General features: G+C 44.2%; 6 protein-coding genes across 23 annotated transcripts in view; 5 read left to right on the forward strand and 1 right to left on the reverse strand.

Annotated features, from left to right (window-relative positions):
- The first annotated feature begins 11718 nt into the window (after positions 1–11718).
- Positions 11719–21985, forward strand: LOC106574405 (ras-related protein Rab-9A). 12 transcript variants are annotated; one of them, XM_014150269.2, is made up of 4 exons: positions 11719–11960; positions 17647–17760; positions 19718–19755; positions 20306–21985. In XM_014150269.2, exon 4 carries the CDS (start codon positions 20384–20386, stop codon positions 20987–20989), a length of 606 nt encoding a protein of 201 aa, XP_014005744.1. In that variant the 5' UTR covers positions 11719–11960; positions 17647–17760; positions 19718–19755; positions 20306–20383; the 3' UTR covers positions 20990–21985. The 12 variants fall into 12 exon arrangements, with proteins under 12 accessions (XP_014005744.1, XP_014005749.1, XP_045553603.1 ...); XM_014150274.2 differs by having other exon boundaries at positions 11727–11960; positions 17650–17760; positions 20310–21985; XM_045697647.1 differs by having other exon boundaries at positions 11735–11960; positions 17650–17760.
- A 3664-nt stretch (positions 21986–25649) lies between these two features.
- LOC106574403 (neuronal membrane glycoprotein M6-b) lies at positions 25650–62077 on the reverse strand. Of its 4 annotated transcripts, none has more exons than XM_014150265.2 (7): positions 61752–62069; positions 32961–33147; positions 32565–32724; positions 31637–31805; positions 30911–30984; positions 30602–30667; positions 25650–28779 (listed from the first exon to the last, which is right to left on the reverse strand). In XM_014150265.2, the coding sequence occupies exons 1-7, from the start codon at positions 61753–61755 to the stop codon at positions 28636–28638; spliced, it is 804 nt and encodes a 267-aa protein (XP_014005740.1). In that variant the 5' UTR covers positions 61756–62069; the 3' UTR covers positions 25650–28635. The 4 variants fall into 4 exon arrangements, with proteins under 4 accessions (XP_014005740.1, XP_014005737.1, XP_014005741.1 ...); XM_014150262.2 differs by lacking the exon at positions 61752–62069 and adding an exon at positions 52193–52591; XM_014150266.2 differs by lacking the exon at positions 25650–28779 and adding an exon at positions 29068–29855 and having other exon boundaries at positions 61752–62077.
- A 3046-nt stretch (positions 62078–65123) lies between these two features.
- On the forward strand, positions 65124–73206 carry LOC106574402 (motile sperm domain-containing protein 2). 2 transcript variants are annotated; one of them, XM_014150260.2, is made up of 16 exons: positions 65124–65271; positions 65563–65644; positions 65714–65771; positions 66115–66270; positions 66612–66698; positions 67032–67186; positions 67759–67819; positions 68148–68186; positions 68277–68401; positions 68828–68983; positions 69123–69220; positions 69413–69506; positions 69596–69692; positions 71430–71559; positions 71706–71808; positions 72155–73206. In XM_014150260.2, the coding sequence occupies exons 2-16, from the start codon at positions 65612–65614 to the stop codon at positions 72305–72307; spliced, it is 1545 nt and encodes a 514-aa protein (XP_014005735.1). In that variant the 5' UTR covers positions 65124–65271; positions 65563–65611; the 3' UTR covers positions 72308–73206. The 2 variants fall into 2 exon arrangements, with proteins under 2 accessions (XP_014005735.1, XP_014005734.1); XM_014150259.2 differs by lacking the exon at positions 65124–65271 and having other exon boundaries at positions 65354–65644.
- Positions 73207–74391: 1185 nt separating this feature from the next.
- LOC106574401 (26S proteasome non-ATPase regulatory subunit 14) lies at positions 74392–85546 on the forward strand. The gene is made up of 11 exons (XM_014150257.2): positions 74392–74684; positions 75409–75458; positions 77223–77294; positions 77393–77512; positions 77634–77704; positions 77964–78114; positions 83949–84056; positions 84156–84230; positions 84499–84624; positions 85175–85237; positions 85367–85546. The coding sequence occupies exons 2-11, from the start codon at positions 75411–75413 to the stop codon at positions 85463–85465; spliced, it is 933 nt and encodes a 310-aa protein (XP_014005732.1). The 5' UTR covers positions 74392–74684; positions 75409–75410; the 3' UTR covers positions 85466–85546.
- A 384-nt stretch (positions 85547–85930) lies between these two features.
- Positions 85931–89979, forward strand: LOC106574400 (T-box brain protein 1). Its single transcript, XM_045697653.1, has 6 exons — positions 85931–86943; positions 87175–87329; positions 87421–87542; positions 87838–87990; positions 88125–88186; positions 88746–89979. The coding sequence occupies exons 1-6, from the start codon at positions 86420–86422 to the stop codon at positions 89353–89355; spliced, it is 1626 nt and encodes a 541-aa protein (XP_045553609.1). The 5' UTR covers positions 85931–86419; the 3' UTR covers positions 89356–89979.
- A 3528-nt stretch (positions 89980–93507) lies between these two features.
- LOC106574399 (sodium-driven chloride bicarbonate exchanger) overlaps positions 93508–144179 on the forward strand; it is a 51750-nt gene continuing 1078 nt past the window's right edge. Inside the window, exons 1-26 of one of the 3 annotated variants that reach the window (XM_014150254.2) lie at positions 93509–93872; positions 95720–95767; positions 111965–112046; positions 113517–113672; positions 122990–123131; positions 123216–123376; positions 123575–123763; positions 128247–128335; positions 128788–128945; positions 129134–129221; positions 129337–129483; positions 129878–129972; positions 131547–131721; positions 132073–132206; positions 134680–134925; positions 136842–136947; positions 139002–139163; positions 139706–139819; positions 139893–140054; positions 140429–140680; positions 140837–141079; positions 141339–141461; positions 141599–141666; positions 141966–142079; positions 142362–142399; positions 143067–144179. The exon at positions 143067–144179 is cut by the window's right edge and continues 1078 nt beyond it. In XM_014150254.2, coding sequence (XP_014005729.1) covers positions 93825–93872; positions 95720–95767; positions 111965–112046; positions 113517–113672; positions 122990–123131; positions 123216–123376; positions 123575–123763; positions 128247–128335; positions 128788–128945; positions 129134–129221; positions 129337–129483; positions 129878–129972; positions 131547–131721; positions 132073–132206; positions 134680–134925; positions 136842–136947; positions 139002–139163; positions 139706–139819; positions 139893–140054; positions 140429–140680; positions 140837–141079; positions 141339–141461; positions 141599–141666; positions 141966–142079; positions 142362–142374 — 3315 coding nt within the window. In that variant the 5' untranslated portion in view covers positions 93509–93824 and the 3' untranslated portion in view covers positions 142375–142399; positions 143067–144179. Of the gene's footprint in view, positions 93873–95719; positions 95768–97000; positions 97368–111964; positions 112047–113516; positions 113673–122989; positions 123132–123215; positions 123377–123574; positions 123764–128246; positions 128336–128787; positions 128946–129133; positions 129222–129336; positions 129484–129877; positions 129973–131546; positions 131722–132072; positions 132207–134679; positions 134926–136841; positions 136948–139001; positions 139164–139705; positions 139820–139892; positions 140055–140428; positions 140681–140836; positions 141080–141338; positions 141462–141598; positions 141667–141965; positions 142080–142361; positions 142400–143066 lie in introns of those variants that run through there. The other 2 variants (XM_014150253.2, XM_014150255.2) reach the window with 2 other exon arrangements.

The following is a 144179-nucleotide window of genomic DNA, read 5'->3' on the forward strand; positions in this document are numbered from 1 at the left end:
TTTAAGCGCTCAAAGGAGACCTGGGACGCTGCTCATGTGCATCTGCAATGGGCCGTGAGGCGACAGAAGGCGAGCACCGACCGCCACCGCAGTGAGGCCCCGGTGTTCGCACCGGGGAACTGGGTCTGGCTCTCGACCCGAAACCTGCCCCTCCGCCTTCCCTGCCGGAAGCTGGGTCCGCGGTTTGTGGGGCCATTCAAAGTCCTGAGGAGACTGAACGAGGTATGCTACAGGTTACAGCTTCCCCCAGATTACCGTATTAATCCCTCGTTCCATGTGTCTCTCCTCAGGCCGGTGGTGGCTGGTCCACTCCAGGAGTCTGAGGTGCGGGAGGTTGCTCCACCCCCTCTGACATCGAGGGGGCCCCGGCATATGCTGTTCGAGCCATCCTGGACGCGAGGTGTCGGGCGAGGGGCCTTCAGTACATCGTGTAGTGGGATGGGTATGGAGGAGAGATGCTGGGTGCCGGTGGAGGATGTCCTGGACCCTTCGTTGCTGCGGGAGTTCCACCGTCTCCACCCGGATCTCCCTGTGCCTCATCCTCCGGGTCGTCCCCGAGGAGCCGCGCGTTAAGCGGGGGATACTGTCACGACTTCCACCGAAGTCGGTCCCTCTCCTTGTTCGGGCGGCGTTCGGTGTCACCGGCCTTCTAGCCATCGCCGATCCACTTTCATTTTCCATTTGTTTTGTCTTTGTTTTACACACCTGGTTTCACTTCCCCAATTACTTGTTCATTATTTAACCCACTGTTCCACCATGGTTTTCTGTGAGTGATTGTTTGTATGTTATACGGTCCGTTAGGTGGGCTTGCTTTATTGTATTGTATTTGCCTATTCTGAGTAAATTACATTTATTTACTCATATCTGCTGTCCTGCTCCTGACTCCTCTACACAAGCTACACACAGACCTCTTAACATTGGGTTAACTGTTTTGAACTCCAAGCACAGATAGAAATTCAATTGATTAGGCATTAATCATGCAAACACATTCATTTGTTTATTGTGGCATGGTGTCTGTGAGACTCAAACCTAGGATCTTCTGCTCTCTATCCATGGAATTAGTCAACTGCGCCTCGAGGGTGGAGCTACCATGCCATGTTTATTTTTTTACTCATACAATCCTGTTCATTTTGCCTATTTAAACAGACCCCATTTCAAAGGAAACAAGCACTCATTAAAACCTACACACCTAGACACAAGATAGAGGATAGAGAGAGTTTTGTTGATGCAGAATGTGTATGTTTTTAAATAACATTCTTAGATGTTTGTTCTCCGGTTGTTCTGAGAACATGAGCTTAAATAGAATCACGAGGAAGCCTGTAGAAAACGTTATGCTGAAGGACTGAAATTCCCACAGAAGAACATTGTTTCTTAACGTTTCTTAGAACCATGAGAAAACCTGTAGGAAACATTATGGGAAGTTGTATGCAAAATATCCACGCTCTCACCAAGCTCTAAGAAACATATGGCTTTAAGAACGTCACATGCTAGCTGGAGCCCTCTTGCTTTGCTCTTTCCAACTCTTTCTCTCTCTCTTCCCACCTCTCTCTCTCTGCCCATGTCTAGTTCTTAGAGTGTTAGCACACACACAGCCATATTAGGATGTGAAAGAACATGACCTTTTTTCTGCACAGGAATTTCTCAGTTCAGCTCCTTATCTCCCAGTACTCAAGAGTGTAGATGATAACAGATCCTTCTGGCTGGGTACAAGAGCCAGCGCTGTGTTTCAGTGAGAGGGGAGAAGAAGAAAGGAGAGGGGGAGAGAGAGGGAGAGAGAAAGTGTAGAAAGAGAGAGAGAGAGAGAGAGAGAGAGAGAGAGAAAGAGAGAGAGTTAGAAAAGAGAAAGCGAGTGAGGGAGATGGATAGATATTATTCCATTAGGCACTAATATTAGAAACCAAGGAAAAGAGATCTAGGGAGGGGTCTGAGCCTGGATTTCATGCCAAAACCTTGTCCCCTTCCTTCTTCCTTCCCTCCCCTTCACAGATCTGATAGGACAGGTTAGGTCAAAGCAACATGGATGAAATTAGGTAGATCTAGAACAGTGAGGAAACTCTCTTGTCATTGTCCAAACACACAACATTCCTACATTCTTCCAAATATAATGCACTTTTGACCAAATCAGCAGTGTTGTAACCCACAGCCCAAAGATAAAACCTCTGTTGACATCATTACAAGTAGGCTGAGTCCCAAATGGCACCCTATCCCATACATAGTGCACTACCTTTGAGGACACAGCCATGGTAAACCACAGTCCCTAAAATGGACAGGTTGTACAGATCCGTTTGTCGACTTTCAGAATAATGAGGACGGCCCACATTCTTTAGCTCTGACTTCACCGTTTAAACCTACAGTGATTGGTTTAAAGTTTAGACACATGAGCCCCACTCTATACTAGCTTAGAGAAAAATCTTGGTGCGAGGCTTGCCACAGCAGCTCTGTTCCAGCTGTTATTTTGTAGTGCAGTTGTAAGCAGCAGAGCATGCCTCCTCAAAACATGTTTGGATTAGAGGGAGAGCGTTATGCTGAAACCACGAGGCAGCATTCCCCTTCAAAACGTTGTCCCCTTCTTTTTCACCTTCACATACCTGAAAGGATTGGATGGGTTTAAACCGTTAATGATGATGGTGATGGTCTATGGTACAATATTACTGAAATGGTGTACTGTGGCCATCACAAATATTCTCTTGCATTTCATGAACATGTTATATTGAACGAAGGTGCAACCAAACCTGCTATAGTTATTTTTATGCAGTAGCCTATCTTTATTCACAAACTCCTCTCTGTGCACATGACTGGAAAGTAAACACAAAAGGGAGAAGGTGGAGGAAGAAGAGGAGGATTGGAGGGAGAACTGAAAACACTAGCCCTCGTGGCCGAGCCTTGTCCACTTCTGCATTCACCGCTGAAGAGGAAGTAGGAGCAATGACCTCCTGTCGCGGTGATGAACGCCATGGGTCCTCTACTACCCAGAACTCCTTGTGCCACAGCAGGCGGTAGAGCTACAGGAAGTGTGAGCTAGGGGTCATACTGGTTGACTATTTCAGATGGACTGACCACAGGGAAGACAGAAATGTGTTCTTTATGTTTCCTGTTTGTTGCTTGTCAGCAGATGGACTATAGTTTGAGATAGGTTAAAGGCCTGGACCCAGTAGTCATATGATAGGTATATCTCTCTGGTCACCCCTAAAGCCAACTCCTCCTTTGGTCGTCTCTCCTTCCAGTTCTCTGCTGCCAATGACTGGAACGAACTACAAAAATCTCTGAAACTGGAAACACTTATCTCCCTCACTAGCTTTAAGCACCAGCTATCAGAGCAGCTCCCAGATCACTGCACCTGTACATAGCCCATCTATAATTTAGCCCAAACAACTACCTCTTCCCCTACTGTATTTATTTATTTTATTTATTATTTTGCTCCTTTGCACCATATTATTTATATTAACTTTGAACTTTCTTCAAATTATAATTCTACCATTCCAGTGTTTTACTTGCTATACTTTATTTACTTTGCCACCATGGCCTTTTTTTGCCTTTACCTCCCTTATCTCACATCATTTGCTCACATTGTATATAGTCTCATTTTTGTCTACTGTATCATTGATTGTATGTTGTTTTACTCCATGTGTAACTCTGTGTTTTTGTATGTTGTCGAACTGCTTTGCTTTATCTTGGCCAGGTCGCAATTGTAAATGAGAACTTGTTCTCAACTTGCCTACCTGGTTAAATAAAGGTGAAATAAAATAAATAAATACATTTAATAAATCCAGTAGTGCAGCTTCAAAGTTCAAACCCTTCCTCAGACAAGATAATAGAGGAGGAAATGGCAGACGCAGACAGTGGAATGTCTCTCGTATGTCCTGTGCAGATGGGCTGATTCTCTCACATGGTCATGTGAAGAAAGGCTGGTTGGTGTATTGCACTGCCAGAATTTGGGTTCACACAGGAAATGGTGTCAGACTAGCTCAGCGGAGTAGGTGTGTGTGTGTGTGTGTGTGTGTGTCCTATTGTACCTTGTACCCTATCGCTTTTATTTTCACTCTCTTAAAACTTCGGTGCACAACTCTTGTCCTCGAGGCACAGCCACAGTCTGTTAAAACAGGTGTGTGCGTTCTCCGGCTAAGCAGGGACATTAATTGCTCAATTAAGAGCCAGAGGGAAACCAAACCTAGTGGGACCTTGGCACTCGCACACTTAAGTCGTGCCCCCCTGCCTTAAACCATCCTAACGCCTCCTATCCCTTTGGTCACTCTACCAGTCAAGACACAACTTCAAAGCTGTCGCTATTAACCCAGTCGACCACTCCGAGTTAACTGAGGTCAAGAATCTTTCTAAGGGTATGCAGTGACCTAACCCGAAGCCATACTATGACATAAAACACACTGTAATTCTTGTGCTCTTTAAGATGCCAGATCCTGATAGCGCAGGGTATGTCATTCGTAAGTCCTAGGCTGGGCAGACACCCCTTGGTAAGGCTTGGGTTAATAGGCTAATAATGCTATGCTAACTAATGCTACGTTCGTCTTGGTTTGGAAAAAACCTGCTGTGGAATTTTGGCTCCCTGGAGTTTCCTTCCTCTCTGCCATGATGCCAAATATGGCCTGGGCTTGCCACATTTGCTGAAATATGAAGCTATGTGTGTGTGTGTGTGTGTGTGTGTGTGTGTGTGTGTGTGTGTGTGTGTGTGTGTGTGTGTGTGTGTGTGTGTGTGTGTGTGTGTGTGTGTGTGTGTGTGTGTGTGTGTGTGTGTGTGTGTTCACTGTTTTCCCTGCTGTCTATGAGATATGACCCCAGCCACGTGCTATGAAATGGATGACATTATTGTTTCTTTCTCTCCCCCCTCCTTTTTGTCCCTCTGTCCTGCATTTTTACATGTTCTGTATAATGTAACTCTGTTATACTGGCCAGGGAGATAGTGAACCTTTGCACTGCTCAGAGAAAACAGTTCTGTCTTTTTCCCCTTTACAACTCCGCAGCCAGTTGCTCTGTTTCACTAGTTTTCAGAGTGTGAGTAAAGAACGTCAACAAGAAATAGACTTATTTTTTTATTTTGGGCAGAGTTTACATTTACACTTAGAAACAGTTTTTTAACAAAGCCTAAATTAGGAAAATGGAGAGTGTTGACTGGGTTTGGGGTAAAGTGGCCCTAGTCTTGCACAATGTGTGTCTGTAGTAGGATATTTCGAAAGATCATTTCAAAATGTTGTTGTGCATCAGCAGTTTTTCTCTTGTTATGTCAGTCACTGACAGTCACCCAATTAGCCTTGTCAGATAACAATTTTTTGATTGGTAAGTTAGTCTAGCCAGCTATCTAAACTTGGCCAAATACCAACCGCATGGCACGATTTGATTTGATTTTACCTCCAGGGGGCCCATATTGATTTTGCTAGTCACTCTCACTCCAAAAAAACCCCACTCAGATATCATTAACATGGCATAAGTCATGGCAAAATTTGTAGAATTGCAGGTAATTAGCTTTAAAACTGCTAAAATGACTCTCCGTCCCACGGCAAAACAGGCTCCTGTGGTTGGCGTTTGCATAAAAATATATATATATATACATACATACACTTACATTTCTCTCTGCCCTACGGGCATATGATCTGCCTAGTCGAACTAGTTTATATGTAGGCTACTATAGACCAGCATTAACACTTCTCCTTAAACATGAGATGTTGATTTCTCACTTGATCATCTCAGTTCCTGTTTGGCGATGAGATGAGGTTGCATGTCAAATGTTCACAGGGAAGTGAGTGAGAGAGGCTTCTCAAAATGAAACTTGTCACTTCTACGTGACTCCCTTGAAATGAGCAAATTGACAGATAACTGATGGTTGTGCTGATGAGGGGAGTGAACAGAGAGAACAGAGATCAGACACATCTTCATAACTGGCTCTGGTGTTTACGGTTCCAGACACTGATCTCAGTCCAGAGATATGCAAGAGAAGTGAGAATTGGTACAGTTGGCCTACATCCTAGCAATACTGTACATCCAACCCATTCTCCCATCTACTCAAAACCAACCCCAACAACATGTCTGATTGTCTAAATTGAACACGTGTTCTTTCTGTTTACTAGTCCTTTTCAAGACAGACGGCCTTCACACTGGGTCAGAGGTTAAGTATCTATACATTTGAGAGAGAGCTTGAAGAGGTTACTGGTTGTAGATGGTAAGACGTAATGTGTCTTTGGATGTCCTCCTGAGTTGTTTTTACTACCCCCCAGAAGGCTAAACTCCCCTTATCACTCACACACACACACACACACACACACACACACACACGCACACACGCACACACGCACACACACACACACACACACACACCAGCTGTGTTTGGTAGGCCTGGTGCAGGAGTGGGACATCTTTGAGGGTCCTTCCTGAAGACACTCAGGGAAGAGAGAGAGGGGGCTCTCCTCCTCTTTGTTTATGCCTTTGCCACATGAGCAAGCAGGAATATGATGTGCTCATAGTGGCTAGGAGGTGTGTGTGCGGATGGAGTTGCATTGAAGACAAGCCAAACAAACTCTCCGCCACATACCCACGAAACAAAGCTCCTCCCTACTGCACACATACCATACATAGCCCAGTTGACCATTGGCCCTAGAAGCTACATCAAAAGGTGAAGAACCAGTCCAACTGAAAGAACTTTCCCCACCTTCTGTTTCTCCCTCTGTCTCATTCTCCCTTTCTCTCCCTTCAAACTCACTCCCCTTGTTTTTCAAAACACTCTTTTAACCCCTCCCTATCCACTATCTTTCGCTCTTATTTCACTGTACCAACCCTGTTATGTCACGTGAAGTCATGTCTGTTGTTTTTTCCTTTTTTCTTCTTCTTCCATGTTTGTCTATCATGCATGGATCTGCCTGTGGAAAGGAGGAGAGGAGGGGCGCTGGGAGTATGTATAACAGGGGCCCAAGGAATGCACAGTTGGGAAATCTGCAGGGGAGGAAGAGTGGAGGAGGGAGGGCTGGGGGTGCTGAGAGATGGAGGGAAGGGGCGGATGAGTAGCGTCCTACACAAGCCACAGGCCAAAGAATCCTCACTGTGGGATATCTGGTTTTCATGCCCAATCACCCAATGGAAATTACCATAAAAGAGAAGGGGGGGGCAAAACAGACAGCAGTACAGTACAGTCAGCCTTTGTCCTTTCCTCTTGGGAAAAGTAATATATACACAGTACCAGTCAAAAGTTTGGACACACCTACTCATTCAAGGGTTTTTCTTTATTTGTACTATTTTACATTGTAAAATAATAATGAAGACATCAAAACTATGGAATAACACATATGGAATCATGTAGTAACCAAAAAAGTGTTAAAGAAATCAAAATAGATTTTAGATTCTTCATGTAGCCACCCTTTGCCTTGATGACAGCTTTGCACACTCTTGGCATTATCTCAACCAGCTTCACCTGGAATGCTTTTCCAACAGGCTTGAAGGAGTTCCCACATATGCTGAGCACTTGTTGGCTGCTTTTCCTTCACTCTGCGGTCCAACTCATCCCAAACCATCTCATTTGGGTTGAGGTCGGGTGATTGTGATGCCAGGTTATCTGATGCAGCACTCCATCACTCTCCTTCTTGGCCTTATAGCCCTTACACAGCCTGGAGGTGTGTTGGTTCATTGTCCTGTTGAAAAAACAAATGGTAGTCCCACTAAGCTAGTGGTTAGAACCTTGGGCCAGTAACCGGAAGGTTGCTGGATCGAATCCCAGAGCTGACAAGGTAATAATCTGTTGTTCTGCCCCTGAGCAAGGCAGTTAACCCACTGTTCCCCGGGCACCAAAGACGTGGATGTCAATTAAGGCAGCCCCCACACCTCTCTGATTCAGAGGTTGGGTTAAATGTGGAAGACACATTTCTGTTGAATACATTCAGTTGGACAACTGACTAGCATCCCCCTTTCCCAAAACGCAATTCAGATGGGATGGCGTATTGCTGCAGAATGTTGTGGTAGCCATGCTTGTTAAGTGTGCCTTGAATTCTAAATAGATCACAGACAGTGTCACCAGCAAAGCACACCAACACCTTCACACCTCCTCCTCCATGCTTCACGGTGGGAACCACACATGCGGAGATCATCTGTTCACCTACTCTGCATCTCACAAAGACACTCAAAATTTCAAATTTGGACTCAATAGACCAAAGGACAGTTTTCCCACCGGTCTGATGTCCATTGCTCGTGTTTCTTGGCCCAAGCAAGTCTCTTCTTATTATTGGTGTCCTTTACCAGTGGTTTCTTTGCAGCAATTCAACCATGAATGTCTGATTCACGCAGTCTCCTCTGAACAGTTGATGTTGAGATGTGTCTGTTACTTGAACTCTGTGAAGAATTTATTTTGGCTGCAATTTCTGAGGCTGGTAACTAATTAACTTATCCCCTGCAGCAGAGGTAACTCTGGGTCTTCCTTTCCTGTGGCGGTCCTCATGAGACCCAGTTCCATCATAGCACTTGATAGTTTTTGCGACTACACTTGAAGAAACGTTCAAAGTTCTCAACATTTTCCGGATTGACTGACCTTCGTGTCTTAAAGTAATGATGGAATGTCGTTTCTCTTTGCTTCTTTGAGGTTTTCTTGACATAATATGGATGTGGTATTTTACCAAATACCCACCCTTACTTTGTCACAACACAACTGATTGCCTCAAACGCATTAAGAAGGAAAGAAATTCCACAAATTAACTTTTAACAAGAAACACCTGTTATTTGAAATGCATTCCAGGTGACTACCTCATAAAGCTGGTTGAGAGAATGCCAAGTGTGTGCAAAGCTGCCATCAAGGCAAAGGGTGGTTACTTTGAAGAATCTCAAATAAAAAATAGATTTTGATTTGTTTAACACTTTTTTGGTTGCTACATGATTCCATATGTGTTATTCCATAGTTTTGATGTCTTCACTATTATTCTACAATGTAGAAAATAGTAAAAATAAAGAAAAACCTTGAATGAGTAGGTGTGTCCAAACTTTTGACTGGTACTGTATATACAGACAGATACCGTTCAATCTGTATATTCTACAGTCATCATACACAGCTTCATGCATCTAATGCAAATCTAATATTATCCAATTGCTCCTACAGTATATAGATTTTGTAACACCTTTATGTGTACAAATTCTGATATGTTCAAGTACACTGTCCACAAAAGTATTTGAAGTCAAACCCCCCCCCCCCCCTTCCCCCAGTACATATCATGAATATAAAATGTGCTTGCATTCTAAAGTGACTATAAGTAACGGGCCAATGCAAACCATAATACAACAACCATGTTACTTCTGGTGGAATAGTCTATGACACACAGGGTGTGACCGTACTAAACAAAGTGCCACTGTCAGACCTCTTATCAGACCTGGGTTATCACACCTGTGTACACACATTCATATTCGTAAATGTGTTACCACAACTGATAAAGTTCCTTCTATGTCACTCCCTTCCCTTGGAATACAGATGAGGCTGGACTTTCTGCTCTCTTCAAGTTAGGAGAAGTGAAGGTTGTGTAGTAAGAGTAGGTAGCCTAACGGTTTACAGTGTTGAGCCGGTAACCGAAAGGTCGCTGGTTCAAATCCCAGAGTCACCTAGGTGGGAATAAATCTGTTGATGTGCCCTTGAGCAAGGCACTTACCCCTAATTGCTCCTGTAAGAGTGTCTGCTATATGACGTGGGAAAAGTATTGTTGCAATTTGCAGCAACAGTAGACCGGGTGTCTTTTGAAACAATAAGGGTGCCTGTGGTCTCACTATGGTTGGAGTATGCAAAATAACCTTTGACCTTTCCATTTTATTAACAATGAAGGATTTGGTTGATTTCCAATTTTTAAGTATACGTTTTTTCAAGATGATTGACGAGAAAAGTATCATCCAACTCATCAGGCATAGGAGGCATTACTAACTTCCTTTGCATGCCCTTTTTGGATATCTCTAAGCATTGTGGGAGGATGTGGGCGATTGTGTCTATAAGGACTCTGGTGGGCTGCGGCTTCCCGTGAGACCAATCATCTCTCCGATGGGAGTTTATTGGAAAACAATGTGATGAGTCACCACAGTGGCAAATCGTAAATACACTGTACAGCCAATCGGGTGGACATGTGTTAAAAACCACAGCAGTGGCTGAGCAGAAACATCATCAACATTTTCCTTCCCTGAAAATACCTTTCTGTGATCTGAGGCCTACGGTGAGCAGGATGGATCAAAATACATAATTCAAACAATGTGAGAGTGGCAGAGATCAATACTTTCGCTAGTAAGTGCAATCATTCACATTCACTTAACAATGGAAAGGCAGTAAGCATCTGTGTATACGCATTCAGTCAAGGGAGTAATGGAATATGTTCATCAATTGTGCAGCGCACTTGAAATGAGTCATACTTTCACCCAGATTTCCCATGGACTGTTTTGATATTGTCATCTGAATTATGAACCATGCTGTAGAGCAGGGGTACTCAACTCTTACACTACGAGGTCCAGAGCCTGCTGGTTTTCTGTTCTACCTGATAATTCATTGCGCACACCTATTGTCACAGGTATTAATCAGTTCCTGATTAGAGGGGAACAATGAAACAATACAGTGGAACTGGCTTTGAGGTCCAGAGTTGAGTTTGAGGGCTGTAGTAATACAAGCGGAAAGCAGACACAGTAGGGGGGAAAAAATGAAACACAAACACACTGTACCAGTTAATAACAACAAGTAGGACAGGAGATATATGTCTTCTCAGGTATTTCTAGATTAAAAACAATAACGTCTCTTATCAGACCGACTGAAACATCCCCCCCCAGCTCAGACATAACAGTCTATAGTTTAGTCTCGCTGGCTGTTTGTGGAGTCTCATCTACTGAGGCATGGGAGTTTGGGGGGGGGGGGGTCAAACATACAGTAACAGATAGGCGGTCCAATAGTATCCTGAGGTGATGTGCTCATGTCTTTGTTAGTAAACACACAGATGCGTAGAGTTCAGGCTCGGCGAGCAGGGGTGAATCCCTTGTGGGATAACAAAATCTGTCACACACACTAACCCACCCCCTCCCCATCCCTGTTGTCTGTCTGCTCTCAAGGTCACTGTGCGTGCGTGCGTTTGTGCGCGCGCGCGTGCGCGTTGGCCGGAACAGTCGGCCTCCCCCTCCCTTCCTGTACACTGTGTTGTCAGCAATACTGACTGAATCCATCTCTCCAGTCTCCCCTAACAGACTGATGCAGAGATGATGCAGTTATATCACTGCTGCAAGTGAGTCTAAAGTGAACTGGCTTAACAGACATCGTGACACATTCAACACAGACACAATCCTTTCACTAAATGTGATTAACAAATAACATAAATCCTTTTCAGAATAAAGTAGAATTTTTTTTAAAGAATGACTACTGCCAGAGTACTTAGCAAGCTGGCAGCAGGGAGAAAATGACACGTATGGGAGGTACCTTGGTGCAGGCAATGGTAATATTTGGGTGTGAGGGATGGGGGCTTGCGGACTGGCCACATTCCTTTTCTACCTGCTCATTCTGTATGAGAATCTCCATGCTTTAAAAAAAGTTCCCTCCTTATGAGGTGTCAAGCAGAGACGCTGGATCTGGTTGTGTGTGCGCATGTGTGTGATGGAGGAGGAGACAATGTGACAGAGCACATTACTGCCATCACGTCTATCTGATACAATCATAAGGCAGAGAGCGCCTCCTTGTGGCCATAACACATCTGAGCATCATTATCATCTGGTAAAATTCCATTCCCACGTACAAAGGAACGCACGAGTGCAGGGAGGACGGACTGCGGCAGCTGGCCAAGCAAATTATTCGATAGCATCCAAAGGAGCCTGGTGCGGGTTTTTAGGAAGTCCAGTCATTCCTGGTTGCAGTTAGAACAGCACACTGGGGCCAGTCGATGTTGTGGTAGGCCTACAGCTGGTTTTCCCCTTGACTAATCAACAGACCAACCTGACTCCACCCATCTCCTTCCCCATACTGTAGCATGATAAGGGTGAGTTTAACGTGTTCTGAGAATTCCGTTTTATTCCCCACTGATCCTTTGTATTTAAAAAAAAAAAGTATTCATACACATAACCTCTGTATACCTGCTGTAAACAGTACATAGGAGGCCTAAACATATAGAAGTGGCAAGATTTTGTGAGAACATTGAGTATTGTAACTATCACCTGCATGTAGGCTTTCAGAGAAAAGGTTAAACTCTCCCTTAGTTTTTTGAAAAGGTCACCTTGTGTTCATCAAATTAAAAATAGAGCTAAATCCCCACAACACAAGGGCTCACTATACCAATTCTAGGTTCCCAATACCTTTACTCTGCTTACCTTCTACGGCCAATGATTCCCAAATTTGGGCCCCAGGACCGAGTTTGGGAATCCTTGCTCAAGAGCATAACTGCATGAATATAAAAAATCTATTTCTCTTCAATGCAAACCATGACGTCATGGAAAAACAATGCCAAAGCAAGTGTTTTTTAAATTTTGTCAATTTATTTGACTATTTTCGTTTTTGTTCTTAATTTTTTTTTTTAAGTCAGTCTTTACATACAACCCATTCTCTGTTAACAGACTAAACGCATTGTGCACAGCTTCTTGTGTAATGTAGCCTTGGTAAGTTATACCATTAAACACACTGCCCATTCAATAATAAAGGTAAAATAAAATAAAATCAATAAAAATTATAACACATGAATAATACAATGTATGCCACATTCACACAGTCATTGTGTGTTAAACTTTATCCTGGTTTACTGTACAGGTTTACTGTACGACGCCACACCTTAGCAATGCCTACTGCTCTAACTATAGACCTACCAGTACGTGGCTGCCAATATTAATGTAACACAAACATTTACCTTTCTTCTTTATGTCATAGCAAACAGGGAATAGCTCAAACCCCATTCATCTAACACTTGTCGCTTTGTAAACCGTTAGCTTTGAAAGTTCTCAAGCGAGAGAAGGGGAAAAGATCCTCATGCCTACTACTTTAACCATTCTACTATTTGCCTGGCGGCAAACTTGCAAGCCACAATTTCACATCCCAGATGTCATGTGCCCATTTCCACAGTTCTCCCTCAACTTGCGAACTTTATTACATCACATAAAGTTATTCCATTTCACAACTGACAGACTTGCCTCATCTTGCTTGTAAACTTCCTTTCATTCATTGGCTGCATTGCAGAAAAAGTAACTGGTTTCAGCACTGTTGCTTAAGAGAATGCTCCAACATGTCATCTACTCTCCACAAACAACTCCACAACAAAGCAACAAACACTATTATGGCTGACCAAAGTGTGACCTCAAAACAATACTTTAAAACAATGTGATATGGGTAGATATGGCTTTATTTATATAATATGAATGATTATTTATTTTCTACCTAATAAGTTTTTCAACCTAGCCTACAATATATTTAATATGATGGAAATGTAAACATACATGGCAAAAAGTCACATGGACATATTACAATCAAAGATTTTCTATTATATTGACAAGATAGTCGAGTGAACGCTCTAACAATGGAAATACTTTTCCTCAGAGATGGAAGCAGGCGGGAGGAGTCACGATCAGGTGGGACCATTCTAGCCAATGAGAGGGCAGATTCACGCGTGTGAACAACAGGGATAACTCCGATATAAAATCGTTGTTTTTTTGCCGAAATTCCATGCGCGTCCACTTGTATCAATATATTCGTAATAAAATAACAATTACGAAACTTATATTCGATCAATTAAGATTCACGTAGCAAATGATATATTAATTATTTTGTTTTAGCATATTCAACACTCTCATTGACCTCCATACAAAAATGTCTCACTTCATGTCTTATTTTCGTGGACATATTTTAGGCGGAGTAAACCCTCTCGCTTAGCGTTTTAGAATCTGGTTTCAAAATTCTGTACAAATGTGTCTGCCACACTTCAAAGCATTGCATAAAAAAAATATTAACTGTAGAAATGTTTGTAGGCCCAAGGGTTTCCAATGCCAATATCAAACAAAATGTCATGACCCTACAAAAGCTGTAGCCTAAATTGCATTTAGATATCAGTCTTTCTCCCGCCAGTCTATAAGAATATGACCACCATGGACACAAAACAGATCACTCATCATGCTCTCCAAATTGACAAATTTAACAGGGTGGGTAACTATGGCAACATTATGCCTCTCCTGACCGCCCTTGATAATGCCTGCGTGACTTGTGAGCAGCTGCAAGGCACAGATATCGCCAGGGTCCTTTACAGACTCCTCAAAACCTGCTCAGACCATTCAGTGAAAAAAACTGCCAAGCACCTGTTGTCAAAATGGAAGAAACTCTACAGCCACCCCTATCACATCTCAAAGGAGAAGGGAAGCAAAGAAGAATTCACTGTCGTTGGAGAGAGTATGCTGGCTGATAAAGCTTGTCTGGCAGGCAGAGGAGGCCTAGCTGCTGGTGATGCTAGTAAACCAGTGGAGTTGGGTGCGTCTTGTGAACATGTGGTTTTCCATATTGGGTCCGAGGACAGAACACTCACAAATGGGACCAATTGTGGGAGAAGGGGTGACATCGTGGCAGGCAGCTGGTGATTTGTCTTCTGGGTCAATTTTGCCCACCCTCTCAAAGCAGTCAGAAACTCCTGCCACCACTTCCCAGGGCAACCCTCCCCCTGTAAGGATTCCTCTGAGTCGGCTTTGAGGACAAAGTGCATCCAGCTCCTCCTTGGTGCCCTCACTCCAGAAACTTCCAAGGAGGCAGAGGGGAGGACTGTAGATCTGTCCCGCGTCATAGAGGTGCACATCCATGCACTGCACCGGGCAAACAAGGCCAAATACAAGGCCTGCATCAGGAGTAAGGTGGCCAACCTAAGGAACCCCAAAAACGGCCACCTTCGGTGTGGTCTCCTGGGCGGCAGCCTGGGGCCAGAAGTCTTCGCCGGGATGTCTGTGGAGGAGATGGCCAACGAGGAGCTCCAGCCGCTGAGGGAGAAGTACTCGTCGCGGGGGGTGAGCGAGAGGCAGCTCCCCCAGGAGGTGGAGGGGACACCCACCCAGAAGCTGCGGTACAGGCGGTGTGAGGGGTCGGACTGCAGGGTGACGCAGGTGTCCCGGGGCACGCTGTTTCTGCCGGCGTGGGTTCGCCAGGCCACCGCAGACCAGGATGCCATGACATTTGTGACCTGTAATAGGTGTGGGGAGCAGTGGTACCACAGCGGCTGGGTGTGCCTCTGATAGGCCATCCTCTTCACACCACATGTAAAATGCCTGCTTTGTTTCTGTCGAGATCCTGCTGATATGTCTTCACCCTATCAAACTGAATAATGTCACGTTTTAATGACAGAAATTAAGAATTACATTTAACATTTTACCACATGATTATGTTGTATGCATTACATTGTCATTAAACTTGCTGCGCTACATACTGTAATACAAATGTGGTTCTCTTTCTTTTACTATTTCTTTCTCATTTGGCATTAATAGGTACCGTGTGTTTAGCATGGGGTCTGTCTGTGTGTGAGAACACAAGATGTAGTCCCTATGTTGACATTTCTGTTGAGCTGCAGAGTAAGACCCACGTGGCCTTCCTGTGGTCATGTGACCCTGTGAGCAGCACAAGGAGCATGTGACCCATTAATCAGCCCAAGATATAGCTCCGGCAGGGTCATGTCTAGAATGGATACAGCTTATGTCAAATTGATGTCAAAAGTAGATTTGTATTTTATTTTAGCTAACCATTTTCCGAACCTTAACCTAATTATCCTAACCTGCTGCGTAAGTTCTCGTAACCTGCTACGATCTCAATTTTGAGATAAGCTGTATCCCATCTAGAAAAAACCCTCCGGCCGGGGGCTTGCTGATCTCCCATGATCCTTCACTTTCTAGCCCACAGCCAGTGCTAATGACTCAGCAGCCCATCATTGTGATGACAGTGAAATCTTAGTATTCCAGAAAGATCCAGGCTAGTTGGACAAAGTTAGCTTAATGAGTTATTCTCTGTGGGCAGGGATAGGGGTTTGAAGATATATGGAATGGTAGCAGCATTTTATATTACATTAGATTATAATAAATTGTTATATTGTTATAGAATGTTAAAGTTATATTGTTAAATGGGTATATCTTTCATTGAAATGGCCATTGAACAGCAGGAAATGTAAGATTATAGTATATGATTTGTTCTCTTCAGTGTTTTTACAATGTGTCTGTACACATTACAGAGACATCTGTATCAGAGTCATTGGAGATATCATTAGGTTTTATCAATTTAATTAAGTTTGTGTTTCACTATCAGTATGTCATGTGTATTTTCATGGAGTGGCTTTTCCAAAGTCCATGCTGTTCCCTATCTTATTGATAGTCTCCCTGTTTATAGCCTTTAACTTTTCAATCATTGTCTGATAACCTTCTTTCTTTGAGACACACACACGCTCAGGCAGTATGTGTGTACTGTGCATGGTGGTACTTACAAACATGCATACCTTCACAATCATTCACATTCACACTGTTTAATACATTGTTTGTGCAGGGTTTTAATATTACAATAGATAAATGTTATCAAGTGGAAAGTCCACATTCTCCTATCTTTCAAAGAGCATACTATTGCTGATACTGTACATTGAGGTACAGCAGAATACAATGTAGGGGAGAGTGGGATAAGTTCGAGCCAAAAGGGGTAAGTTGAGCCACCCTTGTTTCTAGGGAAACCATACACAAAATGTATATTTTTACCAAATATTTAGGATGAGGTCATCATTTCATGGAGTCTGTTAAGGAAGAAACCACATGGGAAAAGTGGTAAGCAAGTTATGTGCAAGAAACTGATTTTCACCAAGTCATATGACTTTGTGTTAGAGGTTTCATGATGCTTGTATCTAAACCAAAGTAGATCATTTTAAGATTGTTCTATACATCAGTTGGGGTCAATATGAGGTCCTAAACCTAGCATGAAATTGCATCCTTGAAGCTGTGTGGGCTAAAATAGTCAAATGTTTGCCTTGGGATAAGTTAAGCCAATGGTTGAGCCAATGGCAAGTTGAGCAAATTGAAGTGTTTTCTTCCCAGGCATAATGCAAGGCATTATCACTGGGATATGAGAGGTGTTTGTTAGGTGTTAAGCCTGCAATGTGAATTGTGTAGACATGGTTTTAAAAAGGTAGTGGTAATATTTCATTCAGTACAGACATTTGTAGGCGGCTTAATTTACCCTCCCCCGGGGCTCAACTTAACCCATACTACAATTTATCTTCTTAAAACCTTATTTTAAACCTAACCTTAACTACACCGCTAACGTTATGCCTAACCAGAATTTTGACTTTTGTAGCCAATTTTGACTTTGTGGTTGTGCTATCTAGTGGGAACCGTAATTCTTGTCACAATGGGGCTTGGCTATCCCTGACAAAGTGCAGCGTTTGAGTGATTGACTGTGTCATTGACCAAAAGATTGCTATAACATATGATGTAATTAGCTGATCCTTAAAAAAACCTATCCATTGCGTTGTAGGAACGCGCCCATAGTATTGAATATTACAGTGACGTCATCGCCATATTGCCAGAGATGTTTTGTATGAGCATTGCCATGGGCACATTCAAAAGCCATGACGCAGCAGTGTTTAGAATGTCAATTTCCTGCTATACTTTCAGATACTTTTTCAGTAGTAAAAGCACAATTACACACACATTAATAGCTTCCTTTATCCATTTTGCCCACAGTAGGCGTGACAAACGATCGGTCATATGAGCGTCATGTCACCGGGAAACCTCGGCCGCTGGTGAGGATTGGGATGGTCCGGTATTGCACCGCCGACGTACATTATACACAGCAAGGTACAGTTCTAACCAATTGATACTGTTCGTAGCTAGATATTTCAGACTTTCACATTTAATGTTAACTATATATTTTTTCTACCAATTAGCCTAGCCAGCTACATGAAGCCAGCTGATGGTTAAGCTACGCGCATGATCTCACGGACTACGTGGTTCATGGCAAGCGAGCATTAGGTGCTTTCGCGACAACTGGGAACTGAAAACAAAACGAGGTCAAATCATGAGTCGGTGATCTTCAGGTCGGAAAGTCGGAGCTCTAAGAAAGATGCCCACGTTTCCGAATTGTAATTTCGAGTTGGATGACAGTTCAAAACGATATTTCCCAGTCAGAGCTCGTTTTTTCCCAGTTGTCTTGGACGCATTGAAGTCAAGGACGTCCGAGTTCACAGTTTTGAACGCGGCAAGTGATTTACGTATATTCACTAGCAGTCTTTATTCCTAGTGTTTGTTTGTTATTTAGGCCGTGGGAGTCCGCTATACTTATTCCATACGACAGTCTTGTTATTTACCTGCTAATCGTCAGCCTACAGTACTACCAAAGCAAGTTTGTTTCAAATAGCCTATAGCAATAGCCTACGTCATTTTTCAGATATCTTTGCGATGGATATGTGTTAACTTTTATCCAAGTGTGTTATCAAACAAACATTCCAAGCTTCTGCGCATGTCCTATCCAACCAAGTTCTCTGTTGGCTAGTGATGGATGTAATGCTGGGGATAGGACCAGATTGTCTTGTTCTACAAATCACTGGTAGGATATTTTAGTAGGGCTCTCTGTTGAATAGATGGAGCATTACCATTTGCCATAGTTAAAAAGAAAAAAAAAATACCATTGATTACTATGCTAATAATGCTCAAACAGTATATATATATATTTTCTAACCTGAACAGTTGGCCTACTTCCCCTTTAAAGTGTGTGTGTGTGTGTGTGTGTGTGTGTGTGTGTGTGTGTGTGTGTGTGTGTGTGTGTGTGTGTGTGTGTGAGTGAGAACCACAGCTGCAGAAAGGCAGCATAACAAAGGTGCAGTCAGCCAGTGTCCTCTCTAGTCAAGATATATTCCGGCACATTAAATTCACTGTAGTTGGCTGAGGCGGCTCACAATAGGCAAAGTCTTCAACCAATTTGACTAACAGGATGTGCGTCTGTTACCTATGTCTCTGACCTACTTGGGCTGATTAGCCCATTTCACTACCCTTTTGGATGTTATTATATCATTATGGAAAGAGGGCTAGAGAAGATTTCTGAAGTAGTTAACTCCATCGAGTAGAGGTCAGTGATGCAAGTCATTTCAGTTTAGTGACAGAGTGTTGTCGCAGAATTTGAGGAGGCTGCTGAACACTACCTCAATCCGAGACAAGACATTGATCGATTACTTGACGGAGAGCCATTGAGGGGGTGATAAGCTCATATTTATCTACTCATTGTAACCCCTTCATCACCAACCAGATAACAGTTGGAGCCCTGTTTAAAATTGTCACGCTGGAAGAGGGCTCAAACAGGTCTCACAGGGGATGTTAGGAATTGGATGATCGGATTTTCTGTTTCTTCTCATTTAAAAAAATCAATTAAAAATAAATAAATAAATATAATTCATAGAATTGCAAGTGGGTTCACCCACCTGGTCTCTTGGACTAATTTGGGTCTTTTGTTTGTTTAAGGATAACATTCTCCTTTACTTTCTCAGCAGCGTGCAACGTCGGTCATTGCTTAATAGCAGGAACATTGAACCCGTCGGTGTGTTACTGGATTAATAACCAAGGCCTACAACAACCTGGAATTGTAATACCCATACCAGACATCCATTAGACTAATAGGGTTGAAATGAACGACATTCATTCTAATTACAGGAACTTAAAGGCCTCATTAAATGCACGTCATGGAATCCTTTGATATGTTCAAGTAGTTCATCATCGTCATGGTATTAGTCTAACATCATACTTTCTGTTTTTTTTCTGACAGGTGCTGAATTAGGCTATGGTTTGCCCTGACACATAACGGTAAGAAATGGCATGTGTTGCTACAATTAAGAATGTATTACTGTAACTGTCTCTTCTTGTCCTTACACAATCCATTCTATACTCTACTGTACTACTGTATTGTGGTAGGATAAAGCACGTTTTAGGCCTGTCGTTGTCTACTGTACAGTCGGCCAAACTCACCCCACATATTTAATGCATTGTGTCTGCTCTGAAGCCGATCTTTATGCATACAAAACGGTCTTGTAGTGTGGCCTGTGGCAACGGCTTTGCTCGTGATTCTCTAAGAGATGCTCATCTGATCATTGTCCATGTGACACATGCTGAGAATATTACAACTCCTACAACACTTAATGTTGGGCAGGAAAATGTTACGTCTTCATTGGATAAGATATTAACTACTAGACTGTATAGGATTGTGACTGATTTGACTTTAGCTGACTACAGATGAGGTACTGCGTTCATATTGTTAATCTGTGTTTCTTAATCTTATTTTCTTCTCTCAGACGGTTAACAGAGCAACCAGTCAGTTGATTGATTAAACTGAATGACTATGTCATCTATTTGTCAGGTAGCAGCAGCGCTTCCCAGACCATCTCCCCCTAGCCAGCTACTCCACCAACCCTTCAGCCCAGGCCCAAGCCCAGCCATGACAGCCAAGTCGTCCCTGCTCAAGGTGATCCTCCTGGGGGACGGCGGCGTGGGCAAGTCCTCCCTCATGAACCGCTACGTCACCAACAAGTTTGACACGCATCTCTTCCACACCATTGGCGTGGAGTTCCTAAACAAGGACCTGGAGGTCGACGGGCGCACCGTGACGCTCCAAATCTGGGACACGGCGGGCCAGGAGCGCTTCCGCTCGCTCCGGACACCTTTTTACCGTGGCTCCGACTGTTGTCTCCTAACCTTCAGCATGGATGACAACCAGAGCTTCCACAATCTCAACAACTGGAAGAAGGAGTTTGCCTACTACGCTGATGTAAAGGAACCCGAGAAGTTCCCATTTGTGATCCTGGGTAATAAGTTGGATGTGCCAGAGAGGCAGGTTTCGGGCGAGGACGCCCGCCAGTGGTGCCGCGAGAACGGCGGCCACCCGTACTTTGAGACGAGCGCCAAGGACTCGACCAACGTGGCGGCGGCGTTTGAGGAGGCGGTGAGGAGGGTGCTGGCACAGGAGGAAAGGGGGGAACACCTCATCCCAACGGACACAGTGGACCTGCACAGGAAGCCGCGCTCTGGCACCTCCTGCTGCTGAGGAGATGTAGGGTTGATTACCTTTATTTGACTCTTAAAGGCCCAATGCAGCTGTTTCTCAATTTAAAATGGGCAAAAATTGCTTTTTAGCAAAAAGCTATTTCTCAAGCAAGAATATGGCTAAGACTGGGAAAACTAGCTGTTATTGGAAGAGAGGTTTGGAACTGTTTTTGTTATTGGTCTATTAACCAATCAACCGCATAGTGATGTCACCATGGAAAGCTGAAACTCCCGCCCATGCAAACCTGCTGATTTATAATGTCCTGTGTAGATTGTATTTTCAACCACCAACTATCAGGAAATAAACTGATCCAATTTTTTTCACAGTTTTACAGTGTTTGTTTAATCAGCTGTTATGCAATATGAATTTTGACTGCACTGGGCCTTTTAAAGAGACAGTAGGGGCTTATTTGAACTTCTGCTGCCCAATTCTGGCCAACTTGGCTGTAGCTTGTGAGTACTGATGATTCCAACGGCCACTTGGTTCCAATTCTCCTTTTTATCTGTGGTTAATGCATTCGTTCTGCTCTGTGCTCCTCCCTTGGTATAAACGACTGCATGTGCACGCGGACACACAGCCTGTTCATAGCATTATACACACCGACCCACTTAGGCTATATATGTTTCATCATACACAGGAGTGCACATAGTTGGGCCTGCTATTTGACATTCCGTTGTGCTGGCGAGAGTGTGTGTGTGTGTGTGTTATCAGTGACCACTACAATCAAGAGATTACTTTGTTGTGCATTCCTCCTCCCAAGAGTTTCACTACTACTGTGCTGAAAGACACATACAGTAATCAAGTAATGACTAAATATTTACAGAGCAACTTACAGTAGTGAGTGCAGTATATTTTATGTACTTTTTCATACTGGTCCCCCGTGGGAAACGAACCCACAACCCTGCCGTTGCAAGCGCCATGCTCTACCAATTGAGCCACATGGGAAATAGTACATTGTCATCCCATCTATTAAATGGGCTGAATGTGCCAAATTAATATTGTTGATTTGTTAAATCGTATTTTGTATTAACGTTAGTGGTGGTAGTCAGTACACAGGCTAACTACCTACAGTATGTGTTGGGGTAAAACCAGATGGTTCTGTCCAGTCTACATCATTGTACAAATGGAAAGAAGATTCCAGTCAAACCCATTTCTCTGATTTATTCTCACTTGATGGGCTGATTTTTAAACCCACTCAACCCGGCCATGCACATTTTGGACTCCCATCAACATCCATAATTATGTCCAGCATTCATAATGACCGTAAGAGCTTTAACATGTTTAATCTCATCCCATTTCCAGTTCAACAAGCAAAAGCATTTTTATAGCCATGTTAATGTGTGTTCGATAGGAATGTCAGCGCACTGAACAATGTAGATTGGTCTTTTAGCTACAAAAACATTTAGCTTTAATTTATTTTAATTTATTTACAGTCACTCACTATGCGAACTAGTGCACCCGAAGCCTCAGGATATAAGTGCATTAGCTAGCCTAACTGTTCTCGGAGAGTTTGGAAAGGCTTTTTAATGTTATATTGCCTGGAACTGGACTAACCATTTAGGAATGGAGCAGCAAATCCAGGACCATTGCGCCACAGTTTGATAAGTAGGCTATTAGCTGACTTGTGCTATCATGAGTTCTGTGTACTATAGCCCCAAGGAAACCAGTGGTAAATGCATACCAGCTGTTTCTATGTTTTGCTGTAAAACAAGACCAACCATGATGCACTAAAAACTGTAGGCCTATTGTAGTTTGTTTTTATGTTAAAAAAATATATATATATATATATATATATATATATAGTTGGTAGTTTGACAAAAGACTGATGTCACCCGTATTCAAATGTGAACCAGTAATTTCTAGAGCAGGGTTCCCCAACTGCCAGTCCGCGGCACACCAAGTTTTCTGAGCATATACAGTACCAGTCAAAAGTTTGGGGACACCTACTCATTCAAGGGTTTTTCTTAATTTTTTACTCTTTTCTACATTGTAGAATAATAGTGAAGACATCTAAACTATGAAATACACATTGAATCATGTAGTAACCAAAAAAGTGTAGATTTTAGATTCTTCAAAGTAGCCACCCTTTGCCTGGATGACAACTTTGGACACTTGGCATTCTCTCAACCACCTTCACCTGGAATGCTTTTCCAACAGTCTTGAAGGAGTTCACACATGCGTTGAGAACTTGTTGACTGCTTTTCCTTCACTCTGCGGTCCAACTCATCCCAAACCATCTCAATTGGGTTGAGCTTGGGTGACTGTGGAAGCCAGGTCATCTGATGCAGCACTCCATCACTCTCCTTCTTAGTCAAATAGCCCTTACACAGCCTGGAAGTGTGTTGGGTCATTGTCCTGTTGAAAAACAAATGATAGTCCCACTAAGCACAACCAGATGGAATGGTGTATCGCTGCAGAATGCTGTGGTAGCCATGCTGGTTAAGTGTGCCTTGAATTCTAAATAAATCACAGTGTCACCAGCAAAGTACCATCACACCTCCTCCATGCTTCACGGTGGGAACCACACATGTGGACATCATCCGTTTACCTACTCTGCGTTTCACGAAGACACGGTAGTTGGAACCAAAAATCTCAAATTTGGACTCATCAGACATTTCCACCAGTCTAATGTCCATTGCTCATGTTTCTTGGCCCATGCAAGTCTTCTTCTTATTGTCCTTTAGTAGTGGTTTCTTTACAGCAATTCGACCATGAAGGCCTGATTCACACAGTCTCCTCTGAACAGTCGATGTTAAGATGTCTGTTATTTGAACTCTGTGAAGCATTTATTTGGGTTGCAATTTTAATTTTTTTACCTTTATTTAATAGGCAAGTCAGTTAAGAACAAATTCTTATTTTCAATGATGGCCTAGGAACAGTGGGTTAACTGCCTTGTTCAGGGGCAGAACAACAAATTTGTACCTTGTCAGCTCAGGGATTCAATCTTGCAACCTTTTGGTTGCTAGTCCAACACTCTAACCACTAGGCTACGCTGCCGCCCCAGCTGCAGTTTCTGAGGCTGGTAACTCTAATGAACTTATCCTCTGCAGCAGAGGTAACTCGGAGTCTTCCTTTCCTGTGGCGGTCCTCATGAAAGCCAGTTTCATCATAGCACTTGATGGTTTTTGCAACTGCACTTGCAGAAATGTTAAAAGTTCTTGAAATTTTACAGATTGACTGTCCTTCATGTCTTAAAGTAATGATGGACTGTCATTTCTCTTTGCTTATTTGAGCTGTTCTTGCCACAATATAGATTTGGTCTTTTACCAAATAAGGTTATCTTATGTATACCCACCTCTACCTTGTCACAACACAACTGATTGGCTCAAACATATTAAGAAGGAAATAAATTCCACAAATGAACTTTTAACAATCCACACCTTTTCATTGAAATGCATCCCAGGTGACTACCTCATGAAGCTGGTTGAGAGAATGCCAAGAGTGTGCAAAACTGTCATCAAGGCTCAGGGGGGCTACTTTGAAGAATCTGAAATATAAAATATATTTTGATTTGTTTAACACTTTTTTGGTTACTACATGATTCCATCTGTTATTTCATCGTTTTGATGTCTTCACTATTATTCTACAATGTAGAACATTTAAAAAATAATGAAAAACCTTTGAATGAGTAGGTGTGTCCAAACTTTTGACTGGTACAATATATATATATATTTATCATTATTTTTTGTTGGACATAAGACTGTAAAAACACTGGCAAGTGTGTGATTTTTTGAAATTTGGAAATCTGTTCCAAAGTGTTCCCACGCATTATAGAAAGATACATGTGATCGTATACAAATGTAAGCAAGGTTTGAAATGATTGTTTTAGTCAAATATTCGATCTTTGGGCTTCTTGTGGTCAATTTGCAGTCTAAAAATAATCAACCATCCGCTCAAGAAAAACAATTGTCCTGTTCCAGTGTCTTGCATTAAAACATGAACCACCCTGAAACACTATCAATACGGTCTTAAAATGTATGTTTTTGTGTGTTTAAATAAAGTTGGCCATTTTAAACCTATGTTGAAGTAATGTGCTCCATCTGTGGAGTGCGTTTGGTCTTCCACTGACCACTGTACTGTCGGTCAACTGTAGGCCAAATACACTGCTATCCTGATTTGTGCGGACCTCCTTGGGTTGTAGGGTGAAGTTGCCCCTAGACGGTGATCTTGGGTCCGTTTTGTATTTCCCCCACTATTGGTTAAGCTTGCAATTGGGGGAGGGGGAGTGGATCCTAGATTTGTAACTAGGGGAAACTTCACCCCAGAGCTTTCCTTGGTCTTAAATCAATGGTTTTGGACAACCATTTTAAGAAATGAACAATGCTACATTTTCCCACCAGGTGGACTCAGCATCTCACAAAACTCTACAAAGGCAACACCCCAAGGTTGTCCCATCACTGTGGTTGAGGGTGAGCGCTGGGGCGCGTTCAGCAGGACGCAACATTTTGGAACATTCAGATAGCCTATTTCTATCTAGAACAAACACACCTCTCTGATACATAGAATAAGGAATCACATCAGCTATATAAATGGCATTTCTATCTGCAACATTCTACAATGTTTGGCAACTGAACTGTTCAAAGCACATTTGTCATTCATCTCATTGCATGTGTGTTTAACAGGAAATCCAAACTTGTAAGAAAGAGACAGATAGCAGCTCTTTCACGATAATAAAAAATATCGGTTTTACTAGAGAAGGTTACAAAAATCATCACTATACAGGAGTCATAACTATTTGAAACTTTAAAAAGAAAAACAATAATGAAATAACTACAGGGACTACAATGTCATCAAAGGTACAATGGATATCTTTTAAAAAAAGAGAGTTGAGTGGGGGCAAACACTGCCTACCATAGTTGTCAGTACAATTGACTACACATCACCTGAAAAACTGCAAAGACACAGTCATGTCGCCTTCATGCAATAACGAGGAAACGACAACACACCCTGACTGACTGATCTTATATGAAACGGCACATGCGCTTGCCTACATCAACCTGGTGGCAAAGCACACTGTATTATATCAAACATAACACGCATGGGAATATAGTCCTTTTTTCAGTATTTAGACGTTTGCACACGTGGACAATACCGACATGCCTTTTCATTTGAAAGTTAAAAGAATCATCGTTTCACTGCTGCGAGGAAGATAACTCGAGAGCTTTGGGACTGTAAGGTTCTATCTGCAAAAAGATGATTCTGAGATAATTGGCTTTACAGTTTCGAGCCCTCGTTATTTTGATCGGTGTCAGCCATTTTTATCTTGAATTCTTTTGAACTTAACATGAATTGGGGTATTTAGAGTATACTGTATGTAGGTAGAGAATATTGAACAGAACAAGGCTATGTCAATAACTCAATTTAGACTAAAATGCCGATAGAACCTTATAGTCCGGAGCGCTTGAACTACTCAGTGATCATTATTATAGAATAGGTCGTGACAATCAAATGATATCTGGAAAAAAATGTATGAAAATTCCTGACTTGTTATATTGTAAACATCCAAATGGTATCTGTTCATATAACAGGCCTACAAATATGAGATGAGTCACTTACATTTGGCTTGCCATAGTAAAATAATTACAAATAATGTCAAAGACAAGTTCTTCATTACTTTAGCACAGGGAAAGATTCAGCAGCCTAAAACTGATATAAAACATTGAAAACCATTTTGTACATTTCTTTTCTCCACATTTCAAAATGTACACAATACAAGCACCACCGCCATCATGACTCTGCATTTGCTTCCTTCTCACAACATACCGTTTTAAAAGATGTCACATTACTATTATATTTAATGCAGAACTAGTAATTGGATGCTAAACATATACTCCAAAAGGAAACATTTACATATTGGTAATCAAAGGTAAAATAGCATGGTAAAACATTGACCGTGCTCTCCACATTCAGGAGATGTCAGTCAATAGAACTTCCTTTGGGGCGGTCCATATATTCACAGGTGAACTTCACCCCTTTTAAGGGTGGACTTGTCTTGAGGAAAGTGAACGTATGATTCCCTTCACAGTTGTGTACAATGAACAAACATTGGGACTTTTGCTAAGTTCACTTCAGCTGTGGCCTTGCCTTGTAACAAGCATGTGCTTAATCAGTGAAGTGTTAGCCTGGTCCCAGATCTATTTGTGCTGTTTTGCCAACTCCTATGGTTGTTATCATGCCAAACATAGGAGCTATACAGCCACAAACAGATCTGGGACCAGGCTAGTGGAGTTTTTATTTAGGTTTAGTACCTGAGGTATGTATAATGTATCACTTACAAACGGAACAAGGCAATCTGACCTTGAGTGTTGGTTTGTCCTGTGGGTTTAGAAGCAAGGCTGTTTCCAGAGAAAACCTGCCATACAGAGGGCTAGGTGGAGGTTCACTAGCCTGGTCCCAGATCAGTCTGTGCCGTCTTGCCAATTCCTATGGTCATAATAACACGACAATGACCATAGGAGTTGGCAAGACAGCACAAACAGATCTGGGACCAGGCCAGAGGTTCACCTGAAGGTCAAAGCAATGTGTTAGCACTGCAGACAGCTGCTGACAGAACTGCTGCTTTGGGCCAACAGTCACATTAGTGCATGTGTCCGATCCGGTTAGGGTACAGCACACCTTTTTCTCCTCAGGCCAAAATGAAGAATTACTCAACAGAAGTAGCTGGATGTCAATAAAGGAATGGGAAAGTTAAAGTAATAGTAGGAATATTTTCTAAGAGAGGCACCCTGAGATGCTGTGTATGTAATTTATTCATGGGTTTTTTAAATTCTACTTTACTTTTTTCTATTTTTAAATAGTGCAACGTATCAAGCATTTCCATTTTTAAAAAAGCAAAAAAACGTAATCAGGTAAAACAGGGTTGCGATAAGATAACCAAAGGAGAAAAATACCAGAGATAAGAGAAGACCAGATAAATATAATAATAGTAAACCTGTCTTACTTTGAAGTAGTATAAAAAAACAATATATTCATATATATAAAACACCAAAAAACAGGATATTTTGTGGCACGCTTCCTCAGGAGTTGTGCAGACAGTGACCTTGTTGTTAGGCGGTTATTAGGAGCTGTGTTAGTGCTGTGCTGTGATTGGCTCAGAGCAGTTAGGCTATGGCAGCAGGGTTGCACTAAATAACGGTCCAATCGAGAGCAAACGTTCGCAAACAGGAAGCGGTACCACCTAACCTGAGCTCATCCAATAGGAACTTCTCATATACCTGTTCCGTTTGAAAACATTTGCTCCCATTTGGACAAAGGACCTGATTCAGAGGTGAGAAAAGTATGCGCAACTCAGACTTTCGCTTAAATTGTCCATTGATGTCAATGGAAGACATGAGCTGCATTTCATATACACAGGCAGTCCAATTCTGATATTTTCTTCAACAATTGGTCTTTTAACCAATCAGATAAGCTCTGAAAAATAATTGATGTGAAAAGATATGATTGGTCAAAAGACCAATTAGTGGGGGGAAAAAAATCAGAAATGGGCTCCCTGTGTAAATGTAGCCAAAGTATGACAATTTGAGTTGAGCGCACATATCTCAAGTCAGAAAACCGCCCATAGTGAAGGAGACCCAAGTGTTGGTTTTACTCAGAAGGGGGTTGGAGATTAGCTGTTAGGAATTGTGTGAGGGGTGGTTGGCCGGTTCTTATGAGTAAGAGGAGTTGAGACCCTCCTTGGAGCCACCCTCCTCCGCGTCATCGTCCTTTGTCTTGATGTCCTGGTACTCGTTCTGGTTGCAGGAGCTCCTCAGGTAGGCCCAGTTCGCCGACAGGATCATCAGATAGTGGATCTGTAGAGAGAGAGAGAGAGAGAGAGAGAGAGAGAGAGAGAAAGGGAGAAGGAAAGTGCATAGGGTGGTGGCCAGTGAGAGGGTTAGTTAGCCAAAGCAAGCTACATGAGTAGAAGCTACATGTCATGTTGACCAGTCTACCACATGTCAAACGAGACACATTAGCCCAATGTTAGTATTTTTTTGGTTAGGTTGGCTAGGTTAGTATTTGTAAATTACAGAAATTACAGTGGGGATTTGTTTTCTCCCAACAGTCACTATCCTAAAAAGAGAGGACAATGGTCTTGGTTTTCCTTCACATTTTATGTTTATTTTGCATAAACTAAAAAAGGCACAACGTCTTTCATAACAAATATCACAAAAAGAGACGAGCCTAAACAGGCTAAAAAAGACTAACTTCAAGCTAGACAGTTGGCACTTGGGGGAAAGATATTAAAGTCTCATTGAAAATAACGATATCCTTCAATTAGAATAACTACAGAATATTACAGTAATCTGAAGCTAGATACAGCAACACAAATATTCCCTTGTTCTTACACTGGTGCCGTCCCTTTGTGTTGATGATCTATCCATCCTCAATGCTATGTGCCTGCTCTATTTGAATGAACTGGTCAACCTCGCCATAGCCTTGACTGGTGGTCCCACACGGTACTGTACTCCTACTGTACTGGATCAGTACTTCTAGGTACATATCCTGTCTGGAGAGAGATTGTGAGGGACCTCAGCCATGTTGGCTAATCATGCACTCGCTAGCCCCCTCAGTGTGGTTCAAAAGGCATGTGTGGCAATAGGCTTGGACGCAAAGGCACATAGATCTATCTGTATTACGTTAACGGTAGTGTACGTTTCTCTATATGCTACAGTACATAACTCTCCTCCCCACCATCGGTCTTTCTTTCCCTCCAGCTTTCTTTCTTCCTTTAACCGGCTTTCTTTTTTTGCTCTCTCACTTTCTACCATTTCTCTCATTCTCTCGCTCGCTAATATGACTCTGAGAACTTTGTGGAGCGGCGGTTGCCGTGGCTCATAAACTTGAGAACAGCATAGTTATACGTGGTGGCCATCATGTAGATCAGCTGGGAGGGAGAGACGAGAAGACAGACTGGGGTGAGAAACAAAGTCAATGACCAGGAGGCCTTTGGGAGGCCGTTGCTCTTCTTGGGTGGCATCTGGCTAGATTTATGCAGTACTGTACCTTCATATTGCTTCACATTGCATATATCTACATCTATAAACAAAGTGAGATTGCTACGGCGCACACAATTTCAGATGGCAGTCTATGTGCTGAATCTTCTCACACCCACTAATGAGCAATCCAAGTTTGGTAGAGTAGCTGAAAGGCCTTAAGCCCTGTTGCCTCAGTGGAGAGCATGGCCTCATGACCCCATTACTGAGTTCAACTGAGTTCAACTAGCCATCACATAATGACAACCACACCGATTGGATAAAACAACTTAATTATTTGCAACAACAAAAAATGACGTACAAATCATTAGCTCCACCTACGAAGACTTAAACACCCTATAGAAGTCTTATTTTATCATCTCTGGTGCAAAATACCGTATGGACAGAGTCTATTGTGAGGCATTCCTCTACTTTGGCCACAAAGCAAATGTGTGTTAGCCAGGAGCTCTTTCATCTGGCCCATGTCAGTGTGTGTCCAGCCAGAAGCTATAGGGCAGACTTACACCCTCAGGAAAACTGAGTCAGAACCATGAAGCGTGGAGGAGGGATTGCCATGGCAACAGATCAGCGTGCCATTGCAACTCATGCAAATGATTCAAACATGGGGAATTCGGGATATAGGGCATCCAAAGCTTACCAATGCAATGAGGGTGGTGCCTGCCCCAGCACACGCAACAATGTACAGGTGGAAAGACAGGTAGAACTGGAAAACATGGAGACCGATCTCTGGTTAGTGATGAAACTTTCTTTGATTGACATTCATAAAAGATGTCCTTTCCACAATCAGCCTCTGTATAATTGCAGTACAGTGATGAAGAATGTTATATAACAACAAGAAATAAGTAGTGAATAGGAAGGTTTATATGATATTCCTATTATCTGAGGTTCATGAAGGTTCATATGATGTGCATAAAGATTTACAGGAGGAGGGGGTTGCCGTTCTCACCTCGCTGGTGCTACAGATGTCTCCTAGTGTAGATCCGCAGGCTTTGCCGGGTGTCGCGTTCCATGGAATAATACCTAGACGATCAGGAACAAGAGATATCGGTTTAGGAGCGACAGCTGTAGCTTTAAGACAGGCCCCATTCAGGGCAGAGTGGCCAATCACTTCAATTGTACAACATTTGGTGGGAAAACCAGTTGAGTTGACCTAATGCGATAGTAAATGTTAACACGTCCTCTCATTCAGATGTATAACTGTTTATACTATCTGCCATTAAAGAGGACAGATGATGCACTGCTTCAGGGTGATGGTAACAGTCGTAAACATGATATGGATGTCGATGCAGTAAATGACTTAAACACCCTATAGATATTGACATGTAAAGGCTAAGTGTTATCAGCACCCGTAGCGAAGGCATAATGTTTATAAGATACAGCCTAGCACTGCCAAGTGGAAGTACACCACACTGCATTAGGCTCTTATGCAGGGCAATATCGTGATATGGCGAATCTATATATGGCTCATACACGGACGTGTTCTGCAGGACGCTATAGGCAGAATGGCCGTCACATGAATATGGGTCATACTCCTAAATTCATGAACCAGGTTGATGTAATCACACGGATCAGTGTGTGTGTGTGTGTGTGTGTGTGTGTGTGTGTGTGTGTGTGTGTGTGTGTGTGTGTGTGTGTGTGTGTGTGTGTGTGTGTGTTACTGAGTGACACTCACCGTACTGCCTGACGTCCACACAGATGGAGTCCGGATCGGTGATGTTGGCCATGGGGGACTTCATGGCAGCACAGGTAGTCCACATGTTGTAGAAGAGGAAGACTGGGATGGCTGAGAAGCCAAAGATCCCCAGGAAGGCCAGGCCCAGGATATATGTAAGGAACACAAACTGATGAAGAGAGAGAGAGAGGAGTTAGTGACATCATCATCCTCGTCATCATCGTTATCGTCAATCATCATACAAGCATTTCGCAACACCCGCAATAACATCTGCTAAAAATGTGTATGTGACTAATACAATTTGATTTGATCATCGTCGTCATTGTCATTGAAATCTACTGCTACTTCTATACAAAACACTGTACTATGTATAACTATCCCTCAATACAACGTCACCTAATGGCCGAGGATATTTAAAACCAAGCTCGTCATCATCCTCATCACCATATCGTCATCCACATTTCCCTGATACGTGACACAGTACTGGTTAGAAGGGTGGAGAATGTTTCATCCGACATTAGCTTGACGACACTCAGGAGAATTCAACCGTCCTCATAGCAGCCTTAAAGGCTGATGTTACTGAACATCTGCAGCAATTACACTAAACAGGCTAGAGAGGACAAACTGTGCCAGTTACCCTCCAGGGTGTGTGTGTACAGCTGTATGTGTGTAAATGCATGCACGGCATGTGTGTGGTTGTACGTGTGTGCATGTATGCATGCACGTGACTGTGTGTGTGTGTGTGTGTGTGTGTGTGTGTGTGTGTGTGTGTGTGTGTGTGTGTGTGTGTGTGTGTGTGTATTCATGAGTGCAATATGTGTGTGTGTGTGTGTGTGTGTGTGTGTGTGTGTGTGTGTGTAAGTATGCATGCATGCGTGACCGTATTTGTGTGTGACCATATGGGTGTGTGTGTGTATTCATGTCTCACCGTGGCTGTGATGCAGCGGCCACACACGGTGGTCTTGAACTGGCTCTGCAGCTCCTTCTTGACGGCGCTGGTGGTGTAGAAGCCCTCAGCCAGCAGGATGATCCCATAAACAAAGAAGAAGGAGGCGATGCCATAGATGACGTACTGCATGGTCTGGATCCTGCTCGGACGGATACAGTAAAGAATGTGAAGACAGGCACATTCATATTGAATAACCTGGATAAGACTTGTTCAAAGACATATACCTTTACAAAGTGGAAAGGTTGACATATAGGTAAAGACATATAGGAGATACAACAGAGAAAATAAGTTCCCTTTCTCTCCCACACACACACTACCACACCACTCGCCCCATCCAGACACACACACACACACACACACACACACACAACTTACACGATGGTGAGGGTGGCGTGGTCAGTGGTGATCTGGGAGAAGTGGTTCTCCAGCATGGTCAGTGTGCCGGTCAGCGCCACATGACCACACCCGCAGAACAGAGCCACGCCCGAGAAACAGAGGATGGTGGCCACCAGCGAGGCGTAGGGCACGCCGCCCAGACACTTGATGCAGCACTCGAAGCAACCTGCAGAGGGAGACAGAGAGCACCTTGCTTAGAAGGAGCAAAGAGCTACACAGTTGGTCAATGTTTTGTTGAGCTGCATGAGCCTAGAACTCAGCCTCTTCCTACATCATAACGTAGGCATATATTGGAACTATACTATGCATGTTTTTGACCTGGAGAGCAACGGTCACTGCTTAATTAATCATGAATTAGTGAATTCATAAATGTTAAATGTGATCCGATTTAGCAGCCCATGTCATATCTGACTGAGAAAGGGATTCACTGTATGCTGTAGCCTGAAACCCTTGAGGATTAGCATTCTTGCTAACCTGTGTTGAGTAAACAATGCTTGACAAAAACAACCAAGTCACATTTACAGTAAAGTTGATACAGAAGTCTCATTGTCTCCAACCACACAACATGTCTTCTCTTCATCCATCTCAACCATATTGGAACCATTTCCACTTCATCATTGCAACTTTCCCAGTTAGAATTGACACGCTCAAGCACCCAGGAGTGTTAAATTTGACATGTGTTCGATAGTACAAGCTCCCATCTTCCTCTACTTCCCCCCCAAAATAATCCCTTTCCTTTGTCTTCATAGTGAAACATACACAAAGCCCTTTTGACCAATGGCATGAATAATGCACCGTCTAATTCTAAATGAATCCCTTTTGACCAATGGCATAAATAATGCACGGTCTAATTATAAATGAATGATTGCTACTTATTGTCAGAGCAGTGGTTTCTGGGCCACAGGCAGGCAGACCTGAGCCGTGTTCATTAGGCACCAAACGGAAGAAAACAGACTGAAACAGGGAGGGACTACCTGAACTTGTTTTGTTTTCAGCTTGTTTTCGTTTTCCATTGCAATGCGTTTTGCTACGGTGTGCCATAATGAATACGGCCCGGATGTGTGGAACTGCCGCTAGTTCAAATCCTCCCCAAGCACACAGAGTTGTCAGATCTCCTACTGGATGTTCATAGAACGAATACAGAACCAATGCTAACCAGTGCTAGCACCACGAGATGCTAGAGCAATGACCTTTGACTTCAAGCATTGCTAGACTAGATCCCTGACCAGTCCTCTGTGCACAGCACCCAATCATACCATCTAATGGAGACTACTAGTTCAACACAGGCAGGATGAGAGAGTTATGAGGAGTATGCTATATTAAATAGTACTGTGTCATATGGTGAGTCAATGGTACCCTGATATTTTGCTTTGCCAATGGCAGCTACAAAACTCCACAAAATCAAACCCTATAGCGTAGCCATGACTTCTATTCTATTTGTTTTGTTTCAAGACCATTCAATCTGACGTCGCATCGGCAGTGCACTGTGATGAGCTCACAAAGAGCCAGGGTTATAATGAAGGACCATTGTGGGAGGCAGTGGAGCGTGTTTGGCAGTGCTATGGTTGCTGGTTTCTCAGAGAAGGAGGCAACAGCAGTGTTGTTAGAGGGGAAAAGAGGGAACGAAGGAATAAAAAAAATGAGGGAAAAAAACACATTACATTGAACACAAGTGCTAAGGCTTATGTAACTGCCCGTTATAAATAGCATTGCAAACGTGGGACGTTACTCTGGGAAGAGACTGCACTCTCTTACATGTGCCACTGTTTCCATGACAACCTGCTCCAATTGGCATCTCTCACACTAATTACAGACAGGCAAATTTCTTCAGGAGTGTTATGGCTCTTTCTTTCAGTTATTCCTCCAAATAAACAAATCCATTGTGATTTTATAATTTTACATTTTGGAGGATGTAGCCATAGTTTATTTGTCGTACTCAATTGATGAGGCTGAAATGAATGTCGGGACAGACCCCGACTGAAAAGGAGGGGCCTATAGGCTATTCCGTTTCTATAGTGATGGGTGACAGAGTTGACTGTTAATGACATCCACAGGCCAACATCAATGGCATCCCATAATATCAGGCAAAGCATTTAGTCGCCGTCATTAGCGTTGCTTCCAACTGACGATTCACAGGACTATGGACTTCAACATCAACTGGATATCAACAGTTTGCTACAGGCATTGAGTGCTACAGAATCTTGTCTGCATGCTAGGCCTAATAGTAATACTTCCAGACAGCACTAAGGTTGGCTTATCCAGAAAACACAAAGGGTTAAACCTAAGAGGCAGCTGCTGCTGAGCGAGAAGCTGAGACTCCAAGATGAGGCGTTGGTTGGTTGCATAAGAGTATGGAGACGGAGCGAGCGTTGCATAATGGATCTCTATCCCATTAATGTTAATGAAGTAGCAAGGCAAGGCATGTCGGGGCACTAACTACTAACTCCTACCATCTCAGCGGAAAACCAGGCTAAATGACGGAACGCCAAATGGGGATGGTCGATATGGAACAACTAGGTCTGGTTCCCTTGCCCCTAGTCAAAAAGGACAAATGGAATCGTGGCAGAGCTCAAAAGGGATTGGTCGAAATGGGACAAACAGGTCGGGCCCCCTTCAGTCTTGTGCCCCCTCGTCAAATGGAATGGTCCACTTTCTGCTTTAAACTGTGGGCCTGAACATGCAACATCTGAGAAAAGAACCTGGCTAAACGACCAGAACTCAAAGGGGGTTTGTCGAAATTGGACAAACAGGTCAGGCCCACCTGAGTCTTGTGCCCCCTTGTCAAATGGAATGTTCCACTACTACTCCACTTCCTGCTTTAAACTAGGGGCCTCATCCGGGGCTATGCTGCCTGTGGCGATGCCAGCTGAGCTGAGCGTTTATCATCACCAGTTAAAGTGCACTAATGGGAAACAGACAGGCATGAGAGGACGGCCTTGGCGGACCAGAACGGAAATCGATGGGCTATTCATTAGAGGCAAATTCAGGTGACAGAGCGAGGTCGAGTCCATCTCTCTCACTTTGCCCTGCTTCTCTCTGGGGTGAAATATGGGAACTACAGGGCCCCAATCGAGCTATGGACAGAGACCTCAGACCAGACACAAGGCTATATATCTATATGCCCAGTAGAGCTATGGACAGAGGCCTCATACCAGATACAAGGCTATGTCTAGTTCTCCACCTTCAATGATTCCCATGTTGTTTGGGTGGAATCTGACACTATAATACAACCAACCTTCAACCCATTCAGATAGACAGAGTATGAAAAACCTACTATGGGTATATTTACAATTATAAACTGGGTGGTTCGAGCCATGAATGCTGATTGGCTGACAGCCGGATATGACAAAACATTTTTTTCTTACTCTCGTAATTACGTTGGTAACCAGTTTATAATAGCAATAAGGAACCTCAGGGGTTTGTGATATATAGCCAACATACCACAGCTAAGGGCTGTATCCAGGCACTCCGTGTTGCGTCGTGCTTAAGAACAGCCCGTGGCCATAAACCACTCCCCCTCGGGCCTTATTGCTTAAGTATAGCGTTTGGTGAAGTATGGGAGCCTACGAGGCTCAGTTAGAGAATTACAATGGCAAAATAGGAAACTGTCTTTCGTTTGTGGCCTATTTTTCTGCCAGCAGTGAGAGAATAGCAAGGGTCTCCAAAGGCTCTCGCAAACAACCCCTCTCAGTACAGTGGTTCTGCTGTACACTCACCGTGTACAGCAGAACCACAGAACCACAGCCTACTGCTTTGTGATGTTAGAGAGGGGGGAGAGACAGAAAATCAGAGAGAAAGCGAATGGGGCAGAGAGAGAAAGTAAGATGAAGAGAGAGAAAGACAGAGAGATAGACAGAGAGAGAGAGGAAGCAAATGGGAGAGAGAGAACATGTGAGAGTAAGCAAAGAGCATTTTTTTGGCCCGGGGGCCAGTGAATAGTGGTTGCCATGGCAGCATGTTACCCACGACCCAGTTGAGCGGAGCCTGTAGCTAGCTGACTACATCCCTCTACAGCTCCTCACTTCCCTTCCCACGCGTACACAGCAGAAGGACGTGAACTCCCCCTCGGGGGTCAGAGCAGAGGGTTCAGGGATGGGGACATGACTCCGAACCTCAACCTGAGCATGGTCTGAACAAGGTAGAGGAGAATGTGCGTGGTCCAAAAGTGGTCTGAGCACTCTTGTCAGCCGGTCCCAATTCACTCTCTACCCCTTTCCTTTGGCACTTCAACGCAGATCTATAAGATGAAAGCAATATATCTCCACCACTACACTGCTTATACCTATCCAGACCCTTCAGATCTGCAAACATCGAAGGGGCAAGGACGGTTAGGGGGGAATTGGGACCAGCTGTGAGAGTACACTAAACCTGTTGTTAGAGCGACGACAGACAGAGAGATCTGCGGCTCTGTGACTACGCCTACATCTAGTATTCATTAGTCAGGTGATCGGTGATTGGTTTTTATCTCATTTGGAAAATGGGGCATCCACAGCCAGAGGAAAAGCCACTTTAACGTTCATATGTTGATGGGAAAAAAAACTAAAGCTCTGAAAAAGGATACCTATTTAAAATAGCTACTGTACTTGATACTTTTCCAAAGGGATTTTCCTGCTCCAAATTATGAGTCACGTTATGACACATCGCTAAATATTATGAGACATTATGATGAAATGTTACAGTGACGCAGCTTAAAGCAAATGTACAACATATTTGTCAACTCTACATTGACTAGTTTTAGCGTCTAATAAAGTCGGTTATAATGACTAGCCTTGTGAATATTTCACCGCCTGTCTGTTCTCTTGCCTCAGGGGCTATTCCAGTTTTGAAGCTCTGTATTCATTATTGGACAACTTCCTCTTGCATTGCATTGTGGGAAAATCCCCAACAGAGCTGTGTGGATCACCAAAGAGAAACATGTCCTTTCTATAGAAGGAAAAAATGGCTCCTTCAATGAGGCATCGATGAAAGAGAAACCCCATCTGTTTTAAAAGTGAACAGGTTTGGGGTGGAAAACAAGCACACGACATGTGTCATGATTTGAGATTCGTCGAATTTTGATAAATGATGACTAATACTTTCAGCATGTTCTGATATTTTAGCCTACTCCGTGTTTCTCATGTAGCAGTATGTTATATCCCTATTCTACAACTGCCAAGCACAACGATATAGACCAAATATGTATTGTGAAATCCAACCGTTTTACCGACACATGACAGCATGTTTCGGTCTATTTCTGTCGGATATCAAAGGACGGTACAGTTTAGAGGATCACATGTGAAAAGTGACTTCCATCAAACTTCTCTGCCATATCCAGAGAACCTTTTCCCCTGACCCTGATCTGGTCTACATCCTATAGCCAAGTTCTTACCCTGGTCCAGCATTAATATGAAGGACACTAGGCAACAAGGTCAGCATCTGCTCACGCATAATTAAGTGTAATGAAGTCTACAGCTTTTAAATCCTCCCTCAGCACTCGCCTACTACACTCCTATAATTTGATCAATACTTTATCCCAGCAGTGATCCCTAACCCTGTGCACTTACTGTAGCCTTCGCTCTTTAGCTGTCGGTCTCCCTGGCTGCCGGTCTCCCTGGCTGCCGGTCTCCCTGGCTGTCGGTCTCCCTGGCTGTCGGTCTCCCTGGCTGCCTGTCTGTCCCCCTGCCTGCCTGTCTGTCCCCCTGCCTGCCTGTCTGTCCCCCTGCCTGCCTGTCTGTCCCCCTGCCTGCCTTCTTGCCTGCAAGCCTTCTAGCCTGCCTGGCTGCCTGTCTCCCTGCCTGCCTCCATGTCTGCCTCCCTGTCTGTCTTTCCATCCCCATCAGGCAGTGTACTGTTATGGGAAATCAGGGATAAACCTAGCCAGCTGTGCAGGGGACCCCATCATACACTTATGCACACATTAATATATACCCATACACATACGCACACAGAGAACTACCTCTATGCAGTCAGGCACATGTAAATGACATACAGTGCAAGTCATGTACAATATACCCAGCAAGCACATTTGGTTTCTTGGAAGTTGTGGGAATGTACGTTTTTGGTTTCCCATTGATTCTGGGAACGAAGCCATACGTTTCCTGACCGGTAAATTTTCAGCCTATTCTGGGAACATACATTTTTACATTGCAGGGAGGTTCTGAGAAAATCTTGCTATGGTTCCCTGAAAGTTTTCCTGGGAGGTTTTATTAATTCATTTGCTTAAGCATTAATCATGCAAACATTTGTTGATTCTGGCACAGCATCAGTGAGATTTGAACCTATGATCTTCTGCTCTCTATCCATGGAATTAGTCCACTGAGCCACCAGGAAGGAGCTAGAATGCCATGTTATTTTAACTCAAAGCTGTTCATTCTAGTCTATTCAAACAGACCCTTTTTCAAAGGAAACAAGCACTCATTAAGATCAGATGTGGCCAATTAGTGGGTGCGGCCAACACACCTGAAAATACTTAACAAGACAGAGGATAGAGAGAGTTTTGTTGACACTGAGAATAGAATGTACTTTTTTTTCTTTATATTTTTTGAACGTTACTGTTTTCTTGCAGTTTTTATGGAACGTTTTCTTAATGTTCTGAGCACATGGCTTTAAATAGAACCATGAGGAAACCTGCAGAAAACATTTGGCTGAAGTACTAAAATTTCCACAAAAAACATTGTTTCTTAGGTGTTCTTGGAACAATTTGAGAACATTACTTTAAATAGAACCCTGATGAAACGTTATACTGAAATTCACACCTAAGAAACGTATGGTTCTCAGAACATTATGTGCTAGCTGGGTATCCTGCACCATTCCAAGAACATTGTGCTAAGGTTGTATGCAAAATAACCATAGGACAACCACACTCTCACCAAGCTCTAAGAAACATATGGTTCTCAGAATGTTATGCGATAGCTAGGGAATCACGTAAACATACAAATACAAAAGTACACATGGCCTAAGCAGCTAAACACACACACACGCTTTGAGACAAGTAAAGCTGAACCACGCATGAGAGCACTAGCAGTTCCGGACAACAGTGTGATCACGCTCTCCATAGCCGACGTGAGTAAGTCTTTTAAACAGGTTAACATTCACAAGGCCGCAGGGCCAGACGGATTGGAGCAAGTGTCTTCACTGATATTTTCAACTCTGCCTGATCCAGTCTGTTATACCCACATTTCAAGCAAACCACCACATAGTCCTGTGCTCAAGAACGCCAAGTTAACTGCTCTAAATGACTATTGCCCCTTAGCACTCACAGTTATAGTCATGAAATGCTTTGAAAGGTTTGTCATGGCTCACATCAACACCATCATCCCAGACACCCTGGACCCACTCCAATTTGCATACCTCCCCAACAGATCCAAAGATGAGTGCAATAGAGATTGCGTCCACACTGCCCTTTCCCACCTGGCAAAAAGGAACACCTACGTGAGAATGCTGTTCATTGACTACAGCTCAGTGTTCAACACCATAGTGCTCTCCAAGATTGTCACTAAGATAAGGACCCTATTATTAAACACCTCCCTCTGCAATTGGATACTGGACTTTCTGACGGGCAGCCCATCCGCCATGCTGAACCTCATCACAGGGGCCCCGCAGGGGTGCGTGCTGACTCTCCTCCTGTACTCCCTGTTCACCCACGATTGCGTGGTCGCACACAACTCCAACACCATCATTACATTTGCTGATGACACGACAGTGGTAGGCCTAATCACCGAGGATGTGACAATCGTCATAAGGAGTAAACCAAGGTGCAGCGTGTTGAGTACTCATGATAAATATTTATTAAACTCATAACACTAAAACAAAACAACAAATAATGGAACACGAACGTCATGTTCTGCAGGCTTTACAGAGCTGTGCAAAAACAAGATCCACTATTAAAGGTGGAAAAAAGGGCTGCCTAAGTATGATTCCTAATCAGAGACAACGATAGACAGCTGCCTCTGATTAGGAACCATACTCGGCTCAACACAAAGAAATACAAAACATAGAAAGGCATAGAATGCCCACCCCACATCACACCCTGACCTAACCCAAAAAAAGATAAAATAAACGACAATCTAAGGTCAGGGCGTGACAGTACACCCCCCAAAGATGCGAACTCACAGCCGCAAACCTGAACCTATAGGGGAGGGTCCGGGTGGGCATCTACTCTTGGCGGCGGCTCTGGTTCAGGGCGTAGTCTCTGGAGGAACCAGACCGTGGATCATCGCCGGAGGCTCAGAACTGGAAACCCCCGCTGGAGGTTCTGGACTGCCGACCGCCGCTGGAGACTCCGGGCTGCAGGCCGTCTCCGGAGGTTCCGGGCTGCAGGCCGTCTCCGGAGGTTCCGGGCTGCAGGCCGTCTCCGGAGGTTCCGGGCTGCAGGCCGTCTCCGGAGGTTCTGGGCTGCAGGCCGTCTCCGGAGGTTCCGGGCTGCAGGCCGTCTCAGGAGGTTCCGGGCTGCAGGCCGTCTCAGGAGGTTCCGGGCTGCAGGCCGTCTCCGGAGGTTCCGGGCTGCAGGCCGTCTCCGGAGGTTCCGGGCTGCAGGCCGTCTCCGGAGGTTCCGGGCTGCAGGCCGTCTCCGGAGGTTCCGGGCTGCAGGCCGTCTCCGGAGGTTCCGGGCTGCAGGCCGTCTCCGGAGGTTCCAGGCTACAGGCTTCGCGCCATGGATAATCACTGCAGGCTCCGCGCCATGGATCACCACTGGAGGCTCCGCGCCATGGATCACCACTGGAGGCTCCGCGCCATGGATCACCACTGGAGGCTCCGCGCCATGGATCACCACTGGAGGCTCCGCGCCATGGATCATCACTGGATGCTCCGGGTCATGGATCATCACTGGATGCTCCGGGTCATGGATCATCACTGGATGCTCCGCGCCATGGATCATCACTGGATGCTCCGGGCCATGGATCATCACTGGATGCTCCGGGCCATGGATCATCACTGCAGGCTCCGCGCCATGGATCATCACTGCAGGCTCCACGCCATGGATAACCACTGGAGGCTCCGTGCCATGGATCACCACTGGAGGCTCTGTGCCATGGATCACCACTGGAGGCTCCGGGCCATGGATCATCCCTACAGGCTTCTTGCCATGGATTATCCCTACAGGCTCCGGGCCATGGATCATTACTGGAGGCTTCATACGTGGAGCCGGAATAAGTCTCACTGGACTAGGGAACGTCGCTGGAGGCTCTGGACAGGGGAACGTCGCTGAGAGTTCTGGACTAGGGAACGTCGCTGGAGGCCGGGTACGCAGAGCAGGCACAGGGTATACTGGGCCTTGGAGAAGCACTGGAGGTCTGGAGCTTATGACTGGCACATCCCGTCCTGGCTGGATACTTACTTTAGTCCGGCAAGGGCGGGTCGCTGGCACAGGACGAACTGGGCTGTGCAGGCGCACTGGCGACACAGTGCGTAGAACTGGCGCAGGATATACTGGGCCGTGGAGGCGCACTGGAGGTCTGGAGCTTATGACTGGCACAACCCGTCCTGGCTGGATACCCCCCGTAGCCCGGCAAGCACGGGGCGTTGGAACAGGTCGCACAGGTTTGTGCTGGTGAACTGGGGGTACAGTGCGTAGAGCTGGTGCAGGATAACCTGGGCCGAAGAGACGCACCGGAGACCAGGAACGCTGAGCCGGCACAATCCTTCCTGGCTGAATGCCAACTCTAGCACGGCAACTGTGGGAAGCTTGCACCGAGCGCACCGGGCTGTAGCTGCGCACTGGCGACACAGTGCGCATCCCCGCATAACACGGTGCTTGCTCGATCACTCGCTCCCCACGGTAAGCACGGGGAGTTGGCTCAGGTCTCCAACCTGCCAATCTCCCCGTGTGCCCCCCCAAAAAAATATTTTTGGGGCTGCCTCCCTCACTTGCCTCGTGGTTGGTATAGTGCCTCATAATAATGCCGCTCTGCTCTTGCTGCCTCAATCTCCTCCCTCGGGCGGCGATACTCCCCAGCCTGACTCCAGGGTCCTTTCCTGCCCAGAATCTCCTCCCATGTCCAGTTGTCCTGACCACGCTGCTTGGTCCTTTTGTGGTGGGATCTTCTGTGACGATCGTCATAAGGAGTAAACCAAGGTGCAGCGTGTTGAGTGCTCATGATAAATATGTGTTAAACTCATAACACTAAAACAAAACAACAAATAATGGAACACGAACGTCACAATCTGCAGGCTTTACAGAGCTGTGCAAAAACAAGATCCCACAACTAAAGGTGGAAAAAAGAGCTGCCTAAGTATGATTCCTAATCAGAGACAACGATAGACAGCTGCCTCTGATTAGGAACCATACTCGGCTCAACACAAAGAAATAGAAAACATAGAAAGGCATAGAATGCCCACCCCACGTCACAGCCTGATCTAACCCCAAAAAATATAAAATAAACGGCAATCTAAGGTCAGGGCGTGACAGAGGACAATTACACAGCCTATAGGGAGGAGGTCAGAAACCTGGCAGTGTGGTGCCAGGACAACAACCTTTCCCTCAACATCAGCAAGACAAAGGAGCTAATCGTGGACTACAGGAAATGGAGGGCCAAGCACACAAACCTACATGTACATACTGTATTACCTCAATCAAGTTCCAAGTTTTAATGTCACATGCACAAGTCCAGTGAAATGCCTTTCTTGCTAATTTAATCAAACACCCCAACTACCTCGTACCCCATTACACTGACTCTGTACTGGTACTCCTTGTATATAGCATAGCATCGTTAATGTTATTTATTGTGCTCATTTTTTGTGTTACTATTTTATTTTTAGCTATATTTGTGTATCTATTACTTTTTATCTATCAATTTTCATACTTTTTAACTGCATTGTTGGGAAAGGGCTCGTAAGTAAGCATTTCACGGTAACGTCTACAACTTGTTGTATTCGGCGCATGTGACAAATAAAATAAAATTCTAATAATTTTTTTACACACCCGAACACTGAGCAAATGACACACGAACCCATGCAAGCATAGTATCATTCCTATGGTGAACCCAGAGGGGTGAGAGTGTGGTCTACCCTTATCCCTCAATCCTCAAGGTAAAGATTACGGTCCTCTGCTCTGAGATATTACACGAATGTACGGCTCAGAGGGCTCCATGCATTGTTTGCAGCTGTGTCGCATTAATTCACTAAAATGTAAGTCTGAGCCTCCAGCCAAAGGGTCTGGTACAGTCTGAATCGGGGTGACAATGGGCTTATGTAACAGACTAAGCTAATGCCCTTTCCCATGCCCCCGTCATGTGATTATGGCCATTCACATGGTCAAATTAAACATTTACATTCCACCAATGTCTTCTTCAGGTCAGAGTGAGTGGAGGGAGGTTTTCATACCTCACTGGTAAGCATGGACACTGGCCCAATGTGAAGTCCAGTCCATTTCTTACAGATGCCAAAGGAATCAAAGACGGACTCCACAGCAGAGATTGGCCAGAGAGCCCCCTGTCCTTTCTTAGTGGTGGTTATTTCAACATGTTATATTGCGAATACAGATACAAGTGAACCAAAGTCATGAGATAATGGTTTTACTAACAATTAGGGAATAACACACAGTATCATGGAGGTCATTTCCATAGAATAGATTTCCTTTCAATGTTTCCACTAATACACCATAGTCCTCTGTCTTTTGCTCCATTTCCCTCTCTTTGTAGTCGCTGGGCAGAATCACATTGGCTGTCTCTCTTTATGATCCTGGATGTATTGATGTCATCGTTAACGATGACGAGAGCTAAATCGGGCACACTGAGGTTTATGGGATGTGAGTGGAGCGAGCAGATTGGGCATCAGTAGGCGATGGAAGAGGGCCAAAGAGACTTGCAGGAGGTTGGCACAGCTGGCATTGCTTGGAACAATGCATGCTGCTCCAACCTGTCACTCAGTGCTATTCATATACCCACATACAGAGCATACTGTAGACAAAATTAACACACAGCATAAACACACTAATATGCACACAGACACGTACAAAAGGACTAAAACATACATAATTTAATTCACACAGCCTAAGGAGCTACATGTGGATACACTCCCACTAAAATACATCTTATGCATGCATGCATGCATGAATGCACACACACACACTCCCTAGGTGGAGGCTGACAGCATGTGTGTGTGTGTGTGTGTCAGAGAGAGCAAGAGAGAAATTGTTGAAGGGCTTGGAGATTAATTAAGATAGTGGAGATGAGAAAGAGATGACAGTGAATGGGTGAGAGAGGGATGTAGCAGACTGACTGAAAGAGCAATAGGATATGAAAGAGAGAGCGACAGAGTGAAAGAAATTAGGAGAGACTGGGTAGAATAAATGAACAGAGAAAAAGAAAGAAAGGGGAAGATGGGGGGAGAGAATCGCCATATAGCCAGCAGCATGAAAATCCTGCCCAGTGAAAGCGTAACTGTACACTCAGAAAAAATGGCTCTGAATGGGTTCTTCGGCTGTCCCCATAGGAGAACCCTTTTTGGTTCCAGGTAGAACCCTTCTAGATAGCACCTTTTTTTCCTGAGAGACCTACCTATTACAGCCGTGATATGAGAGAGATACCAAGCCAACACACAAAGAACTAGGAAATCTGCTCACCCCTCCCACACCCCTTCTCACTCCCACCTCGACCTCCCCCCACGTCCATCAAACAACATGCGTCCTGAAGGGGAGGGACCTTTAGATACACATGGCCTCAGCTGGACCTTTCTGGACCCTTCTGAGAGCGGAATGACTGTGTGTGTGAATTTCTGGGATCTTTTATTCCAGCTCATGAAACACGGGACCAAAACTTTACCTGGCCCTGGTATCCTGGAAGGATATTGACCTCATCCCTTCAGTAGAGGATGCCTGGTTATTTTTTTTAAATGCCTTCCTCACCATCTTAAATAAGCATGCCCCATTAAAGAATTTAGAACCAGGAACAGATATAGCCGTTGGTTCTCTCCAGACCTGACTGCCCTTAACCAACAAAAAAACATCCTGTGGCGTTCTGCATTAGCATCGAACAGCCCCCGTGATATGCAACTTTTCAGGTTTAGGGTTAGTTAGAAACCAATATACACAGGCAGTTAAAAAAGCTAAGGCTAGCTTTTTCAAGCAGAAATTTGCTTCCTGCAACACAAACTCGAAAAAGTTCTGGGACACTGTAAAGTTCTTGGAGAATAAGAGCACCTCCTCCCAGCTGGCCACTGCACTGAGGATAGGAAACTCTGTCACCACCGATAAATCCACTATAAATGAGAATTTCAATAAGCATTTTTCTACGGCTGGCCATGCTTCCCACCTGGCTACCCCTACTCCGGTCAACAGCACTGCACCCCCCACAGCAACTCGCCCAAGCCTTCCCCATTTCTCCTTCTCCCAAATCCAGTCAGCTGATGTTCTGAAAGAGCTGCAAAAGCTGGACCCCTACAAATCAGCCGGGCTAGACAATCTGGACCCTTTCTTTCTAAAATGATCTGCCGAAATTGTTGCAACCCCTATTACTAGCCTGTTCAACCTCTCTTTCGTGTTGTCTGAGATTCCCAAAGATTGGAAAGCAGCTGCAGTCATCCCCCTCTTCAAAGGGGGAGACACTCTTGACCCAAACTGCTACAGACCTATCTATCCTACCCTGACTTTCTAAAGTCTTCGAAATCCAAGTCAACAAACAGATTACCGACCATTTCGAATCCCACTGCACCTTCTCCGCTATGCAATCTGGTTTCAGAGCTGGTCATGGGTGCACCCCAGCCACGTTCAAGGTCCTAAATTATATCTTAACCGCCATCGATAAGAAACAATACTGTGCTGCCGTATTCATTGACCTGGCCAAGGCTTTCGACTCTGTCAATCACCACATCCTCATCGGCAGACTCAATAGCCTTGGTTTCTCAAATGATTGCCATGCCTGGTTCACCAACTACTTCTCCGATAGAGTTCAGTGTGTCAAATCGGAGGGCCTGTTGTCCGGGCCTCTGGCAGTCTCTATGGGGGTGGCACAGGGTTCAATTCTTGGGCCGACTCTTTTCTGTGTATACATCAATGATGTCGCTCTTGCTGCTGGTGAGTCTCTGATCCACCTCTACGCAGACGACACCATTCTGTATACTTCTGGCCCTTCTTTGGACACTGTGTTAACTACTCTCCAGACGAGCTTCAATGCCATACTACTCTCCTTCCGTGGCCTCCAACTGCTCTTAAATACAAGTAAAACTAAATGCATGGTCTTCAACCGATCGCTGCCTGCACCTGCCCGCCCGTCCAGCATCACTACTCTGGACGGTTCTGACTTAGAATATGTGGACAACTACAAATACCTAGGTGTCTGGTTAGACTGTAAAGTCTCCTTCCAGACTCACATCAAACATCTCCAATCCAAAGTTAAATCTAGAATTGGCTTCCTATTTCGCAACAAAGCATCTTTCACTCATGCTGCCAAACATACCCTCATAAAACTGACCATCCTACCGATCCTTGACTTCAGCGATGTCATTTACAAAATAGCCTCCAATGCCCTACTCAATAAATTGGATGCAGTCTATCACAGTGCCATCCGTTTTGTCACCAAAGCTCCATATACTACCCACCACTGCGACCTGTACGCTCTCGTTGGCTGGCCCTTGCATCATACCCGGAGCCAAACCCACTGGCTCCAGGTCATCTACAAGACCCTGCTAGGTAACGTTCCCCCTTATCTCAGCTCGCTGGTCACCATAGCAGCACCCACCTGTAGCACGCGCTCCAGCAGGTATATCTCTCTGGTCACCCCCAAAGCCAATTCCTCCTTTGGCCACCTCTCCTTCCAGTTCTCTGCTGCCAATGACTGGAATGAACTACAAAAATCTCTAAAACTGGAAACACTTATCTCCCTCACTAGCTTAAACACCAGCTATCAGAGCAGCTCACAGATTACTGCACCTGTACATAGCCCATCTATAATTTAGCCCAAACAACTACCTCTTCCCCTACTGTATTTATTTATTTATTTTGCTCCTTTGCACCCCATTATTTCTATTTCTACTTTGCACTTTCTTCCACTGCAAATCTACCATTCCAGTGTTTTACTTGCTATATTGTATTTACTTCGCCACCATGGCCTTTTTTGCCTTTACCTCCCTTATCTCACCTCATTTGCTCACTTTGTATATAGACTTATTTTTTCTACTATATTATTGACTGTATGTTTGTTTTACTCCATGTGTAATTCTGTGTTGTTGTATGTGTCAAACGGCTTGCTTTATCTTGGCCAGGTCGCAATTAAGGTGAAATAAATAAATAAATAAAAACATGTTGCATTTATATATTTGATCAGTGTAGTTTTCACATGCAAACTTTATGTCCGAATCAAATTATGCTTTCCAAAAATAACATGGTCGCTGTGGTAGAATGTTCATTTTGATTGCCGATTTTTCTGCATTTATCTGAGTGCCATCAGGTTTCAGACGTGTCCATGTTAACAGGATTGTTAGGGAAATCGTTCTTCTTCCAAAGCATGTAAATGTTTTAATCAAACTATTTTATTAATCTGAGTTTCCACAATAATTGCATTATCGTGTGCATTTAACAGTACTCAATGTAACCAGTGAATTTCACACACACACACACACACACACACACACACACACACACACACACCACCTACAGTGCTACATTCCAATGGTATCCACTTTTCCTGCTGTTGGATACATTGCACTGAGAATCTTTACACGGAGGTTCAGTACAGTAGAGGGTTTAGCACAAGGGAGCATAGCGCTGCGAGTGTTCTGCCTGCGTTAAGCTTGAACGGTAGTGAGGAAATGTTCTACGACTCATATATGAAAACAGAACCCATCAGCGCTCCACTGTTACGCCCCATCGCTGTGGTGATGATGATGTAATCCCTCACGGTTGTGATCTGAAGATGTGGACGGCAACGCAGCGGAGAGTTACGTAAGAGAGAACATACTACCCCTGCCCCCTCCCTCCTTTCCTGGGTGATACAGGGAGAATAGGAGGTTTATGCCTGGCTAAGTCAGTCTGACATCATAGAGCGAAAGAGAAGGAGAGAGGGAGGGAGAGACGGAGGTGAACTGACCGAGCGGAAAATGGTGACAGAGAGTGAGCGGAAGAGGAGGGAATAGGAAAGGCCAAAGGAGAGAGAATAACTATCCTGTATCATACAATAGGGTCAGAGACCAGTCTCTTTACTGAGGCACCACAGGTCCAGATAGTAGGGATATAGCCTATAATAATTTAAACTCTCTCTCGCTCTCACAGCCTCTACTATATTGGAGTACAATATAGCCCAACTGAAACTCCACCTAGCCTCCTCAAGGGGTTTGGCAGAAATACAGGGAGGGATGCCAATTGGGTGTTCGAAATCACAGCCAATGTGTGCGGTTGAGTTGGTCTTCAGCCTGAAAGGCGGGCATGACAGATGTCAGCAGAGATGGTTTATAGGCTACATTGTAAGGGGCTTTGATGTCAGGTCACATCTTCGGTCAGATTACATTATGAATTGTGACGGATGCCTCAACTGAGGTGTTAGGCCTACAAGAATGCTATGGTTAGATACCTCAAGGCTCCCTGGTTTCCTGAATCTACAGCTGTTACTGTGCAACTGAGGTTGTTGGATCCCCAATGGAGGCGAGGCACTTGGCACATACAACACACAAGCTTCTTACATGACATGGCAGAGCTTCAACTGCTTGCCCTACTCCCTATACATCTCTTCCATCTTAGTGATGCTGAGGATTATGGTGGAATGTCGACAGTTGTAGAATATACTCCAGTTGTAGATCGTGAAAACATTGCCAGCCACACGGCCCCCTTCTCTCACTGTGAATGCCATCCACAGCCATACCCCTAACCAAACCATAGGATATCATGTTACATTCATTTCGTAGAGATAAGATTCATATCCTGTAGGTCGTTAGTTCTGCAAGTGTCATGTAAGATGATTCACCACAGGAGAACTTCATAAGGAGATGTTATACAGTGTTAGGGAAGCTTCTCTGAAAATCTAGTTTGCCAAGCTACCAGTTACATCACACTGAAGTTAAACGACACTAAAGCTACCGTTAAGAAAAATATAGTTGACTTAACTAAAGTTACTTTGAAATTGTAGTTCACTACCGCCAAACTACTTTTTTGATCAATTATAATATCTAAATCTGAAATGTCATAGACTAGAAGTTGCAAGAACAGACCACTGTGGAGTCGGATGTTAACATCCCGTGTGATTTGGCCTATTAAACACAAAAACGATGTTTTAAGTGACAATTAGGCATATCTGATGCTGGAAATGGAAGGATGTTATAGCCTACTTCACCCATTTTCAATTTTTTTGTTTGTTGCAAAAACAGTAGTGTGTAGTTCCTGTACTTAGCTACACTGCTATATACATGGCAAAATGGGAATGAACTACTGAAAACATTGTCAAGATTTGAATTTAGTTCAACTACCACCAAGCTGCTGCAAAATCTATATGTATAGTTCACTACTCCCAAACACTGATGTTATAGAGTTAGTTATTATGATTAGGTCAACATAGGCTATTTGTTGGCTATGCCAAGCCTTATGACATATTTATGTAGCATGTATGCCTACTAAATGTAAATCTCTATATAAAACATATTCAAATGTAACCACATCTGAACAATGCAGTGAATGGATGGGGGGATGGAGAGAAAGCCTTGGTGTATGTTGTAAAGGTGCTATCTAGAACCTAAAAGTGTTATTCGGCTGTCCCCATAAGAGAACCCTTTGAAGAACCCTTGTTGGTTCCAGGTATAACCCTTTTGGTTAATTGGTTCCAATGAAGCGCATTTTGGGTTCCGTGCAGAACCCTTTCCACAGAGGGTTCTGCATGGAACCCAAAAGGGTTCTACCTGGAACCAAAAAGGGTTTTTACCTGGAACCAAAAAGGGTTCTCCTATGGGGACAGACGAAGAACCCTTTTGGAACCCTTTTTTCCCCTCGAAGAGTGTAGGGTTAAATGGCTAGAAACAGGAGGATGGATGGATGGGGTGGCAGGGTAAAGGAGCAGCCCTGAGGACACAGTTTTGGATGCTACATAGCACTGCCCTCCAAGAACTGATTTAGGATCAAATTTGTGCATTCAACTCCTGACCTCAGCCACAGGGAGGTAATATAACCAGCTGCTATTAGATTTAGTAGGCTGTAGCACCAAGGGATAGCCTGTATCAAAATGATTGATTGAAATAGTGATTGTAAAATAGTGTAGCCTAATTGAGGTGATGGACAATGCAGCCTGTTATCTGATTACAGAGAGGTAATGACTGGGCAAGGTTGTTATTTTGCCCCAGTAACCTATATAAAAAAACAAATGTAATCCCAATACATTCCGATACATTGGGCAATTTGAGTCGGCCCCACCCCCTGCTTTGCAAATGGACAAAGGCAACGACAACCCAACATATTATGCCTTGCGTATAGGCTACTATTTATAATTTGTCATTCCATAAACAGTGATGATCAAAAGCTGCTGTTTTTACGGGTGTTATCGTGTGAAATGAGAGGACCGAGCTTGGTATGTGTCAAGTGGAAAGGGACCCCAGTTTATGTGTCGCTGATCCCTTATTCCCAGAGGAATGTTTTTTTTTATCAACGGTCGTCAACATACGGGCGCCCTGCGCTGCATCCTGTTATACTCGAACAAAAGAACCAAATCCTAATTTATCTATTCCATAAACCAAAGACAACAATAACAGTCACATTGACGACCACGTCTATGACAAAATCCCTTTGTGAAACGGTTATTTCGCAATGATGAGATCAAATCTCGGCAGCAGTGGTCCATGCACCTTACCATTAGCCCACACCAATACGCGCACCTGAGACAGAAAAAAATTACAAAAGGAGACCATACAATGGATACAACCCCGCCTTTGATGGGCCACACGAGTCATTTATAATTTTCACATGATTGAAAAACAGGGTTATGGTGATTCTACATGGCTGCAGCAAAGCAAATTGGCATTAACTATGTTCCATAAAACCGAGCGCGCGCCTTCAGCCCTCTATCTTGGTCGCGCAAAACATGTCCAAATAAAAACCCACGTTGATGGGATACACAAAAATGTTTTTATTTAATATTCTTTGTCATTTGCAAAAGGCTCATAACAAAACACATGCCAGAGCAAGCCATGGTGCAGGAGGAGAAAACAGCGCTTTTGTGTCACGTGAAGCGAAGCCATCGCAAGTAGGTGAAATCGCGCAGTAGTCTAACAGTACGGTTGAAACGCGCAGAAACGCTCCGTATCAAACAACGACCATTCCGTACCTTTGCTTTCTTCCCTCTCCTCTTGGTTTTCCTCTGTGGTAGACTCCATGGCTGGCTTCGTCCCATCCATTTGGAATGTTTTCCTTTGAATACTTTTTCTCCCTGGCTTTTGGATTCTGACTTTGCTCTCTCTCTCTCTCCCTCCCTCCCTCACCCTCTCTCACTTGCAAGCTTAGCTCCTCTGTATATACTAGGCTACAATCCCGGTTCAAGATTCAAAGGTCTTGTCCGATTTTGCACAGATTAGTGCTCCCTAAACGATGCCAGCTAACGCTTTGGGCGTATGTCACTTGCGATCCCAATTTGGCGATGGATAAAAACGTTGATCATGGCAGATTTTTAAGCGCCCATTCTATTTTATAGTATAGAATGAACTCAATCACATGACCCATCCCTGCCTCCAGGCACATAGCATCCCTACACTTCCGGAAAAAAACTGCTTCTTCTGCTGTCCCCATAGGGTAAACCATTTTTTTATTCCAGGTAGAACCCTCTTTGGTTCCAGGTAGAAACCTTTTGGGTTCCAGGTAGAACCCTCTGTAAATGGAACCCAAAAGGGTTCTACCTGCAACCAAAAAGGGTTCTTCAAAGGGTTCTCAGAAGAAGAACCCTTTAAGGTTCTATATAGTAACTTTGTTTCTAAGAGTGTACAGCTATATCACACAGGTGAGAGAAAGAAAGCAAAAGAAACAGAGAAAAAGGGAGAGAGATACAGATAGTGAGGTGTTAAATCAGGGTTATAGGTTACTGCACCGCAGGCTGTATCTGTTAGCACACACATGCACCAATGTGTAAAGTCACAGCACTGACACACAAAATACACACACGTCAACGCTCACATATGCACTTGCACTAACCCACAGCAGCTATCACACAAAAACACACCGCCCACTCTCCATCTGGTGACTAGAGGGCTAGAAAGAGAGAGAGTGGGTGATCTACAGAGAGTAGAGAGAGAGAGAGAGAGAGAGAGAGAGGGAGAAGAAGGAGAGAGGGAGAAGAGGGAGATGAGGAGAGAGGGAGAAGAGGGAGATACCGAGAGAGAGAAAATAATACAGAATAGTCTAGGCTTTATTTGATCTGTACTTCTGAAGTATAGTCCTACAGTTTGGGGGATGGGGGGATGGTTACAGACTTTCCCATCCTAACAAAATATAAGATATTTCATGCTGGACAAACAAATGACAAAGAAAAAACGACATTCATAATTCATTTGAATTAATTTTCTCTGTGTACTATTGTTCAGCTCGTTTTCTAATAATACACACACATCCTCAGACAAAGGGACGCCATCTGCCCCGAATCCTCTTAAATAAGGTATTAATTCTGATGCACGTGGCCTAATGCAGCTCAAATGCTTGGTGTCTAGCTGGACAAAGCCTAGTGCTCTGTCTGTTGTAGCAGAGCCACACAACTGTCCAGGAAAGGGGCTTTCAGAGCACTCACAGGTGTTTCACAGAATGTCACCAGTAGTCAGACTCTGAGGGTCCAATATGTGGTGCAAAGATCTTCATATGGAGGCTCAGGCTGGCTATCTGAGCTGAGCACTGGGCAGTGCAGTTTAACCCTACAGCTAGGCTCCTGAACGTTGAATATCGTCACACACACACATCCTCTAATTCAATGGTCATAGAGAGGAAGCAAACAGCAAACCTCCTGGGTGAACCTTCAAGGTCCATTTCCCCCACATCCAATAATCCCTTATGCTGGGTCACAGATTAAGCACTTGTCCAGAAGATGAGATACAGTGGGCCCTGGCATTCTCTCCTCCTGCACACACATAATACACACACACACATACTACACACACTTTGAGGTTTGGATCCAATCTGTTCCAATTTAGGAGATATAACAGGTCAAGCCAATACCGTATATCCTCTCTGGAAATCTCCTGCAGAATTAGACATTGGGCTTTTGTCAAGTAGAGTGGCTATCAGCCCCAATCATAGAATCCTTGACCATAGTGTCATACCAAAAACAGCTGTTCTAGTTATTATATTTCTATGGTTAGTCTCTGGTTGGGATGGACATTGGGGAATCGGGGGATTTAATATCCCTGTATATTAATCCTCTGTATCCATATGACTGTATCCTGTATACTGGCTGTGAATTATCCACTAAGGACTAACAAATGTGGTCTAGACAGGCCAAGAACTAACTCTCTCTCGTTTTAATGTGGCCCTCTAACACACTCTGGTCAAGGCCACCCTGATCACTAGTCTTTGCTGACTTATTCTATGTCCCAGAATTCCTCTCTCTATTAAAGTCCAAAAATGCACTGAACCAAAGATGTCAGCCACATGGCTTCCCTTTAAAGAACTCAACAATGGAACACTGCCTTTAATTCCTCAGAGGAAATGACTACTTACTTTCTTATGACCACAAAATAATAATATTCATAGTTTTAAAAAGTATGAATTAAGGAGAGGGATCGGGACCCCTCTCCTTCCTCATTACTGTGGAATAGAGAGAAACTAGAGCCACAATGGGTCGTCTCTCTCCCAGTAATGAGGCCATTACGGCTCCATTATGCCCTCCTATGTGGAGTTAATGGGGAGAAAGGAACAGTCTGGCCTCCCTTTGATGTCCCTGGAAACAACACTGCAGTTATGTCCTCCAATTCTGTCCCACTCCCAAAGAACCTCCATTTTGGAAATCGGTTTACAAAACTTAACCAATTCCGTTAAAGGATATTTATGTACATCTGACTTGGCAAACTGGATCGGTTCGATCTTTCACAAGTCAACACGTGAGTCGATTCAAATATCGACTCAACATCAGAGAGATTATGTTAGGCCGAGGGGATGTTAATCGCTGTTGCTATGGTGACATGTCAACAAGACGACAGCCATAAACTGATTGAAATCTATCAAACTGTAACATGGGTCGTATAAAGGGGACCAAGGTGCGGCATGTAGAGTGCTCATAATTTTCTTTAATAATGACACTAAACAGAAAACAACAAAAATGACAGCCAACAGTTCCATCAGGTAATACCTACAAAATGGAAAACTACCCACAAAACCCCATAGACAAAACCCAACTTAAATATCATCTCCAATTAGAGACAACACGAACCAGCTGCCTCTAATTAGAGATCATCAAAACTCAACCTAGAACTAGAAAAACAAGAACAAAACATAGAAACAAAAAACATAGACTGCCCACCCATATCACACCCTGACCTAAATAAACAGAAAAAACACAGCTCTCCTAGGTCAGAGCGTGACAGTACCCCCCCCCCAAAGGTGCGGACTCCTGGCCGCAAACCTGAACCTATTGGGGAGGGTCCGGGTGGGCATCCATACTTGGTATGGATGGGGGCGTAGAGCCCCCACCGCCCGCTGATCTCCCGCTTCTGTGTGTCCGGAGGAACCAGACTGTGGATCATCGCCGGAGGCTTTGGACCGCCAACCGCCGCTTAAGACTCCGGACCGCCGACCGCCGCTGGAGGCTCCGGGCCGCAGACCGCCGCTGGAGGCTCCGGGCCGCAGACCGCCGCTGGAGGCTCCGGGCCGCAGACCGCCGCTGGAGGCTCCGGGCCGCCGACCGCCGCTGGAGGCTCGGGCCGCCGACCGCCGCTGGAGGCTCCGGGCCGCCGACCGCCGCTGGAGGCTCCGGGCCGCAGACCGCCGCTGGAGGCTCCGGGCCGCAGACCGCCGCTGGAGGCTCCGGACCGCCGACCGCCGCTGGAGGCTCCGGGCCGCAGACCGCCGCTGGAGGCTCCGGGCCGCAGACCGCCGCTGGAGGCTCCGGGCCGCAGACCGCCGCTGGAGGAGCCTCCGGACCGCCGACCGCCGGAGCCTCCAGCTGCAGACCGCCGCTGGAGGCTCCGGGCTGCGGACCGCCGCTGGAGGCTCCGGGCTGAGGAGCGTCGCTGGAGGCTCCGGGCTGAGGAGCGTCGCTGGAGGCTCCGGACTGGTGAGCGTCGCTGGAGGCTCCGGACTGGTGAGCGTCGCTGGAGGCTCCGGACTGGTGAGCGTCGCTGGAGGCTCTGGACTGGGAAGCGTCATTATCGGTTCAGGACTAGTGACCGCTGCTGCTGGCTACATGCCATGGATCATCTCTACAGGTTCCGCGCCATGGATTATTCCTACAGGCTTCGTGCCAGGGTTTATCCCTACAGGCTCCGGGCCATGGATCATCACTAGAGGCTTCGTGCCGTGGATCATCTCTATAGGCTTCGGACCATCGCTTATCACTGGAGGCTTAGATCGTGGAGCTGAAACAGGTCTCACCGGACTAGGAAGACGCACCGGCCGTACTGGGCTATGGAGGCGAACTGGAGGGAGAGTGCGAGGAGCAGGCACAGGACGTACTGGATTATGGAGGCGCACTGGAGGGAGAGCGCGAGGAGCAGGCACAGGACGTACTGGGCTACGGAGGCGCACTGGAGAGAGAGCGTGAGAGGCAGGCACATGCTCACTACAATAAGCATGGGGAGTTGGCTCAGGTCTCAGTCCTGGCCCAGCCAAACTACCCGTATGCCCCCCCAAAACTTTTTTGGGGGGCTGCCTCTCGTTCTTCCCCGGTAGGTTCCGATACCTCTCTATTACTTGGCCCCAAGTCCAGTTTCTCCTTTCCGTCCACTCCTTGTGTGACCAGGTGTCCATTTCTGCCTGGGCACGCCGCTTGATCCAATCATGGTGGGTAGTTCTGTAACATGGGTCGTATAAAGGGGACCAAGGTACGTCGTGTAGAGTGCTCATAATTTTTTTAAATAATGACACTAAACAGAAAACAACAAAAACGACAGCCAACAGTTCCATCAGGTAATACCTACAAAACGGAAAACAACTACCCACAAAACCCCATAGACAAACCCCAACTTAAATATGATCTCCAATTAGAGACAACACGAACCAGCTGCCTCTAATTGGAGATCATCAACACTCAACCTAGAACTAGAAAAACAAGAACAAAACATAGAAACAAAAAACATAGACTGCCCATCCATATCACACCTTGACCTAAATAAACAGAAAAAACACAGCTCTCCTAGGTCCGAGCGTGACAGAAACTAAGGATGCTATCGGTACCTAGGACACGTCTTCCGTGTTCTCTCCGACAGCTGTAGTCAATAAAGTGCAAATCTTTGAAATCCTGAGCCAAATATCGATGGCTGTAAAGAGAGTCTAGTAAAGTTTGGAAAAGAAACAGCGACATATATAGTCAACCCTGTGGGTGGATGTTCTGTCTAGGCCAGAGCTGCCCAACACTCTTCCTGGAGATCTACCGTCCTGTGGGTTTTCAGTCCAACCCTAATTTAACACACCTGATTCTACTAATTAGCTGCTCAACAAGACCTTAACTAGCTGAATCGGATACGCTAAATTAGGATTGGACTGAAAACCTACAGGACAGTGGATCTCCAGGAAGACTGTTGGGCAGCCCTGGTCTAGGCCATCAGCAGTTCAACTTATGACATGGTCTATTGACCATCTCCCCAGAGCTAGTGGATGGCCACCCAGACAGAGGCTTTAGAACAAACAGCCGTGTTTTTGTTTTTGCCTCAAGCTGTCTCGGTCTCCCTCCCTCTGAAGAGTTATTTAAAGCCCCTGAAGACCTGCCTCCCCTCCACCGCTTGCGGGACTCTCCATCCATTAGAGAAAAAAACAGGATTTTCTCAATGCACCAAGAACAACAAGCACACCACCCCTAGAGGCATTCTGCATGCACCTGCATCATCCCAAATGGCACCCTATTCCCTAATTAACGGTGCTCTAAAAGTAGTGAACTACTGTATATAGGGAATAGGGTGCAAATTGAGACACGCCCATGTTAGTGGACAAGTTCCCATGATTCTCACGACCCCCATTAGGTCACCCTACTGCAGCCTACTGTGTTTCCTCCAATGGGCGGCCCTTGTCTGACCCCTGAACCCTCTCTGAACCGTCGTCTGAGTCTAGTGTCCTACTAACCTGGGATAGCAGCAACTCGTCCAGTGATGGTGTGTGTGTCTACTGCTTATCGGGTGGGGATGCCGTTTCATCGACTGATCACAAACACCAGCAACAAAACTAATACACACACACACACACAAAATGCACATTATCTGGGAGTGGGCATTAGGAGCCTCCTGCTGATGCTTTAGTCTAATCCTGGCCATTTTAATTGCCTTTGCTTCCTGTAAAAGGGAAACGTTGGCTGGGAGAAAACCAATGGATGTTCTGATTAAGTCAACCACAGCTGGGACTAGAGGACATGGAGGGCTGTGACACAGCAGCGACTCCTATTCTGCTCCCCTGGTTAGACGGGGAAGAGCAGACAGAGCCGGCCACACGGGACGTAATCTGGCAGGATGACCCACTTTCCTGCCAGGCCATTCTCTGCACGCTCTCACCCCGCCCCTACACTGGCGGTCGCTAAGGAGACGCCTAGCTCCCTCTCATCAGGGACTCTGAACGTGGATGCTGGAAAGAGTTCATCCTTAGTAACCAAACACACAAACATCAACAAGGCGAGTTGTAGGTTCTGGCGGCACCTTTCCCAATCCTGCCGACAACCTTGCCTGCTCACTACTCACTCCCCACACAGTTTTACTAGAGCACACACACATACAGAGACACTCACACATGTACATCCATGCAATCTCTGCTGGTCACGTCCGATTTGGCTCTCAGACACTGCCTAAATGAAAACACCCGCAACTCTAGTTTCCTCACCTTAACTGGCTGAACTATACTGTGTGGTCCGACAATTTCCTGAGCCAGCATCCATCCCTAGACATATAGGGATGTGAGGGGAGTTACATAGGGAGGGCAGGGGAGTTTGAGGGTTTAAGAGACTCCAAGACAAAACACTGAGATCCCAGGAATGGAGACACATTGGGATAAAAGTGTCTGAATAACTCAGGGGACAGGTCACAACTCTCCTCTCGAGAAGCAACCACTGTTTGATTAAAAACAGATCATTCATGCATTTTGCTTTCCCGTCTATCTCGTGCATCATCTTCTAGTCAGCGAGCTCAAAAGCCAAGGAGCTGAGGATGGAAATCGAGGCGGGAGTGTGGGGTCTCCCTTAACAACTCACAATATCTCACCACTGTCTTTGCTGACATGCTTTACCCAGCCCTCCTACCCCGCCCCCCACTGTTTTATCTGACTAGCCCCGTAATCCCTCTGGCCCAGATACTGCAGGCAGCTCAACATGATGTCACATCACATCCCCACAGCAGGTACACCCCCCCCCCCCCCGCCCTCCCACCACCACCATTTCATCTATATCCCAGGAAGCCAGGGTCACATGACCAGGGCCTCTGCTTCAAAACAACCCGCCCCCCCACCACCCAGGAAAATGTTGCACCTGCATGGGAACCATAACGCTCCAACGGAAACCTTGGAGCGAATCCTTGTCGCTCCAACGGAATCCTTTACAGTGATCACTCAGAGGCCAATAATAAGTCATTTTGCAGGAGAGAGAACAAACAGGCCTGGGAGGTTAGTATCATCAGCGTCATCGTTATGGTGTTCCCATGTAGATGGAAAGAAAGATTGACAGGGCTACAAATAGGCATGCTCGGCCTGTGTGTGTGTGTGTGTGTGTGTGTGTGTGTGTGTGTGTGTATGTATGTATGTTTGCGCACATGAGTGTCCCCAGATCACACGTGACAGGATTGAGACGGTGCTTTTAAGCTCCCAGCATACATAGCTGTCGCTATGGCAACAAGTCATCACAACGATCCCTCCATCTTCCGTCTCGGAGACCAGAGAAACCAATGGTTGTAGGAAAGTCTCAGAAGTGGCTCCTACCACGGGCATGGCTACAGTAGCCAGACAGCATATGGCGGTCATGGAGATTTCTTTACAGCGACAAGTGGCGTAAGAGAGGAAAGAGAGAGGAGTAAGACCTCTGCTCCGGTCCTCTGTTTACCCAAATATCCAAGTTAGTTCATCTAGTGTGTGTGTGTGTGTGTGTGTGTGTCTGTGCACGTGTTCATCAAGTGTGTGTTGAAGAGGCTCTTCGCTGCTCAACTCACAATAAACAAATGGCCATTTATTTTATATAACAATTATTTTACCAGGTAAGTTGACTGAGAACACATTCTCATTTACAGTAACAACCTGTGGAATAGTTTCAGGGGAGAGACTGGGGGATGAATGAGCCATCTCTGTCTGTGAAGCGCTTCATGAAGCAGTAACTCAACCGATTCCTAACCAACCAGACAAGAGCAAAGAGAGAAGAGAGAGAGAGAGAGAGAGACGGCATCTTGTTAGAGAGGTTGGCTGACATCACTACCTCCCTGGGTAAGAGTGTTGAAGGCTGCTGTTGCTAGAGAGCACAGCCAGTGTCGTGCAACTCTGTCACGGTCAGCCATAACAACCAGACAAGGCTGAAACAATGACACGACACGCCCAGGAACATACTGTAGCTATCTCAGTTCCATTCAACAGAGACGGCAGCGACAACTAAGTGAGGTCCTCGTGGGTAGTCAGTCAGTGTAGAGCACCATGGTTTCCTTTTGATTAGTCAGTCAGTGTCCTAACACTAGGGGTTCTGGTGGGGGGGGGGGGCAGTGGGGGCCAGTGCCCCTGTGACAACAATTTTGGACCCCTTTGTGGCCCTCCTAAATGTGGAGTATGAAATCATTTTTACATAACACATTTTTGCTATCGTTCTTTTTTTACATCCGTTATTAGACAGTGGCAACGCGGAACACTAATGATTATGAACATGGTCTTTTGCCTGCTAATGCCAGCAATGCAGTGAAGAAAACGATATGACAACAATAACGTCTAATGTAACTGGCCCCTCTAACAGTACAACTGGCCCCAGCTTGGCCCCCCCAGTTGAAATGGTCTAGAACCGCCACTGTGTCCCAAGTCAAACTCTTTGCTCACACAGCAAGCAGAAACAATTTCACTACGAGAATATTCCCAGTCTCTGTTGGGGCAGAGAGTAGTCTGCCATCAGACTCCATGGATACACGCTGCCGGGTCGGCGGAGAATGTCCAGAGTAAAATGAATTATTCCTAGGCCACAGCTGGGACAGAACATTTGGATTCTTTCCCATCCATTACAACAGGGGCCAGGACACACGAGGACGTGCACCCAGATTCACACACACACGATCTGTCACCGCATTCACTTAATTTATTAGCGTAGACAGAAAAAGCTGATATAATATAAAACAGAACACAAAAAAAAAAAAAAAATGTCACTGTAGGCTACTACATTCTTTAGACCTATTACTTTATTGGATTATAATTTTTTGTTGCGTAAAATCAGCCAAATCACAGAAAATGCTCAGCATTCATGCATTAGACAGTAGACTAGATTAGGCAAAGGAACTATGAGAGCGCAGTTCAGATGATAGAATGTATACCTGCCACCATAAAGAAAATCACTTAACATCGCCTTAATTTTGTCAATTGATCGCGCTTGTAGGCTACGTCTATGTGCCCACTAAATCAAGCACTCTATCCTGTTGAACACCATTGCTATGACATTAATAACGTACCCAAGCATGAAGTAAAAAAAAAAAAAAGACATGTATACTCAAGTTTTCCAGTTGAAGAAACGAAGAGGAAAGTATTTGGGTATTAATAATTGCACCTACCCATTTTGTTACTTTCGTAGAACTTCAGTGCTTGGCAGATGCGATGTGACAAAAAGTTCTGCAAGTGGGGAGCTGTTTCGTGCAGAGCAGCAGGGCGCGCGCTGGAGCACCAGTGCACGAACGCTAACCCCGAAATCAATGCACCCCATCCCGTGGGGACTGGGGAAGGGTGAGTGACGTCGCTGCTGGGCCTCGGGCCCTTTTTAGTCAATAGAAAAGCTTACTCATGTCTGCAACAAAATTGCATTCAACATATTTTGATCTCTATAATGACCCGCTTGATGTAGTATTTTATTTTAGTATTTAACCTTTATATAACTAGGCAAGTCAGTTAAGAACAAATTCTTATTTACAATGAGGGCCTACTCAGCCAAACCCAGGCGACGCTGGGCCAATCCGGATGTGATACAGCCTGGATAGTAATGATTTTTATTGGGGGGGTTGTTTTTGTCAATACTGTTACAGTGCCTGTTTTTGTAAAATTGAATAAACTTGAATGGGACAAGAGAAGTAACATCAGTGTTTATGATAGGGGAGGAAATTAGCTATAAAATATCACATTTGACCTCTTGGCTTGGCCTCCGTGGCCAGTGGGCTAAGAGTGAAATGCCAGGTGATGCAAGACCTCTGCAGCTCCTTACTCTGACACAGAACGTCACCAACGGTTTGTTGCACCATGACCCCAATGTAAATGTCAAGCGTGTGTAGATGTAACTCACTAGAGTAGAGGTCTGGTTCTGTGTGCTGGCCTCTTTTCTAGCAGTTGGACCAGCTGATTACCTGCGACAGTAAGTTGTTTTAAAAATCAAAGCCAAAACCTTCACTACAGCTATGCCGGAATCCACTCAGTGGCTGGATTCTCATATATAACAGACTCAGACCAAATTAAATCAAAGTACCAAAATTCTATTTACAGGGCCATAAATGATCATTAGCCTCACTGAAACAGAATTTGACATTTCAAATCTGATAATGTATTTAGAGTTTCAATTCATCAAACATTCTTTATTAGAAACTATATCAACAATCTTATATATAAAAATAAAAAAACGATTTTGATATAAAACAAACACATGGGAAGAAACCAACACATTGTTGTACCTGAGCCGCTGAGACAGATGCAACCCATCTGAATGTTGAGAAAGAAGCAGACAAACATTGAGGCCAAGGCTATTATGCAGTATCTGGAGATGATGAAATCAAAACGATCTCCTTCTTCATTTGTGGTTGAATGAAATAGGAAAGAAATCCCCCCCAAATATTAAAAAAACAACAAGAAAAAACAACTACCTTGACAGCAATAAGAGATAGATTGAAGGCTACCTGGACATGAAACCATGCTCGTTGACAGAACAGGTAGCCTGAAAAAAAGATTGAACTTTTGAGTCTGTAAACTTAAATTTGCTGGGGGAGCTTAAACATTTATGCAAATTGTGTATACTCATCCTCTTCTTGTGCCTGCATCTTATGAATTTGTCATTTCATTGTGAAACCAGAAGAACAGAAATACCTGGCTAAGAATGACAGAAACAAAATCTCCCCCCCCCCCAAAAAAAAAAATGATGGTTGACATAAGATGTTATGGTGAGAGGAGGGGAATGTTTAGGCACTGTGATCAGGTTTCAGGGAGTACCTCTCCGTCTCAATCAGTTTCCTCCCTACTGAACATGACCCAGTTTCTCAGCTCTATGTTTCAGGGGGTTGTCTAGACTGGAGCAGTGTGTGGGTGGGCTCCATTGGAAGAACATATGTCCGCAGTGGAGCTACAGTTTTAGAGGGATGACGGGCCAGTATTTAGGCTGTTTCTTGTCACAGTTTCTGTCGAAGGTGAGCTGCACGGCCGTCTCCATGCCCTGGATCTTTGCCGCGTCTTCCCCGTACAGTTTCTTCATCTCAGCGCCTTGGCGCTCGCCCGGCCGCTCAGAGGGGGGCAGCGACCTGGTGGGCCAGGAAATTCTGTGCATGTCCTGGTCGGCCAACACGTAAGTATCCTGCTGCTCCGCCTCCAGCTGCTTCTCTGTGGGGAGGAACACAAGACACAAGGCTGTTAAAGTCAGCCTCAGAATTCATTACATGTCGTTGTAATGGTGCGTTACGTTGTCTACTTATACAGCAATATGACCAAAAGACCATATGACCGTGGTGTTAGGGGGTTATTATAGAGTTATTAACACTCATTGTGGAACTTTTAGATGTAGAGACTGACACACACACACACACACACACACACACACACACACACACACACACACACACACACACACACACACACACACACACACACACACACACAGAGCTCCTCTTTGTGCCGCTCAGTCTGGGCAAAATACTGGCGCAGCTCCTCTGTGATCTCCATGTTGCTGACATCACATTCGATCTCGCTGTCCGAGCCACTTTCCGCGTCCCCCTCCTCGTCATCTGCACCCCCCTCCAAATCCTCTTCCACATGGTCCTTAGCAGTGACCGTCTCCTCCGCTCTCCTCCCTCCACTCTCCACTCTCTCCCCCATGCTAGTCTGCATACCATTTGGGGGCAGTGGGGTACTGTTGGGGGTACCCTGGCCCGTAGGCAGCCTCCCAGGCCTTTCTGTAGGCCTGCTTGTCTCTCTGGTGCCAGTTCATAGCCTGCTGGTAATGCTGCCAGTAGTGGCCATACACAGGGTGGGCAAACCAGGAGTAGATGCTACCATGGTCCTCCTGTCCAGGACAACAGAGGATCGATGACATTGTTATCACCATGATTCATTGATAACACCCAACCAACATACATTGTTTCATCAATGTTTAACGTGAAAAAGCTAACCAAAAAGTGCAGAACTAGGCTAACCAAAAAAGTCCAATGTGGTATCTTGATTCTAGAAAGGCACCTTACCATGGTGGTGCTTCTCTGGCAGCGTGGTTTAGATCGCAGCTACAGTCTGTAAAGGCAAATGCATTGTTGTCATAAAACACTTAATTTCAAAACTTGTACTAGCTAAAGTTAGTTGGCTAACATAGGCGCTCCAGGGGAACCATAGCGAGCAAATGATCAGCAGCTAGCAATGACATCATCAAAACAAAGATGGAGGCAGCTGGCGGTTAGACACACACCAAAAATAAAATAGATATATCCTCAAACGTCAATAGCTATAACATTATTATAGACGGTAACTCACCGTGAATAAATGCACGATACATAACGTATATAGCTCGTTACCTTCATTTAGTGCAGTACACTCAAACGCTGACAAACGCACGCGCACTGCATACAGCAACCAAGAACCAGGAGAAAGAATATCCCAGAATCCTTTGAAAAAATTGTAAAAAATAAAAGCGATTTAGTTCACGACTCCATGGTGCCACCTAGTGAATAGTAGTTCAAACTAATACATATAGAGCAAGCCGGTTATTTAATCAGATGTGTAGCGCAAGGGCAAAAACCAAAACGTGCAGCCATGGGGGGGGGGCCCAGGACCAAGTTTGGTAAAACTTTGTTCTAGAGAACATCACCTGTCAGTTGGCAGTGGCACACACACATACAGGTGCCGAAGATTTTATATGCAATTTGTGCGTCATACATGTGCTCTGCTGTAGTCCAAATTAAATCGGTTGTTTTTGTTGTCATTAGAATGTTTGAGTGTTCAGTGTTGACTACAAAATATGTTGTAAACTATCCAACCTCATACTGTACAATCATTGCATCCATTTTGCCTTTACCAATCAAAGTGGCAGGGTCAGACTGTCGAAATGGCATTGTGGCTTTTAAGCATTTGGAGTGTCAGTTCGTCTGTAACAGCTGAAATAGTGAAACATGATGGTCTACTTCCTCCCAGACAGCACGTCAGGCACACATCCGAACCAACTGGTTTTGGTTTGTTGATCATGACGGACGCAAGATCGGTTTTAACAGAGCAGGTAAGCCTAATAATAACAGTAAAATTTGACATGCTAGTTGTAAAATTTGAAATATTTCCTCTCAAACAGGACATTCAAAAGAAAATACAGGAAACAAGAAAACGATTCTGTATCGAATATGCACAAGGTGAGCGCTCTGGTTACTACTTGTTGTCCTGGAACAGCTGTTTGTGTATAGAGTAGGCTAAAGTAGGATTGCGCAACAACAGCAAACATTTCTCCTGAGAACACTGAAATCCATGTGTATTTACACCTTTTGAAGTGTATATCAACCTAGGGGTGTGTGTGTTCAGTATATGCCACTGTTTTGATGCTGCATAGTTGTCAATACCAATCATAAGTCGAGTATTTTAACCTGAAACTGTCACACATTGTTGAAGACCAAAGCAGTGCACTGCAGCTCAACTGGATTCAATGTACCACACAAACGCACAGAGTAATAGTACTGAGTGACATCCATTTTCCCACAGACTCATCAGACAAGTATGACTCCAGGGATGTGGACAGGTTATGGAAGGATGATGTTTTGGTTGACGGTTATCTGGAGTGGCGTCACTTTGTGGTGGAGGACACCTTGAAGATGATCGATGAGAGTCTTCAGTGGAGAAAAGAATTCAAACTGAATGGTGGTTTGACCTTTGCCTTTACAGAGACTTGATGTCAACCAGTGGCCTTGTCCCATACTGTATAGCTGTATTAATGAACATATAGCTCCAACAATGAACAGTAGAATAGCTGGCTAGAACACATACCAGGTTATTGTGCATTCTGCAAATTGCTGACATACTTCCACTAGTTGAACATGATGGTGTTGATAAGATGTTTCCCGCTTTGAACTTTCTTTATGTAATGAATAGCACTATATAAGTATAATATATAAGAATAATATATTATTATTATAATTATTATAGACAGCATTGATAGTCCGGTTTGATTCATTTTTTTTAAATATCCCTTTCTCTTCCAGACATCAACGAAAGCTCTGTGCAAAAGTCTCTATTTGAGTCTGGCATGCATTATCTCCATGGCTACGATAAAGAGGGCAACAAACTCTGTAGGTTTTTTTTCCTTCCCCAACGTATGTGCTCACTGCCAATCAAGAAGGTTCTGTGGTGAAAATGTTGTTTCTGAGATACCTCATTTATGGCCACCATCATCATTTTATCTCTTGTAAAAGCCTCATCCTCTCTTTGGGGTGCTGTGATCATTTTTCTATGCATCTCACTATTCAGATTGTAGTTTCCTGATTTAGGTGCACACACAATTCAAGTTAGGATTGAGATTGGAATCTTGAATTTTTGTATGGTGGATTACAGTTTGTCTTTTTGAGCTATTTGGGTCTCTGCCTTGAAGGCCACTGAGGATTACCCATATGTTGTCTGCCCAGTCTGGTTCAGGGTTAAGCTGCACATGAAGGATGTGAAGATGTTGACGGAGAAGAAAAGGTACGTGGCCTTCTGGTTGGAGAGCTACGCCCGGCGGGAACCAGGGATTCCCCTCACCGTGATCTTTGACATGTCCGAAGCGGGTCTAAGCTGCGTTGTAAGATGTCTGCTCTCCTCTCATTCCCCTCTAGCTGATTTGTGTTGTGGAACTTGGTATCAATGTCCAAACATTTTGTGTTAACAAGTCACTGAGTGGATCTTTACACACTAATGCTTGTCTTTGGGTGCTTTTAAACTACCTTTTGTGAAGACCTACTAAGGTAAACCTGAACTATTCTACACTCATGCATGTTCTGTTATTTCCTTTCCATATTATGTACAGTTCACTGTGCACGACAAGCACGAACATGTAGTAGGTGGCAAGCTCTGAAGTACTAGATGCTGACTATTAAATGTATTCCAACATTTTTCTCTCTGAAGTGGTTTCTTAGGAGCGTAAGATGGTATAAACAGAAGCAGTGTCTGGAATACATTGAGACAAAGTATTCTCCGTTGCCCAATCTGGGTCATGCCTTAGCTTGGGGCTCAAAATATGGCAGGAGACGTACAGCACAGCTGTGTGCTTTCAAGACAAGTTTCTCCTCACATGCCGGGTTGAAAGATTTATTGGTTTATTTGTTGAAAATATTTATTTGAATGATAGGAATTCTCTTCTTTTTTCTGTTGTAGGACATGGATTTGATCAAATATATAATCAATTGCTTCCAAGTGTATTACCCTAGATTGCTTTGTGAGTATCCATTTCTTCTGGTGTGCTTCCAACACAGGAGGCTGCTGAGGGGAGGACGGCTCATAGTAATGGCTGGAATGGAGTAAATGGAATGGTACCAAACACATGGAAGCCATGGGTTCGATACCATTCCATCAATTCCCTTCCAGCCATTACTATGAGCTCGTCCTCCCCAATGAAGCTGCCACCAGCCGCCTGTGGCTTCCACCTGGTGCATTTGGTCCCATAGCGTAAAAGGACTCAGTGAGCCCAATTACATGCCTTTATTGCCTACAGAGAATGTAAAATTAATCGTGTTATGATTTATGTGTCCTATTTCATTATTCAGCCAAAATGCTCATGTACGAGATGCCATGGATCATGAATGGTGAGTCACTTAAAGAAGAAAATGCTTCCACTCAATGTCACTGTTGCAGTCAATACTACTAACTACACTCCCCCCATCTTCTATATATAGCGGCATGGAAGATGGTGAAGAACATGCTCAGTCAAGACGCCATCGACAAGCTGAAGTTTGTGTCCAAGAGGGACATCCAGAACTATGTTGACAGGGAAAACCTCCCGTCCTACATGGGAGGAACTGTGTGTAACTTACCGCTCAATGGCCACAATGACCCCCATACATCCAAATATCTACTGAGCACATAAGCACATGCAGATGTTCAAACATCTGTGAATGCCCATTGGCTAACATGACGACATACATGCACGTTTCTTTCGGTACAGTGCATATGATGCACAAGGCAGACACATGACCGACATCTACAAGAGTCATACATCCACGTTCTTATGTAAAGCTGCTGTATCTGTGCACACACACGTACTTGCATGCATACAAACAACGCCATTTACTGGTATCATGCATACAGTACATAAACCAATACTATTTTGTATACACACACACCTTGCCAGAATTCATCACCAGTACGTTATACTACAATGATAAATAATTGATGTAATACAAATGCATTGCATTTACTATGGAGTTGTTTTCTCATTTTCTCCCAGGACCCATTCAAATTCAGTTACCCACCGTTGCCTGATGACATCTTCCAGAACCCCATGTCAGAGACTGGACAAGAGGATGACACTGAGTCAAAGAATGATGACCTGGAGGCCAAGGACACCCTGGAGCCGAGCTCTCCTACACTCAGAACCCGAAATGTTGTCCATCGTTCCCCTTACGACACCCCTTGGTTTTAATACTGAACTTTGTTACACTCTCGAATCTCATAAGTGCTTTGAATGATATCAACAACAGTAACATTAGTGTCCTTGATTTCTCGGACTTTGTCTGAGGCAGGTATACTTGGTACAGGACGGGGACAATGAGGGCTCCATCAGATGGAAAGGATCCCGTAGGCCAACTGTCACTTTCAAAGGCACCTCACTCTGTATCAGGTTAGCTTTGGATTCTGTGTATTTGCCCTGATACATACAGTATAGTGTAAGCACTTCCAAAACGTATTGAGTCACATAGTTTCCAACCACAGACCTCACACTACCTTTTAAGGTTATGAGGCAACTGTTTACACTGATAGCTGCTAGACGGAGATGATATGTGGCTCCCACACTCTCGCTCTCTCTTTCCAGTCCTGATGATGAGTTGTGCTTTGGCCACAGAGAGGGTGAGAAGAGATGTCTGATCATGCTTAATAATGTCACCAAAAACCAAGTGGCTTTCAAGGTCAGTTCTCATGTTGCTCTTTTTAAGTGTGTGATTGCATCATTACAATATACTTGTATGAGAGCAGCCTTGTTTGTGTTTTGCCGCAGGTGCGGACCACAGCCCCAGAGAAGTACAGGGTGAAGCCCAGCAGTAGCAGCTGTGGGGCGGGCAAGAGTATGGAAATCACTGTGTCCCTGCATGGAGGTACTACATATCGTAGCCCTAATTCTTCCATCTCCTCTGTCTCTATGTAATACACTGCTCAAAAAAATCAAGGGAACACTTAAACAACACAATATAACTCCAAGTCAATCACACTTCTGTGAAATCAAACTGTCCACTTAGGAAGCAACACTGATTGACAATACATTTCACATGCTGTTGTGCAAATGGAATAGACAACAGGTGGAAATTATAGGCAATTAGCAAGACACCCCCAATAAAGGAGTGGTTCTGCAGGTGGGGACCACAGACCACTTCTCAGTTCCTATGCTTCCTGGCTGATGTTTTGGTCACTTTTGAATGCTGGCGGTGCTTTCACTCAAGTGGTAGCATGAGACGGAGTCTACAACCCACACAAGTGGCTCAGGTAGTGCAGCTCATCCAGGATGGCACATCAATGCGAGCTGTGGCAAGAAGGTTTGCTGTGTCTGTCAACGTAGTGTCCAGAGCATGGAGGCGCTACCAGGAGACAGGCCAGTACATCAGGAGACGTGGAGGAGGCCGTAGTAGGGCAACAACCCAGCAGCAGGACCGCTACCTCCGCCTTTGTGCAAGGAGGAGCAGGAGGAGCACTGCCAGAGCCCTGCAAAATGACCTCCAGCAGGCCACAAATGTGCATGTGTCTGCTCAAACGGTCAGAAACAGACTCCATGAGGGTGGTATGAGGGCCCGACGTCCACAGGTCGGGGTTGTGCTTACAGCCCAACACCGTGCAGGACGTTTGGCATTTGCCAGAGAACACCAAGATTGGCAAATTCGCCACTGGCGCCCTGTGCTCTTCACAGATGAAAGCAGGTTCACACTGAGCACATGTGACAGACGTGACAGAGTCTGGAGACGCCGTGGAGAACGTTCTGCCGCCTGCAACATCCTCCAGCATGACCGGTTTGGCGGTGGGTCAGTCATGGTGTGGGGTGGCATTTCTTTGGGGGGCCGCACAGCCCTCCATGTGCTCGCCAGAGGTAGCCTGACTGCCATTAGGTACCGAGATGAGATCCTCAGACACCTTGTGAGACCATATGCTGGTGCGGTTGGCCCTGCGTTCCTCCTAATGCAAGACAATGCTAGACCTCATGTGGCTGGAGTGTGTCAGCAGTTCCTGCAAGAGGAAGGCATTGATGCTATGGACTGGCCCGCCCGTTCCCCAGACCTGAATCCAATTGAGCACATCTGGGACATCATGTCTCGCTCCATCCACCAACGCCACGTTGCACCACAGACTGTCCAGGAGTTGGCGGATGCTTTAGTCCAGGTCTGGGAGGAGATCCCTCAGGAGACCATCCGCCACCTCATCAGGAGCATGCCCAGGAGTGGTAGGGAGGTCATACAGGCACGTGGAGGCCACACACACTACTGAGCCTCATTTTGACTTGTTTTAAGGACATTACATCAAAGTTGGATCAGCCTGTAGTGTGGTTTTCCACTTTAATTTTGAGTGTTACTCCAAATCCAGACCTCCATGGGTTGATAAATTGGATTTCAATTGATTATTTTTGTGTGATTTTGTTGTCAGCACATTCAACTATGTAAAGAAAAAAGTATTTAAAAGATTATTTCATTCAGATCTAGGATGTGTTATTTTAGTGTTCCCTTTATTTATTTAGCAGTGTATAAACCCATCATTCAGGTTTTGAGAAGGTCAAGGACTAGCCCATGTGGAATTGTTGCTGTCCTCTAATTGTTTGTGGTCGAATTCCCTCCTCTCTGATTGGCTCTCAGGGTCCCTGTGCTCTCCTCAGGACCGCTTCTTAATCATGGCTGCTGAGATGGAGCCATGTAGCGGTGGGGGGAGCACAGACCTCGCCCAGTTCTGGAAGGGTGTCCCAAAGGCTAAAATAATGGAGCACAGGTAGCACAATCTATTACACACACAGAACACAACTCAAACCAGTTTTATGAGTATTGGTTTGTTGACTGTCACCAAAGGCAACAAGGCCTCAAGGACGCATGTGTAAGGACTGTTCACCAATGGTCTTCTATTTTCTTTACCTTCAGGCTGCGGTGTCGAATGCTAGAGGGCATCAAGTCGGCACTCAGCCCTGTGACTGACAGGTCTCACAAAATGGAGACCAATGGCTACCAAGACTTGCACCCCACGGTGAGTTGTGACCTCGGGCGACTGACACACACACACACACACACACACACCCTTATTATGCAAATGTCTCAATAGGACAATTACATATTTACTATTATCTTTGCCTGCTGAAATGTTCAATCTATCAAGTCCATCTGAAGTCAGTTTGTGGTCTGAAAAAGGTCTGATACTTCACCTGAGTCGTGTTCCATATGGAAGGGAAAATGTATTTAAATGTTTTGCAACTGAAGACAAAAATGGGCATTTCTTACAGGACAACGGAAGGTAGCCCTACCATGTTTCGGTCTGTTTTCTTCCATTTGGTGCCTAATGAATATTCCGTTGGTGCCCTCTGATCCTCCCCCAGCTCCTTCAGTTGATGGCCAGCAGCTCCAGGCTGGAACAGAAGATGGACCACTGCCTGTGGTGGCAGAAGCTCTTGACTGTACTGGTGACTGCACTGACGGCCTTGGGCTTCTCTGCCCTCTACATACAGTACACTGGGGATTGGCCATTTTGAAACTTTCCCATAGTGGAGGAAGAAGACAGAAGGACCAGTCACAGTGGAGTCAGAATGAAAGTTGATTTCTGATTGGAGCAGAAATATGAGGAACTGCTCGCAATCCACTCTATGACCTTTGGACACTGAATATAATGATATTTCCACACTATCAGGTTGGACTAATACTGTGAAATTATGAAAGTAATTATAATGCCCTTTTAGTGTAAGACCTGTTTGAGTGGGTGATGGCTCGAAGGGATCTAGCTTTTGTCAAGTTAACGTCAGACTTGACTTTTCATAGCAGGTTAGGAGAATTAGGTTAAGGTTGGCAACCTTTTACATTCATTTGACAAAAGCTGGAGCCCTTCTCGCCATGACCGTTTTGATGGTATGGAGTTTTGGCCTGCCTGGTGACATCACCAGGCGGTAAATTATTTTATAGACCAATAAAAGAGGGTTGCAAACCTCTCTGCCAATAACAGCTAGTTTTCAGTTTTCCCGTACCAACTCAGACCACTCCCAGTCAGTCCTAGCAAAATTATTGCTTGAGAAATTTCACTTTGCTAAAAAGCTATTTTTGTTTCTTTTTTGACCATGTTTTCAATTAAAATCACAGTAAGGCACTTAATTATTACCCAGAAAATGATTTGATATTGAGATAAGACCTTTTTAACCTATTTTCTGAATTATGTGTAACTTGAACTATTTACTATGGGTTTAGATGAATGGAAGACCACAAATAGAATTTTATAGCCAACATGTCGTCTTGGTGTTTATACAGTGTAATTTACATTAGTTGTTACATTGTAAAAGTCCTGTAGCATTTTACCTTGATTCATCTGCAGAAGCAGCCAAATACCTACATACACTCTGATATAAACACATTTATTGATTTGATTAAAAGATAATGACACTCACTCACCTCTCTCCCTTTGACACCAATGCAAAATAATTGTGCTCTGAAGCACATTCTGAGATATTTACGGAAGTAATCAACGATTGTTGTTTTTTAAAACACCTGTCTGTCACTATGCACTCCGCATCCAACTAACTTACAAGGGATTGGGAGAGACACATTCATACATTTTTCTGAACGAAATAAGCAACGTTGTTTTTAATTGGTCTACTCTACTGCATAGTGTGTGGTTGGCGTCTTTTGGCGGAGGAGCCCCGCTTTGAGCAGATGGCGCTGGGGTGACCTTTCACCTCCCCTGATGTGACAGGCGTTCTGGAGGGAGGTGTCGATGGAGAGAGAAACAAACGTTCTCCTCCCAACACCTCCACTGATTAGCTGGGGACATGGCGGCTAGGTGATACACCTCAGACAGAGATAGACAATTTAATGGCTGACACGCATTCCGTGCGACAGATGTGATCACTAGGTGTTTTTTTTCTCTCCCTGGTAGTTTGCTTGTGTAATTATCTTGACTGTTATTATACTAATTGAGTGTGATTCACTATTTGACTCCCTCTTTGATGCTGAGGTACAGCCTTCCAAGAATAGATGTAGAGATGTACAGCAACTGGCACATTAGATAAAGTATGTGTGATTGTTAAGTGGTGATTGTATTGCCCCCATCTTCTTTGTCATTGTTGACAATGGTTCTGTAGCCTAAACCAATTTCTTATTACATCTATTGGACACTTTGGTAATATCTGTATTGGTCGGTCTTGACTTGATACCGAAGAACATGTTCCACAACTGTGGATCATCCTTCACTGTTTTGGGACGTGTCCTCATTCTGTGTAGGCTATGTCTGCCTGCCACCCAAATGTTGGTTATACTAGAAATCCATAAAGAGAAGAGAATGGGAGCCATTGTGGGGGTGTAGTAAGAAGCTAATTACAAGGTGTCAAAACCCCAGGGATGGAAATGGGGGGACCAACAGTTTTATATTATGTGAGATGGGAAGCAGAACAAAAACAGCTTTTAGTCATTGCACGACAAACAAGCTACAGATCTCAGGGGAATATAATCGTATGATGTGACAATTATAGCAGGCTGCACTAGGATGCCCACATTGGTTGCTAGGGACAATGGTAATAATGCATTATCCCAAAGGTTGGAACAGGTTTGTTAGCCTAGTTTGTATCACATTAATATTTGGGGCTTTCCGCATCAATTTGGGTCTGTACTAAATGCATAAATTGCTTTAATGGTTGGTACAGCTTAAGGGACAGTGATTCAGCTGCATTCAGCTCCCCCTTGCTTCTCGAAAGCGACCTACAGCAGAATGTAGCGGAGTAGAGGAAGTGGTCATCAAGGCGCCGGAAGTACCCACTGTTCCGACGAATTTGTTTTGAATGAGGATTCTGGCTGATTCATTGTAGCAAGCGAGACTGCAATAGTTAGCACATACGACTATTCTTTCCAACATTTTTACATCTTGAACAGGTAGGATCTCACGCCCACAACTGTTTCTATCACTACCCTAGCAAAAATGTATCCATGCCGAAGAAGTTGCTATGTAGTCAGTTTGGTTTTTCGACTGTCGCGTGTAATGAAAGAGCTAACGTTAGCTAGCTAACTGTCGCTAACGTTACCGCTAGCAAGCGAGCTAAGGCAGTTTATCTGGTTAACGTTAGCAAACTTAGTCAAACATGTTGGTTAGTTGACAGGGACCACTCTTTTTATTAATAATTTGATGTTATCCCGCGTTTAACATTATTTTCTTTGTTCTGGCGGATAACATTAACTTAGACAGCTGGATGATTAACGTTAGCCCACTACCTATAATATGTAGCAAACTGTCAACGTCGTTAGTTAGCGTAGTCACTTTACTGTCATTATCAATAATTTGTGATGAGACAATTTAATGTATCTAGTTATAGTCAAAAAAAATAGCTAGATGATACTGTATGAAAGCAGACATTCCAGATGAATCATGAAAATCAGCTAACTACATGTGAAACAGATGGTTACAAAATCATATCGTCTGACAGCTAACGTTAACTGGCAAACTATGCCATGTCATTCCATCCTGCTCTTTTGACTGCCTTTTGGGATTAACAACTGTTTTGTAGTTTACTATCTAACAACAATGCATATTGTTTAGAAAGTAATAGGGTTGAAGATGGTAAATAGGGTTGACATTCATTGCTGTGTTTTCCCACAACAGAAATGGATAGGCTGCTGAGGCTTGGAGGAGGAATGCCCGGACTGGGTCAGGTGTGTTTTCAGCCATGACTTATCTCGCATGCTGTTGCTATGGAATGCCTTTAGACCTTGTCTCATTAACTCATGAATGAATCAAAGCCCTAATATTGGGCTATAACTATCCTAGCTATATATCTTCAACGCCTATCTTATGCCGATCACCAAACAGGGAGTGATTCTGACTTGAGTTGGGTGGAATAGGCAGAAGCGACTACAAATTAAAAGTGAGAGACTGTAGTCAGGGTAGACCTTGTTGCTCTTATCCACAGACTGAAAAGGACCTGGCACAGCTCAGCTCTCTTAAATATCGTACATTTTAGTATGTTGTGTGGTCTGTAGTCCACACAATCAGGTTAAGAGTTATTGTTATTAAAATGTCTTTTTTTTATTTAACCTTTATTGAACTAGGCAAGTCGGTTAAGAACAAATTCTTATTTACAAAAACAGCCAACCCTGAACGACCCTGGGCCAATTGTGCGCCACCCTATGGGACTCCCAATCATGGCCGGATGGTCTGGATTCGAACCAGGGGCTGTAGTGATGCCTTTTGCGCTGAGATGCAGAGGTTGCCTCCCTCAATAACCTCTCTGCAAAGTTGAATAGTTTTCTTAGCTATAGCCTATTTGCTCTACAGTCTTTTTCATGTGAAATGGATAATGAGAATAGATTGTCAAGGCATTCTGTTCAATATGTATTAACAAATTCTAAGTAGCCTAATCGAAAGTAAAGAATTATGGTGTAGGCCACCTAACCACTGCAGTGTCTCCCTTGTGCTATTATCGAGCATGCTTTGTTAGAACATGTTTTTAGTGTAGCCCTGCCCAATCACAAGGGCCCGGGGCGCTCTTTGGTGAGAGAAATGAAAAGAGCCCACTTTGTTGTGTTTGTAGCGGCCAAGCCTTGCAAGGCGAGGCCAATGAGGAGCTTGCTCCCGACTGGCGTTGGATTTGCCAATTAACACCTCCAGTAAGTGGCTGCCTTGGCACCCTACAGAGGTGTTAAAAAGAGGGGGGTGTCTTCTTTTAACTTCTCCCTCTCTGACATGCAGGGCTTCAGAGCACCATTTATATTACAATATTACTTTCAGGATATTGAACATACACTGAGTGTACAAAACATTAGGAACACCTGACAGACTGACCAGGTGAAAGCTATGATCCCTTATTGATGTGACTTGCTAAATCCACTTCAATCCGTGTAGATGGAGATGAGACGGGTTAAAGAAGGGTTTTTAAGCCTTGACACATGGATTGTGAATGTGTGCCATTGAGGGTGAATGGGCAAGACAAAAGATTGAAGTGCTTTTGAATGGGGTATGGTAGTAGGTGCCAGATGCAGTTCTTGACACTCAAACTGGTGTGATGCTTCTGGGTTTTTCACTGGCTAGTGGCTAGGCTAATGTCAAATTGCAGGTGGTGTTTATTGTCAACAAAATGTTAAAGGTAGACTCAATGATATGACGTAGAAGCAGAACGTAAACAGCATAGTGGCTCAATTTCCGCAACAACTAAGAGCGTTGAAGCACAAGGCTCAACTTCTCCGTGGACATGCGCAGACACTCTGTGAGAGCGAAGTCTTGCATCTCGCTCATCTCAATATCTGCGGTGCCGCTCGTGGCAACGTTATTTTGCTGAGTCTCCCTTTTAACAATGATCATCAGTTTGTCAATAATATAATACTAATATATTATAAACTGCAGTGAGGCTGTATTTTGTCATCCCAATCAGCTCTGTGTGATAGTAAACTATAGCCTAAAATCTGTTATTTCCCCCCCAGGGCCCACCTACAGACGCCCCCGCCGTAGACACTGCAGAGCAGGTGTACATCTCCTCACTGGCACTGCTCAAGGTAAGAAGGAAATAAACAGTTGCCGTTTTATACCGACTAGTTACATGTGTGTCCATGGCAGCCGTCTACGTCTCACCATGTATTTCCATCTCATTCAGATGCTGAAGCACGGGCGTGCCGGTGTGCCCATGGAGGTCATGGGTTTGATGCTGGGCGAGTTTGTGGACGACTACACAGTGCGAGTGATTGACGTGTTCGCCATGCCGCAGTCAGGAACTGTACGTTTTCCCAGTCGTTTCCCCTAACAGACCCCGCAGGACAATGTTGAGTAACTCTACAGTTAAGCGTGTGATGTTTTCTCCACCCGTGTTTGCGTAATAGCACTTCTCTCTCCGACAGGGTGTCAGTGTGGAGGCTGTGGACCCCGTCTTCCAAGCCAAGATGTTGGATATGCTTAAGCAGACTGGCAGGTAAATGCATATGGACAACTTACTAATATAAAACATATTAGTTAGAACACCACGGTCGATTTGGCATAGCTTCTCTAGGACAAAGTCACACTGTAAATGCTCTACACTCCAGGATACACTAAAAACAGAAAAATGTCATTTGTAACAATAAAACACAAAAGTAATGTGTAAAATAGACACGAAGAAAGGTATCTGTGCAGTAATAGTGTTGAACTAAAATAATTGAGATGGTTATCATTGCTGTGGCTCCTCCAACTAGACCAGAGATGGTGGTTGGCTGGTACCACAGTCACCCCGGGTTTGGCTGCTGGCTGTCCGGCGTTGACATCAACACCCAGCAGAGTTTCGAGGCCCTGTCGGAGAGAGCCGTGGCTGTGGTGGTGGACCCCATCCAAAGTGTCAAAGGAAAGGTACGTCCAACAGCCGTAGGGATGTAAACTCGTCACTTTTCAGCGATATTCGCCGATTTTTGTTCTCAAAATAGGTCATCCACGTGAACTGTGTAGATCCATAAAAAAAACTGTCTGGGGGGGGGGGAACATGGCTGTGATTATAGTTGATAAGGATGTATGTTTCAATGGTGCAAATTATTACACACAGTTGTTAATGTTAGCTAGCTACATTAGCATCTAAGTTGGCAAGCAAACACCCGTTTGCCTTGGCTAACTTTGTGTTGCTTGGCTTACTTTACTGTCTGTGTGTAATAACCTACTGGAACATGTATATGCATTGGAGGAAGTGAGGGTGTAACTTGGATGCTTTATTACTAAACCCAGCATGGTAGCACAGGCAGGTAGCTGCACAACAACAGTGTATCTGAGGCGTGATGTCTCAATACTCTTAACCATGAATAATGGTGTATGCTTCGCATATTGAAATGAATAACTGAGAACAGAATGCATCCCTACGTGTCTTTCAAATAGAATATCAGTTCAGAGCGTGATGTCAGATATGTCATATCAGAATGAGTGTTTCATGCAATATCACATGACTGTTGTGAGCAGCCAGCTTGCATTAGCCTTCTCAGCTGCTTCTCTCCGCCCATACTTTCTGCATATCTCCGTCAGTTTTAAAATGTAATTTAGCCGTGATGGAGAGCTGGTGTGTCTAGACAGTGATGGGGTTTGTGTTACATTTGCTTATTTATTGGAGTGGCTCACAGCGTGAGCGAAGTGGATAGTATCTTTTCATTTCACCTGTAAGAGCAAGCAGTCCAGTCTGACTAGGCTTCGCTGTCACGCAGCCTCTGAGTGCCACTGCTATAGAGGAAAAAAGAGCACAGTGAAAGTCCTACTTGTGCCTTTACATCACTGAAAACCGTTAGATTCTAGGCCAAACCACTCAAAAGTTATGCCCCATATTACCGGAGCTACTTTCTCCCCTTTATATCATGAATTATCGCACATTTTATATAATTTCGTCTACAAGGGGTTGGTCAAAACAAGCATTGGCCGGTCATGTTTCGCAGGACGCATGACTCGACCTTCGCCTCCCGAGCCCGTTGGGAAGTTGCAGTGATGAGACGAGATCAAAAAGGGGGGTTAAAATACAATACACCCCCCCCCCAAAAAAAAACGAACATTTATAAATGTCGAGAGACAAATGTTTGTACAAAGCCTCGTTGTTGAAAACTAAATGTTAGGCTAGATGCAAGGAGAAGTAATGCCAATAAGCCAATTCATTACCTTGATCTCCACTGTAAAAGGCATCTAGACATTATTTCTACCATTTGGTTTGCAACAACTGATGGAATGAACGGCCAGCCGGCTTGGCAAGCAACCATAGATGTCGGGACCAGGCCGATATTTTCGTTAGGGATGAAATAGTAGCCTATGAATTCATTTCTACAAATATTTTTATATATTTAATTGGTTACCCGCTGTAGAAAATCAAATCGGTTGTGCAAAACAACTTTAACTTGACTGCTGATCGACGGTGCTCTGCTCTGCCTCGTACCTATAACCAAGGCACAGCGGTGCTGAAAAAGGAGTTCGGCATGCCCTCTCGTGTGCAATTTCTTGAACCACGATGCGAGCTGTTTTAAACTGCTCACGGGCCCAAGTTTTTGGTTTGATAACGAACAACCTTGTTTAGTGATGTTACCTGGCTAGCTAGCATGGTACCTTGGCTATGCACATTTTGGATGGCACTGGAAAAACGGTTAAGGGATAGATGCTTCAACGTTAGGATTCCTGTGCCTAAACAATGTAATAAAAAATAAAAAAAATAAAAAAAACACACTTTTTCTGGTGTTCCTTAAATTAGAACTGACAGCGTTTTAGCGACATGAAATCTTATTAAAATCTGATCATATACACCCCCAGGAAGAATATGACACCGTTGTTTTACATTTTTCTGACAAGCGAGCGCTTAGATATGGTCGTTTTCATAAGTTAATAGAATGTTTGGGAATGACGTATATTAAGGCATTTGTGAAAAGTGGGGAAGCGGCCGTTCGTTTGGTAATTAATAGACGCTGCAGTAAATAAAACCTGAAGTCTACGCAGATCAGTGCGCCATAGCCAATCGGAGTTATAGTAGGCCTATATGCAAATAAGCCATTTGCCACGCGGGCCTGCCGTCATTCATTATTAACTGGACTGTGTGTTTACAGGCAGTAGCAACAGCATGACTTTTTATCATTAGAACGAATTCACCAAAAGCCATAAAATACACCTGAATGGATTTCTGCAAATATGAAAATACCACGGGAGTCCTCTTACATTTGGGAACTTAAGTCCTATTGATCAAACAACTATGGCTTTCTCTCAGTTGCCTATGCACATCAACAACAATAAGATCAACAACTAGCTAGCAAGAACGTGATGCGCTAAAATCTAACAAGGGAACATTAGATAAAACCAAACATTCAGCTAGTTGGCCATCTCAATTGCACTGATAAACGATGGGGAATAGTAGTCTGCTAGTCCTTCTGCAGCTTGCTTGTCAATGCATGCTTGTTCTAACTCACGTTTTGACAACTGAATGGGAACTTGCTTGCCCGTGTGATCAATGCAAAATATATACAAACGGAACAAAGCGATATGCTAACTGTGGATGTCGTTCAAATTCAACGTAGATAGCCAGCAAAGTGGTTCACATTTCTTGCTGACTGCAGCAATGTACCCAGAGCTTTTGCCAGATAATTGAATGGTAATTTCTCTACCATAAGCCACCTCCAACAAATTTGATAGTACGTCCAACCGGCCTCAACTGCAGACCACGTGTATAGCGTTGTGTGGGTGAACGGTTTGCTGATGTCAATGTTGTGGACAGAGTGCTCCCCTATTAGGCCCTGATCTAGGGATTTCACATGACTGGGAATACAGATATGCATCTGGTCACAGATGCCGTTAAAAAAAAGTAGGGGTGTTGATCAGAACACAGTCAGTATCTGGTGTGACCACCATTTGCTTCATGCAGCGCGACACGTCTCCTTTGCGTGGAGTTGATTAGGCTGGTGATTGTGGAATGTTATACCACTGCACATCCATTGAAGAGGAAAGTTTCTGGATGTTGGCGGGAACTGGAACACGCTGTTGTACACGTCGATTCAGAGCATCCCAAACATGCTCAATGGGTGACATGTCTGGTGAGTATGCAGACCATGGAAGAACTGGGACATTTTCAGCTTCCAGGAATTGTGTACAGATCCTTGCGACATGGGGATGTGTATTATTATGCTGAAACGTGATGGTGGTGGATGAATGGCGCGACAGTATAGTTTGATTGTTTTGACATTCCCAGCCATAGTTATAGTCCGTTTTTGTTAAAAAATATTCAGTCATTGAAACTGAAACAGTGCATCCCGAATGGGTGGAGGCAACAAACGATGTACCAGGCCAGCTTTGCTTTACAACCTGATAGCAATATTTTTTGGACTAAATGTATTGGTGAATTTATATGAATCATCCATTGAATTGCATCCATCTATTCTGCCAATAATGCTTTACTGGAATTCTGAGTCAAATATAACCTATTTTTAAAACCTCTTATAAAGTTGGTTTTATTTTTCATATTATGGATGTCTGTTTCATATCTGCAAAGTAACTCGAGCTCTGTCAGTTTCACTTTAAATTCTGTTTGGTGCCTAACATTTGGGAGGGGGGTGGGTGGCAGGTAAGGAGAGCGTATAGCTATGCATGTAAAGTTGTCTGAAGAGTAGGCTAAAGATGGTTTCATATAGGCCTAGTGTGTTTCCCCTTACTGCCACAATGAAAATGCAGATCATTATGCAGTTGTATTCCTAACTACATTCCTCCTGCCCGATCACAGGTAGGCGTTTGGATATGAGCAAATCAGCTATTTTCCGCAGTAGCCTTTTCTATTATACAGTAAAAAGTGTGAAGCTAAATTCAATGTGTTGTATTGAGTAGAGGTGTGACTATCAGGTTTTTGTGCAGCACACGTATAGAAAATGGTAACAGGCGTTTACAGATTTTTTTTCCCGCGTGTTTCTGCGCGAAAAATATTTCTCACCTTTTTGGGCCTTCGTCAGTTTGCGTCCCTGAACCACCATGATTGTGATGGAACCTGCCAATGCTGTGAATGGACTGGTGATTTGATTATCTTTTTTTATTTAGCAATGTTCTAATTTAATTTGTATGCCAATTGTGTGACAGGTTGACTTTCTTGTGGGTGCAAACTTCAATCAGTCCAATAATAAAATCAGTGGTTGACTGATTGGGTGGAAACGCAAATCGTTAGATTTTAGCTAACAGCGTTCTGCCTGTGTAGTCAGCTAAGGTTGTTTACTCATAGATCTCCGGGGATTGAGATGTCTTCATCTAGAACTGATCACACCCCCCCCCATCCCCACCACCCTCCTTTCCTTGTTATGTTTCTTTCTCTCTCTTCCACCCTCACGGGCCCCATATGGCACTTCCTCCATCTGCTCCTGCCTCTGTGCTGCGGGGAGCTGTCTATTATCACCTCCACAGAGCTGTCTGTGAATGTGAGAGCCAATTCCATCTCAATGTGTGATCTCCGCTCAGAGGAGAGTGCACCACTAGAAATGAAAGTTAGCTCTCCAATGTTTTACATTAGAAATGGTTCCGAAGCACAGGCGATCTCATAAAGATATTTAATTAGATTGCTATTAAGAGTAGTGTGTTGATGACCGAGGGGATGGTTTAAAACCTTTTTAGTCTTTAGTAAGTTTTGCCGCCCAAGCATGAGAGAGAATGTAAAAATATATACATTACATTTTTACAAACCTACAAATACCAGGGCACGTTTGCCAATCTTCGTTTTGACATATTTGTGTTTTTAGCAGGTTTCACGCCTCTGCCTTTGAGGAAAAGGTGTCTCCCGGCCAAGTCTTGCTTGTGAAAGATGTAGCCTTCTCTTCATGTGCTCAGAACATGGCAGTGTCCTGCTTCCCTGTCACGTTCACTATCTCTCGTCATTCTGTCTGCCACTCGGAATCTCATTGTACACAATCCATTATGGTCCATTCAATGAGCAGCCAATATAACCACAGAACGTAACAATAATGCCAGTCGTTTCACCAATTTCCACGCAAGACACGATCGCCCAGAGTTCATTTGGAGCGACACGGGTAATACAAGTTGAGTACTTCATCCTTGGCTAACGCAGCCAGGACCAGTGACAGTAACGGCGAAATATATTTTAACACCCTAATTTCCTGTGCTTTGTAGTAAAATGGATGCAGGTCTCAGGGGGACATCATAGTAAACAAGGCATAAGTCAGGTCCACCATAAACCCATCAATGTTTTAACATGACTGTAACCGTGAGCTACTCACCTGTCATGCTTTCACACACAACCGCAGTCGGCAGAGCCTCTCCTAGCATGGTTGCATATCTTTGCCTTACTATGACTATGCAATGTCTTCTCACCTGAAAGGATGCGCTGTAGGGCCTAGTAATAGGATGTGACTAGGGACATGTACTGCACTCAGGCAAGGCTATGGTTTCGGTGTTGTTTACACACATCTGGAGTGACAGCCTGGTTTCAGCAGTTGGTACCGTCCCTGATCTGCTGTTCACCATCTCCCTCCCTCCCCAGTCGTCTACTCTCCCTTTCACAGTATTCTCACACACACGTTACCCTCATGGCTTAGATCCAAAGCAGAGTGTGGTACTTACTTGGCATTCTTTCAATTTTTTTCATTTTTTTTTTCTTCTTTTCTTCTGCTCAGGAATCGAATTTAAATGGAATCGGTACGGACGTTGTTTCTCCGCGAGATAACACGTGGTTCCTTTTTTGTTATTCTGGGCAGGTTGTTATCGATGCGTTCCGGCTGATCAATGCCAACATGATGGTTCTGGGACACGAGCCCAGGCAAACCACCTCCAACCTGGGCCATCTGAACAAGCCCTCCATCCAGGTAAGACCACGGAGCCTCTGACCAGCTCTGTGTGTTTTAACATGCACGTGAATGTAGAGTTTCTGTTCTTATTTCAATCATCTGTTGTCCTCCTCCAAGGCTCTGATCCATGGACTGAACAGGCATTACTACTCCATCACCATCAACTACAGGAAAAATGAACTCGAGCAAAAGGTGTGAAACATTTCTGTAAATCTATTGACATCTGTTTAAGGGGAGTGTAGTTATGATATCAGAAAAAGATGAGGATTGTTGACTGTCGTAGTTTAATGAGTTAATTATGACATTTCATAATATGCTTACTGTCTGTTCTCCTGAATGACAGGTGATGTCATCTTCTGTGCGCCATAACAATACGTGCACGGTGCCTCTATCCTCTCTTGGTTGCATGTGCCACATTAACATATGATCCTTGAGTGACTTTTGATCCTTGACCTCCCAGATGCTGTTGAACCTGCACAAGAAGAGCTGGATGGAGGGCCTGACCCTGCAGGACTACAGCGAGCACTGCAAGCTCAACGAGAACATCGTCAAGGAGATGCTGGAGCTGGCCAAGAACTACAACAAGGTGAACAGGCAGGGATCAGAAGGGGAAAGTGGGAGGGCATGAGTTATCCCGGGTGGTGTTCATTAGTATTCAAATAGAAGAAAATGGACTGAAACAGGGAGGGACTGACTACCTGGACTTGTCCAGTCAGAAACACTAATTTCCAAGACATGGGCATGGCGTATGGGGGTGTAGTGAGATACCTGATAGGTTGGACGATTCTACGATTCTCAATCCGCCATCATTAACACAATGGAAAAATCGAATGATTTATTATTTAAATATTGAAAGTGAGCGGGCTAGGGAGAGAAACAAAATGTTGGAGTTTCAGGCCATGTGGCGGAAAGTGATGTGGCCGCTGGAGATGTGTGATAGTGGTCCGGGCATGTGTGATGCAACTGATATTTGTATGATGTATGTTTCGTGTTGTTTATAAAAGGTCAAATAAAATAAAACACACTTTTGTATTATTTTGCTAAATGTTTTTTTCCTTTACATGCCATAATGAACAAGACCCAGCTTTAAATGTTAACGTCTGAGTGAGAATCAATGTCCCTGTGTTCTACCCCAGGCTGTCGAAGAAGAGGATAAGATGACCCCTGAGCAGCTGGCCATCAAGAACGTCGGAAAGCAGGTATCCGGTCCATGCTGTAACCTGTTTTGCCAGCTACATCAACCTCTGTTTTGCCAGCTACATCATGAATGCCCATGTATAATCTTTGCAATGACCCTCCTTGACCTGTTTACCGCCTTCTTCTCACAGGATCCCAAGAGGCACCTGGAGGAGCACGTCGACGTCCTGATGACGTCCAACATCGTTCAGTGCCTAGCCGCCATGTTGGATACTGTGGTCTTTCAGTGAAGCCCCCCCCCCCCCTTGCATTTAACTGTTCATATTCTAACTTTGTTTTGTTTTATAAAAAATAAATGTGTATGAAAGGTGGGCCGTGGACTTGTATCCTTAAAATACAGAACAGCAGCATGGGTGATGTGTTGCGGTTTGACTGGTTGGTCTCAGATGGGTGTCTGAGAGAACGGTTTGGTCCATACATACAGAATGGCTGCATCTGAAATGGCACACTAATCCTTATGTAGTTCTCTGGTCAAATCTAGTACACATATATTGTGAATAGGGTGCCATTTCTGACACACCCTATGAATCTTGCCTTGCTGCTAGCTGTCATTTTTCAATTAGTTATGCCATGGTTGATGGCACTTCGGACACTCCTTGAAGCCTTGTTTTCCAGTCACGTTAAAATGACCCTCCCCATTTGATGTGAGGCATGCCCACTTTCAAGATTGAGTAATACTTCCTAATAAAAAAAACGAAATATATGAATGTTGTCATTAACTATAAACATGTTTAAATATATAATCTACCTGCCACATGGTACTAGAGGTATAACATTAGTAGTATTTTGTTCCAGTCCAGCAAAACGAACATGATCAGAAAAATGTCTATAGGCGTTATAAATATAACTGTTTATATAGGATACGTATAAACCTTATCCCTGTAATGTAAAGTGTAACAATTGTAGACGCTTCATTAGGTTCGTTCCAAGAGTAGTTCGAGTTCATATTCCCTACATGTGATGCGCGTAACCTTAACCAAATTGTTTTTTGTGTCGCGCGTAATGCTACTTGCGCAGCTCCAATATCTTCGCATCTCAACATCCAACGCCCAATGATATGGATAACGACTACCACAGCTCAGACAGGTCTGAACTCGCTACCCAGTGCCACCCTATGCTCTCCTCTAGTGAGGGGCTGAACTAAATAGAGGAACCTAACACGTTCTAATAAAGAAACCACAGGGATGACAAATCCGTCAGAAGCAGACGACTTTATCGACTCGGAGGACTCATTTGGTGACGGCGACAAGGGAAGCAGTAGGCAGTCTGCTCAAGAGACCGTCTGTGACATTCGTCATACCTTCCATGGATCTACAGAGGGACGGTATCCCTCGTCTCAGCCCAGCCAAGCTCAGCCCGCGTCTGCTACCTCGCCTGGTACCATGTACCCACACCGGACACTGCACGGAGCCACCTACCCGGCCCTTGCCATCACCAGTTCGGGTCACTACATGGCACACCATCCTGTGGTCACGCAAGGCTCATATAATAGCCTCTTGACCACCACGTCACCTCAAGGCTTCCCAGCGCCCGGATACTTTTACGCCCAGCCATATGGGCATGGCCACCAAGGAGGTGCTTTCCACAAGAGCTCAGCAATGCAAACTGGGATGGTTTTTGGTAAAGCGCAAGTTTATCTCTGCAATAGGGCTCTGTGGCTCACGTTTCACAGGCACCAAACAGAGATGATCATCACTAAACAGGGGCGGTGAGTATTGACCCGTTCCCTTTCTCGCCGCCCTTGCCGTTATGTTGGCTAATGTCAACATAGTGGGCAAACTGCCGTACTTATTTGGACGAAGTAGATTGACGTGTTTATTAACAAAATATGGCCACAGCAATAGTTCAAATTATAATTAATTTCGTTCTAAAATTTTTGCAGGATTTAGGAATTTGTAAAGGAAATAAAACTCCTATGAATCTTTTTTTCTACTTCCAGACGAATGTTTCCATTCCTGAGCTTTAATATATCTGGACTTGATCCGACGGCAAATTACAATATTTTTGTGGACGTCAGTCTCGCGGACCCTAACCACTGGCGGTTCCAAGGAGGACAGTGGGTACCCTGCGGCAAAGCTGACTCAAATGGGACAGGCAAGTGATTTTACTTTTCTTTTCCCCCTTCTATTCTTTCCAAGTGAGGTTTTCTGACAAGTGAGTAATGTCTTCAATAATTAATTTATAGGGAACAAGTCCTACATGCATCCAGACTCTCCGAACACCGGCGCGCACTGGATGCGTCAAGAAATTTCTTTTGGAAAACTGAAGTTGGCAAATAATAAAGGGGCATTGGAAAGTGCAGGGCAGGTAAGTTTAATGTGGTACTAATTTCGTACAGCCCCAAATACAATATATATATATGGTGAAAGAGGTCTTTAAAATATGTTATATTCAAGTCTGGAGACGTTGCATTGAGAGATTTTCTTTACAAAATAATATTTTATGCATTTATCAACCATATTGTATGAAATAATTCAGAATTTATTCTCATAAGTTTTTTGTATTTAGTGTAAAAAAAAAAATCATCTTCAAGTTGTTCTTTGTCTCTAGAGATGATCACAGATGCCCCAATTAACACCTGTTTTTCATGTCCTCTGTTCAGATGGTTGTCGTTCAGTCCCTCCATAGGTACCAACCCCGTCTTAATGTGGTCGAGGTGCACGAGGATGGGGCCGAGAACGCAAGCCAACCCAGACAATCATTTACGTTCCCCGAGACGCAATTCGTTGCAGTCACAGCATACCAGAACACAGACGTAAGGAAATTCGTTCCTTCAAATATTGATTTATTTTCTTTAATTGGGGCTAGGCAAAAATGTTCCTTTGGGGTAAAGGTCGTTCACAAATTGACAGTAGACTAGGCCTTCTTAATGTTATTTTCCTCTTTCAGATAACACAGCTGAAAATAGACCACAATCCTTTCGCAAAAGGTTTTCGGGACAATTATGACAAGTAAGTAAAAATATATTAGCCTAGCTTATGTTTTATTTTTAAATAGCCTTACATATTTAAATATTATTCTATTGGAATTATTCGAATCTCAAATTGTGACTGAATTTAGACTGCTTTACGCACGACTTTTCCCCATTTACTGGTGACGATACTGTCACTTCTAAAACAACCATAATTTAAAAAAAACTATTTATTCAATATCAGCTTTAAGTTAAGGACTACATTCTGATGTAAACGATCTTGAAAAGCATTACGGATTTGGATACACGCATGTTTTTGTTCCATTGGGAATTTCTGAGTTTACATGTCAGAATTCCTGTGGACAGACAAGTTCGATTTTTTTGCCAATATTCTCTTCAAATAGTTCGTTTTTTAAATGGAGTGTAAGAAACAAACGGAGATGAATTAGGCTTAACGGTAAGACCTCCAGAGTGCTTTTTAAATTTGTTTTATAATTCCATGTCATTGTTACTCCATACTTGTGGAAACGTTTTATTTTAGTTCTTTCTCATCTGTATTATTTTCAAATTTCCTAATTGATTGTTTTGGATATGTCTAGAATCTACACAGGCTACGATAGTGACCGGTTGACGCCATCACCGAGTGACTCGACCTACGCTCAGTTTGTGCCTGGTGCCAGATATGCTCTTGCTAATTCTTTCCTTCAGCACCAATTCGTCAGCACTTATGCCAAGTCCTGTTTCCGCCCTAGCGCAGGAGCTACGTCTGGACTAGACTATAACGTCCCCTTAACTAGCAGCATGCTGTCACCGCAAACCAGCGAGGAGGACACAATGGCGGCATCACCGAGATGGTTTGTGACACCGACCAACAACAGACTGGACTATGCCCCCCGCACAAATGACGCGACTGAAAACACGACCGCTTTGCTGTCATATGCAGCAGCTGGAAAGGCTCTACAGCTGTCCGCAACGGACAGTTCGGGTAGAGCCCTTGCTTATTACTCAGAACCAACGGATTTTGCGCGTACCTCACCCCAGTATTGCGGTGCGTCTAGCCCGGCTCTGTCCTGCTGGACTAATGGACACGCTATAGGTACTGCGAACTTTGACGAGGTCCTCTCACTTTCAAAAGAGAGTTTGCCAGCGGGTGTCTCTGAAGACGCAAAACCACAAGATATCTCGGAGTCTAGTTGGATAGAGACATAAACTGAATTGAAGAGATATCCCATCCTAGGTTATTGACATCAACGAAATGCAGTCTAATGAAAAAACGAATGAACGATGTCCAGGTGAGTATTTAGACTCACCTGGACATCGTTCATTCGTTTTTTCATTAGACTGCATTTTTGGATTAGCCTACAGTTGGCTGTGGATATGACTGAAGTATTAAAATGTTAACGATAAAAAAAATCTATTTAAGCTATAATAATGTATCTATTTAACATTAGCTGTAGTCCTACTCTAGATGTTTTAATTGAATCCTGTTTTCTAATTTGACTGATTTGACTGATTTTTGATTTGTTGAATACATTTTTGGAAAGTGTTCATGTCTTAGCCTGCATTGAGTTTCATTGGCATTATGTTTTATTGTGCTGGCTTTAGTAGGCTATATAGGATCCACAATGTCTTTACTATTGCAAAAAACAAGGTTCTGAGTTATAACAACTGTACTTAAAGTAAGTAGCCCAATGCTTCAAAACACAAAGGACATATTCATAAATCAATGCCCAACGCAAAAAGGTCAAGAGGGAATTTGTTGTAGTCTTTGAAAGGATGTATACTAATTCATTATCTAAAAATGAAGTACAAATATAAATTCGATTAAAAGCAGATGGATAAATTGCAATTCCTTTTCTCTTATACCTGGTATGATGGTTTATTAGTGCTGTTGCTGCTTTGCTTGCAGATGTGTGAACAATGGAGTAAATTGAAGATGAAAGATATTCATAAGAGGACCACAATGGACATAAGTAATCTGAACTTGTTTTTTAATCCTTGATAATGTTTAATGTGTGTATTGTTGTACTCACATAGCTGATTCAACATATGTATTTTAAATTTGTCAAATAACTTTCATTTATTCGGCGACTCTTGACGTTTTCTTTAAAAATAAAATATTTTAGTGTTAAATTAACTGTCCAGCGTTTCCAGATTTCTATGAAATATGACCTATAATTTACAATATGAGTGAAATACTTTTCCTTACAAAAGATGATAATTAAATATGTTGAAAATAAGCTTTTCGGTGTTTGACTGGTGTGGGCATACCCCAATAACACAATGGTGGGGGCATATTGGTGAGGGTGTATACAGGTCACAAAAAATATGAATGACAAGTCAACCGCTGATTGGCCAACTCCGCCAATTAGCCAACCTGACTTCACATTATATGCGGAAATAGTAAGCATTTTTTAGTTGTTTTTTCTCAAATGTATGCTTTGGCGTCAAATACAGGTTAGAATTAACATAACAGGCTAGGAGAATGAGGTTAGGTTAGGAAAAGAGAGATTTAGGCATAACTACAATGCTACAGTTGTCAACAACTGTTTTCCCCGGACGCTGACCATTAGATGGAGCTGTAGTAGACCTGCTCAATCTAGTCACAACGGTAGAAACGTAAACAGACCATCAGTCCTGACATACCATCAGTGACAACACGTCAGGCATTTTTTTACTTGAGAAATACTGCACCAAACACACAACTGGCCGACTAAAACGTTCAAAAACGTCCAAATTAATTACAGATTAAAAATAAAATAAAAATCTCACTATTTTGAGGAAGTATTGACTTTGTTCCTATGGTGACCCATGGGGGACAAACATCATGAACTGGCACATCGAACCACAACCCCAAGAATGAAATGTTGTATTTTTTTTTTAATGTGCAACAGAAACCGATTCGGAATCTGAGCGTTCACTTGCTTTTTAGCCTAATCAAAAAGGGGTGAGTATCCAAAAATGTAATGGTATGCTGTCAAACCAGGCTCCAAAAAAGCTAAAGGGGATCTATAAAGATTTGCTATGTATTCTCCTAAGGCCCATTGATACTAGAGCAGCCCTTCCCAAAGACCAGCCTTCTGACTGACTTCCTGAATGCAAGGCCACTGGAGAGGCTCATTGGAAACATCAATCTACCATCCACTGCTCAACCTGTTGTGAAGATGTCAGGTGTGAATCAAAACTTGACTGGTTTAGGCTACACTTATACGGTTTAATTGCCTATACAAATAACAAACCTTTTTTTGGCAATCATCTTTAATTGCATATCCTAACTTTGGCTTTCTTACCAGGTCATGGCTTAAGTTGTTCAGACATCTTCATATATACATTGTGGCTTAGTTGGACGCATGCAATGCCAGAGTTGTGGGTTCGATTCCCATGGGGGACCAGTACGAAAATGTATGTACTCACTACTGTTAGTCGCTCTGGATTAGTGCATCTGCTAAAATGTAAATGTATAAATACTTATATACTCATCTCGGTTCCTCTGGGGCTGGACCAAGAGCAGTTTATAGTGCTGGAAGGAAACAATATATGGACTTGATCCTGCCCTTCAAAGGGATTCTTCATACACTATTTGTTGACATTCAAGAATGTATCCATGTCAAAAATGTATTAGTTTCCCCTTCACTGTCTGTCATCTTGAATTTAAATGAATGAGTGCACACATGCATTTGAATCAGGAAATCTAGATTTCTGGATATAAAAACAGTATAGTGCAATGTCATTGTGGTTATGCGTGTGCCTCGTGGCACAGCAGTCCCCCCAGGGTATCAGGCATAAGCATCAGACCTCAGAATAAGATTAGATTCGATCTGAAGGTTCCAGCTCGTACACACCTTGAACCCTCTCACTTTGAAGAACTGAAATGGCTCAAGGTGGAAACAGGAGTCACTCAGATTAAATTGGGGTTTACTAACAAAATTGTCCATAACTCTGCCTCCAAATATCTAGGGTTGGACTAATATGCACTTTAAGCACTTTGACATGCAAATACAGGCCCAGCTGACTTTTTGTAAATATTCATTAAAGTAGTCTGAATCTGTGTAATTATTTCAGCTGTGTAAATGACACATCAGTACTTCACCAGGAGCTCTTACTACCTTTGTTCCCTGCAGATTTAAGCTCTCCATGGGGAAAAACTGTGTGTAGTCTGCTGCAGTTCTGTGGAACAGTTTACCAAGCTACCTGAACTCATCAGGGTGGTGTCCCAAACAAACCAGACAATATTTGAGAAATACCATGGCGGTTTGATTAGGGGTATTCTCCCACGAGGTGACTCGTAAACGGGCACCCCTGTGCTGTAGATGTTGCTGTTGTAAATGGGATTGCTGTAAATTGCATTTGTTGTTTTTAATTGCATTGTGTGCATGTGAAGAGTTGATCTTTCCCACCTGTCATCTTGCTGAAAAAATGAGGACCACAATGGAAATAAGCCATCGGGTTTTATTGTTTTTATCCTCGATTATTTTTTATGTATGTAACGTCTCCGGCTGGAGCGGCCTACTGCTTTTAAGTATCCAATACATTCTATCAATCAATCGATCAACAACTTTATCTTGAGTTGTACTACAGAATTGACTTGGAAACGGGTATTCATTGGTTTTAAAGGGGCATTCATTTAAATCTATCTCGATGTGACTGGAGATAAATTTGTTTTTTCCATTGATATTTGTTTTATATTTGTATTATATTCGCGCTTTGATTAATGTTGACCATTGAATTTGAAAATAAATGAGCTGACTACTGAAAATTACGCCAGTTTATTAATCAAATATTTCAGTTTGATTTGACAGATCCCATTGAACACTAGATGGCACCAATGTAACGTTTTTCAAAGGATTTCAGTCAACGACTTCATATGTGGGTGAATGAATCAATGTGCTGTATATCCCATCGCACTGCGGACACATGTGGGCCATGATATAAATGGTCCATCGTTATCTGCATGTATTTTACAATTTGTGAAGTAGGCCATTCGATTATGGTCCCCAATTGTCCCTCATGGATTGCAATAGAGCAAATTCATTGCTTCATAGGCTAATTTCATGGGTCGGGCAGCAATCCTAGGATCCTTTGTTAACCACATTGGGAACAGAACCAAAATAGGCAACATTAAAATATAGTAGCCTACGTGTTTTTTTTTTTGTGTGGTTAATTTAATTACAATAGGTCCTTGGTAGCGTATAATAGCCTAATACCTAATTAAATATTGTCCCAAATGAACATGCATATCTGTCAAGATAGCTACTAGAGCCTACCTCTGTTTTATCCTGAGCTTCTCCGGTGTCGTGCGTTCATATCCTATTCTATTGAGTGTAATTTGTCCTAAACCAATATTCTCTGGATCATTTTTAAGAATAGGTCGACATGTGGGCAAACTTGGAGCAACGCGCGCCACTGTAGACGGAATCTATATCGTGCTGCGCTTCATTGCCTCACGTGTGCTCCACCTCGTCATGTAGCGCAAATTGCACACTCCAAGCTTGAGCGAGTGAATGGGAAATCGCTACCCCATGCCTAAATGATGTAGGACTGGACGAGGAGGATGCTTACCTTAATTTGAGAAAATAGGCCCAGTTTATATAAGGCTTCACCCTGATATAGCCCGGCACTAGACAGAAGAAGACAATAGGAGCGTATCAAGTCTACAGAGAAAGCGAGGCAAGGAAAATATGGACATAACGGACCAAGGAGCACAAATGGAGCCGCTACTACCCTTGGTAAGGATGTCCCATAGGCAACCTACAATAGGCAACCATTGTGTTTTCACTGGAAAATGGATTTCATATCGAGAATGTCTTGATGTGGGAATTGAACACACCACCAATAGATCAGCCTGTGTGTGCAATACATTTGAAATAAATCATAGATAGCCTTTGTATGTTATTACATTCGAAAATGACAAAACTGTATTAGGCTTAATATAGGTAAGTAGGTTATAACCTAGTTTTATAGACCGGTTTGCCAAGACGGTTTTATCCCAAATATCGAGATATTGTAATGTTTGTGATGATTTCTTTATTCTGGACCATCCTGGAGCTTTTTTTTGTGCTGGACCAACAGACCTACATTAATATGGTCATCAAAGTGGGCTAATAAAATTCCAGAATGTTGATGTTTTTATTGCATAGTCTACTACAACGTCAAGTACCTATAGAACACTGTAATTAACCTGATTTTTTTTTTTTAGAAAGATAGGGTCATCTTTATTTACCTATTACTAATGCATCATTTTCTTTATATCCACCAATTTCTCCTCTGTCACAGCTGACACATTTAGTTATTGATAACGGATGACGTAGGGCCACGTCTTGTCGAGTGTGCAGTTGATGTGTCTGTGGTATGTACTGTGGATTACCTTATGGTGGAGCTGATTTTAGAATGTCTGTCATCTTGTGAATGTTCATCAGGACTCCGAGTCAGACGCAACCTAAAATCACCACTGATCACCAAAGTCTTCATAGGTAGAAGGACTATGGTGAATTCCTATTCATGGTGAATTCCTATTCAGTCTGTCTGTCAATCACTGGTTATGATGCAAATAAAATAATCCATTTAAGAGTTTTTGGACAGAGCCAGCTCCTATAATTAAGGACAGCTGTACATTCCAGCTCCTATAATTAAGGACAGGTGTTAATTCACGGCCCCATGCTGTTATGGTAGTTTACTACTAGACAGTAGACATCGGGCTCATCTGATATCTGATTGGACCCATTAGGATGTATAGGTGTATTACTAAGGCAAGCCACAGACAGAGACACCACTCATCCATAAGAACCAGAGGTATGTTTCTCTCTCACACCCTGTAGGACACACTCTTTCTATGGCCAATCCTTGGTCATAGACAAGATTGATGAACCGTAATCTATACATGCTTCTGCATGTTGGATCGAGACCATATGTTATTAAACGGGTGACGACACTCAGTGGTGTCCAAAGACTGTGCCTGTTTCAGCGGTCAGGTCCTGCTTAGCATTCCGGTGATGGCGCGTTGAGGAATGGCCGCCGTGCTGGATTCTCGCCTCAAAACCAGGGAGGGGAGAAATATGACTTTTGTTCAAACGCTGTTGAAAGCATTGTTTCCCTTCTTATGAATAGGTCATTATAAAAAGAAAAACAACATTGATAAATAAAAAGAGAAAAAACATTGATAAATTACACTGATAAAACAGGCGTCTGTGTGAGCCTACTTAACCAGTGCTGTAGGTTGACTATGACATGGGATGCTTTTGTTCACTGACTCAATGCAGAGTGCAGTGCCCTGTCATCATAACTCTTGGCTGCCTAGCTGTAGCGTGTTTCCTGAATCCCAATGCGTTGCCATAGTTGCTAAGAGTCGTGTGTGGGTACGTGAGGTAATAGTATGAGTGAGAGTTCTGTGGAAATCCTCACTGTATGACAAACAACAAAAATGTCATGTAACTTGTATTAGAAACCTGGGGACCGGCAGTGATCGCATAGCACTCAATGACTTCCGGTGTGAAGATGCGTAACTAAGCAAGACTGGATTATGCATGGGAACAATGTCCTGTGGATTGATGTTGTACTTTGACCTTGTTGTTTACAGGAACCAGGCCCCCAGAGCCCTCAGATACCTCAAGGACACAAGAATGTGGTGAGTACTTCTGCTTTCATACCAAGCCAAGCATGCAGGATAAGTCCTACTACTTTTGCTCAGTGATACATGAGTTCCTTTGATTTCAACTGCAGATAAGCCACTTCATGCAGCAAATGTGCAGGTATCCATATAAAACCGCCTTGGTTATGAATATCACGGAACATCCATCTGGCAAGCTTCCAAAGACCTGAGTCAGAGTTGAGATCAGAGCTCCCCAACCAAGACTTTCACAGAAATCAGTCATTGACATCAACGGGAGACTTCAGCAAAAACTTGAGTCAAGCGCACTGATTCCACATCAGAAATATATGTGCTGGCATATATTGGGCAGAGCGAGGGTGTTGGGAGTTAGGGCTGGAGACTGGAGATGAAGAGTGTGCGATGTAGTCAAGATGGGACGGAATGTTGAGTCCTAATCCTAGACACAGTGATCCTGGCTGGTCTTCTGGCTAGAGTGGATCCAGTGTGGACAGACGGGGGAGGTCTGTAGAGCAGAGTGGGCATAGCAGACAGAGGCCTGTTCTCTTGGACATAATGTTCTTGGATCAGTGGGGCATCTCTGTCTGACTGGGTGATCCGACTGTGCAGAGCCAGCCCCACTGTAGCGAGCTAAGTGCCTAGACCGGCTGTGCGCCCTTGGATGTTTAATTATAGCGGATAGAGGGAGCAAGATGAAGAGAGAGAGGGAGAGGGAGAGGGGAGAGAAGACACAGCTAAGAGAGACGCTAGTGCTTTTTCATCACATTTCTGATAGTTTCCCCAACAATCCTATTTATCACCCGTGCCTAAATTGTTATTGATCCAGTACCACTGGGAATGTGTGTCATTAGGTAGTGTAGCAGAAGAATCGCTTGAAGCGCTGGATCCATTTCCATTGCAGCATGTTTCTGCCACAGTGTTCCGCTGACCATGCAGCACAGACAGAGTACAGTAGTGTCATAGGCAGGACACACACACACACACACACACACACACACACACACACACACACACACACACACACACACACACACACACACACACACACACAGGATGACTGCAGAGTAGAACCGCCTCATTACTTGTCCCTGTGGAGGTGGGATGAATCAGATGTGGCAGGTGCAGCGATAAGAAGTCCTAGGGCTTTTCAGTTCGAACCCCACAGAAGAAGGGTCTGTGTGTGTTTTGCTTACCGTGACTTAGATACAAGCCTCTCTTAGATAAGAGGGCCACAACACCACACAGCCCAGCATCGGTGATGTCAGCAGCTCGCTAATCTCACGGGGGATTGGTGGATGGATGCTTGTCAGAAAACATCGGAGCCTGTCTGGATCAGAGCTGGGCAGTCTAAGCGCTTGTTTGTGTTGCGAAGCTGCTGTCAGGAGGAGGCTGGCTGGCATGGGGAAGAGGAACCGGTGAGAAGAGCCTGGCTCGACCTTACCGCCAATACCTCCAGCTGACAAAAACAGGTTCTGTCCGGGGCTTGGATTCTGAGCTTCCGTCTTGCGGTCTCTCGACCACTGTAAAACCAAGGAGAAATCTCGGGCATCCTTGCCCACACTGACGCGCCATGTTATCGGGGAGCTTGGACCCCAACTCCAATGGATTTAACTGCCAGGTATGCCTCTGGGTTTAGCCTGTGCCACCTGAGGGAGGTTGGCACATAGGGGGTGGCACAAAGTATGGGATGGAAATGCTGATGATGTTGAGGTGGCATAAACTATTAATTGTTGCATCACAACATTGTTTGTGTTCATGGAAGAATATATCCTGATTGGCGTTTTAGCTCATATTTGGGGTTATGAAAATATACCACTGCAGACTTATCATACACACATTCACGTCATAATTGCTCGACAGTGACATTGGACAGAAACACTATAGAAGGTTATTGATGGATCGCAAACGGGCCATTCGACGCTTTCCTGAACGCTTTGGCAGATTAACATTGAAGTCACTACAGGGCAGAGTGAATGGCCTTCAGTTCAGTATTATAGTGTTGGTTAATGCGATGCCTGATCACTGCTGTTGTTCTGCAGTAGAGGCTAGCTGTGCTGCAGATCTCCTGGCATCGGAAAAGGTCCTGAGGAGCTACTGACAGATGGGTCTTGAGCACTCTCATTTTGCGAGTGGTGGGAGATCGAGCTAGAGATTATACCCACTGTCATGAACCCGATTGATCTTTGAGAGAAGCAAATGACCTAAACTGTTTGTTTGTCTCTGTCTTGGTCCGTTTATGGCTACTTCAGAAGCATTGCTGTTTGTTGATGTCTTTTTAGGTTTTGGATTAAACTGTGTTGATCTCACAAAGTGAATAGGGAAGCCTGTGATAGAGAGGTATGGCTTCGAGAAGCTCTGCTGTGATGCTGATGCTGAGCACACTACCATTGCCACGGTAACCACGGCCATCTGTAGGGATCAGACCTGTGACGACGTCTGCCCTTATCCAATCAGATGGCTCTGGTGTAAGGGGCGCCGCCCATGCTAATCCACTAGCTGTAGCTATATAGAATCCCCTCGGCTTGAAATACATGTGCAGTACTCTCATCCACATTAGACTGATTTACAGTCAGTAATCCTCTATCCAATAGATGAGGCTTTGTGAAAAGTCACATGCTATATATGCTTCTGATTCACATAGGTGTTGTTGGTCAAAATAATAAGTAGAGATGTTCTTTAATGTATACCTCATGGCCTAGATATCCTATGAAGGTAAATGTTGATCATCTCTGCAGGTTCCGTGCGTCACAGAACTCCCTGAGAGGCACATGAGGAATGTGGAAATTGGTTCACAAGGCTGGTGTGTGTGTCCTGGAAAGCTGTATTCTAACCTACCCGGCTTCCTGGAAACGGCTCGTGTGAAAGCTCCGGGGTGAAGTTTCCCCTAGGTACAGATTTAGGATCAGCATCCCCTCCACCAATCCTAACCTTAACCATTAGTGGGGGAAAAAAGCATAGCTGACCTCAGGTCAGCGTCAAGGGGCAACTTCACCCTACACCCGTGTGAACAGATAGGTCTGTGATTTTTACTGGCAAGGATATGGGTACATAACCCAGGCACACCTTTCGGTCAACATTAGGAGACATCCTCTGTGTTTATTGTTTCTTAATGAGTTCCATAATAGTTCCCCCTGAAAGATAACATCAGCAGACCACCTCCTCTAGTGCAGCAGTCAATCATATTGTTCTCTCTGCCAGAGGTCAACCTGAAGTCCCAGGATGTCATTTTGATTTGTAGGTGGTTTTACATTTTAAACAAAGACTTTGTTCACAACTGGGATGTGCAACCCTGGCCCTGGGGTTGCAGACTGTGTGTTAGCAGACTTTTGTTCCAGCCCTGGATTTACACTTCTGATTCAACTGGTTACGTTTAGTGCATTATCAAACCAGTTCTTGTTCGAACTCCAAAAAAAATAATGTATTTCCTGTGCTGAAAATCATCATCTCCTTGAATACGGTAAGACCAAAAAAAATGCTCAAGGAGAAGGAAATCTCAAGCAAGGTTCTTATCGAAGAAAGGAATGACGTCCAGCAGCGTGTGTGGGAGTTAAAGACGAGAAAGGAAGTCATTTGAAGCTGACAGTCATTTTTAAGGGAACTGGAAGTGTTGGGTGCAGTTTATTTCAGAACATATCGGTCGCTAGTTGAGAGACCTCTACACGCCGTGCTCTTTGTTGAAAGCCATCTGACCATTTGTCTGTTTGATGAGAACATGTCGTTATCACAAAATTGGACATGAACAGATTGTTACGGTTCGTACTGACCTAACATGTGAGGGGAACGCAGGTGCTATCGCTACACACACCGTAGTGTGTGTGTGTGTGTGCACAATTAGGTTCTATACTGAATAAAAATATAAACGCAACATGCAACAATTTCAACATTTTTACTGAGTTACAGTTCCTATAAGGAAATATATTCATTAGCCACTAATCAATAGGTTTCACATGACTGGGCCTGGGTGCAGCCATGAGTGGGCCTGGGAGGGCATAGGCCTAACCAATCGGAATTAGTTTCCCCCCCCTGGCGTGGTTACACGTGGTCTGCGGTTGTGAGGCCGGTTGGACGTTCTGCCAAATTCTCTAAAACGACATTGGAGTCAGCTTATGGTAGAGAAATTAACATTCAAATATCTGGCAACAGCTCTGGTGGACATTCCTGCAGTCAGCATGCCAGTTGCACGCTCCCTCCATACTTGAGACATTTGTGCTGTTGTGTGACAAAACTGTACATTTTAGAGTGGCCTTTTATTGTCCCCAGCACAAGGTGCACCTGTGTAATTATCATGCTGTTTAATCAGCTTCTTGATATGCCACACCTGTCAGGTGGATGTATTATCTTGGCAAAGGATAAATCTCCACTAACAGGAATGTAAACAAATGTGTCCCAAAATTTGAGAGAAATAAGCTTTTTGTGCGTATGGAAGATTTCTGGGATTTTTTTATATCAGCTTATGAAACATAGGACCAGTGTATATTACCTCATTTGTCATCACCTTCAAGCCTCCAGTGCTCCTTCGTGGGTCGTCCTTGTTACCAGTATCAGTTAGTACAGCTTATCTAGAGTTTTGATTAGATGGTATATACTGTAGCTACGAAGATACTTTTTTTCATAGCAGGTTCGAATTTACACAGCAGGTTAAGAGAATTACCCTAACCTTAAACCTTATCCTAACCCTAAACTTAACCCTTACTCTAACCATTACCCTAACCCTTATTCTAAACCTAACCATAACCTAAGCAAGCAGTTGCTTATCAACAGATAGTTTGTTGATAGTATGATGCTCTACAGATAGAAAATATGGACTATCCAAATCTGGACTGAATTAGGTTAGGAAAAGGGTTAAGGTTGGCTAAAATACTCTCCTAACCTGCTACAAAAAGTAACTTTCGGTGGTAGCTGTACTCCATCTAGTCACAACTCTTATCTAAGTCAATTAGCTTCCTGGTGGTCCGACCCCTCTCAGGTCTCAGGAAACACTGACTGACTTTGTGGATTCCCAAGGTCACAGTCACACCCACTCCATAATAGTTAATGTCAGAACTCATTAGAATGAGTGGTGGCTGGTGGGGATACAGACTACTAGGTTACTCTGGGTCAGTTGTGGTGTCCCAGGGTTGGGGGCTGATTTGGGTCAGTGGTGTATTGTATTGATAGGCTAGCTGGCTGGGGGAATGAAAGCGCCACCTGTGAAGCTGTAATTCTATTCCGGGCCACCTGCTGTTTGTAATCCGTAGAGGGATTTTGGCTTTGGAGGCTTTCGGCTTGATTCTTGTTTTTTGTTGCTTCGTCACTGTCACGGAAAACGGCGACAAAAAGTACAATTTGACAGACAAAACCGGTAATCAAGTTCCTGGAGTAAATGAAACGATTGTGTTAATATTCACTTTTGTATCTTTTCACTTCATAAAGAACGTGTGTCCTTGATGTTTTTGGATTCGACGCAGGAAACCTGTTTACAGGGTTGTTTAGATGAGATGTTTTATTGTCACATACGCCAGATAGGCCCTGCGATAGACTAGCGCCCTGTCCAGCGGGACTACTTGTACATCAATCTGCCTCACGCTACAGAAACAGGAGATATAGCCTCCTGCGCTTTGGGCCGTTCTGGCTCGGACACAGCTTACTTACTAAATAGACGACCGATACCCCTCCCATCCCACCTCTAGCGCCAAATCTGTATATCAGCAAATATAACCATATTAGACGCAGTCCAGATTAAAGGGGGACTGTTGTAAACTTCAATTAAATGGTATGATAAAGCTCTTCCTTGTCCCTTTTCTGTTCAGGGCTCTATTTTCAAGGCTGTGTCCCAAATGGCCCTGTGGACCTACACTGCACAGATGATACATGCAGTTAGTCAGCTTGACAGGAAGGAGCAAAGTGCATCAGTGAGCAACACGTGTAGGGAGATGGGGGGAGGCTGCTGTAGCGCTGAACTGAATACCAAACAACTGTACGTGTTTCTCCTCCTCTATCTCTTTCTGTCTCCCAGAGAGATGCTTTAGGATAAGAATAAGACTACGCTTTCAGTAAATAGTCAAATGACACATAATAAATCATGGATAATTGCTGATGGGAAATGCAGAAAATGCAGCTACTTGCCATTTCTAATACATCTATGTGGAGTGCATAGAGTACAGGAGAATAAGCCTGGGAATGGCCTTGGTGTCTAGTAAACAGAGAGGAGGGAGAGAAGCCAATGGCAGGCATCTTTCCAAGGTCAACCCTGAACTCGCCAAACGTGGATATCAGATAGATGTCAACCTCCTGGTCCTCCTTTGGTTTTCAGTCCAAGGCTACAGCAGCTTCCCCTTCCCCCGACATGATGTCAACCTCCTGGTCCTCCTTTGGTTTTCAGTCCAGGGCTACAGCAGCTTCCCCTTCCCCCGACATGATGTCAACCTCCTGGTCCTCCTTTGGTTTTCAGTCCAGGGCTACAGCAGCTTCCCCTTCCCCCGACATGATGTCAACCTCCTGGTCCTCCTTTGGTTTTCAGTCCAGGGCTACAGCAGCTTCCCCTTCCCCCGACATGATGTCAACCTCCTGGTCCTCCTTTGGTTTTCAGTCCAGGGCTACAGCAGCTTCCCCTTCCCCCGACATGATGTCAACCTCCTGGTCCTCCTTTGGTTTTCAGTCCAAGGCTACAGCAGCTTCCCCTTCCCCCGACATGATGTCAACCTCCTGGTCCTCCTTTGGTTTTCAGTCCAGGGCTACAGCAGCTTCCCCTTCCCCCTACATGATGTCAACCTCCTGGTCCTCCTTTGGTTTTCAGTCCAGGGCTACAGCAGCTTCCCCTTCCCCCGACATGATGTCAACCTCCTCGTCCTCCTTTGGTTTTCAGTCCAGGGCTACAGCAGCTTCCCCTTCCCCCGACATGATGTCAACCTCCTCGTCCTCCTTTGGTTTTCAGTCCAGGGCTACAGCAGCTTCCCCTTCCCCCGACATGATGTCAACCTCCTCGTCCTCCTTTGGTTTTCAGTCCAGGGCTACAGCAGCTTCCCCTTCCCCCTACATGATGTCAACCTCCTCGTCCTCCTTTGGTTTTCAGTCCAGGGCTATAGCAGCATCCCCCTACATGTGTTGCTCTGCTCATTCCTATCAAGCTGACTAACTGCCTGCAGAACTAGGCCTGGATATGCGTTTGTTAGCGTGCTCATTTCTCTGTGTGTGTGTGTGTGTGTGTGTGTGTGTGTGTGTGTGTGTGTGTGTGTGTGCGCGCGCGCGCATGTGTGCGGGCATGGAGAGCTACTCCCACCTCGCGCTGGCTGCTCTAATGTCGTCACCAGGCAGAGAGCATGATAGGAGCTGATTTAATCCGTGCTGTGTATATCTCATCCAGGGTTAGATTTACACACCTATGGCAAAAGGTTAGCATTTGTGTGGAGATGAAATCTGTGGCGGGGATGCTCTCTCTTCCGCTCTTCCATCAGTGTTCTGCAGCCTGCAGGAGATCCCGTCCCCAACATGATGCTATTAATAGATAGAGACAGAAACCTGCTGCAGGCCGGAGACGCTGTCTCATTTGTCAAACTGAACTGAAGACACGGAGCACCACTCCGTCCTCCTATAGCGGTCCCGGCACAGAGAAAGAGAGTTGGCGTTCTAGAAGGATTTATTGACCTCTTTTCTCAACGTGTTGATCTAACGAGACTTCAAGATGAGTTCATGAGCAAGTCTCTGTTAAGATTGTGTTGTGGGGTCAGTGGTGGTGTCCTTTCCATTCCAACTCCCTCAGATCAGGAAGTGAATTGAAATTTGATTCATTAATAAAATTTGTATCGTGTAATATGAATGAATGACACTTCTACGTATGAACTGAACCGAGATTCATCTCCTGAATTCACTGAATTGAAATTGAATTGGCACTCAACCCTGAAAAGGAGGAAAAATATTTGATCAGACCCAGACTTTATAATAAGACATTCTCATAGGTTATTTCATTGTTGTTATATCAGACCAAACATTTTTCTAATGGGCTAGCAGCCACGGAGCAGGAGGTGGGGGTGGATTTCATTATGATGTCACTGAGAATGAAGGGATTTCCCAGGGGGCCATGGGTCCTCCTGGGGATAGCAGCAGCAGGGTATGCCCCCGGTCACCCTTCACATTTCTCCAAGGGTGGTCTCTCGGGCTCCACTCTCTGCTATGACAGCCATGCTGCCTGATAAATCGAATGGGTATACCTGACAGTTTTGCCCCACACCGTTGAATAAACAAAAATATGTATTTATGACTTTTTAAATTCCATGCCCTACACCAAAGGGACTCTGATTATAACATGGCTGATTAGGATTGACATCCAATATCACATTCACAAACAAACCAGCCCTGAAAACGTTTGTATACTTTCTATTGATAATTCCTTGATCTTCTTCTGAGAAATCACCCTCCTCATCTGAGACGGTCTAATGTGATGTCTAAGCCCACCCCACCACCATCTGTCCAGAACATTCCCATGATCCTCTAGGCTCAGTCACATGGGTGTCCATGTGTGGGTGCCTCCTCTCTCCAGCAACCTGGCCTGGGCTAGCCTAATCTTCTTCAGCATCCAGGACTGGCTGTGTAGGACATCTTTTTGATTGGTCTGTAGCCACATTCATCCAGTCACGGGATGTGTATGTAATGGAATTGTATTCCCTGTATAGTGCACTGCTTTTGACCAGCATTCTAAATGAAATGCAGAAAATACACAATCATTTGTAATACTGTTCAGATTGATCTGAACTGCAAAGATGCTTCATATTTCATTTCTGTGGTATAATTTAGTTATGTTAACCTCTATGGGCTAGGTGGGACGCTTGCGTCCCACCTACTCAACAGCCAGTGTAATCCCGTGGCGCGTTATTCAAATACCTCAAAAATGCAAAAACTTCAATTTTTCAAACATATGACTATTTTACACCATTTTAAAGACAAGACTCTCGTTAATCTAACCACACTGTCCGATTTCAAAAAGGCTTTACAACGAAAGCAAAACATTAGATTATGTCAGCAGAGTACCCAGCCAGAAATAATCAGACACCCATTTTTCAAGCTAGCATATAATGTCACATAAACCCAAACCACAGCTAAATGCAGCACTAACCTTTGATGATCTTCATCAGATGACAACCCTAGGACATTATGTTATACAATACATGCATGTTTTGTTCAATCAAGTTCATATTTATATCAAAAAACAGCTTTTTACATTAGCATGTGACTAGCATTCCCACCGAACACTGCCGGTGAATTTACTAAATTACTCACAATAAACGTTCACAAAAAGCATAACAATTATTTTAAGAATTATAGATACAGAACTCCTCTATGCACTCGATATGTCCGATTTTAAAATAGCTTTTCGGTGAAAGCACATTTTGCAATATTCTCAGAAGATAGCCCGGCATCACAGGGCTAGCTATTTAGACACCCAGCAAGTTTAGCACTCACCAAAGTCAGATTTACTATAAGAAAAATGTTATTACCTTTGCTGTTCTTCGTCAGAATGCACTCCCAGGACTTCTACTTCAATAACAAATGTTGGTTTGGTCCCAAATAATCCATTGTTATATCCAAATAGCGGCGTTTTGTTTGTGCGTTCAAGACACTATCCGAAAGGGTAAATAAGGGTGACGAGCATGGCGCATTTCGTGACAAAAAAATTCTAAATATTCCATTACCGTACTTCGAAGCATGTCAACCGCCGTTTAACCTCTCTGGGCTAGGCGGGACGAATTCGTCCCACCTACGTAACAGCCGCTTGCAGCCTGTGGCGCGATTTTCAAAACCTTAAAAATCCTATTACTTCAATTTCTCAAACATATGACTATTTTACAGCTATTTAAAGACAAGACTCTCGTTAATCTAACCACACTGTCCGATTTCAAAAAGGCTTTACAACGAAAGCAAAACATTAGATTATGTCAGCAGAGTACCAAGCCAGAAATAATCAGACACCCATTTTTCAAGCCAGCATATAATGTCACCAAAACCCAGAAGACAGCTAAATGCAGCACTTACCTTTGATGATCTTCATCAGATGACAACCCTAGGACATTATGTTATACAATACATGCATGTTTTGTTCAATCAAGTTCATATTTATATCAAAAACCAGCTTTTTACATTAGCATGTGACGTTCAGAACTAGCATACCCCCGCAAACTTCCGGGGAATTCGCTAACATTTTACTAAATTACTCACGATAAACGTTCACAAAAAGCATAACAATTATTTTAAGAATTATAGATACAGACCTCCTCTATGCACTCGATATGTCCGATTTTAAAATAGCTTTTTGGTGAAAGCACATTTTGCAATATTCTAAGTACATAGCCCAGGCATCAAGGGCTCGCTATTTAGACACCCGGCAAGTTTAGCACTCACCATAATCATATTTACTATTATAAAAGTTTGATTACCTTTTGTTGTCTTTGTCAGAATGCACACCCAGGACTGCTACTTCAATAACAAATGTTGGTTTGGTCCAAAATAATCATTCGTTATATCCGAATAGCGGCGTTTTGTTCGTGCGTTCCAGACACTATCCGAAATAGTAAAGAAGTGTCGCGCGCATGGCGCAATTCGTGACAATAAAATTCTAAATATTCCATTACCGTACTTCGAAGCATGTCAACCGCTGTTTAGAACCAATTTTTATGCCATTTATCTCATAGAAAAGCGCTAATATTCCGACCGGGAATCTGCAATAAACTAAACAGCCGAATTAAAATACTCCACGGGGGCTAATCGCGCACGCGCCTCACTCCATTGTCACCTAATGGGACACTTGAATAAGATGATAATCTGTTTCAGCCTGAGGCTGCCTCGTCAACCTTCATGATTTTCCCACATCCTGAGAGCCTATTGGAGCCCTGGGAATTGTCACGTTACAGCTAAGATCCTTACTTTTCAATAAACAGATGCAAGACGCACGACTCCTTGTCAGACAGGCCACTTCCTGCATGAAACCTTGTCAGGTTTTTGCCTGCCATAGGAGTTCTGTTATACTCACAGACACCATTCAAACAGTTTTAGAAACTTCAGGGTGTTTTCTATCCAAACCTGAACAATAATATGCATATTCTAGCTTCTGAGTTGGTGTAGGAGGCAGTTAAAAATGGGCACATATTTTTTCCAAAATTCTCAATACTGCCCCCTAGCCCAAACAGGTTAAAATCAATTTTTATGCAATTTTTCTCGTAAAAAAGCGATAATATTCCGACCGGGAATCTGCGTTTAGGTAAACAGACGAAAGAAAATAAAGCATGGGGTCGACTCGGTCACACGCCTAAGCCCATAGTACTCTGATCGGCCACTTGCCAAACGCGATAATGTGTTTCAGCCAGAGGCTGCCTCGATATCATTCCGCTTTTTCCCGGGCTCTGAGAGCCTATGGGAGCCGTAGGAAGTGTCACGTTATAGCAAAGATCCTCAGTCTTCAATAAAAAGAGCCAAGATGAACAACAACTTGTCAGACAGGCCACTTCCTGCATGGAATCTTCTCAGGTTTTGGCCTGCCATATGAGTTCTGTTATACTCACAGACACCATTCAAACAGTTTTAGAAACTTTAGGGTGTTTTCTATCCAAAGCCAATAATTATATGCATATTCTAGTTACTGGGCAGGAGTAGTAACCAGATTAAATCGGGTACGTTTTTTTATCCGGCCGTGTCAATACTGCCCCCTAGCCCTAACAGGTTTTAATAAGCTCTGGTTTCTTACCTGTGGGAACTGGGGGGTAGAGTCCAGGGCTAGAGTCATGGCCAAGGTTACTTTCAGCTGTGGGGTAGAGCCAGTCTAGGCACAGGGTTACTTCCAGCTGTGGGGTAGAGCCAGTCTAGGCACAGGGTTACTTCCAGCTGTGGGGTAGAACCAGTCTAGGCACAGGGTTACTTCCAGCTGTGGGGTAGAGCCAGTCTAGGCACAAGGTTACTTCCAGCTGTGGCGTAGAGCCAGTCTAGGCACAGGGTTACTTCCAGCTGTGGGGTAGAGCCAGTCTAGGCACAAGGTTACTTCCAGCTGTGGGGTAGAGCCAGGGCCAGGGTCATGGCCAGGGTTGCTCCAGCTGTGGGTAGAGCCAGTCTAGGCACAGGGTTACTTCCAGCTGTGGGGTTAAGCCGGGGTCAGGGCCAGGGTTGCCCCAGCTGTGGGGTAGAGCCAGGGCACAGGGCAAGGTTAAGGGTGGTTCCAGCTGTGGGGTAAAGCCAGGGACAGGGCCATGGCCAGGGTAAGGGTGGTTCCAGCTGTGGAGTAAAGCCAGGGTCAGGGACAGGGTCATGGCCAGGGTAAGGGTGGTTCCAGCTGTGGGGTAAAGCCAGGGACAGGGACAAGGCCAGGGTTGCTGTGGGTTAAAGCCAGGTTCAGGGCCAGCGTTAAGGCTGGGGTTGCTCCAGCTGTGGGGTAAAGCCAGAGCCAGGGTCAAGGCCAGGGGGGCTTCCACCTTAACAACCTGTCACGTCCTGACCAGTAAAGGGGTTATTTGTTATTATAGTTTGGTCAGGATGTGGCAGGGGGTATTTGTTTTATATGGTTTTGAGTATGTGTTTATGTAGAGGGGTGTTTGATTTATGTATTCCGGGGTTTTGGTCATTGTTCTATATTGTATCTTTCTATGTCTGTTCTAGGGTGTTTAATTCTATGTTTAGGTATTTGGGATTGAGGCCTTCAATTGGAGGCAGCTGTGTATCGTTGCCTCTGATTGAAGGTCCTATATTTAGGAGTATGTTTGTTATGGGTATTGTGGGAGGTTGTTCTTAGCACTGCTGTATTTAGCCTGCAAGGCTGTTAGTTTGTTCGTTTCTTGTTTTGTTTATTAAGTGTTCACAAATAAAATTAAGATGAGCACTCGACCCGCTGCGCCTTGGTCCAATTGCTACGACGATCGTGACACAACCTCTGCCTGGAGCTTAGCAGGCTGTAAACAGACAGAGCAGTGTAACAGCAGGACAACAACACATATAGCCAAACTAAACAATAATTTGGGACACCACTCATTTTGGTCCAATTATAATACATTTTACATTTTAGTCATTTAGCAGATGCTCTTATCCAGAGCGACTTACAGTACTGAATGCATACATTTTTTTTTTCTCCGTACTGGTCCCCCGTGGGACTCGAACCCACAACCCTGGCATTGCAAACACCATGCTCTACCAACTGAGCCACACCTAAACTGCTTCACATTTGACTTCTGTGATATAATTTGTTATGTTAATAGGCTCTGGTGTCTTACAATTGAAGTCGGAAATGTACATACACTTTAGCCGAATACATTTAAACTCAGTTTTTCACAATTCCTGACATTTAATCCTAGTTAAAATTTCCTGTCTTAGGTCAGTTAGGATCACCACTTTATTTTAAGAATGTGAAATGTCAGAATAATAGTTGAGAGAATTATTTATTTCAGCTTTTATTTCTTTCATCAGTGGGTCAGAAGTTTACATACACTCAATTAGTATTTGGTAGCACTGCCTTTAAATTGTTTAACTTGGGTCAAACGTTTCAGATAGCCTTCCACAAGCTTCCCACAATAAGTTGGGTGAATTTTGTCCCATTGCTCCTGACAGAGCTGGTGTAAAAGAGAGGTTTTAGAGGTGCTCACACACACTTTTTCAGTTCTGCCCACAATTTTTCTATAGGATTGAGGTCAGGGCTTTGTGATGGCCACTCCAATACCTTGACTTTGTTGTCCTTAAGCCATTTTGCCACAACTTTGGAAGTATGCTTGGGGTCGTTGTCCATTTGGAAGACCCATTTGCGACCAAGCTTTAACTTCCTGACTGATGTCTTGAGATGTTGCTTCAATATATCCACATCATTTTCCTTCCTCATGATGCCATCTATTTTGTGAAGTGCACCAGTCCCTCCTGCAGCAAAGCACCCCCACAACATGATGCTGCCACTCCCGTGCTTCACGGTTGGGATGGTGTTCTTCGGCTTGCAAGCCTCCCCCCTTTTTTCTCCAAACATAACGATGGTCATTATGGCTAAACAGTTCTTTTTTTTATCAGACCAGAGGACATTTCTCCAAAAAGTAAGATCTTTGTCCCCATGTGCAGTTGCAAACTGTAGTCTGGCTTTTTTTATGGCGGTTTTGGAGCAGTGGCTTCTTCCTTGCTCAGCGGCCTTACAGGTTATGTCGATATAGGACTCATTTTACTGTGGATATAGATAATTGTGTGCCTGTTTCCTCCAGCATCTTCACAAGGTCCTTTGCTGTTGTTCTGTGATTGATTTGCACTTTTCACACCAAAGTGCGTTCATCTCTAGGAGACAGAACGCGTCTCCTTCCTGAGCGATATGACGGTTGCGTGGTCCCATGGTGTTTATACTTGCGTACTATTGTTTGTACAGATGAACGTGTTACCTTCAGGCGTTTGGAAATTGCTCCCAAGGATGAACCAGACTTGTGGAGGTCTACAATTCTTTTGAGGTCTTAGCTGATTTCTTTTGATTTTCCCATGATGTCAAGCAAAGAGGCACTGAGTTTGAAGGTAGGCCTTGAAATACATCCACAGGTACACCTCCAATTGACTCAAATGATGTCAATTAGGCCATCAGAAGCTTCTAAAACCATGACATAATTTTCCAAGCTGTTTAATGGCACAGTCAACTTAGTGTATGTTAACTTCTGACCCACTGGAATTGTGATACAGTGAATTATAAGTGAAATAATCTGTCTGTAAACAATTGTTGGGGAAATGATTTGTGTCATGCACAAAGTAGATGTCCTAACCAACTTGCCAAAACTATGAGTTTTAATGACTCCAACCTAAGTGTGTGTAAACTTCCGACTTCAAATGTACCTTTGGAAGCTGTGGGGTAGAGCCAGTGTCAGGTTCTGAGATGCTTCCACCAGCTACAGGCCTGAAAACATCAAAAAGTTATATTATTAAGCGACATGATGGGAATAATACAACCACTGTTATCTGTAGCTCATTTCCATGCCTGTTGTATTACTAATACACTGTTGTTGTATGGTTCTACACCGTCTAACCAAAGTGCTGTATATTCACTGTTTACGTTTTCCAATCACGTTAAGTACTGATTACAATCTACTCTGATTAGATTGTCAAATGATGCAATATGGAAAAGCTCAGCAGTGTCCAGAGATGATTTGAGTGTAGCATTGATTTGTGCTTAGAGATGATTGTGAATGAAGTGTGGCTGATTACCAAAGGGAATTAACTAGCATTACGCGACATCTGTGAGTATAGCCGTGACACTCATGTTTTACCAGCTTACCACTGGCACCCAGCACCTCCTATGTCACCTCATGTTATTTGGCAAAAAGATTAAGCCTACAACTCCCTGGACAGAAACATGTTATTTTGGGGACACTCACTAAGCGAATAGTACACAGACACACACCCCCCATCAACCCTCTGAGATCCTCGACCCCACAACCAGTATTTCTCCTACAACAATCCTAGCCATTATCAGGACAGTCTTTTGGGTCAACAACAGTGTTCCTCTCGGCAGCTGTGTGAGAGTCAGTATATATCTGACCACACGCATGAGGAAGCATCCTTGTAAAAAATAAAATAAAACGTGACTAAAACAATAAAACTATCTGGGTAGTCAGGGAAGGTGAATTCATAAAAATTGTGATTGGCCACATGTGTTGCCATGGTGACTGTCTGATGAAGTTAGCCTCATGAAGCTGCTGTGTGTTTATTTAAGGACTCATCCTCTTGCAGCAGGAGGATGGCAGGATGCCAGAGGCCTCTTATATAAGAATTTTGGCTTTTTTCTTAATTCAAATTTGGCTCTGTGTACAGAATGGTCGTTTTGACATGGTGGAATGGTCACTGGGCCAATTTCACCACTCGTGTGCTAGGCCCATTAAAAAAACAGCACTCTGAGCTTTTTCTGTGAAAATCTCTTGATGTGCAAAGGAATGGTTATCGCTATACTGTACATACTGTAAATACATGTGCGTATTAAGTCGTTTGGACCATAATAGTTCCTTGGCGATGTGGACACCAAGGAACTTGAAACTGTCGACCTGCACCTTAATGGGGGCCTGTTTGGCCCACCTTCATCTCTCTCTCTTTATCTCTCTCTTTATCTCTCTCTCTTTCTCTCTATCTTTCTCTCTCTCTCTCTCTCTTTCTTTATCTCTCTCTCTTTCTCTCTCCCCTCTCTCTTTATCTCTCTCTCTCCTATCTTTCTCTTTCTTTCTCTCTCCCTCTATCTTTATCTCTCTCTCTCTTTGTCTCCTATAGAGGACTGATGAGGAGGCGGTCCTGGACAGAGGGGGCACTCGCTCCATGCTCAACACCAACTTTGAGAAGGAGGAGCTGGAAGGTGAGTCAACATTAACAGTTTAAGGGATGCTTCTCAATTAGTCTAAACCGGCTGTCTCCCCTTGTCTCCACCGCTACCTAACCCTATTCTGCTTTTACATAGTCTGTGACTTCATATCACTTATGGGTGGAAGGAGAGGACACAAGTAGACAAGGACCGGGAGCAGGTTAAGAGAACTGGAATGCACCCAGTGACCTTTCTCAGACACTCACGGTTGCCATGATTATTTGTTCTGCCTGCAGTGGAAACTGTGACACTGTATTTGCTCTGGTCTAGTATTCCCTGCTACCCCATATGGAGACCCTATGGATTTGTGAGAGAAGACACTGTAGTGAAGACGAGGAACGAACACACACACACACACACACACACACACACACACACACACACACACACACACACACACACACACACACACACACACACACACACACACACGCACACACACACACAGAGGCCACACAATAATGTCTTAATACGTGGGTCACTTTCATGCCACAGAGAGCAGGATGGGAGAGAACAGACGTTCCATCACATCAGCAAGTTCACAGGCCTGAGGGATGTTGTGATCATTTTATAGAAAACCTCCCGTCTTGACTCACAGACTGTAAGCTGCAGCCAGGGTCCTCTGGGGTCCTCAGTGTTTCAACCAGGCATGTCCTAGGCTGCCCTATTGTCTTTCGTAATAGTCTCTACGACACATTCAAAGGGAGATATACTCTATTGTACTGTGATATATACCATGTTGGATGTTTTGTTGATGTCATTGTGTTGCCGGCTGACTCAGAGATGCATGTTGTGGTGGTTGTGACTGTAACAGGCCACACGCTAAGGCTGTCACACATGACGTTTCAGGGAGACATATTGCTGGAATCATCCTGTCCTTGACTTACTGCCTTAGTTTCTGGGCATGGTTGTTTTTGTTAAACAGTACTTACACTGAGTAGTGCTGTTAAAGCAGGCCTGGAGGTGGGGACAGAGATATGACAGAGATATGAGTGGCCAGGGTCTTGTCCATGTCACCCTGTGTACCCTGGCTCTCCCACAGCTGGTTTGAGACCTATAGGACAGGCCATTTTGGCTGTCCTAGCTCAGCATTGGAGTCGGCATAGATTATGCTCACCCTGGCAGAGCGAGAGAGAGAGTGAGGAACAGGGAAGAGACTGAGAGTGTGGCATATAACGAGGGAGGGAGAAAGATGGAGGGGGAGTGAGAAAGAGAGAGAGTGAGAAAGGGTGTGTTATCATTGCAGTGCTTCAGTATTACATTTCCAGCTGACACCAAATTGTCATTTGTTTTGTATGAATCTGGCCCAAGTGATTTTTTTTCTTCTTCTCCATCAGGGCCTTGCGTTTTAATGAATGCATCACATTTCAAAAGTATATTTTTGTAAATGCACGTATTGTAAGCCCTACATTTCTGGGGTTGTAGTGATTGTAGTTTGATGCCACGTTTTCATTGTGTCCGCAGGCCACCGGACCCTTTACATCGGGGTCCACGTTCCCCTGGGGAGGAAGTCCCACCGACGTCACCGTCACCATGGCGGCCACAACAAAAACAGCAGGAAGAGATCCAAAGAGAGGGAATCTGGGGTGGACGGCGATGGCAGAGAATCACCCTCCCACAGTAAGTCTATGGGGGGAGTGTGCTGCAAAGAATGTTCCCTGTGAAAATGTGACCAAACCACACTCTTAGAAAAAAGGGTTCCAAAAGGGTTCTTCAGCTGTCCCATAGGAAAACCCTTTTTGGTTCCATGTAGAACCATTTTGGGTTCCATGCAGAACACACTGTGGAAAGGGTTCTACATGGAACCCCAACCGGTTCTATTTGGAACCGAAAGGGTTCTACCTGGAACCAACAAGTGTTCTTCAAAAATGTTTTCCTTCTAAGAGTGCATTGTAAGTCTACAGGGGGAGTGCAATGACAAAATGTTCCCTGTGAAAATGTGTGACTTGTCATTTGTTCTTGTTTCTCCGTCATTGACACTAACCAGGTCTCAGATCTCTTTGTGCTCCTGCCAACTATCATTAATGAGCCAAAAGAGAACAGAAGTTGTGATCCTGATTCAATAACGCAATGGTTATGCAAATATTGGGTTATGCAAATATTGGAATTCTATCACTTTTTTTGTACCACAGATCCTTTTTTTCTCAAGTTGCTAAGCAACCTCTTTCTGTCTGTCCTGACTAGTTGCTAGCTCATGTCGAATTTCTCAAACTAAATCAGTGACCCCGCACAAAATTTTGTCTGCATAGTGAAAGTTGAGATTGCCGTGAGGCCAGACTGTTGGCAAGAGTGCAGAACAGACTGGCACCCAGGCTACATTGATTGACGTCCCTTCACACCCCTTCTCTGCACTCTTCTCTCTCTCGCTCTCTTTCTCTCTCCTTTTTTATCCCTCTCTTTCTTCTTTCACTCTTTCTCTTTTCTCTCTTTCTCTCTCTCGCTCTTTCTGTCTTTCTCTCTTTCTCTCTCTCTTTCTCTCTGTCTCTCTCTCTCTCACCATGTTCTCTCTCTGTCTCTCTGTCTCTCTCTTTCTTTCTCTCTTTCAAATCAAGGGGCTTTATTGGCATGGGAAACATATGTTAATATTACCAAAGCAAGTGAAGTAGATAATATACAAAAGTGAAATAAACAAAAATGAACAGTTTTTGTTTGAACTCACAGAAGTTCCAAAATAGTAAAGACATTTCAAACGTCATATTATGTGTATATACAGTGTTGTAACGCTGTACAAATGGTTAATTAATGTACAAAAGGGAAAATAAATATTGGTTGTATTTACAGTGGAGTTTGTTCTTCACTGGTTGACCTTTTCTTGTGGCAACAGGTCACAAATCTTGCTGCTGTGATGGTACGCTGCGGTTTTTCACCCAGTAGATTTGGGAGTTTATCAAAATTGCATTTTTGTTTTCGAATTCTTTGTGGATCTGTGTAATCTGAGGGAAATATGTGTCTCTAATATGGTCATACATTGGGCAGGAGGTTAGGAAGTGCAGCTCAGTTTCCACCTCATTTTGTGGGCAGTGTGCACGTAGCCTGTCTTCTCTTGAGAGCCAGGTCTGGCTACGGCGGCCTTTCTCAATAGCGAGGCTATGCTCACCACTAAGTCTGTACATAGTCAAAGCTTTCCTTAAGTTTGGGTCAGTCACAGTGGTCAGGTATTCTGCCACTCTGTACTCTCTGTTTAGGGCCAAATAGCATTCTAGTTTGCACTGTTTTTTTGTTAATTCTTTCCAGTATGTGTCAAGTAATTATCTTTTTGTTTTCTCATGATTTGGTTGGGTCTAATTGTGTTGCTGTTCTGGGGCTCTGTGGGGTGTGTTTGTGTTTGTGAATCGAGGCCCAGGACCAGCTTGCTTAGGGGACTCTTCTCCAGGTTAATTTCTCTGTAGGTGATGGCTTTGTTATGGAAGGTTTGGGAATCACTTCCTTTTAGGTGGTTGTAGAATATAACGTCTCTTTTCTGGATTTTGATAATTAGTGGATATCGGCCTAATTCTGCTCCGCATGCATTATTTGGTGTTCTACGTTGTACACTGGGGATATGTTTGCAGAATTCTGCATGCAGAGTCTGTTTGGTGTTTGTCCCATTTTGTGAATTCTTGGTTGGTGAGCAGACCCCAGACTTCACAACCATAAAGGGCAATGGGTTCTATAACTGATTGAAGTATTTTTAGCCAGATCCTAATTGGGATGTCGAATATTATGTTCCTTTTGATGGCATAGAATTACCTTCTTGCCTTGTCTCTCAGATCGTTCACAGCTTTGTGGAAGTTATCCGTCGCATTGATGTTTAGGCCAAGGTATCTATAGTTTTTTTTGTGTGCTCTAGGGCAACGGTGTCTAGATGGAATTTGTATTTGTGGTCCTAGTGACTGGACCCTTTTTGGAATACTATTTTTTTAGTATAGTCCCCACGATATGCAACATTTCAGGGAAGTCAGGAACCAATACACACAGTCAGTTAGGAAAGCAAAGGCTAGCTTTTTCAAACAGAAATTTGCATCCTGTAGCTCTAACTCCAAAAAGATTTGGGACACTGTAAAGTCCATGGAGAATAAGAGCACCTCCTCCCAGCTGCCCACTGCACTGCGGCTAGGAAACACTGTCACCACCGATAAATCCACGATAATCGAGAATTTCAATAAGCATTTCTCTACGGTTGGCCATGCTTTCCTCCTGGCTACCCCAAACCCGGCCAACAGTTCTGCACCCCCCACAGCTACTTGCCCAAGCCTCTCCAGCTTTTCTTTCACCCAAATCCAGATAGCAGATGTTCTGAAAGATCTGCAAAACCTGGACCTGTACAAATCAGCTGGGCTAGACAATCTGGACCCTCTCTTTCTAAAATGATCCGCCGCCATTGTCGCAACCCCTATTACTAGTCTGTTCAATCTCTCTTTCATATCATCCGAAATCCCTAAAGATTGGAAAGCTGCCGCGGTCATCCCCCTCTTCAAAGGGGGTGACACTCTAGACCCAAACTGTTACAGACCTATATCCATCCTGCCCTGCCTTTCTAAAGTCTTCGAAAGCCAAGTTAACAAACAGATCACTGACCATTTCAAATCCCACCGTACCTTCTCCGCTGTGCAATCCGGTTTCTGAGCTGGTCACGGGTGCACCTCAGCTATGCTCAAGGTACTAAATGACATCATAACCGCCATCGATAAAATACAATACTGTGCAGCCGTATTCATCGACCTGGCCAAGGCTTTCGACTCTGTCAATCACTGTATTCTTATTGGCAGACTCAACAGCCTTGGATTCTCAAATGACTGCCCCGCCTGGTTCACCAACTACTTCTCAGACAGAGTTCAGTGTGTCAAATCGGAGCGCCTGTTGTCCGGACCTCTGGCAGTCTCTATGCGGGTACCACAGGGTTCAATTCTCGGGCCGACTCTTTTCTCTGTATATATCAATGATGTCGCTCTTGCTGCGGGTAATTCCTTGATCCACCTCTACGCAGACGACACCATTCTGTATACATCTGGCCCTTCTTTGGACACTGTGTTAACAAACCTCCAGACGAGCTTCAATGCCATACAACACTCCTTCCGTGGCCTCCAACTGCTCTTAAATGCTAGTAAAACTAAATGCATGCTTTTCAAATGATCGCTGCCCGCACCTGCCCGCCCGACTAGCATCACTACTCTGGACGGTTCTGACTTGGAATATGTGGACAACTACAAATACCTAGGTGTCTGGCTAGACTGTAAACTAGTCCATCCAGACTCATATTAAGCATCTCCAATCCAAAATGAAATCTAGAATCGCAACAAAGCCTCCTTCACTCACGCTGCCAAACATACCCTCGTAAAACTGACTATCCTACCAATCCTCGACTTTGGCGATGTCATTTACAAAATAGCCTCCAACACTCTACTCAGATTGCATCCAGTTTGCTATCACAGAGCCATCCGTTTTGCCACCAAAGTCCCATACACCACCCAGCACTGCGACCTGTATGCTCTCGTCGGCTGGCCCTTGCTACATATTCGTCGCCAGACCCACTGGCTCCAGGTCATCTATAAGTCTTTGCTAGGTAAAGCACCGCCTTATCTCAGCTCACTGGTCACCATAACAACACCCACCCATAGCACGCGCTCCAGCAGGTATATCTCACTGGACATCCCCAAAGCCAACACACACTTTGGTCGCCTTTCCTTCTAGTTCTCTGCTGCCAATGACTGGAACGAATTGCAAAAATCGCTGAAGTTGGAGACATATCTCCCTCACTAACTTTAAGCATCAGCTATCTGAGCAGCTTACCAATCGCTGCAGCTGTACATAGCCCATCTGTAAATAGCCCACCTAACTACCTACCTCATCCCCATATTGTTTTTATTTACTTTTTTTCTCTTTTGCACACCAGTATTTCTACTTGCACATCATCATCTGCACATCTATCACTTCAGTGTTAATTTGCTAAATTGTAATTACTTTGCTACTATGGCCTATTTATTGCCTTACCTCCTTACTCCATTTGCACACACTGCATATAGATTTTTCAATTGTGTTATTGACTGTACTTTTGTTTATCCTATGTGTAACTCTGTTGTTTTTTGTCGCACTGCTTTGCTTTATCTTGGCCAGGTTGCAGTTGTAAATGAGAACTTTTTCTCAACTGGCCTACCTGGTTAAATAAAGGTGAAATAAAATAAATCAAAAAATGTTGGTCTTACTGAGATTTACTGTCAGGGCCCAGGTCTGGCAGAATCTGTGCAGGGGGTGCTGCTGTAGGCCCTCCTTGGTTGGTGACAGAAGCACCAGATCTTCAGTAGACATTTGACTTTCAGATTCTAGTAGGGTGAGGCCGGGTGCTGCAGACTTTTCTAGTGCCCTCGCCAATTCGTTGATATATATATATATATATATATATATATATATATATATGTATGTATGTATGTATGTATGTATGTATGTATTTATGTTGAAGAGGGTGGGGCTTACGCTGCATCCCTGTCTCACCCCATGGCCCTGTGGGAAGAAATGTGTGTGTTTTTTGCATTTTTTAACTGCACACTTGTTGTTTGTGTACATGGATTTTATAATGTCGTATGTTTTCCCCCAACACCACTTTCCATCAATTTATATAGCAGACTCTCATGCCAAATTGTGTCAAAGGCTTTTATTGAAATCAACAAAGCATGAGAAGACTTTGTCTTTGTTTTGGTTTGTTTGTTTGTCAATTAGGGTATGCAGGGTGAAAACATGGTCTGTCGTACGATAATTAAGTAAAAAGCCCATTTGACATTTGCTCAGTACATTGTTTTAACAGAGGAAATGTACGAGTCTGCTGTTAACAATAATGCAGAGGATTTTCCCAGGGTTGCTGTTGACGCATATCCCACGGTAGTTATTTGGGTCAAATTTGTCTCCACTTGTGGATTGGGGTGATCAGTCCTTGGTTCCAAATATTAGGGAAGATGCCAGAGCTAAGGATGATGTTAAAGAGTTTTAGTATAGCCAATTGGAATTTGTTGTTTGTATATTTGATCATTTCATTTAGGATACCATCAACACCACAGGCCTTTTTGGGTTGGAGGGTTTTTATTTTGTCCTGTAGTTCATTCAAGGTAATTTGAGAATACAGTGTGTTCTGGTAGTCTTTAATAGTTGATTCTAAGATTTGTATTTCATCATGTATATGTTTTTGCAGTTTGGTCTTTGTTATACAGTCAAAAAGATTGGAGAAGTGGTTTACCCATACATCTCCGTTTTGGATAGATAATTCTTTGTGTTGTTGTTTTGTTTAGTGTATTCCAATTTTACCAGAAGTGGTTAGTCTATGGATTCTTCAATTACATTGCGCTGATTACTGGCATGCTGTTCCTTTTTCCGTAGTGTATTTCTGCATTGTTTTAGTGATTCACCATAGTGAAGGCGTAGTCTCAGGTTTTCCGGGTCTCAATGTTTTTAGTTGGACAGGTTTCTCAATTTCTTTCTTAGATTTTTGCATTCTTCATCAAAACATTTGTCATTGTTATTCATTTTCTTCGGTTTTCTATTTGAGATTTTGAGATTTGATAGGGAAGCTGAGAGGTCAAATATACTGTTGAGATTTTCTACTACCAAGTTTACACCTTCAGTATTACAGTGGAATGTTTTGTCCAGGAAGTTGTCTAAAAGGGATTGAATTTGTTGTTGCCTAATTGTTTTTTAGTAGGTTTCCAAACTACATTCCTTCCATCTATAGCGTTTCTTAATATTACTCAGTTCCTTTGGCTTTGATGCCTCCTGATTGAGTATTGCTCTGTTCAAGTAGACTGTGACTTTGCTGTGGTCTGATAGGGGTGTCAGTGGGCTGACTGTGAACACTCTGAGAGACTCTGGGTTGAGGTCAGTGATAAAGTAGTCTACAGTACTACTGCCAAGTGATGAGCTATAGGTGTACCTACCATAGGAGTCCCCTCGAAGCTTACCATTGACTATGTACATACCTAGCGTGCAACAGAGCTGCAGGAGTTGTGACCCATTTTTGTTGGTTATATTGTCATATTTGTGCCTAGGGGGGCATATGAGGGAGGGAATGCTGTCACCTCCAGCCAGGTGTTTGTCCCCCTATGTGCTGAGGGTGTCAGGTTCTTGTCCGGTTCTGGCATTTAGGTCACCACAGACTTGTCCCTGGGCCTGGAAATGATTGATTTCCGCCTCCAGGATGAAGAAGCTGTCTTCATTAAAGTATGGGGATTCTAGGGGGTAGCACACAGGAGGAAATGTTTCTGTTAAAATCATTTCCTTTGAATTTCTAGCCAAATGTAAAATGTTCCTGTTTTGATTAATTTAACCTCTATGGGCTAGGTGGGACGCTTGCGTCCCACCTACTCAACAGCCAGTGTAATCCCGTGGCGCGTTATTCAAATTCCTCAAAAATGCAAAAACTTCAATTTTTCAAACATATGACTATTTTACACCATTTTAAAGATAAGACTCTCGTTAATCTAACCACACTGTCCGATTTCAAAAAGGCTTTACAACGAAAGAAAAACATTAGATTATGTCAGCAGAGTACCGAGCCAGAAATAATCAGACACCCATTTTTCAAGCTAGCATATAATGTCACATAAACCCAAACCACAGCTAAATGTAGCACTAACCTTTGATGATCTTCATCAGATGACAACCCTAGGACATTATGTTATACAATACATGCATGTTTTGTTCAATCAAGTTCATATTTATATCAAAAAACAGCTTTTTACATTAGCATGTGACTAGCATGTGACTAGCATTCCCACCGAACACTGCCGGTGAATTTACTAAATTACTCACGATAAACGTTCACAAAAAGCATAACAATTATTTTAAGAATTATAGATACAGAACTCCTCTATGCACTCGATATGTCCGATTTTAAAATAGCTTTTCGGTGAAAGCACATTTTGCAATATTCTCAGTAGATAGCCCGGCATCACAGGGCTAGCTATTTAGACACCCAGCAAGTTTAGCACTCATCAAAGTCAGATTTACTATAAGAAAAATGTTATTACCTTTGCTGTCTTCGTCAGAATGCACTCCCAGGACTTCTACTTCAATAACAAATGTTGGTTTGGTTCAAAATAATCCATAGTTATATCCAAACAGCGGCGTTTTGTTCGTGCGTTCAAGACACTATCCGAAAGGGTAAATAAGGGTGACGAGCATGGCGCAATTCGTGACAAAGAAATTCTAAATATTCCATTACCGTACTTCGGAGCATGTCAACCGCTGTTTAAAATACATTTTTATGCCATTTTTCTCATAAAAAAGCGATAATATTCTGACCGGGAATCTGCGTTTAGGTAAACAGACGAAAGAAAATAAAGCATGGGGTCGACTCGGGCACGCGCCTAAGCCCATAGTACTCTGATCGGCCACTTGCCAAAAGCGATAATGTGTTTCAGCCAGAGCCTGCCTCGATATCGTTCAGCTTTTTCCCGGGCTCTGAGAGCCTATGGGAGCCGTAGGAAGTGTCACGTTATTGCAAAGATCCTCAGTCTTCACTAAAAAGAGCCAAGATGAAACACAATTTGTCAGACAGGCCACTTCCTGCATGGAATCTTCTCAGGTTTTGGCCTGCCATATGAGTTCTGTTATACTCACAGACACCATTCAAACAGTTTTAGAAACTTTAGGGTGTTTTCTATCCAAAGCCATTAATTATATGCATATTCTAGTTACTGGGCAGGAGTAGTAACCAGATTAAATCGGGTACGTTTTTTATCCGGCTGTGTAAATACTGCCCCCTATCCCCAACAGGTTAATGGAGTGAGTTAGGTCTGCTCTATAACAAATTAGCATACCCCCTGAGTCCCTTCCCTGTTTCACACCTGGTAGTTTGTTGGATGGGACTACCAGCTCTCTGTCACCTAGAGGGCAACTAGTGTGTCTGTCTCCTCTATACCAGGTTTCTTGTATGATGACAATGTCTGTATTTCTGATTTCTTTGATGAAGTCCAGGTTCCTGCTCTTTAGGCCAAAGGCAGATGACATCAGGCCTTGGATATTCCAGGATGAGATAGTAAAGGCTTTGTGTTCCATAAAGTGTCTAATGTTGTTGGTCGTGTGGTTTGGCCTCAGGCCATTAAGTGTGAGCAGAGCCTGGCTTGGGCTAGTGTAAGAGTGGGGGTTTGGCCTGTTTGCCCGCTCATGGCCTGGGCGTATGTGTGACTTCCATGTTGAGGCCCTCTTTGTGGGGGTGGGTTGCATGGGGTGGGCAGGAGGGTCATAGGTCTGATCTGAGGGGGCCTAAATGGGGTGTGGGCATGGTTGACTTCGGGGGGGTGTTGATCGGTTGGGGTGGGGGTGTGTATGTGGCTGGTGGTGTTGTGGTCCGGATGTAGGTCCTCTCAGCGTGGGTCTTCTATCTGGAGGTTTCGGGGGGGGGGGGGCACAGCTGTGCTCCTGTGTGAAGTATTGGGGCTGCGTTTGAGAGCGATGTCCTTTAGAGTCCAGGCGAAGGTGGGCACTGCAGCTTTGTATAGGTAGACCTGGTCATAGAGGCCGTTCAACTCCAGGGTGGAGTGGTGGGCCAGGAAAACATTTGGTTTTGAGGCACAGTCATGGGAAATACTTGCGTTTACCCGCTGTATGGTAGCAGGGTGGAAGTCTTTTCGTGGTAGCAGGGTGGAGATAACCACTTGTGCATTGGGGAAAGTAGAAGAAGCTTCTTCAATCACTCCCTTCAGTGCTGTGGCCACCCTTTCCTGCTGTGTTCTCAGGTCGTTTGTGCCTGTGTGTATTATTATGTGGCTAGGTGAACCTCGTTGGTTCTCAGACAGAATGTCTAGGGCATGCTGGGTGTTTGGACACCAGAGTTTAGACACATTGTGTTTGGGAAAAAGGTTTTTTTCTTTCTCTCACCACCCTTTCTCTCTTTCTCATCTTCCCCCCTCTCCCTTTCTTCCCCCCTCTCCACACTCCCAAATCTCTCCTTCACATCCACTACCCCTCTACAGCAGACACTCCTGCCCAGAGGGTGCAGTTCCTTCTAGGGACAGAGGATGGTGATGAGGAACACATACCTCATGCCCTCTTCACTGAGCTGGATGAGATCTGCCTGAGAGAGGGCGAGGACGCAGAGTGGAAGGAGACCGCCAGGTAACCAATCGCACGACCCGCTCCAGCTCCACAGCCAATCAGGTGTCTGTTTTTCTGCTTATGCGTATCTGTGTGTGTGTGTAGGTGGCTGAAGTTTGAGGAGGACGTGGAGGATGGAGGCGAGCGTTGGAGCAAGCCCTACGTAGCCACCCTGTCTCTTCACAGCCTGTTTGAGCTGAGGAGCTGCATCCTCAATGGCACTGTGCTGCTGGACATGAGGGCCAACTCACTGGAGGAGATCGCCGGTACGTAGAGTGGTGCTGGATTGGAGGGTGGCCAGAAGGTTGCCGGTTCAAATCCGAGGGTCGGCGGGGAAAGCCTGGCGGGAGTGAGTCTGCAACTGGAGGGTTACCGGAGTTAGAATGTCAGGTGCCAACTACTGCCGTTGTGCCCTTGAGCAAGGCACTCAAACCCCTAACCAATCTATATGTGTGTTCTCTCAGATATGGTCTTGGACCAGCATGAGGTGTCGACCGTGGTGGGGGAGGACGTGAGGAGGAGGATCCGTGAGGCGCTCCTGAAGCAGCACCACCACCAGAACCACAAGAAGCTGGCCAACCGCATCCCCATTGTACGCTCCTTCGCCGACATCGGCAAGAAGCATTCCGAGCCCCACTCCATGGACAAGAACGGTGAGCTCACCAACCAACCAACCACACACCAATCACAGTTTTGTGGCTTTTCTGATTGTTGTGCTGTGTTGTGTCTCTATGTGGCTTGATGTGTTGTTTGATTAATATCTCAACTTCTATCTACATTCTCTCCTTTTGTGTGTGTGTCTCTGTGTATTTATGTGTGTGTGTCTGTGTTGTTTGCGTGTGTGTGTGTGTGTGTGTGTGTGTGTGTGTGTGTGTGTGTGTGTGTGTGTGTGTGTGTGTGTGTGTGTGTGTATACACACAGTTGAAGTCGGAAGTTTACATAGGTTGGAGTTATTAAAACTCGTATTTTCAACCACTCCACACATTTCTTGTTAACAAACTATAGTTTTGGCAAGTTGGTTAGGTTTCACTTATAATTCACTGTATCACAATTTCAGTGGGTCAGAAGTTTACATACACTAAGTTGACTGTGCCTTTAAACAGCTTGGAAAATTCCAGAAAATGATGTCAGAAGCTTCTGATAGACTAATTAACATCATTTGAGTCAATTGGAGGTGTACCTGTGGATGTATTTCAAGGTCTACCTTCAAACTCAGTGCCTCTTTGCTTGACATCATGGGAAAATCAAAAGAAATCAGCCAAGACCTTGGGAGCAATTTCCAAATGCCTGAAGGTACCACGTTCGTCTGTACAAACAATAGTACGCAAGTATAAAGACCATGGGACCACGCAGCCGTCATACCGCTCAGGAAGGAGACGCGTTCTGTCTCCTAGACATGAACGTACTTTGGTGCGAAAAGTGCAAATCAATCCCAGAACAACAGCAAAGCACCTTGTGAAGATGCTGGAGGAAACAGGTACAATAGTATCTATATCCACAGTAAAAACGAGTCCTATATCGACATTAACCTGCAAGGCCGCTCAGCAAGGAAGGAGCCACTGCTCCAAAACCACCATAAAAAAGCCAGACTACGGTTTGCAACTGCACATGGGGACAAAGATCGTACTTTTTGTAGAAATGTCCTCTGATCTGATGAAACAAAAATAGAACTGTTTGGCCATAATGACCATCGTTATGTTCAGAGGAAAAAGGGGGAGAATTGCAGGCTGAAGAACTGTCACGTCCTGGCCAGTATATAAGGTTAATTGTTTTGTAGTTTGGTCAGGGCGTGGCAGGGGGTATTTGTTTTATGTGGTTCGGGGTGGTGTGTTTGTGTAAAGGGTGTTTGATTTAGTATTTCCGGGTTTTGGTTTATGTTTAGTTAATTCTATGGTTAGTCTAGTGTGTGTGTTTCTATGTTTGGTTGATTGGGGTTGGGACTCTCAGTTGAAGGCACGTGTTGTCTATCTGCCTTTGATTGAGAGTCCCATATATTAGGGTGTGTTTGTATGTGTTATTTGTGGGTGATTGTTCTGTGTGTAAGCCGTATGCTTTACCAGACTGTTTGTAGTTGTTCGTTCGTTTCGTTTTTGTTATTTTGTATGTTCATTTTTGTAGTTAATAAAAATCAAGATGAGCATACACGTACCTGCTGCGTATTGGTCCTCCTTCACCGACAACAACCGTGACAGAATCACCCACCACCAAAGGACCAAGCAGCAGAGGAAGGAGCAGACGGAGTTCGAGTTGGACTGGCGGGAGAAGTGGACTTGGGAGGAAGTTCTGGACGGGGCCGGACCCTGGCATCAGGCTGGGGATTATCGCCGCCCGCAGTGGGAAATTGAGGCAGCCAAGGCAGAGAGGCGGTGGTACGAGGCCAGAGTGGACGCGCTGAAGGAGATGCACGAGAGGCACCCCCAAGAAAATTTTTGGGGGGGGGCACACGGGTAGTGTGGCTAGGCGTAAGAAGAGCCGGAAGCCAGCTACCCGTGGTTATATGGAGGAGCGTATGGGGTGGAGAGCGCTATGTTTCGCTGAGGAGCGCACTATCTCACCCATACGCACGCACAGTCCGGTGCGCATTATTCCAGCCCCTCGCAGGTGCCGTGCTAGAGCGGGCATCCAGCCTGGTAGGAGGATGCCTGCGCAGCGCATCTGGTCGCCGGTACGCCTCCGAGGACCAGGCTACCCAACTCCCGCTCTACGCACGGCTACCATCAGGCCCCTGCACAGCCCAGTCTGCCCTGTACGAGCACCCCGCTCGTACAGGGTTACTAGTTCCATCCAGCCAAGGCGGGTTGTGCAGGAGGTAAGATCTAGACCGACTGTGCGCCTCCATAGCCCTGGGTTTCCAGCTCCTGTCTCTCGTGCGGACCCGGAAGTGCGTCAACCCAGTCCGACTCGTCCTGTTCCTGCTCCCCGCACTAGCCTGGAGGTGCGTGTTCATAAGCTGGTATATCCGGTACCAGCACCACGCACCAGGATTATAGTGCGTCAGCCCGCCAGTCAACAGTCATCATCAGAGCTGCCCGCCAGTCAACAGTCATCATCAGAGCTGCCCGCCAGTCAACAGTCTTCATCAGAGCTGCCCGCCAGTCAACAGTCATCATCAGAGCTGCCCGCCAGTCAACAGTCATCATCAGAGCTGCCCGCCAGTCAACAGTCATCATCAGAGCTGCCCGCCAGTCAACAGTCATCATCAGAGCTGCCCGCCAGTCAACAGTCATCATCAGAGCTGCCCGCCAGTCAACAGTCATCATCAGAGCTGCCCGCCAGTCAACAGTCGTCAGAGCTGCCCGCCAGTCAACAGTCGCCAGAGCTGCCCGCCAGTCAACAGTCGCCAGAGCTGCCCGCCAGTCAACAGTCGCCAGAGCTGCCCGCCAGTCAACAGTCGCCAGAGAGGTCAGACTGCGCTGAACTGCCGGAGTGGCCAGACTGCCCTGAACTGCCGGAGTGGCCAGACTGCCCTGAACTGCCGGAGTGGCCAGACTGCCCTGAACTGCCGGAGTGGCCAGACTGCCCTGAACTGCCGGAGTGGCCAGACTGCCCTGAACTGCCGGAGTGGCCAGACTGCCCTGAACTGCCGGAGTGGCCCGAGTGGCCAGACTGCCCAGACTGTCCCGAGTGGCCAGACTGCCCAGACTGTCCCGAATTGCCAGACTGCCCAGACTGTCCCGAACTGCCAGACTGCCCAGACTGTCCCGAACTGCCAGACTGTCCCGAACTGCCAGACTGCCCAGACTGTCCCCCGGCGATGCCAGACTGGCCCGACTGCCCCCCGGCGATGCCAGACTGGCCCGACTGCCCCTCGGCGATGCCAGAGTAGCCCGACAGCCTGGAACGGCCGGAACCAGAGCCACCTCCAGAAATAGGTGGGTTGGGGAGGGGGGGGTGTCGCACAGTGCCGTCGTTGACGGCAGCCACCCTCCCTTCCCTCCCTTTAGAAAAGGGGACTTTTTGTTGGTGTTGCTTGGGGTTATTTTTTGTTAAGGTGCTTCTGGGGTAGCACCTTTAAGGGGAGGGTACTGTCACGTCCTGGCCAGTATATAAGGTTAATTGTTTTGTAGTTTGGTCAGGGCGTGGCAGGGGGTGTTATGTGTTATTTGTGGGTGATTGTTCTGTGTGTAAGCCGTATGCTTTACCAGACTGTTTGTAGTTGTTCGTTCGTTTCGTTTTTGTTATTTTGTATGTTCATTTTTGTAGTTAATAAAAATCAAGATGAGCATACACGTACCTGCTGCGTATTGGTCCTCCTTCACCGACAACAACCGTGACAAGAACACCATCCCAACCGTGAAGCACGGGGGTGGCAGCATAATGTTGTGGGGGTGCTTTGCTGCAGGAGGGACTGTGGTACTTCAAAAAATAGATGGCATCATGTGGAAGGAAATGTATGTGGATATATTGAAGCAACATCTCAAGACATCAGTCAGGAAGTTAAAACTTGGTCGCAAATGGGCCATCACAAAGCCCTGACCTCAATTCTATAGAAAATTTGTGGGCAGAACTGAAAAAGTGTGTGTGAGCAAGGAGGCCTACAAACCTGACTCAGTTACACTAGCTCTGTCAGGAGGAATGGGCCAAAATTCACCCAACTTATTGTGGGAAGCTTGTGGAAGGCTACCCGAAACGTTTGACCCAAGTTAAACAATAAACAGTTTGACCCAAGTTAAACCAGGCTGTTGCCCAGGGTTACTGCCCTATCCCAACAATGGACCCAGATGAGGAGATCTATACAGGCAACTAGCCAGGACGCCTATAGTCTAGTCTGAGACTAACACTGAGCCTTTCTCAAATGGAACTCATTTAGATGTTGCAAACACAGAAACCAGTCATAACCACTTCATTACCGCCAGTACGCCATAGATAATCTCCCTGTGTTTTCTCTAATCTCTTGGGCAGTACCAAACCTTCAAAAGTAAAGTAGTACTACTTGCAAATTCAACTTAGGAAGTGCAACGTTTTGATCACATAGACTATCGTCAAGGCCTCATTCCTTCTTTAATCTAGGAAGGATTAATCAATTTCATCTAGATTATAGTGTTACACTAAAAGTCTTAATCCGAATACAGTGCAGTATGTTGTCCAGTGAGAGTGACTAACAGGCTGGCTCTCTCCTGTCCTGATGTCGCCCAGGTCAGACTGTCTCTCCCCAGTCCCAGCCAGCCACCACAGAGGGCAAGGAACATGTCAGCCGGGAGAACAGCCATGTGGACTTCAGCAAAGTAAGGCCCCACTCACCTAGCCTGGTCGCACCATTATTTGTATGTTCTGTATAGCCAACTCCTATGGTTGTTGTCATACTAAGGTTGGCTACCAGGCTACCAGGTCACCCAAAAGTTTCCACTAAGCACAATTCTACTTTTTTATCGACATGCAGTACATTAGCTAGTAGCTACATTACTGTGACTATGCGAACCACCAGTTTTTATGTGTTGGACCAGTGCATTTACTATGCTGTGTGACCCACTCAAAGTGTTTAGCCATTTCTCTGTAGCTCAATGAATAATAAACCCACTGATTCTAGTCACAACCCAGTATCTAGCCAAACATCTGCTGTAGCCTATTTATGACAGATTTCTCAGTGGGCCCCATGATCCCTTGGCCCTCATTTTAGTCGACCCTATTTAGCATATTTTCCTATCTCCTATTAGCTAAATAGGATTAATGTCTGTAGATTGACCTCCACTTCATGAAGAAGATTCCGCCCGGTGCAGAGGCATCCAACGTCCTGGTGGGGGAGCTAGAGTTCCTGGAGCAGCCTGTGGTGGCCTTTGTCCGTTTGTGTCCCGCCGTGCTGCTCAACGGCCTAGCTGAGGTCCCCATCACCACCAGGTCAGACACACACACTCTCATTATATTATAATATTGTTGTTAATGATGATTACTGTTAATACTATGAATTGTATGTGTTCGTAACTAAAGTGGGATAGGTGTTTTTGCATTGGGTAAGTTCCTGAGTGGATGCACTCTATTTAAGGTCAAAAACCATGGTTGAAACATTCTTCTCTGTTCTCCCTCAGGTTCCTGTTCATTCTGCTGGGACCTCTGGGAAAAGGACCACAGTACCATGAGATTGGCCGATCCATCGCAACTCTGATGACAGACGAGGTAAGTATCCACGTTGCAGTAGTCCTGTGTGTACTTTGGTTATGTTAGCCAAGTTTAAGAACAGCTCATGATGACGCATACAGGTTAACCCCATTCCCTCTCTGCCCCCTCCCAGGTGTTCCATGACGTGGCGTATAAAGCCAAGGACAGGAACGACCTGGTGGCCGGCATTGATGAGTTCCTGGACCAGGTGACTGTGTTGCCACCTGGGGAGTGGGACCCCTCCATCAGGATAGAGCCGCCCAAAAACGTGCCCTCTCAGGTGAGCCTCTTCCTGGAGACTTATTTTGAGATGCATATATATTTGGCTCTGACCCTATGCCATCATCTGTTAGTTTGCTTCCGACTGCATCACTGGCTAAACCCAATCTAAATTGTACTCGGATTTAACTGCTGGTGTACCCCAAGGACACGCTCTAAATCCCTTCTGAATCCATTTGTTTTGTTTTTCTATCATCAGCTGTTTTTGGTACGTGCCAGACTGCTTGTCCTTAAAAAAACAGTCCCGTGTTGTTGGAAGGAATGTTTTGCCTGACAGGCTATTTTAGGCCAATTCCTACTAGTGGAGATGCATTGAAAATAAATGATATAGCTATTTTTGGCAAATAAATATTTATTTTCCATCTGACCTCTGACCTCTATTCTTTACCACACAGGAAAAGCGCAAGGTCCCTCCTCTACCCAACGGAGATCTGGGAGAAGCAGAGGAACCTGGTGGCCATGGAGGCCCAGAGCTACAGCGCACAGGAAGGTAGGTTTGTGTGTGTGTGTGTGTGTGTGTGTGTGTGTGTGTGTGTGTGTGTGTGTGTGTGTGTGTGTGTGTGTGTGTGTGTGTGTGTGTGTGTGTGTGTGTGTGTGTGGTGGTTGGGAGTTGAAGGGAAGTGGTGTGTGTGTGTTTGGGCTGAGATTAGGCTGGCTAGCACTTTGAGTGTGATCTACAGCACTGTGGACCATCTAAGGTCCTCTTTGTCTTTCAGTCCCCTGTTTTGTCTCCTCTCCGGCTCTCCCTGTCTCCAGCAGTACATCTAGCCATCCTTTAAAAAACACACATCCTTATGGGTCTCTCTCGTTCCTCAAGCTCTGCGTTCACAAAAAGAGCTGTGATTGACTCAGTGTGATACGTGCATTTGGAATCATCCATGCATACTTTCCTACATAAGACCAGCATCACTTATTAAAATGTGCCTCGACAACACTGGAGAAAACACTCTAGCTATTTTGGTAACACTTCATTGTACAATTTGATGTCCACATATAAATCACTACCTGTGTGCATCAACACTGGGTCCGATTTCAATCTTTTATTAAGCTATTATTAGTTTGTCATGTAATCATGTCCTCTTATAATACGAGCACTAAGTGTGCATTAACTAAGTGCTGACCTGAATCTGTTTTATAGGCTATAATTAGTTCAATAGTTAATAGCCTACAGCGTTCGCTCATACGCATTTTGATCCTGTAAATAAAGTGTTATCTAATAAAAGGCCTAATAAATACTTAACAGTGCAAAATAATGTAAATGAATTCATGAATTATTTGTATCTTATTAGCAGTAGCATATAAGTACTTATGGACACTCACAATACAGTGTTACAACTTTATTAACAATACTTTATTGTAGGTGTCACGTGTTTTGGGTATCTACAGTAGTGTAGTAGAGTGTATCTAGAGTGAGGAGGAAGCTGCAGTAGTGTAATACAGTATATTTAGAGGGAGGCAGTAGGCTATGTGCAGTTGTAGTAAGTGGTACTGTATGTCGTGGGTTTTTAATAAGTGATGTAGTTGTAAGGGATGCTCCCTGCTACAGTAGGTCTCTGAGGAACTCATCCTGACATGTACAGTAGATTGGCCTGCAGCCCAGTTCTGCTGTGAGCCATGATCTCCCGGAGGGCCACAGCGTAGCATCCATCCCCGCTCGGCTGAAATACCACTCAAAGTCACGCCTCCCGTTACCCTGGCAAGCGCCTCTGGCTATGTCGCCATGTGCTTCCTCTAACATCAGAATCTTTCCTCTCTCCATCCCTCCTCCTAGTGTGTGGCCTATGGGAATGTTTAAAAAAACAACAACAACAAAAAACACTTAAAAACACACTATGGTGCATACTTTTTAATTGAAACTGAAAAATAAAAGGGAACACATTTGACTCCTTTTACTTCATATGGTATTTGATGCTGGTTCACTAAGGTGGTGTGTGTGTGTGTGTGTGTGTGTGTGTGTGTGTGTGTGTGTGTGTGTGTGTGTGTGTGTGTGTGTGTGTGTGTGTGTGTGTGTGTGTGTGTGTGTGTGTGCTCGTGTACATGCTCTAATGTGTGTGTGATTTCCAGGTTCTTTGGAGGGTTCTTCATGGACATCAAGCGCAAGGCGCCCCACTACCTGTCTGACTACACGGACGCTTTGAGCCTGCAGTGTCTGGCCTCCTTTCTTTTCCTCTACTGTGCCTGCATGTCTCCTGTCATCACCTTCGGAGGACTGCTGGGGGAAGCCACCGAGGGACGCATAGTAAGACACACCGCTCATACTACATGACACGCATTGGCTTTGCAGCGTTAACATGTTATCACGAATGGCAGGGGAACAGTCTGGCTTCCTGAAGGCCTACTTCATGTGTTCGTTGGGATTTCTGATGGAGTTATGCACAACAATAAAGCACTTTTATATTCACACGTTAGGTAAGCACGATGGTGTCCTGATGAAGCTGAACTAAACGAATAGCTAGGTTTTGCTTGCCGTATCCCCTAGTAGATAAGCATCTTCAACAAATAAAGACTGCACAGACAGTGTAGTTATTATGAAAGTGCTATGTAACCTGTCGTCCATTAACCCATTACTTTGACGTCCCCTTTTGACCAGAGTGCAATTGAGTCCCTGTTCGGAGCCTCCATGACGGGGATAGCCTACTCCCTGTTCGCTGGGCAGCCTCTCACTATCCTAGGCAGCACAGGCCCTGTTCTAGTCTTTGAGAAGATTCTCTTCAAATTCTGCAAGTGAGTTTGCCCCATTTCAGATACATTGTCACATTGTCTTAGCTGCTCTCTTCACTGTGACATGGCTACAGTACATTGTTCCTGGCATTCAGGAAGACTTTAAGTATATGGGTTTTTCTAAGGCTGTGTCCGTGTGTGTCCGTGTGTGTGTCGCTCGTGTGAAAATCGATGACAACCTCGGCCCAAGAAGAAATGTCCTTTTGGTCTTATAGTTAAGACGTTGGTCTTCCGAGTGGGAGATGAGGGTTCGCATCCCACCAGTTACACGTGTGTGTTTGTCCACAGGGACTATAACTATGGCTACAGTTGAAGTTGGAAGTTTACATACACTTAGGTTGGAGTCATTAAAACTTGTTTTTCAATGTGTTGATGTGTTGTTTGATTAATATCTCAACTACTATCTACATTCTCTCCTTTTTGTGTGTGTGTGTGTGTGTGTGTGTGTGTGTGTGTGTGTGTGTGTGTGTGTGTGTGTGTGTGTGTGTGTGTGTGTGTGTGCGCACACACACACAGTTGAAGTCGGAAGTTTACATAGGTTGGAGTCATTAACTTGTTTTTCAATCACTCCACACATTTCTTGTTAACAAACTATAGTTTTGGCAAGTCGGTTAGGACATCTACTTTGTGCATGACACAAGTCATTTTTCCAACAATTGTTTACAGACAGATTATTTCACTTATTATTCACTGTATCACAATTCCAGTTTACGTACACCAAGTTGACTGTGCCTTTAAACAGCTTTGAAAATTCCAGAAAATTATGTCATGGCTTTAGAAGCTTCTGATAGGCTAATTGACATCATTTGAGTCAATTGGAGGTATACCTGTGGATGTATTTCAAGGCCTACCTTCAAACTCAGTGCCTCTTTGCTTGACATCATGGGAAAATCAAAAGAAATCATCCAAGACCTCAGAAAAACAATTGTAGACCTCCACAAGTCTGGTTCATCCTTGGGAGCAATTTCCAAATGCCTGAAGGTACCACGTTCATCTGTACAAACAATAGTATGCAAGTATAAACACCATGGGACCACGCAGCCGTCATACCGCTCAGGAAGGAGACGCGTTCTGTCTCCTAGAGATGAACGCACTTTGGTGTGAAAAGTGCAAATCAATCTCAGAACAACAGCAAAGGACCTTGTGATGATGCTGGAGGAAACGGGTACAAATGTATCTATTTCCACAGTAAAACGAGTCCTATATCGACTTAACCTTAAAGGCTGCTCAGCATGGAAGAAGCCACTGCTCCAAAACCGCCATAAAAAAGCCAGACTACGGTTTGCAACTGCACATGGGGACAAATATCATACTTTTTGGAGAAATGTCCTCTGGTCTGATGAAGCGAAAATGGAACTGTTTGGCCATAATGACCATCGTTATGTTTGGAGGAAAAAGGGGGAGGCTTGCAACCCGAAGAACACCATCCCAACCGTGAAGCACGGGGGTGGCAGCATCATGTTGTGGGGGTGCTTTGCTGCAGGAGGGACTGGTGCACTTCACAAAATAGATGGCATCATGAGGCAGGAAAATTGCGTGGATATATTGAAGCAACATCTCAAGACATCAATCAGGAAGTTAAAGCTTGGTCGCAAATGGGTCTTCCAAATGGACAATGACCCCAAGCATACTTCCAAAGTTGTGGCAAAATGGCTTAAGGACAACAAAGTTAAGGTATTGGAGGGGCCATCACAAAGCCCTGACTTCAGTCCTATAGACAATTTGTGGGCAGAACTGAAAAAGCGTGTGCGATCACGGAGGCCTACAATCCTGACTCAGTTACACCAGCTTTGTCAGGAGGAATGGGCCAAAATTCACCCAACTTATTGTGGGAAGCTTGTGGAAGGCTACCCGAAACGTTTGACCCAAGTTAAACAATTTAAAGGCAATGCTATCAAATACTCAAATAAGTGGTGATCCTAACTGACCTAACACAGGGAGTTTTTACTCTGATTAAATGTTAGGAATTGTGAAAAACTGAGTTTAAATGTATTTGGCTAAGGTGTATGTAAACTTCCGACTTCAACTGTATATATGTGAACAGATCTGGGACCAGGCTAATTGGAAATATATTGGCAGATAATGTTAAGTACAATGTCTGTGGTACTGTACCACTGACATTTTATATTGACGGCTCCACTATAAATATATTTAATGTTAGTGACTCCATTTCCACTATGCAAAGATTTGGACAGACTCAATGTGCGTGCATGAGTGACTGGCTCATGCTGAATCATGTCTCTCTGAACCAAGTCATTCATGCACGCTCGCACTTTGCATTGCAGTCACTTATTGTGTGTGTGTGCACATGCGGTGTGTGTGTCCGTGTATGTGTGCGCTCGTTTGAAAATCGGTGACAACCTCGGCCCAAGAAGGAATGTCCTTTTGGTCTAATGGTTAAGACGTTGGTCTTCCGAGTGGGAGATGGGGGTTCGCATCCCACCAGTTACACGTGTGTGTGTGTTTTTGTCCACAGGGACTATGACCTGTCCTACCTCTCCCTGAGGGCCTGTATCGGCCTGTGGACGGCGTTCCTCTGCCTGGTTCTGGTGGCTACAGACGCTAGCTCTCTAGTCTGTTACATCACCCGCTTCACAGAGGAGGCCTTCGCCTCGCTCATCTGCATCATCTTCATCTACGAGGCCCTGGAGAAACTCATCCACCTGGGGGAACACTACCCCATCAACATGAACAACAACCTGCAGAAACTCACCCAGTACTCGTAAGTCATGGAAATAATATTAGTTAGTGGAACTAATACTCGTGAGTGGATCAAATAGTCATAAGTGGAACTAGTATTCCTCTAACTACCAGTACTTCTAAGTGCAACTAGTAAACTCAACTGTAGTACTCATAGGGGGAAGTAGTACTCCATTAACTGCCAACAAATTAAACTAGTACTCTTAACCTGTAGTATACTCTTACAGAAAAAGGTGCTATCTAGAACCTAAAAGGGTTCTTCGGGTGTCCCCACGGGAGAACCCTTTGAAGAACCCTTTTTCGTTCCAGGTTGAACCCTGTTGTTTCCAGGTAGAACTATTTTGGGTTCCATGTAGAACCCTTTCCACAGAGTGCTTTGAAGATGTAGCTAGCTAACACTAAAACTATGTGTACAGGACCCTACCTGGAACCAAAAAGGGTTCTCCTATGGGGACAGCTAAAGAACCCTTTTGGAACCCTTTTTTCTAAGAGTGTACTCATTAATGGAACCAGTACTCCACTAACTACCACTACTCTTAAGTGGAACTAGTAGTGATAGGAGTAAATTTGACCTCTTTGTTTAAGTAGTATTCTTAAGTGTAAGTAGTACTCCACTTACAATACTGCAGGTGGAAAACTGTTTTTTTGTGGCCAAAACACAGACAGTATAGCAGAGTCCTGTACACATAGTTTTAGTGTTAGCTAGCGACATCATCAAAGCACAGATGAGCAATATGGGCAGTTTATCCAGTTTTTTGGTAATGCTCCAAGATTATTGCACTATGCTGAATAATCCCATGTGTAAACCCAGGGACGTACATTAATACATTATGTAATCGTTCCAAGTCGATGTAATGTACGGTCAAGTTAATGTTTTCCGTACATTGGTGAAGTCATCGACATTAATCCTTATGGGTCAATCCATGAAATTTTGTCAAGCCATGTCACCCGCCATCTCAGATTGTTCTGAAATTGTTTCTGTAGTTAGAAACAGATAAGATTAGGATTCCTGAAACATTATTTTGTTGGAATATAATTTGATCTCTGAGAAATTAAATTGATGTCACCCAAATTGGCTGTTTTTTAATTCATAGGATTCATATAATCTTAAATAAATATAGTACCTAACATCCGATTTGGACCATAATTCTTCATAACAATGAGACTTAAGACTTGAGGAATCCAATGAAAGCCACCCACTGAACCCCCACATCCCACACCAAACCCACCGTAACAACCAGTATACAGTATCAGTTCTTTATGTCTGGCACGTAGTACGGAGCTGCTGCTTGGAGTATTGCTTCTTCATCCTTTGTAATGTATTCCCTGTGAATCTGGTGATGTCCCCCCCCCCTGTTCAGAGAAATTAGCCATTGAAGTCACTTGTATTCTGTATCATAAATTAGTGTGAAAGTACCAGGTGTTGCCGCTGTTCCTGCTACTGTCACCACACCCTTTTATCCATTTTGTTGGTCTCTTGTGTTAATTAAATGGATCACAACATTTTCTTTGCTACTTTAGGTAGACAACCAATTGCTTTTGCTCATATAAATCCTAGAAATTAAAATGGCCAATTTGGGTGCAATCCTTTAATTTCTCAGAAATCTAATTATATTTCAACAAAATAATATTTCAGGAACGCTAATCTTATCTGTTTCTAACTACAGAAAGGATTTCAGAACAATCCAAATCCTCTTTCTTGTGCTTTTTGAGGTGGAACAACTCATATAGTAGAGAACACAAATGTGTTGACATGTTTAGACTAAGGCTGGAACATGACGAGTCTGTGTGTGTTTACTCGTGCACGTGTGTGTGTACTTGTGCATGTGTGTGTCTGCGGGCTTTTGTGTGACTGTTTATGTGTGTGTGTGTGTGTGTGTGTGTGTGTGTGTGTGTGTGTGTGTGTACCCATGCATATGTGTGTTGTGCATATGGCAGGTGTGCGTGTGTAGAGCCAAAGGATCCCAGCAACTCCACTCTGAGGTACTGGGAGGACAGGAACATCACTGCATCAGAGGTCAACTGGACCAGCATGGAGGTCAAGGTAAAGAGGGGTTTGAAGCCTAAAAGCCCTGATCTTGGGTTCAGGGGGATGAAGCCATGATCTGTAAGGACCTACCTCCTTCTGTAGCGGAGCACCAGCCGCACTGTGCAATCATCACATGAACTTCTAGAGGTCAGTAGTATTATAGTGCAGGGTCAGGCAATACGGGGTACTATTGACCAATAACCACCCCCTGAAGTAATATTGAGACATGATTGTTGTCTCTACCTTCTTGCCCTTTGTGCTGTTGTCTGTGCCCAATAATGTTTGTACCATGTTGTGTTGCTACCATGTTGTTGTCATGTTGTGTTGCTACCATGCTGTGTTGTCATGTGTTTCTGCCATGCTATGTTGTTGACCTAGGTCTCCATGTAGTGTTGTGGTGTCTCTCTTGTCGGGATGTGTGTTCTGTCCTATATTTTATTTTTTATTTTTAATCCCGGCCCCCGTCCCCGCAGGAGGCCTTTTACCTTTTGTTAGGCCGTCATTGTAAATAAGAATTTGTTCTTAACTGACTTGCCTAGTTAAATAAAGGTTACATAAATAAAAAAATTTAACTAACACTCCCTACTCATTTACTTCTAAAACATCACTCATCAGCAAATTGCTACAAATATTATATTGTATAAATATAGTGTATTTTTCATGGTGAAATAGCCATCCCCTGGAGAGGGGTGTGAGGCTATAGGGATAGACATTGTCTCTTGGTAGTACAATGTGTTTCCCCAGAGGGAACAGAACAGTGTGACAGGATTAAAGACATGTAGGCAGGATTTCAACAGGATTTATCCACGCACGGTCACCATAGAGCATTCTTTTAGTATTCACTGTGACTCTGTCACACTTCTGAAGGCTTAGTGTGTCAATCTCACTCCCACGTATGCACACACACATGCATGCACATACTATATGCATACCTGCATGAAGCCAGTCACGCACACACGCACGCACACACGCACGCACGCACGCACGCACGCACGCACGCACGCACGCACGCACGCACGCACGCACGCACGCACGCACGCACGCACGCACGCACGCACACACACACACACACACACACACACACACACACACACACACACACACACACACACACACACACACACACACACACACACACACACACACACACACACGCACACACACACACTATGTGACTGCAATCCAAAGTGCATGCATGCATGTATGAATGACTGGGTTCACACAGACATGGTTCAGCATTGGCCAGTCACTCATGCCCTTTGATTCTGTCCAAATCAGTGCATAGAGGACATGAAATATATTTATAGTGGAGCCATTCATATGAAATGTCAGTGGTAGAGTACTACAGATTATATGTACAAACATTTTATCTAACGTTGAGTGTGCCAATGCATTTCCAAATAGCCTGGTTACAGATCTGTTAAGTATGTAAAGCCCATGGTTGTGGCAACCATACAGTATGAGTTAGTTGGCTATGAAAAGTGCAAACAGATCTGGGACCAGAGGCTAACTTCGACTGGGTCTTATTATCTTTCCTATCTAGGTAACTCATGCCTTACAGTGGCCGTGTCCAAATACCCATACTTGCTTTCTAAATAGCAGGCTTTTTGGGTATGCGAAAAAAAAAAGTTTTATTGTATGTGAAATGTGAAATAAAATGTGTATGCTTTAAATGCCAGGATGTCATACTCAGTTCGCTGCACAGAATTTGCTGGAACACTATTGAGGAAGAGAATCGTCTTTTCACACCCACGTGTGTTTGACAGCAGCTGATAATCAGAATAGGTGATGCGCTCTTCAAAAATAAGCAAATAGTGGGGAACAAGTGTGATTGTGCATTAGATGATGTCTTCTCAGAATGGATGAGTACTATGTTTATATTTGTTGCTTACTGAATAGCCTACATTTTTACTAAACAGCACGTTCTAAATTGTATGTAAGTACTGTTAGTACACAGTATGTAGTTTTAGTATGTAATAGGCAAGATGGCCAGTCTATCCTGTTTAACTTCATAGGAAATATATGGGGTTCCACTCAGGTCTCTCTCTCTCTGTATCTTCCTGTTGTAGGAGTGCTTTGTGTTCCGGGGGGAGTTTGAGGGCAGTGCCTGTAGCCCCCACGGACCCTACATTCCTGACGTCCTCTTCTGGTCCGTGGTCCTCTTCTTCTCTACTGTCTTCATGTCCGCTTTCCTCAAGGAGTTCAAGACCAGCCGCTACTTCCCCACCAAGGCACGTCCATCTACACCTCATGCTTCCTGATTGCAAGGGATGTGGACCGGTAGCCACGTGCAGGGATTTCAATGATATTTGATTGATTGATGCTTGTCCCTTAATCTCTCAGACTTTGGTGGATGTATCAGTGTTCAACCGCCTACTGGTGCCTCATTGTGTGAAATAATATGATAATCTACCCATTCTGTTTCAATCATATGGCAATGAGGGCTGTTGTGTGCTGCAGGAGTAAGAATGGATTTTCCGGTAGACTGATGCCCCCTTGTGGCATCTGAGATCCTACACTTATTGCACTTTATTATCATTATTATTATTATTATGATTATGATTATTTGCCTTTATTTAACCAGGTAAGTCATTGAGAACACATTGTCTTTTACAACAACGACCTGAACAAGATGGATGTGATACACCGTGCCGCCAAGCAGACAAGTGAAGAAGTTGCTGACAATTCACTTGTATTCAAATGACACTGAGCACTAGGAGATTCACCATGAGCTCAGTTCCTAGTTTGACTGTGAGTATCTCTTGCTCTTCAGGTGAGGGCCCAGATCAGTGACTTTGCCGTCTTCATCACCATCCTCACCATGGTCTTAGTGGACTACGCCCTGGGAATCCCCTCACCCAAACTGCAGGTCCCCAACAAGTTCAAGGTGAGTACACACACACACACACACACACACAGACACACACACGGATCATGATCATGTTCACTCCCTCCCACAGCCAACCAGAGACGACCGTGGTTGGATAGTGAACCCAATAGGACGCAACCCGTGGTGGACCACTATAATCGCGGTCCTCCCTGCGCTGCTCTGCACCATCCTCATCTTCATGGACCAACAGATCACTGCTGTTATCATCAACAGGAAGGAGCACAAACTGAAGGTAATGGCTGCCATTTGAAGTCATTTTACTGTGTCAGCTTTTAGTGCTATATGATGGTAAAAATGATCACAGCTAAAGTGTGAAATTGAAAATGTAACAGATCATTATTACAATATAATTAACAGTCAAAGCCCTAAAAGCTATTTGGGGGTTTTGACCAAACATTTTTTGGAGACTAGTTAATTTCTGTTCCATTTGGCTATGGCTGCCATTTAAACTAAAGCCTTGCATACTGTTCCTCATTTCTCCATAACTAAAGATCTGAACAGTATACAGTATATCTCCTTGTTGTTAATGTATTATAGACTATGTATACTGCCTGTATCTCTGCTGTATGGATGCTATAACCCCATATCTCTGGTTCCCATCAACAGAAGGGCTGTGGCTACCACCTGGACCTGTTTGTGGTGGGGGTGATGCTGGGGGTGTGTTCTGTGATGGGCCTGCCCTGGTTCGTGGCAGCCACCGTGCTCTCCATCTCCCACGTCAACAGCCTGAAGCTGGAGTCCGAGTGCTCGGCCCCCGGGGAACAGCCCAAGTTCCTGGGGATCAGAGAGCAGCGCTTCACCGGCCTCATGATCTTCCTACTCATGGGCTGCTCCGTGTTCATGACCTCTGTCCTCAAGGTGAGGGAGGTCCGAGGTCAAGACCTCAGATATACATGAGATCAATTACAACACGCACACTTTAGCAGTCACGCACACAAGCGCACGTGCATGAGCATAGTCACACGCATACATAACTGTTGAAGACTAAATGGAGCGCTGTCTGTCTGTTTCCAGTTTATCCCCATGCCTGTACTGTATGGAGTGTTCTTGTACATGGGAGCGTCCTCACTGAGAGGTATCCAGTTCTTTGACCGTCTCAAGCTGTTTGGCATGCCGGCCAAGCACCAGCCAGACTTCATCTACCTGAGACACGTTCCCCTGAGGAAGGTTCACCTCTTCACCATCATCCAGCTCAGCTGCCTGGTCCTGCTGTGGGTCATCAAGACCTCAAATTATGCCATCGTCTTCCCCATGATGGTAATGTGTTTGGAGGGTGGGGTTGTGTTTGGGTGGGTAGGGTGGGCGTGTTGCGGGGGGGAGGGGGGTCTGTGTGCGTGCACGAGAGAGATTGAGAAAGAGATGTCATGTCTGAGTAAGTTGGCATTTATTTAGCTTTCATATTTCATTCGGTATTCACCTTCAGCTTTACGTACAGTAGGTACAGTACGTGTCGATGTCATTCACCACACTTAGTTGACAGGAGGAGAATGTAAGGAGAATTCCTTCTCTCCTCTAGGTGTTGGCTCTGGTGTTCATCCGTAAGCTTCTGGACTTCATGTTCACCAAGAAGGAGCTGAGCTGGCTGGACGACCTGATGCCTGAGTGGAAGAAGAAGAAACTAGAGGAAGGAGAAGAAGAGGTATACAGTACTTGGTGCTCTTAAACATATTGAAGCCATACAGATATGTTGGCACATGATGACTCTGTCAATCATCTGGGCTTGTGGTGCAATAGTGTGTGATTTAACAGTCACTTTCTTAATTTCTCTCTCTCCAGGAGGAGCCCAGTATTATAGTGGAGGAGGAGGAAGGGATAGTCACTTTGCCACTGGAAGGAAATTACAAGTAAGTCCAACTAACAAAACATCCAGAGACTGTGGGCACTGAAAGGTTAGTTTAAAAAAAAAAAAAACCCCGGTACAAGTTTTGGTGACTAACTATAGAGGGCCATGTTGCGCATGAGTTCTGTCAATTGTTCTGCCAATACCGCGACACAACCACACTTTTCTTTTAGTGGCAGCATCAGAAACCATGATTTCAGCTAATTCAAGATCGGGGCCTAATCATCAACACATTTCAGAGGATGTCTTGACCATGAAAACATGCAGTGACTGACAGAGCATCCTTGGTTTTGTGTGTTGTAGGAGCGATCCCGCCACGGTGAACATTTCCGACGAGATGTCAAAAGGCTCCTTCGGGAACGTGTGGAATAGTATTAGTCCCAGTGACAGCTCTAAGAAGGATCCAAGCTCCAAAAGGTTGTAATGTCCACCAATCAATCAATACAAACCTTTCAACAAAAAATGCCATTTAATCTATTTATTGGACCTGTATATTAGCCGCAAGCCATTTACCTGTCCAATGAACTACTTTCCTGTTTACTATTGTTCATGGTGTGAATACTGTAAAACATATTTCATGTGGATATTAATGTAGATATCAAAAGGTGGATTTTTGTCCTTCCCTTCGTTGTAGAGATATAGATGCTCATTAACTTCTATCTTGACTCCTATCCTTTCTCATTCCATTCCCATCATAAGCTCCCCTTCCTAACCTCTCAGAAGCTCATATCCCAAAGGCAAGTGACTCCCAATCCTCAGTGGCATGGTGTTACATATCTTGTCCCTCCATTGCAGTTTTCTAGAACCAACGTGCAGTTTATCATTGTATGATGTGGAGGTGACAATATGAACGTGATGGTCTTTGTCGTGCAAGTGTTCCCGTAGTTTGAGTGTGGGACTTCAGTCTTAAGTACCCTGGAGCGACCTGTTATCTCTTGACCCATAAAGATCCACAGTGTAAAAAAAACCAAAAAAAAACTCAAAGCTGGCACTGAGTTGTAAACAAATGTCCCAAGGTGTCTCTCTTTGTTTTGAATGTTTCATGCTCACTGGTTTGGGGAATGTGAATGCATGCGTATGGTGGTGGCACGCTCACATACACACACACACACACACACACACACACACACACACACACACACACACACACACACACACACACACACACACACACACACACACACACACACACACACACATGCATGCTCTGGTGTGGTTTGCCTCTGGACAACTGCATGTTTAGGGTGGTTATGCATGATGGTAATATCACCCCAAGTCAATGGATTGCGTGGCACTTCTGCCATGCAGGGCTCCAATACACAATGCCATCCAGCTGGTCAGTTCAGTGGAATATGTAGTGTCTCCTCTAATGCTGTTTGTGACACGTAGCCTTTTGTTTTCCAGCGGTTGCGAGAGAAGACATAAGAGGAAGGACTCAAAGTTGGACAGGGAGACGAGTTTGTGATCCATACCGGCATCGTCACCGCGAGGCGGAAAATAACTCATCTGACGTGCCACACTCGACCACCTCTGAACTGTGCTGCACCATACGTTCTCGTCATGTTAGACTGTGTGTGTGTGCAACTCATGTAAATCTTTTAGAAACAGTGTTACCCTATGGAGGAACCAACAAACATTAACTGTGATTATTTTCTATGTATGTCAATGTATGGTGATACCAGCAACAGAGGAAGCAAGGAATTCATATTATTATGTGTATCTACCCGTGGGTCAATTTATTACAGATGTAGGATCTTAATTTGAGCAAGTTTTCTACAGCAGGAAAATAATCCTGAAGTAACATGAAATGTGTGAATTATAATTAATGGACATTTTTGTAAGGGCTGAACATATTTTCATAAGGTAAAATCAAGTCTGAAATTTTTAGGTGAAAATTACAAAACTTCAGAAGCCTTTTTAAACCGTAAATACACTACAAGTTTTACAAGTATTTCTGCAACAGGGTGATCAAATTAAGATCCTACATCTGTATCAACCAAATGGTTTTTAAAGAAACTTGACTTTTTAATGAAATCGTTTGTATTTTGTATGTTTTTTTCTATTTTTTCAACATAGTAATCCTTAAAAAAATATCTATTACAATATACAATGAAAATCTTGTTAATGGAATAAGCAATGTGTTTTGTTTTGTAATTTGACATCACTATCGGGTCTGTGCACTTAATGATACGAAAACAGTATACTGTGTATGTATCAAATTAAAGTGTTAAATGTACACATTTTTTTCTTGAATGCTCATTTGTAAAATTTTCACTGACATTTTCCTGAAGATTTGTTGATAGTATTTCTTTCTCCATTACAGTGTGGAGGCAGGTTAGGGTTATATTTCAGGCATTGCGGACCATTACATTCCAGTTAGCATAGCAGCATAACCCTGCCATTCTATACCTATTGGTAATGTGATTCCTATAGGGTTTTAACCATAGACTTACAAAGAACATCATGTAGTAATTTATAGGATCTCTGGTTTTAACGATCTTATTGTCTGTGAAGTCT

Source organism: Salmo salar, chromosome ssa16, assembly GCF_905237065.1.
Source record: "Salmo salar chromosome ssa16, Ssal_v3.1, whole genome shotgun sequence".
Taxonomy (NCBI): Eukaryota; Metazoa; Chordata; class Actinopteri; order Salmoniformes; family Salmonidae; genus Salmo; species Salmo salar.

What these genes read in the sequence shown, in the direction of transcription:
- LOC106574405 (XM_014150269.2), top strand. Translation starts at nt 20,384, where the DNA reads ATGACAGCCAAGTCGTCCCTGCTCAAGGTGATCCTCCTGGGGGACGGC.
- LOC106574402 (XM_014150259.2), top strand. Translation starts at nt 65,477, where the DNA reads ATGGCATTGTGGCTTTTAAGCATTTGGAGTGTCAGTTCGTCTGTAACA. An exon ending in CGTCCTACATGGGAGGAACT is followed by an intron (nt 68,402 to 68,827) that starts GTGTGTAACTTA and finishes ATTTTCTCCCAG; the next exon opens with GACCCATTCAAATTCAGTTA. An exon ending in GCTAAAATAATGGAGCACAG is followed by an intron (nt 71,560 to 71,705) that starts GTAGCACAATCT and finishes CTTTACCTTCAG; the next exon opens with GCTGCGGTGTCGAATGCTAG.
- LOC106574400 (XM_045697653.1), top strand. Translation starts at nt 86,420, where the DNA reads ATGACAAATCCGTCAGAAGCAGACGACTTTATCGACTCGGAGGACTCA. An exon ending in CATTGGAAAGTGCAGGGCAG is followed by an intron (nt 87,543 to 87,837) that starts GTAAGTTTAATG and finishes TCCTCTGTTCAG; the next exon opens with ATGGTTGTCGTTCAGTCCCT. An exon ending in CAGCATACCAGAACACAGAC is followed by an intron (nt 87,991 to 88,124) that starts GTAAGGAAATTC and finishes TTCCTCTTTCAG; the next exon opens with ATAACACAGCTGAAAATAGA.
- LOC106574403 (XM_014150262.2), bottom strand. Translation starts at nt 52,262, where the DNA reads ATGGATGGGACGAAGCCAGCCATGGAGTCTACCACAGAGGAAAACCAA. An exon ending in TGTGGACGTCAGGCAGTACG is followed by an intron (nt 30,985 to 31,636) that starts GTGAGTGTCACT and finishes CTGATCGTCTAG; the next exon opens with GTATTATTCCATGGAACGCG. An exon ending in GCACCACCCTCATTGCATTG is followed by an intron (nt 28,780 to 30,601) that starts GTAAGCTTTGGA and finishes CTCTCTCTACAG; the next exon opens with ATCCACTATCTGATGATCCT.
- LOC106574401 (XM_014150257.2), top strand. Translation starts at nt 75,411, where the DNA reads ATGGATAGGCTGCTGAGGCTTGGAGGAGGAATGCCCGGACTGGGTCAG. An exon ending in TGAACAAGCCCTCCATCCAG is followed by an intron (nt 84,057 to 84,155) that starts GTAAGACCACGG and finishes TCCTCCTCCAAG; the next exon opens with GCTCTGATCCATGGACTGAA. An exon ending in AAAATGAACTCGAGCAAAAG is followed by an intron (nt 84,231 to 84,498) that starts GTGTGAAACATT and finishes TTGACCTCCCAG; the next exon opens with ATGCTGTTGAACCTGCACAA.